Here is a 144,179-nt window from a genome sequence, read left to right as displayed (position 1 = left end):
AGGGTTAAATGATTATTTTAAACTGGATAAAGATAAAGCTGAAGGTTGTTGTGAAAGGTTTGTAAAAATTAATTCTGCAAATGAAATTTTGTATGTGAAAATATTGACTAAATTCAAAAGAGTATTACATGGTTTTTCCATACATTAAGCATTAAAATAAAAGAATAAAACAAGATTCTTAGGGCACTTATCTGCTCTTTAACAAAAATTTGTATAAGTTATAAAAGGTTTACAAGAATCTCACCTCATGATCAAACTGGTTAAGATTGGTTAAAATTATCTATAAAGTTTCATTAGAAAATGGGGCTGACATAAATAGTAGACTAATGAAAGGGTGAAATTTGGCTTTCTCTCATGAAAGAGAAATCATTGAAAAGATTTTCATGTAATAGTAAAGGATAATGAAAAATTTTTGCTTGCTTGTGAATCAATTACTGAAAAAAGGAAAAGACAGGAGACAGATTGTTTGGAAAGCTGTCTTTCCTCTTAATGAGTAAAGGTTTTTACCTTAAAATTTTTTTTGAGTCATTATTTTTGCTAAATAAATGACTTACAGAAATCTGGAATTCTATTTCATAATATCAAGTGTTTTAAGCTTCTAACATATTTAATAGGCTTCCCAAAATCAAACTTCAGTTTCAAGGTTGTCTTCTCTGACCCTTAACTTTGAATTGCCACAGTGGGCCCCTGGATCATCCAAAAGAAAGGTAAACAGTATTATTTGACATATTTAGTTATGTAGGATTACCAAAGTAAAAATGTTTAATCTTTTTTAGGTCATATTTTAGTGAAAAATATTAATATATGTTCCAAAATTGTATGGGATTTCTAAAACATTTTAATATTTGAGTATATACCATCAATAATAATAATGAAAGTTATTATGTTAAGTTATTGTAAATCACAGAAATAACCAACTTTCTGTGTCAATCATGTTTTGACTGTGACTACCTGAAGACATTTTGTCATTCATGGACAATTGTCTTGTTTTGATCCTTTTCAAAAGATGGTTTGTATTCAGATATAAGACTTTGAGAGGTGCTCTCAAATACAGGTTTTGGAGATTGTGACATTGGAATAGAGGAAAAACATACAGGATTCATCAAGAGCTGAAATTTTCACAAATATCAAGCAGAACAAGAGTTAATGGAATGGACAGAACTAATAGAAAACTGAAGTAATCCTTTTTTTACTTTTTGCCTAAAACATTGCTGATCCTTGTTTTGTTTTTCATAGTCAAGGAAACTTTTCTTTTGAGCTATCTACAGCTTTTAACAATTAAATAAAGTATACTCCTGTTAACAAAATTTGGAGCATATTTGTTTCTCTCTATCTGGTTTCTCTAGAACTTGGAAACCATTTGTGAGTATTCTTAACCTATGGCAATACAGTTATTTGCAATAGTGCAATAAGAACTCATTTTCTTTTGCAACAGGACATAATTGGAGAAACTGGTTTTTCTTTTTTCTTTTTTTCTTTTTACCAAGGCTTTGACTGGAAGCATGTGCTTCCCTTTAGGGAATAAAGCTTGACTTGCAGAGCCAATAAAAACCCTTTGAGAAAACTGGCCTCATATCTTGTCTACACAGTTCCTGTGCAGGGTTTCTAATCTATGGTGAGTAAAGAATGTCACTTTCTAACAGGTCCAGGAGCACCATGTGATCTTGGGACCTCAAGGAGAGAGGAATTTACCAAACTCATTAGTATTTGAGGATAAAAACCCATGGCTGGGTTTGGCTTTAAAAAGTCTTACCTGAGATTCCTTGTGGAACAGAGTCCATCAAAGCCAATTTAAAAAGCCTTTGTGAAAATAATAATTTGGCTGCACTTTATGCAAATAATCAAGCCAAAGGTAAAACTGACATTTATTTTGCAAACAACTCAGTTCTATCATGATTTGTTTTTAACATAAATGACAACTGAAGAGAGAAAATTTATGTTTCAAAACTTATTATATACTTGTAATTAAATTCTAGTTTCATTACTTGTTTTTAAGTTTTTGCCTGCATTTTAGACTAACCCTTCTTATTCCTGTGAACCAACTAGTGATCGTTGGCTGCAGCTCAGAAGAAACAAAAAGGATAGGAAATGTAAACATCTGAATCAATATTCTATTTTTGAGCAATTAACCTGCAAATCCTGCCAGGTAATAGTAGGAAATAAGGTACCCATACCTGGAAGTTTCATTGTTTGAGAAAACAAGAAGAAAGAAGCTAACCAAAGCCAAGCCCCATGCAAACAAATCTTAGTAGGCATAACTATAGCCACCGGTTATCTCGGTATGTAGTCAACCTTAGGATTTTTAAGCTGTTTTTACCCCCTCGTTTTGTTTTCATACATGTCTTTTAATAACCTGCTTTGTCTCTGGCCTTAAGGCCATCAATATGCAACTGGAGCCTTAGATGATTACTTCCCTTTACCAGAAACACTTAGATAGCCTCTGAGAGAGATCTAACTGCCATTTTCCCCAAACAAGAAGCATTTTCCCCTGTCAGCAAGAAGCAGCTAATATTATTGTTTCTATTCCTTTTTTTTTTTTTAATTTTACTTTAAGTTCTGGGATACATGTGCTGGATGTGCAGGTTTGTTACATAGGTATACATGTGCCATGGTGGTTTGCTGCACTCATCAAACCATCATCTAGGTTTTAAGCCATGAATGCATTAGGCATTTGTCCTAATGCTTTCCCTCCCCCTGCCCCCCACTCTGACACACCTGGTGTGTGATGTTTCCCACAGGAGCCAATACAGCACTAGGTCTCACCCAACGCCTATTATAATCATTACCTCATTACTGCCTATGCTTGCTCAAGGCCCTAGGGCTCTGTGATCAGTGGATGGCAAAGCCATCCAGGCCTGTGTCCTTCCCTTCAGGACGGTATGTTCCCCCAGGCCTCAGGCAGGTCCAGAGGTGCCATCTGGGTGCCATTTGGGACTAGAGTCAGCAGCTTTAGAAGTCTATTTAGTGCTCTGTTGTACTGTGGCTGAGCTGGCACCCAAACTACAACATATAATTCTTCCCACTCTTCCCTCCCCTTTCCAAAGGCAGAGGAGTCTCATCCCATGGCCACCACCACCACAGACACACTGGAAGTGCTACCAGACTACCACCTATGTTCCTTTAAGACCCTGTGGCTATTTGGTCAGCTTATGGTGAATGATACCTCACCTGGGACTCACCCTTCAGGGTAGTGGGCTCCCAGAGTACGTCCAGAAATGCCATCCAAGTCCCAGGTCCTAGAATTGGGGGCTCCAAGTGCCCACGTGGTGCTCTACCCATTTATGACCTAGCTGGGACCTAAGGTGAAAGACAGAGTCCCCTTTATTTTTCCCTTCACTTTTCTCAAGGAGGAGTCTTGTTCCATGGCCACTACAGCTCAGAATGTGCTGAGTTTCACCTGAAGCCAGCTAGTCTCAGAGGCTCACCCAAGACCCATGATGTACTACCTGGGTATTGTTGCTGATTATTCTGGGCCCAAGAGCTCTTCAGTTAGCAAGTGATGAATCCTGCCAGAGGTAGATCCTTCTGTTCAAGGCAGTAGGCCCCTTTCTGGTGCAGGGTATGTGTAGAAATGTCTGAGAGCTAGGACCTGGAAAGGGTGTCTCACGACTCTGACCAATGACCTATCCTACTGTGGCTGAGCTGGTATCCAACGTGCAAAACAAAGTCCTCCCCACTTTTACCGCTCCTCTCTTCAAGCAGAAGGAAAGGATCTTTTTTGAGCCATAAGCTGTGCAGACTGAGGTTAGGAAAGGGGTGATACCAGCACTCCCTTAGCCACTCTGACTGGTGTATCAGTAGGTCATGTTCCTACTTCTCTCCTAACCAGTACATGGGCACTGGGCCTAGTTCAGCACCAGGACTTACCTAGCAGTTCCAGGCTTTGTGGCCTAGATTGCCATTCAAGTTAATTTAGGGCCCCAGAGCACTTTGGCCCATGATGGAGAGGCTTGTGGGAACTCAAGTTCTGACCACTGAGATCAATGATTCCTCTCTGGCTAGGGCTTGTTTAAATGCTCACTCCATGGGTGGATGTCAGTTGAGTTTGAACCAATTTTGCTTTCTGCTATAACAGGGCAGAACTGAGTTCGATGTCTCACAAATGCTGTGCTCTCCTTCTCCCCAACATAGAATTGCTCTCTGCATTATGCTGTCACTGCTGGGTATGGGGAAGAGGTGACTTTGGTGATTCAGTACTGCTTTTCCTACCTCTTTGGTACCTCTTTCAGTGATACAAAGTTAAAACCAGGTACTGTGAGTGCTCACCTGCATTTTGATCCTCATGAAGGTACTTTTTTTGGATGTGTAGATAGTTGTGAAATTGGAGTCCTTCTTGTGGGCATGATTGATGGAGCCTTCTATTTTGACATCACACCCCATGCTACCTCCTCTTGATCTGACTTCTAATCCTAATTACAGCCTGGGGTGTCCACTGTTCAATTTTCTGGGCATGAGAGGCAGCCAGCAAGGCAGTGACTTTTTGTATCCATAGCTACAGTGACAGTCTCAAAGGAGTAGTTTCCACGATGGATCAGTTCTATATTCCTGGGGATTATTCCAGGATGGCCAGTCTAGAACCTGATCCTTAAGCCCCTCCAATGATTTTGAAAATATCTAATTCTCTGAATTAAGTCCCCTCCTGCTTAAAATTCTCAAAGTAATTTTTACTTTCTGAACTAAAGAATGGAACCCGCCGGGCGCGGTGGCTCGCACCTGTAATCCCAGCACTTTGGGAGGCCGAAGCGGGTGGATCACGAGGTCAAGAGATCAAGACCATCCTGGTCAACATGGTGAAACCCCGTCTCTACTAAAAATACAAAAAATTAGCTGGGCATGGTGGCGCGTGCCTGTAATCCCAGCTACTCGGGAGGCTGAGGCAGGAGAATTGCCTGAACCCAGGATGCGGAGGTTGCTGTAAGCTGAGATCGTGCCATTGCACTCCAGCCTGGGTAACAAGAGCAAAACTCCGTCTCAAAAAAAAAAAAAAAAAAAAAGAATGAAACCCATAGAAAGACATGAGAGGTGTTGCCTGGGAAAGGCCAATTGACCTCACATCATGAAGAAGCCTCATGTCAAGTGGCATTTACCTTGGTGAATACACTGAGGTCCAGGTAAGGCCTTTGGCTTGCCATCTTAAGACCCAACATAGTAGAGTTGATGGCGGTTAGCTGCTGAGTAATGCTAACAAAGCTATTGAAAAGAGAACTTATAAACCCAAATGCTGATTTACTTATTTACAATGAGGAATGCTCTATGAGGAAGACTAGAAGCATACTGGCCTGACCAGCACTTTTATTGATTGTGATCAAAACACAAGAACTCAAATTTTCAAAGGAGTCTCATTGAGTAGGTTATTAGTCTGTTTTCACAATGCTGATAAAGTCATACCTGAGACTACAAAGGAAAAAAAGTTTAATTGGACTTACAGTTCCACATGGCTGAGAAAAGACCTCAGAATCATGGCAGGAGGTAAAAAGCACTTCTTACATGGTGGTGGCAAGAGAAAATGAGGAAGAAGCAAAAGTGGAAACCCATCAGATCTCATGAGACTTATTCACTATCACGAGAATAGCATGGGAAAGACTGGCCCCCATTATTCAATTACCTCCCCCTGGGTCCCTCCCACAACACGTGGGAATTCTGAAGGATACAATTAAAATTGAGATTTAGGTGGGGACACAGCTTAATCATATCAGTAGGCAATGGAAGCAAAAGAAGAGCCACCATAGAAAAGAACTTGCCTCCTGGACGAGACTTACCAAGGGTCCTGGGCACCCTCTCCCCTGGACAGTGCTTGAATGAATTTTCCAAAATGGTGTCTCTGGCCTCCTCTTTTTCTGTGCTTTCAGGGCAGATCAATTTTTCTTCTAATTCTAAACACGGAGGTGCAGGCAGGCAAGGGGGTAAATTGTAATGTGAACATAGATTGTGCCTGCCTACGTAATCTGCCAACAAGAGACTCAATATGAAGAGTTTACTCCTCAAACAGGACTTCATCCTAATTTTTGTTTAACCCTAATTATCTTCAGATAAGTGTGCAACACCTGAGATAAGGTCAGTTTTGGTCAGGAAGACTAGGCTTAATATCGATAAACAAGAAATAAACTCTATGTCTTTAAGAAGAGGCTATATTTAACAAAACATCTGGCTATGCTATTTTTTTTGACATGAAACAGTAGCCCTCAGAGAACTTCCTAGATTGGTTGGCATTAGTCAAAGAAGACTAAATCATTCTTCACAAATAATAAAAGCAAAATTTTGAGTGTCCAAGGGCAACTTTGGAGCACACAAGGTGAAGACAGTACCCCACCCCCACCCCCACCCTGCCTCATGATTCCTCCCATCTTCCTCCCCTCACCAAAGACACAAGGAATGACCTAAGGAAAAGAGAGAGGGTGTGTTGGAAAGAGGTCTTAGCAAGATGCACAAAACATAGAAGAGAAGACAGATGAGAAGTCCTATATTCAATCTTGGGGAGTTTGTCAGAACTGTGACTTCTCTGCTATCCAAGATCTTCAATACATCCCTACTCTTCATATCTCCCTGTATGAATGACGCTTGCGAAAAAAATTTTTTTTTAAAAAAGGACTGAGCTCCAGGTTTGGGTTTATGCAAGGTAGAGAAGAAAAGAGCTGAAAGAGGGAAGATATAGCAGAGAACAAGAATTCTGTGAAAGGAGAAAGTTGGACCAAGTGATGATCAGGAGAAATGTTAATATAAGTCTAAGAATTCACAGCAATCATAGCAGAGGAAGGGTGCAGAGAGCTTGTCATATGCAGGGCAGAGTCATTTAATCCACTTTTAATGAAATCTTTTTAAGTTTAAATCTCAAAGGATAGGGTGATTGGGGTGGCCTGGAAAACTCGGGCCAGAATCAATGCAGTTAAGGGAGAAAAGGGGAGTTAAGTAGACGGCAATGTAATGTAGAGCCTTGTGTCTTGCATGTAGAACGGATATTTCAACTTCTCAATATTCCCCTTGTCCACTTGAAGATTGTCAATACTTGACTTTCCAGAAGCCAGAGGAAAAACTTTTCCTCTGGCATTTCTTAGACTCTTTTCATCCACCTCATGTTGTCTGACTGGCCAATGTGGTTGCCTTCTAATTTCTAAAAGTATCTCTGCACATTCTTCTCACTGTACATGAGGTCACATCAATTCATGCTTCTCTGACTTAAAAGAAAGCACGGTACCTCCTCTTTGTTCTTTAATTCTTAAAAGAATTCTGATGGAGAGCAATAAAATTTCAGCCCAGTAAAGATGCTAATTGCAGGGTTTTAAATACTTGATGAAAGGCCCTTTGCTTTGAGAGGAGAATATCTTCTTCCAATTAGGAAACAGAAAAAAAGTCAAACAAACAGATTCTTAAGGTTAAGTCATATGGTTTCCTGCCTGGTGCCTATATGAGAGCTTCTATGGACTCCTCATGTGAGTGAAGACCTGTGGTATAAATGATTTCTTGTTACAGAAGAGTACAAAGCTGAGCAGGAGTAATGGGAATTGTCAGACAGCTATGCGTGCTTTGGACAGTTCTATGAGGCTGCCAAATGCTTCCCCTGAAAGAGTGAAGCAGAGCGCCTAGGAGAAATCATGACACCAGGCTGTCTAAAGCTTTTAAGTGCCTTAGAGCCAGAAATTCTTATTCATCAGAAAGGATTTTGTGGTGGAAGGAAAGTTTTGGATTAAGTCTTTTTAAACTTCTTGAATAGGGCCAGAGTGAAATTTATAGTAAATAAAGTTTAGTGACTCATAGCAGCATGTTCCACAAGAGCCAAAACTGGAAGCAACCAATGTGCCCATAACAGAAGCATGGCTGTTCAGAATATGGTATATACAATGAGACATTATTCAATCCTATAAAGAAAGAAAGTTCTAACGCATGCTACAATGTGGATGAACCTTGAGGACATTACACTAAGTGAAAGAAATCAGTCACAAAAAAGGGCAAATACTGCGTGACTCCATAGAGTGGTCAAATTCATATAGATAGAAAGTAGAATGATGGTTGCCAGCAGGTAGGGGGAGGAGGGAATAGGAAGTTTTTATTTAATGGGTACAGAGTATAAATTTGGAAAGATGAAAAAAGCTCTAGAGACAGATGATGGTGATGGTTGCACAACAATGTGAATGTACTTAATGCCACTGAACTGTCCACTTAAAAATGGTTAAAATGGTAAATTTTATGTCATATATATTTTCCCATAATGAAAAAAAGCTTAGTGGAAATAATAGTGTTATTTTGTAAAAGTTTGCATTTTAAAAAATCACATTTTTTGGGGAAGCCCTCATGAGAAAAGGATTCTGTTGTTTGAATCAACTAGGAAACTCTTCACGCAAAGCACATTCATCACAGAAAAGTCTCCCAGAAGACCTGCATTGAAATTATCCAACATTGTTTAACCAGCATTTCATATGTATATTTGACTGTAGGACACTTCTTTCCAAAGATTTCTTTTTTTTTTCTGTTTTACATATACATATTTTATTTACAATACATCTATGCGTCTGGGAGTCTCTATGCTATTCTCATAAAATCTGAATTGTACAAATAAAAAGTTTAATTCTTGGCTGTTTTGAATGACTTGGGCCTGTATTACAAAATTCATCAGATACAATTATACTGTCTTCACAACTACAATCATCTGCATTGGATTTGACAATGTACAAAGTACTTCCATGTATATTATTTCATTTTATCTTTACCACAAACTTTGAAGTGTGAAGATATGATGATCCCCATTTTACTGCCTAGGACAGAGAGACATCAAGAGGTTAACTGACTTGCTCACCGAGAAAGTGGAGGAGCACAGACTGTAACTCCAACAGTTTAACTCCGTACTGCATATGCATCAGGGCCTTAATCATGAGACTGTATGACCCTGCTGAGCTTGGGATTTACTTGCAACTGATAAGGTATTCCCTCTTCTACCTCAGACCCCTTCTATCTTTTCAAAAAGTATCCTTCACTGTAAATAATCTTCCTGGAGACCTTAAAGGATCTGACCACCTAGATCTATGTAAAAAAATTGTTTTCTGGCCGGGCGAGGCGTCTATTGCCTGTAATCCCAGAACTTAGGGAGGCTGAGGTGGGCGGATCACGAGGTCAAGAGATCAAGACTATCCCGGCCAACATGGTGAAACCCCATCGCTACTAAAAATACAAAAATTAGCTGGGCATGGTGGCACGCACCTGTAGTCTCAGCTACCCAGGAGGCTGAGGCAGGAGAATCGCTTGAACATGAGAGGGAGAGGTTGCAGTGAGCCGAGATTGCACCACTGCACTCCAGCTTGGTGACAGAGCAGGACTCCATCTCAAAAAAAAAATTGTTTTCTTCATTTTCTTTATATATATATATATATATATATATATATATATATATATATAATTGCACTTTAGGTTCTGGGGTACATGTGCAGAATGTGCAGGATTGTTGCATAGGTACATACATGGCAATGTGGTTTGCTGCCTCCATCCCCCCCGTCACTTATATCTGGCATTTCTCCTCATGTTATCCCTCCACAACCTCCCTATCCCTGCTGTCCCTACCCTAGTCCCCCCCAACAGACCCGAGTGTGTGATGCTGCCCTCCCTGTGTCCATGTGTTCTCATTGTTCAACACCCATCTATGAGTGAGAACATGTGGTGTTTGATTTTCTGTTCTTGTCTCAGTTTGCTGAGAATGATGGCTTCCAGATTCATCCATGTCCCTACAGAGGACACAAACTCATCATTTTTTATGGCTGCATAGTATTCCAAGGTGTATATGTGCCACATTTTCTTTGTCCAGTCTATCATCAGTGAGCATTTGGGTTGGTTCCAGGTCTTTGCTATTGTAAACAGTGCCGCAATGAACATACACGTGCATGTGTCTTTATAATAGAACTATTTATAAAAAAATGGGGTCGGGTGCAGTGGCTCACACGTATAATCCTAGTACTTTGGGAGGCTGAGGCGGGTGGATCACGAGGCCAAGGGATTGAGACCATCCTGGTCAACATGATGAAACCCCATCTCTACTAAAAATACAAAAATTAGCTGGGCATGGTGGTGTGTGCCTATAGTCCCAGCTACTCGGGAGGCTGAGGTGAGGAGGGAGAAGTGCTTGAACCCAGGAGGTGGAGGTTGCGGTGAGCTGAGATCATGCCATTGCACTCCAGCCTGGGTAACAAGAGCAAAACTCTGTCTCAAAAAAAATATATATATATGGAATGCTTCACGAATTTGAGTGTCATCCATGCACAGGGGCCATGCTAATCTTCTCTGTATCGTTCCAATTTTAGTATATGTGCTGCTTAAGTGAGCACCCAAAGCTTTCTTAAACACTCATCAGAACTGGTATTCTGCAAAATATCAGTTTGGAAAGCATCATTTTAAACCATCCTCCTATCTGTATAGTTAACTATGTCTAGAAAGTAATGGGAGGTTTTCTTCATGAACTTTGGAAGTGCAATTCTTCATAAAAATACCTCATAAACTTTGTGATGGCAATTATAGATTATTTTGTTGTGTTTTGTTGTTTCAATAAAGAGACCACAAGTAAAAACTCTCCATGGTGAAAGGTCCTCTGACTACCTACTTGAAAATTTTCACTTGTTAATTCAAACAGCTATTCAAGATTCAACCATTAATTAATAGTTGTTTGAATTTTGCTGATAATGGAGGCACTGCTGTCACCCTAGTGGCAACTACATGGATTTCAGCCATGTGACTTGAAAATAAAAAACAGTCAATTGATAGTAACCATCACACAACTGGCTTTCCTTATCTTATATGCCAGGGCTTCCCTTCAAGTTGCCTGTTGTGAGGTGTCTATAGGTCTCAATTGGATGGAGAGGGTTATGGATGGAGAGGGTTATGTAAGAAACAGTCTCATTCTCATGCTTATTATTTATGCTTAGATTTTCCCCTATATCTCCAATCATGAATAGTTGCAGAAAAGAAATTCTCTCACAGTGTATCTCATATTTGCTAATCAACAGCTTTAACAAATCACTTTTACTTGGAAATAAGGAACTTGGACTAGATTACAGAAGTCCCTATTACCCTTTAAAAAATCATTTTTTTTCAGATAATAGTGTGATTTTCCTTCTTGGCAAATCAGTATTTATTTCTTTAACTTGTTAAATTTCAAGGTCTAGATATTTCTTGTTTTGTAAGAATTTGTATTTTGAATAGAGTGTCTTTTTTTCAAGTTTAAAAGACCACTATCATTTAATGTCTACAACAATACTGTTTATTTATTGAATTTTTTAAAAATTAATTTTTTTGTGGATACATAGCAGGATTATGGGGTAAATGACATGTTTTGATATAGGCACGTGGTATGAAATAAGCACATTGTGGGGAATATAATATCCATTGCCTCAAACATTATCCTTTGAGTTACAAACAATCTAATTATACTGTTTAAGTTTTTTTTAGAATAAATACAATTTATAACTGTAACTAGTATTTACAATTAGGTTATTATTGTACAGTTAAGTTATTATTGACTATAGCTACCTCATTGTGCTGTCAAATAGTAGAACTTATTCATTCTTTCTATTTTTTTGGTACCCGTTAACCATCTCTACCTCCCCCCACCACACCACTGTCCTTCCTAGCCTCTGGTAACCATTCTTCTACTCTATATGTTCATGAATTCAATTGCTTTGATTTTTAGATCCCACAAATAAGTAAGAACATGTGATGTTTGTCTTTGTATGTCTGGCTTATTTCATTTAATATGATGATCTCCAGTTCCATCCATGTTGTTGCAAATGACAGGTTCTCATTCTTTTCTATGGCTGAATACTACTCCATTGTATATGTGTATCACATTTTCTTTATCCATTCATCTGTTGATGGACACTTAGGTTGCTTCCAAATCTTAATCATTGTAAACAGTGCTGCAACAAACATAGATCAGTATATTTCTTCAATACACTGATTTCCTTTCTTTTGGGTTTATGCCCTGCATGGGATGCTGGATCATATGGTAGCACAATTTTTAGTTTAGAAACCTTCAAACTGTTTTCCATAGTGGTTGTAATAATTTATATTCCCACCAACAGTGTACAAGGGGTCCCTTTTCTTCACATCCTCGCCTGCATTTGTTATTGCCTGTCTTTTGAATACCAGGAGACTGGTCTCTGTCTACCCAGACTCAAAAAGTTGTGGGTGTTTCCTTTTCTCTGCAACCTTGCCAACATCTGTTATTTTTTTACTTTTTAGAAATAGCCATTCTGACTTCTGTGATACTGTTGGTGAGAGTTTAGTTCATTCATGTGGAAAGCAGTATGGTGATTCCTCAAAGAGCTAAAAGCAGAACTACCATTTGATCCAGCAATCCCATTACTAAGAACATAAATCATTCTACCATAAAGACACTTGAAAGTGAATGCCAATTGCAGCACTATTCACAATAACAAAGACATGGAATCAACCTAAATGTTCATTAATGACCAATTGGATAATGTACATATATACCATGGAAAACTATGCGGGCATAAAAAAGAATGAGATCTTGTCTTTTGTGGGAACATGGATGGGCTGGAGGCTGTTATCCTTAACAAACTAATGCAAGAACAGAAAACCAAATACCACATGTTCTCACTTATAAATGAGAGCTAAATTATGAGAACTCATGACTGCAAAGAAGGGAACAACAGGCATTGGGGTCTACTTGAGAGTGGAGGGTGGAAGGAGGAGGGAAACAAGCAGAAAAGAAAACTATTGGGTTCTGAGCTTGATACATGGGTGATGAAGTAATCTGTACAACAGATCCTGGTGACATGAGTTTGCCTACATAACAAACCTTCATTTGTACCTCCAAATCTAAAATAAAAGTTTAAAAAATAAAAATAAAAGATAAAATAAAATAAACAGATGAGTAAGATTTAGTTCATCCAAGAGCTTACATATTATCTTATTGAGGAATGTAGATTGTATAAAACATACTCAAATTCATTAACTCTTTAGTTGCATCCTCAAGGATACTATAAAGTTGATAAAGTAGATTTTAAAGATAGACATCTCAGATAAGAAAGACAAAGACTGAATATTTATTGATTAATTCTCTTATTGAATCATATTCCAGGCACCATGAGATATAGTTTGGATATTTGTCCCTGTCCAAATCTCACATGGAATTGTAATCCCCAAGGCAAGAGGTGGGGCTGATTGAGGTATTTTAGTCAGAGGGGTGTCTCCCTCATGACTTGGTGCTGTCTTCACAATAGTGAGTGATTTCTCACAAGATCTGGTCGTTTAAAAGTATATGGCACCCACCCCTGTACAGTCTTCTCTTGCTTTTGCTTTCATCATATGATACGCCTACTCCCTGTTTGCCTTCCACCATGACTGTAAGCTTCTTGAGGACCCCCAAGAAGTGGAGCAGATATTGGCACCATGCTTCCTATAAAGCCTGCAGAATCATGTGCCAGTTAAACCTCTTTTCTACATTAAAAAAAAAAAGAAACACAATTTTTTGTTTTGTTGATCTTTTGTATTTTTTTACATTTTAATAACATTTATTTTTGCTCCAATCTTTATTATTATTTTTCTTTTTCTAGTTTTCAGTTTGGTTCGCTCTTGCTGTTCTAGTTCTTTAAGATGCATGATTAGATCATTCATTTGAAGTTTGGTACTGCTTTTGTTATATCTGATAGGCTTTTGTATGATGTATTTCCATTATCATTTGTTTTAAGAAAATTTTCAATTTCATTCTTAATTTCTCCATTGAACCACTGGTCATTCAGGAACATATTATTTAATTTCCATGTGCTAGTATAGTTTCCAGAATTCCTCGTTACTAATTTCTAGTTTTATTCCATTGTGGTCAGAGACTGTGCCTGATATTATTTCAATTTTGTTGAATGTTTTAAGAAGATTTGTTTTGTGACATAACATGTGGTCTATCCATCTCCTGAGGAAAAAAAAAGTATATTCTGCAGTTCTTGGATGAAATGCTCTGTAAATATCTACTAGGTCTATTTTATCTGTAGTGCAGATTAAGTCTGAGATTTCTTTGTTGATTTTCTACTTGGAAGATTTTTCCAGTGCTTAAAGTGGGGTATTGCTGTTTCCAGCTATTATGGTATTAAAAAGGTCTATCTCTCTCTTTCGCTGGTTACTTCAGTGTTGACTGCATATATACTTAAAGTTGTTACATCCTCTTGCTGAATTGACCCTTTTCTCATTATATAGTTGCGTAAAGTATTTACATCTCTCATATTCACAGAATACTTTTCTTAACATAACAAGTTATGTTGTTCTTTGGCCATACTTTCGTTGCTGGGTTTTTGATAGATTGTTCTTGGAAAAAGTGAAAGTTTTAAAAGCTCAGCTATTTCAGAAGCGAACAGAACATTTAAATAAAACAAAGTAAAATTTCAAAAACATTTTAAGTGGTAACATTAAAGGACAATCAATAAAAGAATTGAGGTAGAGTGTAAAACTTCCAGACCAAACATTCCACAAATGGAATATTTTTAAAAATAAGAAAAGAAAAATCACAGAAAAAAACAAAGTAGAATGGTAGAAACAAGCCCATATATTTTAGTAATCAGTAAAATGAAAATCAATTAAACATGCCAGTTAAAATAAACTTAGATTGGATTTGAAAACAGTAATACGAAATTCTGCCCTGTACTTTTATAAAAACATACCTGAAAAGGTTAAGAGTAAAAAGGGCAGAAAAAGATAAAATACGTAAATTCTAATCAAAAGAAAGCTGACAGCAAGATATTAATCTCAGATAAAATAGACTTTAAGACATAAAGCATCTTTAGGAGTAAATAGGTCTCTATATAATGTTTAAAAAACTTAAATACCTAAAAGATACCTTAACATATTCAAAAATATAAAGCAAAAATTGATAAGGTATCTAGAATTACCATAAGAAATGAGCAAATTCAGCATCAGAATGGAGGATTTCAATTTTATTTTATTTATTTTATTTTATTGTTTTATTTTCATTTTGTTTCATTTTGAGACAGAGTCTCACTCTGTTGCCAGGCGCCAGGCTGGAGTGCAGTGGCACAATCTTGGCTCGCTGCACCCTCTGCCTCCCGGGTTCAGGCCTCAGACTCCCGAGTAGCTGGGACTACAGGCATGCACCACCACACCCAGCTAATTTTTGTATTTTTAGTAGAGATGGGGTTTCACCATGTTGGCCAGGATGGTCTCGATCTCTTGACCTCGTGATCCACCCGCCTCGGCCGAATTTTAAAAAGTTCAATTTTTGAGAGGTGAAACAGACAAATATTAGGGTGTGGGTAGGATTAACTGATAATGTGTGTCAGTTAGCTTTTTAATTTGATTGAATGCCCATTTAGTGCTAGGCACTATTCCAGACTTTGGGTCAGAGTGGTGACATACAGATTTGGTCCTTGATCTCATGGGACTGACAGTCCAGGTCTTAGGGCTGACGGAGAAAGATGTTCATGACACCCCCTCATCATGACATGGAATTTGCAGGTATAGATTAGTGGTTAAGTTTGCATACTTTGGATGGAATTCTCGTTAGGCCTTGTTTCTAGCACATAGAAATTGCATGGTTTGGACAGTCTCTGTCTACTCATCTATAAAGCAGATGCAATGTCTATATTCAAGTATTGGTGAATAATATGATATAGGGTATTTAAAGCTCTTAGCACAATGCTTAGTATAATCTCTTAATAATTGATCACAGTTATCATTACCTGTCATTTTGCTAAAAGCTTTGAATCAATAGTTGTTGCTGAACTAGATGGTCAAGCTTTAATAACACTCTGATTGATAAGTAATGGTACTTTGTGGATGAGTATTGAATGAATCAATATATTTTCCCACAAATCCTAGTTTTCCAGTTTTTTATTCTTTTTAGCCAACTTCATAGTTTTGCATATTTGGGACTTGTGGTTGGTAAATCTAAATGTTATGATTACTTTTTTATTTTTTAAGATGGAGTCTCACTCTGTCACCCAGACTGGAGTGCAGTGGCACGATCTCAGCTCACTGCAACCTCTGCCTCCCAGATTCAAGTGATACTCCTGCCTCAGCCTCCTGAGTAGCTGGGATTACAGGCACCTGCCACCATGCCCGGCTAAATTTCTTATGTTTTTTGTAGAGTTGGGGTTTCACCATGTTGGCCAGGCTGGTTTCGAAATCCTGACCTCAAGTGCTCTGCTGCCTTGGCCTCCCCAATTGCTAAGAATACAGGCATGAGCCACCGCACCCAGCCTATGGTTGCTTCTAACAGTTTTTCGTATGCTCAGAACCTAAGAATCAGGTTATGCATATGGCTTACTTAACATCCTGGTCAAAATGGCCACTTCCCACCCCCCTCCACATGTCTAGACATTCTAACATTATGTTCGCCTAAAACTCAGAATTTGAAACTACTAACTTAAAAAAAATTCTTTTGTCAGTGGCTACCTGGTTATGAGCTCCTACTTCATTTTAAGGGATTAGCACTGAATATGGCCAGGAATCAAAACTTATGCCGTGTGTATTTCCTTTAATATATCAATAAATATTTACTAAATGCTTCTGAAATGTCACACTTTTTTCTATTTCAGAAATGGTGAAGAATACAACTATGAATAAGTTGTGATTTTTACTCTGGAGAATCTAATCATTTAGAGGGAGAAATCAGACAGGTATAAAAAATAACTCTGCCCCCTCTAAGAGCAAGAACAAGGCAAGGTGTCTACTCTCACCACTTCTTCTCAACATTGTTTCAGAGATTCTAACCAGTGTAATATGGTGGACATCACAAAGAAATAGAAGGCATAAATATTGGGGATAGTTAAAACTCTTTATTCTCAAACAAATAAAAACTACTGGGACAAATGAATTTGCCAGTGTTATAGAGTATGAGGGTATGCAAAAATCAATTGTATTTCTATATATTAGCAATGAAGCATTGAGAAATAAAATATTTGAAGCAATGCCACAATAACACTAAAATATAAAGTACTTAGGAATAAAGTTAACTGAAGATGTTTAAGTCCTTTACATGAAGATTACATAGCATTGTGGAGATATTAAAGACCTAAGTAAATGAGAAGATATACCATGTCCATGAATTAGAAGGCTCTAATATTGTTAAGATGTCAGTTCTCCCCAAATTGGTCTATAGAAATATAATCTCAAACAAAATCCCAATTGAAATTTATCAGCTGATTTTAACACTGACATAAAAATTTAAAAGATCTAGAATATCCAAAACAATCTTGAAAAAGAACAGGGCTGAGGCCGGGCGCGGTGGCTCACGCCTGTAATCCCAGCACTTTGGGAGGCCGAGGCAGGTGGATCACGAGGTCAAGAGATCGAGACCATCCTGGTCAACATGGTGAAACCCCGTTTCTACTAAAAGTACAAAAAATTAGCTGGACATGGTGGCATGTGCCTGTAATCCCAGCCACTCAGGAGGCTGAGGCAGGAGAATTGCCTGAACCCAGGAGGCGGAGGTTGCGGTGAGCCGATATCGCGCCATTGCACTCCAGCCTGGGTAACAAGAGTGAAACTCCATCCCAAAAAAAAAAAAAAAAAAAAAAAAGAACAGGGCTGGAGAACCTTTACTTTCTAACTTCAAGACTTATAAAACTACAGTAATTAAAATAATGTAGCCTGGGCATAAAAATGACATATAGACAAATGGAGTAGAACAGAGAGTCCATAAATAGATCCACATGTTTAGACTCAATTGATTTTTAACTAGTTGTCAAAGGTATTCAAAGGAATAGGAAAGTTATGAAAATTATTTTAAAAAATGGTGCTGAAACAACTAGATTACTGTATGGGAAAAATGAACCTCAGCTTTTCCTCATACTATACACAAAAATTAGTTTGTTATAGATTATATACATACATCAAAACATAAAAGCGAAGACTATAAGGCTTCTGTAAGAAAACAATATTTTTGTTATCTTAGTGTAGAAAAAAATTTCTTAACTAGAATAACCATTAACGATAAAATAGTTGATAATTTGTGTTAAAACAAAATTGAAAATATCTCATCAAGAAACGTCTTTAAGCAAGAGAATAGGCAAGCTACAGACTGAGAAAAGATGCTTAAGATGTATGTATACTTCAAGCAGCTACTTGAATTCAGAATATATATAGAATTTTTACAGCTCAATAATGCAGACAAAAATCTCAGTTAAAAACAGTGCACAAAAGTAGATACAGAAACTGTTAATAAGCACATGAAAACATGTTCAAAATCAGGGAAGTGATAAAAACCACGAGACACTACTTGACACCTACTCAAATGGTTAAAAGGAGAGATTGATGACAATAAATATTAGACAGGATGTGGAGTAGTTAAAATTCTTATACATTGACGGTGAGAGTATAAAATGTTATGTCCACTTTGAAAGACTACCTAGAAATTTCTTATGAAGTTAAACACACACCTATTCTGTTACCCAGCATTACAGAAGAATGGATAAATAAATTGTGGTGTATTTTTACAATGCAATACCATTCAGGAATAAAACAGAATGAATTACTAAATGAATGAGCCTCAAAAACATGCTGAGTGAAAGAAGCCAAATACAAAAGAATAAATACTGTATGATTTCATTTATATGAAATTCTAAAACAGAAAGAAGTAATTTATAGTGATAGAAATAAGAATGACAGCTGCTACTGTTGGGGACAGGGAAAGGATATGAAAGAATTCCCTAGAATGACACAAATGGTGGGGGTAAAATGCGTGTACACATTTGTCAAAAATAATTGAACTGTATACTTAAAATTTGTGCATTTAATGGTATATGAATTTAAAAGGAAAGAACTCTATTACAAGGTAGCCATTTATAATTGCACCAATGCTTAAATCACAAACTCAAATATCTTATTCTCCAATTACATTCTCCTTGGCCTCATGAAGCGCTCCACTTTGATAACCTGCCATTTTTTCTGTATCTACCACCTCATTTTGCCTTCACTTCCCTCTTACTCAGGTACAGGTCCATGGGCCATTACTATAGGCCCTCCCTTGCAGATACCCTCAACTCTCTCACCTCTTTCCTTCGATTACATGTACCTGTTGCAACTCAATTCTGCATAAACCTATTTGCTGCCTTTCCCATGCCTGCCTGCATGCAGTTAAAACTGGGCAAAAATCCCACAATTGGGTAGATTGATGTGACTTTTCACTTCCATGATTACAAATCTTACTCTAGGCTCATGATTTCCAACCTCAAATGGGAAATTGGCACTGCCAGTCACCACACAGCTGAGATAAGCCCAGTCTTTGACTCTCCTCAAGGAATATTTGTACATTCTCCGGTTTTCCAGCTGCATTCATCCTACCATATATTACTCTCAGCTAACAACCTTGTCTCATATTATTAAAAACAAAACACACAAACACCACCCCACCCTCACCTCAAATCCCACAGTGTACAAATAGAAGCTCTACCTGTTTCTCCCTACTACCAAATTTAAACACCTGGTGGCATCACCACCCAATTTTTCTCCTTCTCTATCATTTCCTCTGCAAAGCCAGGCTCCCCATTTGTGCTCTGATCCCACCCCCTTTTTGCCATTGTTAGCATTTCCATCTTTACTCTCTATTGGATTTATCCAATAAATATTCAGACATTTGTACACCACCCTCATTATCCTAATCATCCCACCCATTGCCCCAGTGTTCTTCCTCCCTTAACTGTGCTTCTTGCAAGACTTGTCTGTAATCTCATCTTCACCTCTCATTTATTCTTCACTGTATTAGATTTTAATTTCTGCCCCTTCCATTTCATAGAAATGGATTTTGCAAAGAGTACTTTGTGCTGCCAAAGCCAGTGGTAGTTTCTCTGCCCTCATTTTACTGGACCTTTCTGTGGTAGTCTAGGCTGTTAACCACTTCTCTTCTGAAACATGCTTCATCTCTTGGCTTCTATGACACCAGACCCCCAAGTTTCCTCCCAGCTTTCTGGTATTCTCAGACTCTTTTGCCAGCAGCCCTCTTCCCCCATATCCCATCTGAACTCTAATATTTGAGTTATTTACGGAACAAGCAGTCCATGATGCTCTTCTCTTCTCACTTTAAATTCTCATTCCACCCATTCCCATGACTTTGGATTTTACTATATACTCTGGCCCTTAAATAAATATTTGTAGCCCAGATCTTTATTCTGGGCCCCAGACTCTCAGTTTCAATGACTTATTCCACATTTCTAACTTGGAGGGCTCACAGGAATCTCAAAGTAAACATATCCCAAGAACACTTCTGATTCCTTTATTCCCACTCCTTCATCATTCTTTCTCTTCTGGGTGAATTGGACTTAGGAAGAACCAACCCCATCTTTCTTGCTACCTTCTTCTGACTCATTGCTCCTCCTGAAATATTCTAATTCATTACAAATTGCTATCAGTTCTGCCCCTACAACATGTCTTCCACCACCCTTTGCCTGGCTAACTCTGAGTCAGCACTCAGTTCCAACCATACTTCTTCAAAGTGGCCTCCTGTCTGCTATTCTGTCTCTGAAAGAGTTCTGAGAGCCCAGTCTTTCCAACTGTAACCTGTAGACCAGTTTGCATTAATAAATATACATTTATTTGTGTGATTACAAATAAATATGTGTGTTTATTACAGTAAATATATATTTATTTAATGTTAGCTTTCTCTAGAGATATTTAATCTCCACAAGGCCTGTTTTGTTTATCATTGTGTATCAGTGGGTATACTTCCTGGCCCCTAGTAAATGCTCAATAATTGTTTGTTGAATGAATTTATTGTTGAGTATGAGGTAGATGATGATAAATTCTCCAACCTCAGGCCTGAATCAGTTGTCTACTTTTCTGCATAACTGTTCCAAATCCCCTTCAGACAGGGTATATGGTTTACCCCCACAAAGTTCTATTCAATAGCTCTCTGTGTTTACATTTACAGTGCTACTAATGATAGTGTCCCTAATATCCCATGCCCCTCTACTTTGAGTTACAGATAGGATTATACTTTCTTGCTGAGTTAGATTAAGTTTTGCCCCTGTAACTGCTGCTCCTCTGTGTGATAAGATTATTCTACTTCCCTATCTTTGCCATCAGTCTTGGCCACTTGGGAGGTGGTGCCTCTCTACATAGGAGGATTATGCTTCTTTGAATCAGATATTGGCCATGAGACTCATTTTGGCCTATAAGTAGAAGTGAAGTATGCCACTTCTGAGCAGAAGCATTAAAGCCATTGCATTAGTCTACAGACTTTCTTTTCTATCTATAAGGAGAATGACATTTTCCCATATAGAAGCTGCTCCTTCAGCATGGATCCCAGGGCTTTAGGTGACCACAGGATGTATGAGAGAGGAAAAAAAAAATCACTGTTTCTGTAAACCCTTGAGATTTGGGGGTTGATGATTCCCACAGTTTAACACAATCTAAGCTGACTGATTGACTTACCTCCTTAAAGTGATCTGAGACTGGTTTTGCCAACAAAATGTGAGATCACTTGCAGGCAGGTTTAGCTTGGTTGAGTCTCTCCAGGCTTGAGAAGTCAGGGCCTCTGGGCCCAAATGCAGTGAGATGGTAAAGAATCTGAAACAAAACATTAAGCATATTAGATATGTATGTCTTAGGAAAGAGAGAGAAAATGAGAATATAGCTGTGCTTTGACGCTCTAACCCAAATCCTTACTGCTGGCCTTTGGGCCAGCATTTTTTTGGATAGGACCTGAACTGTAAGGGTCCTGAACCCCTGGATATCTGAGACCACTAAGTTCACAAGTGATATGAAGGAGTACTTACTTCCACAGTTTGGCCCAAGACAGGCCTCACAGGAGGAGCTCATACTCTCTCGCTCTCATTCTCTCTCCCTGCTGGTGGCCATTGATATGTCTCAATGTGGGATTCAGAACCTTTTCTTTAGAAAGTGCTGAGAGAACATCATTACTTTATTGGTATGTGCATATGGCCAAGAAGTCTTTGGGAGAGTGGCATAAAATATGGCATAAAATACTGTCAAGCTCCAACTTCCGCTTTCACAAACACTTCTTGATACCTGCTCTAATCCTGGCATTAACAAACATTGTCTTCTTACAACCACCAGGTGAGGAAACTATTACTGTCTCCATTAAATAGGTGGGGACATAGGTTCAGAGAGTATAAGGATCTTGCCAATGGATACAGCGGTAGTGAGTTGGGAACCTGGAGTTTACAAATATTTGAATTCTTGCTGCTTCTCTCTCTCCCGTCCATTTTGTATGTTACTGACAATGCAGAGACCACTACTAATCTCTAATATCTCCTTCTCTAAATCTCACCCCTAGGATCTTTTGCTTTGAAAGCTCTTCCTTCTGGTCTGATATTAAAGGATATTTCTCAGTCTCCTGAAAATAGTTCCTTTGTGACAAAAATTAGTTCTTACAAGTGTAATGGAAGACCTCTGAGGGGCATGCTTTGGGAGTCAAAACAGCAGAACCTTCTTTCCCAAATCCTGTTGGTTGCTCCAGGCACAGGTTGTGCCAGCAAAAACAAGCTTCAGGCCCACATAAGAAACCAGGGATGCATAGGGCTCGGTTGGAGTTCCTGGCCTGAGAACTTCGTAGGTATCACCTAATGTCCATCTGTGTACCACAGGTGCTACAGAAGAGAAAAAGCCTGCTGCAGGCCCCTTTCCCCAGAACATGTCCCAAAACTAACTGTGGGTGATGTCTCCTGAGTCAAAGAGCACACCATAATTAGGGGGACATGCTTGGGAAGTCACAGGCACCCACATCTTAGAGGTGCCACCCACTGTGCCTGCTGGCTGCCACGATGTCTCTTCTCAAGCTGATCTACCGGCTCTTGATGGTGACTAATCATCAGCTTGTAGTTATTCTGGGCATTTCAGGGCCTGTCATAGTTGGGACTTGAGGAAGTTCCTGGTGGGAATTTGAATGGTACATCTGAGTTCTGTTAAGCTTTGTACAGAAGTAGTGTCTTCCCACCTCTTCCTTGCTGTTTCCTCCCCTTTTAGTGGGCGCTGGCAGGAAAGGAATGGAACTCCAGGCCCTAACTGAAGGAGAAAGCAGGTTCTGTGCATGTGAAGATGAGTCTTTAATTTAGGTCAGACAAATGACTGATTTTTGCAGTTGATATCTGATTCTCATGCCTTATTCTTTAGCTCTGGAAAATTGGGCTTCATGGACACAAGTTGGTATTAATGTAGGTATTCCTTCTCTGGTTCTACAAATGCTGATGCAGCACCATGCTTCCAACACAACGTAAAAGTGAATCACAGCTGCCCCAACCACACGTCTAAGCAGCAAGGGACTTGAGTGTGAGGCCTTTGCTTTCTGAAGGGGCAGAGAGGAAACCTGGGAAGAGCTTTGCAGAGGAAAGAGACACTGTTTCAGCGTCAAGCAGAGGAGCTTCTTCCTTTCTCGGCAGGGATGTGAGAGAGAGAGTATCTCACTTTCCAAGGCTTTTGGTGGAGTTGGGGAAGACAAGCCCATGGTCTGGCCCATTCTTAGTGACTTCTTGCCAGAGCTGACTAACCTGACTTGGTGTAGAGTTAAGTTGGTGTCATGCCGCAGGAGACCACAAGGCCGCAGAGTTGGGCAGGAGTGCCTGGCTCACCCTCCCTCTGCCTGAGATTGGCTTTTTTGAACTACTTTCCGACTTCCTCTTTCATCCTCACCCAAACCATTTTCCCCAACTGTCCCTTTCTCATCCCTTCCTTATGGATTCATTTGTCCATTTCTGGACTACTTCCTTCCTTTAGCAAGCATTCTTTCCAAATCCCTTCAGAAGTGTTCCTTGTGAGATAGTTTCCAGCAATCATTACCTAAGACAGAGGTCCAAACCTTGAGTTACTCCCATGTGACCTCCCATTTTCTGGAAAGTCCTAGTTCATTTAAGCCAGCATGTCCAATGATTGGGGTTTATTTAGGTGAAACTCATTTCCCTGTCCCTGGCTCTTCATTGTTGGTTGTTGTGGTTTTGTTTTTTCAACATTGGGTATTTCCTTCATGACTCTTCCTTCTTGGTGCCAATCCACTGCTGATTAAATCTCTGTGTGGGTGATTCACCAGGTCCTGTGTGAGCTGCTCAGTCATGAGACCCAGCTGGGGGCTCAGGTCTGAACCTCAGGGATCTAGCGGAGTGGAAGGAGCACCGAATTGAGGACTAAAAAGTGGGTTTCAAGTGCAAGTTCTGCTGCTTGGTCACTCTCAGCACCTATTTCTTCAGGAGAAAATGGGACTTATCATAGCATATATATGAAGCTGCCATGAATTGATGTCTATAAATAAACCAGAATATAATCTAAACCATAGTGCATGATCATCATAGTGGCAAGGAGGAAGAAAAAAGGAGAAGAGTGAAAGAAGAATAAGCACAAGATGGCTTACTCTTCCGGGTGGGAGGAAAGCAACCTTAGGTAGACCCAGGGTAGAGAAGAATCAGTGGCTTTTCTTTATTTGAGCAGAAGTCATTAAGCAAATATTTACTGACCACTACTCCGTGTTACTGTGGATTCAAAAACAAGTAAGATTGGGTTTCTGTGTAATATACACAATAGACATAGGTATAAAATAACAATGGACATGAATGAGAGACTAATGAGTTTCCCTAGGTGTGGTTGTGTGGGGGAGTCCAAGGCCATAGGCTTTCAAGAGCCGGTTGCATTTAAACTGAACTTTAAAGGGTTTTATTAAGGGAAAGGAAGTTCTAGGCTGAGTAAATGACCTGGGCAAAAGCATTGAGGTGTACAACTGGCAGAGTTTACAGTTCAGGGAGCAGAGTAGTCTATTGTGGCCAACGATGGTTTGTGTGGCTGAGGTAGTGGGAAATGAGGCTAGAAGGTAGGCTAGGTTCAGATGGGTTCAGAGAGCACAAGCTTGTGTGCTCAGGCCAGGGGTGCTTTGCTAGGATCTGTGAGTCCTCAGTGCCCCTGGAGTCTTTCTGTTTGCATTGCTTTGAGTTTTAGGAGGGATTTCTCCACTAAACTGTGCATCTTTGCAACTGTTCAACCACTTTCCCTCCTCCTTGATTATTACATATTCAAGCTGTTGGAATAGCACCACTTTCCAGGCCAATCCCACAACTGCAGGACTCAAGGCAAGGGTACAAATGGAGGCTTACCTGCTAGATGCTTCCATTCTTAACAGTTGTACACTAACTTAAAAAAATTTTAAATCAGACTTGGAAACAACCCAAATGCCCATCAATGATAGACTGGATAAAGAAGATGTGGCACATATGCACCATGGAATACTATGCAGCCATAAAAAATCATGAGTTCATGTCCTTTGCAGGGACATGGATGAAACTTGAAACCATCATTCTCAGCAAACTGACACAAGAACAGAAAATGGAACACCACATGTTCTCACTCAAGAGTGAGTGTTGAATAATGAGAACACATGGACACAGAGAAGGGAACATCAGACACTGGGGCCTGAGGGGGTGGGGACTAGGGGAAGAATAGCAAGGGGTGGGGGGATTGGGGAGGGATAGCATTAGGAGAAATACCTAATGTAGATGATGGGGTGATGGATGCAACAAACCACCACCATGGCACGTGTATACCTATGTAACGAACCTGCACACGTACCCCAGAACTTAAAGTATAATAAAAAGAAAAAAGAAAAAAAAATGTTAAATCAGAATGTTCTATGCTCCTCACTTGACAAGTATACCTTCATAATCACCCTGAAGATCAAGTTATAATTGATTATGTTCAGACTCTTCAGAAACCTGTTTTCCTCTGTCCCCACCGTACTGTCTCCTCTCCTTATTTTGACTTCCTATCCCTAGCTTTGCCCCATTCTGTGACAATCCTCTCTCAAGCACAGGGGTAGATAACATGGTTCACATACCTAAGCTATGCCCACTGCCCCAGTCGTCATCCCCAGGGTGCCTAAAGATGCACATCTTGGGAGCCAAGTGGTGGACATACTAGGAGCACAGGTCTCCTCTGTGGGGAGAGACCAAGGGAAATGGCCAGACTGGGCCTTGGGAGTGAGCTGGAGGTCACTGGGCAGGGGCCGTGGTCCATGGGCATGTTGTAAAAGGAAAGTGACATAGGCTCTGAATGGTCGCATTCCTTAGGCCCAATGAACTTCTCACCCAGTGGGGAGAGGCATAGCCACAGTCATGCCAGAGTAGAGCTCGCTAAAGAGCAGACCCAGGGCAGAGACACCTCTTGTCTGGGCCTCAGGTTGGGGCTGTGATGAGCCACTTCTGTCTTTGGTGAGTTCACTCTCAGAGGTATGGGGCTGAGTTGGTAGAAGCATCAGACTTTGTCAGCAGGAAATGTTCTTATCACCTCCATTTCCCAGTGGATAGAGAATGCACTCTGTCCCTTGGTAGACAAGAGTCTCAGGATGACAGTGTATTTTGTCATGCTACAAGAATACCAAGAAAATTTCAGAGGGTTACAAAAAGGAGGATTACTCAAGAATATTCTATATTAGGAAATACTGGTTCAAATGGTTACATGAAAATGACAAGCACAGGCCGGGTGCGGTGGCTCATGCCTGTAATCTCATCACTTTGGGAGGCTAAGGCGGGCGCATCACTTGAGGTCAGGAGTTTGAGACCAGCCTGCCCAACATGGTGAAACCCCGTCTCTACCAAAAATACAAAAATTAGCTGGGTGTAGTGGCACATGTCTGTAATCCCAGCTACTTGGGAGGCTGAGGTAGGAGAATCAATTGAACCTGGGAGGGGGATGTTGCAGTGAGCCAAGATTGCGCCATTGCACTCCAGCCTGGGTGATAGAGTGAGACTCTATCTCAAAAAAAAAAAAAAAAAAATTAAAAGCACAAAATGGACCACAGCACTTTCATGATCTGGTATTGTAGCAGGACAAACTGCAAACAAAGCCACTCAGACACCGAAGTGAGGAAGGAAGGGAACTTTAATTGGCTGTGGAGCCTCAGCAGACTTACATCTCAAGAACTGAGCTCCCCCAAAAGTAGTTCCTTTCCCTTTTTTATAGGCCTACAACTCTAAAGGAGAAACTGAGGTGAAACTGTGTTATTGCCCATTGGCTGGGCATTTGACCTCACAGTCTTTGGCTTCACTGATTTGCTAGTTCATATTTAGCATGCACGGGAAGAGTCAAGGAGGGAGGCTTACGAGAACTGGACAAAGGCTTAAATCATCATTTGGCAGAGGCATTTCCAGGAGGGGGTCTGGTTGTGTAAATGTGGAGTACGTGACTCAGTGCGGGGCTCTGGGCAGCAGGGATAGCATTCTTTGCAGCATTTTCAAGGTTTATAGATAACTTAAACACTAGTTACCCCAGGAGGGAGTTACATTCCTAACCCTTGGGTCTCACTGTGGCCTAGCCAGTGGCGTCAGTGAGTGGCCTGACTGCTGATTTCGACCTCTTGGTATTTCATATCTCTTCCCCTCCCTTCTATTAGGAGGGTGCAAGACAAAGAAATGGGGGCCTCCAAGAGCCTCCTCTCTCAGTATTATACTCTTTTCCTTAACATTCCAGCTGTACCAATGCTGGACAAGAATTGCGAATATCCTGTAGCATGAACACAGCCTGCTGAGAAATGGCTGAGGCCCAGAGGGTATGAATAAAAAGGTCACCAGTAAGAAAGATGCAAACACACACACACACACACACACACTCTTGTTATCTCATGCCATAGTACCCATAAGTGTCAGAGCTGGAAGGGTCCTTGAAGTTTTACAGATGGGAAAGGGGCTTGCCAAAACCGACAAAGAGAGGAGCATATCCTTGGCTTTCACCTGAGTCTCTCTTTTCCTAGACTGGGACTCTTTCCATGGTTTCATCACAACCTCATGTTTGATTCCAAAATTCTCTAGACCAGTTAAATGGTGGCTCTGTCTGTTTATAATGAATGCATGTGGAGGCTGATGAGATTTTTCCTAGGAAAAACTACTCTTTTTTTTTTGTTCTTGAACACGTTCACAATCTTTGTTCACAAACCCACCATTGAAGGACTCCTATTTAGCCCCAGGCAAGTCACTCCATGTATTTCCAGGGTGCTGCTGCTTCACTGGCAGTACAGTCACAGCTATGGGGCCATGGGATGCATTCAGGGGGCAGCCAGCACCAAGATTCTTGTCACCCCAGTTCCTACTTCCACATGGGATTCTCAGAATAATAATGATGGTTAGATAGAGATGATGAATAGAGGAAGTTTGATACCGTGAAAGTACTGATAGTGATCAAGACTAGAAAATTATAGTTGCCAGATCACTAGAATTATTGACTCTTCTGGTCTGGCTACTCAGCTGCAGACGGCAGACAGCCAAGAATCACAGGAAGAGGAAGATTGACCAGGAGGCAATGAGCTGATCCCTGAGGTGACTATGGTTACCATTCTATGTTTTCCATTCTTTGTGCCCACCCCTCCTCTGCTGCTCCTCATTTGGGTCTTCTGCCTTCCCATTCCTCTCCTTATGTGCTAAGTCTATCAATTCCTCTGCTCATATCCACAGACATGACATATGGAGGGTCAAAACCCTCTGCATCCAGCTCCATGTTTCTTCCATGTTCCAGGGAGCTTCCAAGCCACCAGGGGTCACTGATTTCCAGAAGTCTCTGGTCCTCCTGAGAGAATGAGGGGCAAATTCAAGCACTGGGCTGATCCAGCAAGAGTGCCACACCTTCACCTTTCTCTGCACATCCTGGGTCCGGGGAACTCGGGGGAGTTGGCAAAGGCTAACAAGTTCTGTTTCATCCACTCCTTCTGGCGGAGTGGACCTGGAACCTAGGTCCCTTCTCTAGGTCCCCAGAAGCCAAACTATCAAATGGGTGGCAGCTAAGATTCTATTAACTTCCCACTGTCTGGTTCTTCTCTTTCCCTGTGACAGTTTTACATTCTGCATTTTAGTTTGGGTTTGCAGAATTTCACAAGATTCTTGTTCATTGGATGATTTCCTTCCTCAAAGCACTTAATTGTGATCATAACATTAAAAGCAGAGAAACAAACCAAGTCCATGTGTTTTTTTAAGACAGGCCTGAAAGCCTTGGAGCCTGCTGTGTCACACTACACGCTGTTTCATCCTCCACTCTCCTCACTCTGATTCTTTTAAGGCCAAACTTTCTCACTGCTGCTACCAACCCTGTGTTAGTGAGACTCAATAAGATGGTTTTTCCTCTGCCTTCCACTCCTATAAAGTGTAAAGGGGCCATTATGGGTGCTGTTCAGCTAAGAAAGCCTAGCCTCTGCTATTACTGTCAGAAGATTCTAGAATTGCAAGGGCTTGGGTTCAAAACTTGATTATACCTTACCAGCCATGTCACTTTTTGTTACTTAATTTCTCTGAGCCCAGCCAGTTTCCTCATTTATTAAAAAATAAACCTATCTCAGAGGAATTTTCTGAAAAGTAAATGATAAATATGGAATGCCTGGCATGTATTACCGTCGTCACAAACTTTTCCTTCCTCAAACTGTCTCTCACTATGGAGGTGATTTTGGCTTGACCAGCAGGCTGGAGGCCTCCTGAGGACGCATTGAAAGCAAGAATTTGTAGTCTCCTAAAAGAGCTTTAAGTTACTTGCTAGATCAATAAAGAGATATGAATGTCTTCATTTACTCAGTCCTCATAAAATGCACTAAAATAAAGCTAATGACACAAGAAATCCCCTTAAAATTCTCAACAAGGCTTACTCAGCATGCTGAGAGGCAACTATATTATTGTAGCTCATTAGATAAAATTTATGTTTCATAAAATGCTAAATATCATGTCATGAACTTTCAGAATTACCATGAATAGCCACAATCTCAAATATTGACCCATAAATGCCAAACATCAACTTACTTTCAAAGCTCTGGAGAGAGGGGCAGACATTTTCCAAGAGTGTGAAAAAGGATGAAAGGAAAGGTCCCATTAGTAGAAGACAATATTGTCCAAGCATAGATAAAACCACCAGCAAGTGATTCCTGCAGTAGGGAAGACTCTATGGAGAATGTCAGTCCAGTTTCCATTTCCTCTCCTTGAGTGTTGGAAAAACTAAACTTACTCTAGAGAAGAGATCTGAAGTGGTCAGTTTGCTCTCTGTCCCTGATTGCTTTGGGGGCTATGCTCCTTTGGGGGGTTATATGCCTAGGGATGCAAGCAGTAGTTTAATGAACTTCTTTTCGCAGGAGAAAAGGGGTTATTTTCTTTTTAAAAGAAAAACAAAGAAAATAACAGCATTAGCAATACTGAGTTCCTGTGGAGAGTTCCAGTACAAGAACAGGTTTAGAACAGGAACAGCAGGTGATCTTCCTGTAGCGTTCTGTGCTCTGAATCGACTTCTTAGAGGCCATTGTAATAAAACTAGGAAGTTGGCTTAAGAGATCTGGAGGAAGTACTCAAGTTTTCATATTATGCCTATTTCAAATATATCAATATATCAGTCTGCATTTTGCATCTGTGTTAGGCCATTCTTGCATTACTTCAAAGAAATACCTAAGATTGGGTAATTGATAAAGAAAAGAGGCTTAATTGGCTCATGTTTCTGCAGGCTGTACAGAAGCATGGTGCCAGCATGCACTCAGCTTCTAGAGAGGACTCAGGAAGTTTCTAATCATGGCAGAAGGATAAGGGGAGCAGGCAAGACACATAGTGAGAGCAGGAGCAACAGAGAGAGAGAGAGAGAGAGCGAGTGAGAGAGAGAGAGAGAGAGAGAGAGAGAGAGAGAGATAAGCTCCACACATTTTTAAAAAGCTGGATCTTATGAGAACTCACTCGCTATCATCAGGACAGCACCAAGCCATGAGGGATCTGGCCCCATGACCTAAATAACTCCCACCAGGTCCCACCTTCAACACTGAAGACTGCATTTCAGCATGAGATTTGGGTGTAACAATTATCTAAATCATATTGTTTAGGAGGGCAAGTAAAGAGCTTGGGTTCAGTTTTTGCAATGTTGGCTCAGGTGATCATGAGCCAATATTTGCATGTTTTGCAATGCTGGCTCGGGTGATCATGAGCCAACGTTTACTTATAAACTACAGTAAGGATATACTCTTTAAGCCTCTTTGCCCCTAGAGTTTACTCAACTCTCAGCATAGTGCCTGACATATGGCAGAATCTCATTATGGTTGATCAATAAATGGATGTGTAAATGTTGCCTGGTGTAGAAGTTGCTCTGGAATCCATCCTTAAAACATAGTATGGGAAGGGGGAAACTTAAGTTTGAAGACCTGGAGATGAAAACAAATTCTTCTGAGGAGCCTATGGACCCCAGTGATACCATTTGCACACACAGCTTTGCATGTCAGCCAAGCCAGACAGTCAAGTTGTGATCTCTTGCCTTTAACTAAAACCTGGTTCTGTTATCATTTTCATTCATTCATTTGTTATTCAACAAATACTTCTTGAGTATAATAGTATGCCAAGCATGTCCAGGCAGAGTTTAACACTGAATAAAACAGATAATATCTCTGCCTTTGTGGAATTTATTGTATTAGTGAATGTAATACTAAAGGCTATAATAGATAAACCCAGAAATCTCAGTGAGCAAGCACAAGAGAAATTAATTTTTTGTTCCTGTCAAGTCAATAAGCAACAAGGGTAAGGGGAAATGTTCAGCTCGTTGTATTCATTTAAGCACTTGAATTTATTGAAAACTCTGCTGTCTTCAATTTATGACTTCCAAAGTCACCCTGGTCATTGACATCAGTTGTCAAACAGTAGAAAAGAGAGAATGGAAGCCTGCACACTGTACACATCACTTTTACCCATATTACATTCCTCAATATACAATCATGTGGCTTTAGCCTTATATAAGAGAGCTGCAAATGTAGTCCTGGCTGGGTAATGACTTCTCAACAGAAACTCTTCATTAGAGAAGGAGAGCATGAATATTTGGTTGGAAGATTGACATTCCTGCCACATTTACATTTTATTGGGTGCAGGAAGACAGACAATACACATATAAGTGAGTACACTATGTAGCATTTCAGATAATAATAGGAGAAATGAATCAGGGGAGGGAATTCAGGGTGCAAATAGTTGTGGTAATAATTTTCCCCCAGTGGCTATTCATTGGTTTATATTGTCTACAGATCACATATGAGCTGATCCTTGAATAAGTGAAGAGGTAAGGACTTTCTTTCAAAATTGCACAAGGGCAGCTCAGATTGGAAAGAGAAACTTAACTTTGTGTCCAGCTAGCCACCAAACCCACATGGTCATTGCCACACACGACTCTGTGGTGACAGAGTTTATTAGGTGAAAAAAAAATTATAAAAAACATAAGGATGATGCAGACAGATTAAAGTGAGTTTACATTTGCTTCTGGGCCTTTTCTATTCCCTGGGACTTTGTGTATTTACAGTGAAGACCCAGGCTGAAGTTTACATGCTTTCAGTTTTGACTCTGTGTTCATTTTTTTCTCTGCTAAAAATTCTTTTATTAGAGAACAAGAGGAAGATGAGTATCAGAAAATAACCAGCAATCACTCCCACTACACCCTTTCTTTTTCTTTTTTTTATTTATTTGTTGTACTTTAGGTTCTGGGGAACATGTGCCGATCATGCAGGATTGTTGCATAGGTACATACGTGGCAAGGTGGTTTGCTGCCTCCATCCCCCCATCACCTATACCGACATTTCTCTCCCCATTATCCCTCCCCTCTTCCCCCAACTGTCACTCCTATAGCCCCTCAACAGACCCCAGTGTATGATGCTCCCCTCCCTGTGTCCGTATGTTCTCATTGTTTAATACCCGCCTATGAATGAGAACATGCAGTGTTTAATTTTCTGTTCTTGTGTCAGTTTGCTGAGAATGATGGTTTCCAGATTCATCTATGTCCCTATAAAGGACCTCTGTGTCCATTTTTTGATAATCCCATCTTCCTGATTATAAGAGGATTCTCCCAGATGTGTATATGATTAATTGATTTCCTCAATAGTAATAAAGTAATGTGGCCTTTATCTTAAGGAATACTAACTGGTTAACTAACAAAAGTTTAATTAGAAAGGAACTGATAAAGGAAGTTAAATGATGCTAAGAATATATGAAATGATGGAAAAAACTTCTGTGTTTAGTAAAAGGCAGGTGCTTAGATATTTGTGAAAACATAGCTTATCCCTTGCATTGTGGACACAATTCAACAAGCATTTTTTTTGATACTTCTATTGATCTGGCTCTATGCTAGGCACCAGTGAAACAGTGGTAAACACAGCTCTGCTCCTAATCTCAGGGACCCACTATCTAGGCATGAGAGAAAGACACTTTATCAACCAGAAGGCTGGATTTAAGCTAGACTAAGAAGAGCCGTAAGTGCTATGCTAACAATCCTAGTTTTACTAGTGAAGAACCATCAAAGAGATACTTTTTCTGCTGGAAATTGGTGACAGTTGTAGAAACTGGCATTTGCTTGCCATGCAACAGTTGGCAAGTCAACCTCTCTGACCCTCACTTGCTTTGTCTGAAAAGGGAAGATAATAATAACTTCCTTACTTACCTCACAGGGCTATTACAAGGATCAAATGAAATCAAGTTGTGTGAAGAAATGTTATTCATATGTCAAGAACTATTATTAGGATTAGTTAACTATTTTTTTTTTTGGAGACAGAGTCTCGCTCTGTCGCTAGGCACCAGGCTAGAGTGCAGTGGCACAATCTCAGCTCACTGCAACCTCCGCCTCCCGGGTTCAAGCAATTCTCCTGCCTCAGCCTCCCGAGTAGCTGGGACTATAGGCACATGCCACCACGCCCAGCTAATTTTTGCATTTTTAGTAGAGACGGAGTTTCACCATGTCGGCCAGGATGGTCTGGATCTCTTGACCTCATGATCCACTAACCTCGGCCTCCCAAAGTGCTGGGATTACAGGCATGAGCCACTGCGCCCAGCCTAGGATTAGTTAGCTATAATTAGAATGTCTGTGAGAACAAAGGGGTATTGGGTGTTGGGTAGTGATGTTCTGAGAATATGGCAAAAATCTTTCATCCAGAGTGGAGCATATGTAGGAGTGAAACCAGTCTTGGTTAAAAAAAATCTGAACAGTGGAATCTATTGAAAAATTTTTATTTCTCTTAAACTTTGTTGTAAATAAAGAAAATGAACAAGGATGCCCTTCGGTTATAGACAAGAATGCACATCTGGTTGAAATGAAAAGGACAGTACATGGAACCCAGGAGGCAGAGGTTGCAGTGAGCCGAGATTGTGCCACTTCACTCCAGCCTGAGCAACAGAGCAGGACTCTGTCTCAAATAAATAAATAAATAAATAAGTGGACAGAGCAGACTGGGGAAGAAGCTGCTGTAGAGGCAGGATAAAGGCCAGCAGTGACTTCTAAAGGGAGCTAGAGACACAGCCAGGGCACAGAGGGCCAGGGCATAAATTCAAAAGCAGTGAAGACTCCACACTTGTTGGCCCAGCTCTCACCAGGCCTTCAGGGAACACTCCATAGTCTTTCTTCAATAATTTTCCTCCAGGAATTACTTGGCCCTGAGGGAGCTGACTCTTCAAAACACAAGTTATGACTCTTGGAAGCATTTTTACTTTTCTTATTTCTTGTGATTTCCTGAAAGTGTGGCTTGCAGTGGGAAGAGACTTGTGTCCAGGAGGCCTCAGGGGTTATCTGGATTTTCTGTGAATCTTAATACCTCACATGCCAATGCAGTGTATATTAAAAGCCAAGACATCTCTTAGGAGAATAAGGTAAGTTAACATAATACAATGTAAGTTACAAGTTGGTCTAGTCCCAGGTGGTAAAATTCCATTAATTCAGTCAAAATGTCAGAATTCATCCTAATGTGAAAGAAAAGCATATACAGTAGATAATCAGTTTGGAAAAAGTTCTAACTTTAGATTTTTTCCCTTCTTTTATACTATTTTGAAAAGTTCCATAGAGGAGCCTGATGTCAGTAAAATGGTGGAATAAGATTTTCCAACATTCATCCTTTTGCAGAAACATCAATTTAAACAAATATCTATGTGAAAAAAAGAGAAAAGCCTTTACAAGAGTTATGAATACCAGGTGAGAGATTATAGCACCTGGGTACAACATGGAAATAAGAAAAGATGCATTGAAGAGTGTAGGAAGAACAGTTTTACATTATCTCTGTTACCACTTCCCCAACCCAAGGCAGCACAGTGGAGAGTTATCCTTCACTTGGATATCTCTCCAAGATATCCAAGGAGATATCCAGGGAGAGGGAAGTGAGCACTGAACTTTGCCTTGGACCCAACACTGGGTCCACTAGACTAAAACCCAGTGCCAGGCAGGCCCCCATGGTCCCCGACTCCAAGCTGGGACTTGGAGATTAAATCTCCAAACCCACTCTGGTGCCAAGTGGGACCCCACAGTCTCATGTTCCACCTCAGCACCCTGAGCCAGCCCCTGCATACTCAGGTTCAAGACTTATCCCAGCACCAGGTCCATGCCTACAGAACTAGACTTCAAGCATCAGTGGAAATACGTTCCAGGCTTGCTCTCATAGATTCAGGCTCCAGGCCTACTGCCCGTGGATTCAATCGACATGTCTACCCCAGTGGATCCTGGCTCTAGGCCCACTCACCTGCTGAACTAGGCATCAGGCCAGTCTTCCTGAAGACTCCAATGGAAAGCCACCCTCAGATTATACCAGACAGCCTGCCCCAAATCTCTGGATGGGCTAATTGTTAAAAAAACAAACAAACAAACAAAAAAAAACTTTCCCAGACAAAGCCAGTTTGCAAATACTGAATAAGTCACTAATTATTTAAATGCTCAGATGTCAACAGAAGACAGAAAGAAACATGAAAAAGAAGTTGATGGAACACCGCCAAAAGAATAATCTCCCAGTAGAGATTATACAAGGAAATAGAGATATACAAACTGCTTAACAAGGATTTCAAAATAATTGTTTTAAGGAAGTTCAGTGAACTTCAAGAAAATATAAAGAAATTCAAAGAAATCAGGAAAACAATGCACAATCAAAATGGAAAATTTAACAATTCTATTGAAATTATATAAAAACACAAGAATTCTAGAGCTGAAAAATACAATGAATGAAATAAAAATGCAGTAGATAGCATCAAAAGCAATATTGATGAAGCAGAAGAAAGAATCTCTGAACTTGAAGACAGATTATTTGAAAACATACAGCCAAAGGAGAAAAAGATGATAAAAAGGCATTTTTAAAAAGCTTATGGGTCTTATGGGACAGCCTCAAAAGTGCAAATTTTGAGTCATAAAAGTTCAAGAAGGAAAAAAGAGAGACAATGGGGATATAAAGCTTATTTAAAGAAATAATATCAGAAAACTTTACAAATATGGAAAAGGATATAAATACACAGGTAAAGAAGGTCAAATGTCTCCAGTAATTTTCAATTAAACAAAACTATACCAAGACACATTATAATCCAACCATTAAAAACCAAAGACAGAAGCCTGAAAGTAGCAAAAATAAAGAAGCAAATAACATACCAGATAGCTCCAATAAGGTTAGCAACAGATTTATCAACAGAGACCATACAGGCCAGGGATAGTGGTATGATTTATTCAGGCTGCTGAAGAAAAAACTCTGCCAACCAAAAATATTGTACCTCAAAAGCTGCCTTTCAGAAATGAAGGAGAGATAAACACTTTCCCAGACAAAAGCTGTGAAGGAAGTTTACAATGCTAAACTTGTCTTACAAGAAATGCTAAAGGAATTTCTTCAAGCTGAAAGACAAGAGCACCAATTAGTAATACAAAAACATATGAAAGTATAAAGCTTACTAGTAAAAGTAAATACACAATAAAATTCAGAACACTCTAATTCTGTAATGGTAGTGTGTAAATTGCTTATATATTTAGTATTAAGGTTAAGAGACAAAACTATTAAAAATAATGACTACAATAATTTGTTAAGAGATACACAATATAAAAAGATGTAAATTGCAGCATCATAAACATAAAATGTGAGGGAGAACGGAGCAAAAGTTTAGGGTTGAGTATGCAATCAAAGTTAGGTTGTTATCAACTTTAAATGGCCTGATAGTAAGATGCTTTATGTAAGCCTCATGGTAACCATAAGGGAAAAACCTGTAGTGGATACACATAAAATTAAAAGTAAGCAATCACAGCATAACAGTGGAGAAAATAACTTAATCACAAAGGAAGACAACAAAATAAGATAAAAACAACAAAAAAGTCTATAAAACAACCAGAAAACAATGAAATGGCAGTAGTAAGTCTTTACCTATCAACAATTATCTTGAAAGTGAATAGATTAAATTCTTTAATCAAAAGACATAGAGTGGCTGAATAGAAAAAAATAAGTAAAACAAGACACAACTATATGCTGCATACAAGAGACTCATATCACATTTAAAACACACATAGACTGCAAGTGAAGGGATGAAAAAATAATACATTCAAATAAAAAACCAAAAAAGAGTAGGTTGGCTATGCTTATATCAGATAAAATAAACTTTAAGTCAAAAACTGTAAAATGAGGCAAAAAGATTATTATATAGTGAAAAAGGGCTCAATTTATCAAGAGGGTATAACAATTGTGAATACATATGTACCCAATATGGAGACACTTAAATATGTAAAATGAGTATTAATGAACATAAAAGGAGAGATAGATTGCAATACAGTAATAGTAAGGCACTGTAATATCCCACTTTTAGTAATGGACAGATCATCCAGACAGGAAATCAATACGGAAACATCAGATTTAAATTACACTTTAACAAAACTAACACACATATACAAACATTCCATTCAATAGCAGCAGTACACTCATGTGTACGTAGAACATTCCACAGGATGGACCATATGTTAGACCACAAAACAAGTCTTAACAAATTTAAGATAGAAATCATATCAAGTATCTTTTCCTACCATAGTATTAAATTAGATATCAACAATAAGAGGAATTTCAGAAAGTTTACAAATACATGAAAATTAAGCAACATTCTCCTGAACAACCAATGGTTCAATGATTAAATTAAAATAGAAATTTAAAAATATCTTGAGACAAATGAAAATGAAAACACAACATACTAAAACCTATGAAATGCAGCCAAAGCAGGTTCTAAGAGGGAATTTTATAGAGAGATATGCCTACATCAAAATATAAGAAAGATCTCAATCAACCTAATGCTATACTTTAAGACACAAGAAAAAACAAAAAACTAAACCCAATGTTAGCAGAAGGAAGGAAATAATAAATATCAGAACAGAAATAAATAAAATATTGACTAGAAAAGCAATAGAAAAAAATCAGTTGGGTTCATTTTTTAAAAAGATAAAGAAAATTAACAAACTTTTAGCCAGACTAAATAAGAAAAAAAGAGAGAAGGCTCAGATGAAAAAAATCAGATATGAAAGGGGAGACCTTACAAGTGATACCACACAAATGCCTATCATATAAAACTACTATAAACAATTGTACACCAACAAATTGGATAACTTAGAAGAAGAGGATAAATTCCTAGGGATATATAATGAAGCAATACTCAATCATGAAGAAGTAGAAAATCTTAACAGTTCAATAATGAGTAAGGAGATTGAATTAGTAATAAAAAACTTCCATTAAAAAAAAAAGCTCAGGACCTGATGCCTTTATTGCTGAATTCTACGAAACATTTAAATAAGATCTAATAACAATGCCTTTCCATTTTTCCAAAAAATTTAGGAGCAATAATTTCTAAAATTTTTATGAGGCCAGCATTACCCTGATACCAAAACCAGATAAGGATACTATAAGAAAAAAAAGTTACAGGCCAATATCTCTGATGAACATGGATGCAAAAATAACAAAATACTGTGAAACAGAATTCAACAGCACGGTAAAAGGATCATTCATCATGATCAAGTGGTATTTATCCTTGGAATGCAAGGATGGTTCAATATACACGAATCTATAAACGTGATACATTGTATTAACAGAATGAAGGATGAAAATCATATGATCATTTCAACAGTTGCAGAAAAAGCCTTTGACACAATTTAACATCTCTTCATGATAAAAACTTGTAATAAGTTAGATATAGAATAAATGTACCTCAACACAATAAAGGTCATATATGACAAACCAACAGCTAATATTACATCTGATGGTGAAAGTTGAGAGCTTTTTTTCTAAGATCAGGAAGAAGACAAAGATGCTCACTCTTGCCACTCCTATTCAAGGTAGTACTTGAAGTCCTAGCCAGAGCAATTGGTCAAGAGAAAGAAAGAAAAGGCATCCAAATTGAAAAGGAAGAAGTTGAAATGTCCTGCTTCACACATGACACAATATTATGTACACAAAACACTAAAAATTTCATGAAAAAACCATCAAAACCAATATATTAATCTAATAAAGGTGCAGGATACAAAATCACCATACAAAAATCAGTAGCATTTCCATATACTAGCAATGAACTCTCTAAAAAAGAAATCAGGAAAATAATTTTGTTTAAAATAGCTACCAGAAAACCAAAGGAGTAAATTTAAAGACACATAATGAAAACTATAATACATTGATAAAAAAAATCCCACATTCATGAATTGGAAGAATTAATATTGTTAAAATGTTCCTATCACCCAAAGTGATCTATAGGTTTAATTCAATCTCTATCAACATTTCCATAATATTTTTCATAGAAATAGAAACAGTAATTCTAAAGTTCGTGTGGAATCACAAAAGACCCTAGACAAAGCAATCTTGAACAAACAAACAAGCAAAATAAAACCAGAAGCATCATACTACGTGACTTGAAAATATACTATGAAGTCATCATAGTACTCAAAACAGCATGATACCAGCATAAAAAGACACATAGCTCAATTGAACAGAACAGAACACAACCCCAAAATAAATCTACACATTTATGATAAGTTGATTTTTGACAAACATACTAAGAACACACAATAAGAAAAGGACAGTTTCTTCAATAAATGACATTGGAAAAACTGGATATTCACATGCAGAAGAATAAAATTGGACCCTTATTTCACAATATATACAAAAATCAACTCAAAATGGATTAAAGGTTTAAACATAAGACTAGATAAAATAGTTAAAAGAAACATAAAGGAAAAGCACAATGACATTGATTTGGGCAATAATTTTTTCATATGAACCCCAAGCCACAGTGGAATTCATCCATGGAATGCAAGGATGTTTCAACATACACAAATCTATAAATATGATATATTCTATTAACAGAATGAGGAATGAAAACCACATGATCATGTCAACACAAAGTGTTGGCAAGGATGTAGAGACAGCAAAAGCAAAAACAGACACATAAGATTACATTAAACTAACAGGCTTCTGCACAGCAAAGGAAACAATCAACAGAGTGAAGAGACAACTTATGGAATAAGAGAAAATATTTGCAAACCATATATCTAAAATGCAATTTAAAAGCACAATGAGATATCACCTCACACCTGCTGGAATGGCTATTACCAAAAAGATGAATGGTAAGTTTTGGCAAGGACGTAGAGAAGAGGGAACCTTGCACGCTGCTGGTGGGAATGTAAATTAGTACAACCATTATGGAAAACAGTATGAAGAATCCTCAAAAACATTAAAAATAGAGCTACCATATGATTCAGCAGTCCTCTTACAGGTTATATATCCAAAGGAAATGGAATCAGTATGTCAAAGAGATACCTGCATTTCCACGTTGACTGCAGCATTAGTCACAATAGCTAAAATACAGAGTTAACTTAAGTGTTCATCAACAAATAAATGGATAAAGAAAATGTGACATATATGCATAATGAATACTATTCATCCCTATAAAAGAAGAAAATCCAGTTATTTGCCACAACATGGATGTTCCTAGAGGACAATATTTATGTGAAATAAGTCACATACAGAAAGATAAATACTCAATGATCTCACTTATATGTGGAATCTGAAAAGGTGGAATTCATAAAAGTAGAGAGCAGAATAGTGGTTGCCAGGGGCTGAGAGAAGGAGGGTATTGGGGAGATTTTTGTCAATTCATACAAAATTTCAGTAAGATAGAAAGAATAAATTCAAGAGATCTATTGTACAACATGGTCACTGTAATTTAATAACGATGTATTTTTTTATTTTTTTATTTTTTTGAGATGAAGTTTCGCTCGTTACCCAGGCTGGAGTGCAATGGTGCGATCTCGGCTCACCGCAACCTCCGCCTCCTGGGTTCAGGCAATTCTCCTGCCTCAGCCTCCTGAGTAGCTGGGATTACAGGCATGCACCACCATGCCCAGCTAAATTTTTGCATTTTTAGTAGAGATGGGGTTTCACCATGTTGACCAGGATGGACTTGATCTCTTGACCTTGTGATCCACCTGTCTCGGCCTCCCAAAATGCTGGGATTACAGGCCTGAGCCACTGTGCCCGGCCTAATGATGTATATTTTGAAAATCTCTAAAACAATATGAGTGTACTCACCACAAGAAATGATAAATATATGAGATAATGTGTATGTTGTTTGGTTCAACGGAGCTATTTAACAATGTATATATACTTCAAAACATCGTATTATACATGACAAATATGTATAATTTTAATTTATTAAAGAAATCAAAATCAAATCACAGAGAAATAAAATGGTGACAAATATTTTGCTAAATAATAAGTAACCATACTAATTCAAAGTTTTTGTCAAATTTCAGTATTTGGGATTCCAGGTGGTTATTACAGAGCTGAAAATTCTGCATGACAACACAAACCCTTTTTAAAAATGTATTTCACTTTTATCTTTCAATTCTCCATAGTAATCGAGGGGAATTTCACTGCTAGATAAGAGAAGGTGTTGAAGATTTGCTGAGCAGGGAGAAGCACACCAATATTAGTTTCTCCTATAGACAACACATTTAACCTATGTTTTATTTCATTCTCATAAGAGTTGGTTGTTACAAAGGTTGTAGTGGGGAGGTATCCTACTTAGGGAAGGCTGGCTGAGTGGTGGAACTAAAATTCAAGCCAGTCTATGGACTCCAAAGCCTGAGTTCTTTCCTCAGCCCTTCCCTTTAGATTTTCCTGGGATATTGGCTGGGGACTGCCTTGGAGGAAGGGGAGGGCGTGTTAAACTGGGTATATTAGTGCATAGAGGAAAAGTCTCTCAATCAAAGAGGTGTGAGGGTTTGAAAGAATTGACTAATTACAAAACATGCCCCAGACTCAGCCCCTATCTCTCTCCCCAAGTCCTTCCTTCTTTCTTTTAGGGCAGAATTTCTCCAGCTTGGCTCTATTGACATTTTAGGAAGACTAATTCATTGTTGTTCATTTTATTGGGGTGGGGTTCTCTTGTGGTTTTTAGGATGTTTAGTGGTATTACTGGCCTCCATCCATTAAATGCCAGTAGCATCCCTCTTCAATTGTCACAAAATATATTCCCAGACATTGCCAAATGGCTTCTGGGGTAGGGAATCTCCCAGATTTAGCAACCAGTTTTGTTTTTGTTTACGTTTTTGAGATGGAGTTTCAAAACCCTGTTGTCCAGGCTGGAGTGGAGTGGTGCCATCTCAACTAACTGCAAATTTCCACCTCCTGGGTTTAAGCAATTTTTCTGCCTCAGTCTCCAGAGTTGCTGGGATTAACAGGCAGGCCACTACTCCTGGCTAATTTTTGTATTTTTAGTAGAGATGGAGTTTCACCATGTTGGCCAGGCTGGTCATGAACTCCTGACCTCAGGTAAGCCATCCACCTTGGCCTCCCAAAGTGCTGGGATTACAGACATGAGCTATGGCACCCTGCCAACAACCAGTTTTATAGTGACCAGTCATCTCAGTTTGCCTTAGATTGAAGGATTTGCTAGAATCGCTGAGGCATTTATCAGGGATTCCAGGCTAAAACTGGGATAGTCCAGGGCAAATTGGGATATTTGGTCAACCAGCAAGTAAAGGTTTTATCTCCTGCTTAAATTAAGGCTGTGGTGGGAGGAGGCATTGTGTTGATTTAGTGGTTAACCTGGCAGTCTTCAGTTTCTCTAAGCTGTTACTGTACCAAGTACATCTGCCTAACACTCCTTTCTTCCCCCTCAGGTAGCCTGCTAGGGTTGTAGGGGAGGTGCCCTACTTAAGGAAGGCTAGCTGAGTGACTATATGGGTCATTACAGGACAAAAGAAGACCACAGTGAATGCTGGCCTCTGTGTGTGTGTATGTGTGTGGGAGTGGGTGTATGTTGAACTAAAGAGCTGTCAGGAGCAGCTGGGAGGGTGCTGGACTGCAGAGAGCCTATTAGTGCTGCTCCAGTGGACGTGCACATCTGTGTTTATACTGGGAGTTAATGAATATTGGATGAGGAAAGATTTTCAGTTATGTGTTACCGTAGCCTCTGACAATGTAGTATAAGCATTTTAATTTCTTTGGTGTTTCGAAATACTTTTATGAGTTACTCTGACAAGTTGTCAAGGATATTTTCCTGAGAGAAACAAATAAAAGACAAACCTCAAAAATCGTTTGCTATTAGGATTATATTTGTTGAGTTGTTGAAGATGTCTTTTAAACAGTAATAAATGTTTTGTTTGGTTCTTTGCAAATTTACAAGGCACTTTCAAAATGTCATTTGTCCTTCAGCCTCTTATTCTTGGTGTCCTTCTATGATCCTGTACAGGATGAAAACAGCTGAGTTCTGAAGGTAATAAGTAACAGGCTGAGGTCAGATGCCAGGATTTGAGTCAGGTTCACTGGGTTCCAAGTCTTGTGACCTCTCTACTCCACCAGGCTGTGAAAGAATGACTCTTGCATTCATGCACTCAGTTTGTGTTGCTGTAAACCTGAATGGTGAAATGACAAGTGTAGACACGGAAGGTGTGAATCAGCTCTATTAGCAGTGACTCTGACAATGGTCCTTCCCCTCCTCTGTCTTCCCCTTCTCTGTCTTGCTGCAAGTGGGAGGACGAAGCAGTTTCCATAAGAGCAATGTCCAAGACCCACAGTCACCTGGTGCCAAGACAATGACCCTACTGATATATGGATGTATTTTCCTGTGCTCTTTGACACAGGTGTGGAGATTATAATTTGCTGTGTCTGATTGTTTGTGCTTTCCTTTATTTCGTAAACCAGTGGCTTTTGCCAAGAACTCTTCGTGCCCTGAAGCTCCAAGCTGGTTCCCTCCCATTGGACCTCATTTTATTTTATTGGGAGGCATATCTTTCAGCTTGCAGAGCAGTGATAATTACCTGCCAGTGTCTTTTAGGAGTGAGGTACCTGGAGTTCAGGGAACCCAACCTGTGACAATGACAGCGGATGAGTTGGTTTTCTTTGTGAATGGCAGAAAGGTAAGTAGGATCTGACCTTTGGTTTGGTGTCCCTGCTCCCTGGTACAGGACATGTGTCTTCTGAAACAGCCATATCTGGTTCTCTTTCCTGTCCCCTTTTACTTGTTCTCCTGTGTTTTTCTCTCTCCCTTCAAGGGTGTTGCTGCATTTTGGTAACAGTGGGGAAGAAGACTGTCTCAGGACTAGAGCATAGACAAGATAATCAGAGGGCAAAGGAATAAGGGAGAGAGAGGCAAGAAGAGAGGCATCTGTGAGTTAGCTGCCAATTCTCTGCAGTAGTGGAGACTGGCACAGAATGAGAAAGGGGATTTGAGTTCTAGGTGAGATTTGAGGTCATCACCACACTTTGATTTCTGTGTTTAATCAAATATATCCTAATATTTATGTTGCTCTCTTTACAGAGAGAAGGAACAGGAATGTATTTTGTTGCTAATATCAGGATATAAGATGTACACAGCCTTTGAATCTAATATATAATATATATATATAGGTGTAGCAGGTGTAGCAGCCAGTCCTGATTCACTGTATGGGGATGTATATTGACACCTTGTGGCAAGCCACAATTTTTTTTTCATAAAGGGCATCTCCTGCATTCCCCCCACTCTCCACCCCTACACACTTAGTTCTACTTATGTAAGTTGCAAATCTCTTACCTACTTGAATTTACTTTATTGGTGCACAGGGACTTAGAGAAGGTGACACAGGTACCAGCCCTTGGACAAGAATGAGAGTCTTTGTAAATTTTAATGTGGTGCAGGGAGAGAGGGAGCAAGCATATTACATGGTCTCCAGCCTCCATTTGCCCTCCTACAACTGAAATGCTCACACCTGTTCACCTCCCCACTTGGGAATGAAAAGGATGGTGAAAGAGTAGACCAGAGTGAATTCTGGCCTCTGTATGTGTGTATGGGGTGGGGGTGGGGTATGTTTGCCCAGCACATTGTAACTGGCTGGGTGGACAGTGTGTGATGAATGTGTCCAGTGTGCCTCCAAAGAAGGGCAATTTTATTTGTCTTGCTATGTTGGCACTTTTGCATTGAATTGAGAAATTTTGATGTAATTTTGAGTGACTTTTGGTGTAATTTTCAAGAACAATAACATGCTTCACAGGACTCCCAGGTCTGAAATTTCCAGGATGTGTTTTGGTGACTGTAAAATAAATTTCATGAGCTGTTTCAACACCGGTACTCCAAAGATTAATGGGTTCCGTTTGAGTGGTGCCATTGGGAGGTGCTGGGGAATGGGGTCAGCCACATTCTTCTGGGTTCAGAGTTGCCTCTATGAGCTGCATCCTTTTCAGAGTTGGAGCCTGGCACCAACCCAAGAAGTCTGGCAACGCTTTCAGGTTGATAGTAGTAAGATTTTGCATCCAACAGTTCAAAGAACTTCTTTGATTCAGCAATTACATTGTAGAAACTTAGGAAACCATTGCGCAATTGGCTTTCTAGGAGAGCTACTTACACAAAGACATCTCTGGAATTTTTATTAGTAATTTTTACATTGGATAAACAGCTGGATTCAATTACTTCCAAGGTCATATCTTACTCTAAGATTTTATTATTTATTAAACCAAACCATTGGTTCAGGTGTGAAAGTGTCAAGTTTCTGCTCTTTAGGGATGGCTTGCTGTTATGCGCTCAATCTAGAAAGAAGCATTTCATGGTAAATCTGGCTTGGAGAAAATTATTTTCCTTTGCATTTTACTTTCACTTTAGGAAAATAATTTTAAATTTTTAGATGGCACCATCACATCAAACCCTATTATTTTTAGAAGCTTCTACCACTGACAGTTTCTGTGATGAATATCCATGTTTGTAATTTATAAAGACGTAGCATCTTCAGAAACTGCAGGAAAGGTGGAGGGGCAATGCAGAAAGTGATCATGTTAAAGCAATGCTATAAAAACAAGACCAAGCAAGGGAATTCTGGGCAAACAATGGCAGCTGTGAGAAAGTTTCTCCCCATTTTTATTCGCAAGATGTTATAGACCTTTTGTTATAGTAATTGTGCAAAGTAGTTATCAAAGAAGCCGTAAGAACTTAGTGACTCATTCTTAAATGTGAGCCTCCTCCTCTCCTTGTTTTGTACCACTGTCAAGGAGTCTGTCTTCATTAACTGGGATCCTGCAGAAGGTGTTAGATGCAAAAAGTTAAACACTTCTAGGGCCTTCTGTGGTGGTGATTGGCCTTGATGACTACTGTTTTCACATCTTCTTTGTTCTAGAGTCAGAGTCAAAGGAATAGAGCTGTCCAGTATTTTATTATTACTGTAATGACAGCCCTTTGAAGGCAGCATTCTATCTTTTCTGTGTAGTCACTCTCTGTCTAGTGGAGATTGTGGCACCTGGAGGAATCTGGGAGGATTTGGCAGGCAGGTTATGACTGAAGGTGTCCAGGAGTGATCCCCACAAGAAGTGAGTGTCGGCTACAGAGAGCTTCACAGTGACTTTCACTCACTGACTCATCATTCACTTGCTCACCCTCCATATAGTCAACATTTATCAAGCTCCTTCTGAGGCCTCAGACAATGGGACACACACTGGAGGAATATGATCTTTAAGACCAGGCATTTGCCATTTTGGAGCCTATAGACTAGTTGGTGAGATGATTTATAATTAGACAAAGTAATGTATTCTGAAATGTATTTCACAGAAAACTAGAGGCATGAGATTCTCTTCTTGGATATTCTTAAACCACTTAGCACAGTGCTTGGTATACAGTAGGTGTCCAACTAATGTGGATGGAATAAGTGAATGAATTTTAAAAACTTTGAGAAATCCTGTACTAAGTAAATTACTTCTCTAACTTTGTGTTTAACAATTATTTTATATTTTAAAAAATTACAAGAAGAATACAAGGAAATATTAAATACCCTTTACGTATTTCACCAGCTGTTAACATTTTGCCACATTTGCTTTATTATTCTCTCTTTCTCACTCTGGACACACAGATACACATGTATGTATTATAAGTACGTAAACAATTTTATGTATTAATGTACATAATTGACATAAATGAATATACAGTATAAGATGTTCTTTCTGAACCATTTGACAGTAAGTTTCAGACATCATGTTCCTTAACCTCTTACCCTAAGAATAGATATATTCTAACAAAACTGTAGTCCATTTATAGAAATCAGGAAACTTAGCTTTATGCAAATGTACTTCAATTTTTCCAACACTGGCATTTATAACTCTCCAGCCCCGGCCCGGAATCCAGCCTTATGCCTTGCAGTTGGTTGGCATGTCTCTTTAGTCTCCTTTAATCTAGAACAGCTCCTCAGCTTTCCTTTGTCTTTCATGACATAAGTGTTTCTGTAAAGAACAGGCCAGTTATTTTTTAGAATGTTTTTCATACTGAGTTGTGTTATGCTTTTTTTTGAGACGGAGTTTCGCTTGTTACCCAGGCTGGAGTGCAATGGGGCGATCTCGGCTCACCGCAACCTCCGCCTCCTGGGTTCAGGCTCCTGCCTTAGCCTCCTGAGTAGCTGGGACTACAGGCATGCACCACCATGCCCAGCTAATTTTTTGTATTTTTAGTAGAGACGGGGTTTCACCATGTTGACCAGGATGGTCTCGATCTCTTGACCTCGTGATCCACCCACCTCGGCCTCCCAAAGTCATGCTTTTTTTATAATTAGAATGAGAGTCTACATTTGGAGGGCAGGTATACCACAGAAGTAATGTATCTTTCTCAGTGCATTCAATCATTAGGTTTTTTGGGTTTTTTTTAAACGTCAATTTTTGGGTCTTTTTTGTGATGCAAACTTTGATGACTTGGCTAGGTGTTATTCACCAAGTTTCTTCACTGTAAGAAAAATTATCTTTACCTTTATAATTAATACAGACTATGTGAGAAGATACTTTGGGATGATACAAATTCTTGTTCATCAAATTTTTACCCACTAGTTTGAGTATCCATTGATATTCCTTTCAAAATATTTTTTATTGTGGTAAAATGTATAAAATTTACCATCTGAATCATTTTTAAGTGTACAGTTCAGTGGTATTACATACATTCATAACAACTTCCTATTCTACCTTCCCTGCAGCCCTTGGAAAACATCATTTTTTCTGTGTCTATGAATTTGACTAAAGTACCTCATTTAAGTGGAATCATACAGCATGTCTTTTTGTGACCAGCTTATTTTATTTAGCATAATGTTCATCTCTGTTGTAGCATGTGTGAAAAATTTCTTCCTTTCTGAGGATAATATTTCTGGATAATATTCCATTGTATGAGATGTACCCCATTTTGCTTATTGATTCATCTGTTGACAGACACTTTGGTTGCCTTCACATTTTGGCTACTGTGAATAGCGTTGCCATGAACTCGGGTGTACAAATATCTGAGACCCTGATTTCTTTTCTTTTTTTTTTTTTTTTTGAGACGGAGTTTCGCTCGTTACCCAGGCTGGAGTGCAATGGCGCGATCTCGGCTCACCGCAACCTCCGCCTCCTGGGTTCAGGCAATTCTCCTGCCTCAGCCTCCTGAGTAGCTGGGATTACAGGCACGCGCCACCATGCCCAGCTAATTTTTTGTATTAGTAGAGACGGGGTTTCACCATGTTGACCAGGATGGCCTCGATCTCTTCACCTCGTGATCCACCCGCCTCGGCCTCCCAAAGTGCTGGGATTACAGGCTTGAGCCACCGCGCCCGGCCTGATTTCTATTATTTTGGGTATAAATTCAGAAGTGGAATTGCTGGATTATATGCTAGTTCTATTTTTACCTTTTTGTGGAACCATCATACTATTTTCCCACAGTGACTGTATCATTTGGCATTCCCACCAACAGTGCACAAGTGTTCCAGTTTCTCCACATCCTTACCAACACTTATTTTCTGTTTGTTTGTTGATCATAGCCATCCTAACAGGTATGAGGTGGAATCTCATTATAGTTTTGATTAGTGATGTTCAGCATTTTTTCATTTACTTGTTGGCCATTTGTATATCTTCTTTGGAGAAATGTCTATTCAAGTCCTTTGCCCATTTTTGAATTGGGTTTCATAGTTGCTGAGTTTTGAGAGTTCTGCATTACACTTGTTCTCATAGTCATTGATGGCTCATTGCAACATTTACATAAAAGCCAGAAGAAAAGAGAAAGAAGGGGAGATGGAAATCCCCTTAATTTTTAATTTTTGGGGGTATGTAGTAGATCTACCTATTTATGGGGTAGATGAGATACTTTGATGTTGGCATGCAATGTGTCATAATTACATGATAGAAAATGTGGTATTCATCTCCTGAAGCATTTATACTTTGTTATAAATGATCCTATTATGCTTTTAAGTTATTTTTAAATGTATAATTAAATTATTATTGACTATACTCTGTTGTGTTGTCAAACACTAGGTGTTATTCATTCTTTCTATTTTTCGTACCCTTTGGTCATTGCTACTTTCCTCCTGCCTCCTGCTACTCTTCCCAGCCTCTGATACCATCCTTCTACTCTGTCTCCATGAGTTCAATTGTTTTGATTTTTAGCTCCCATAAATAAGTGAGAACAGGTGAAGTTTGTCTTTCTGTGCCTTACTTATTTCAGTTAACGTAATGACCTTCAGTTCCATTCATCCGTGTCGTTGCAAATGACAGGATCTCATTCTTTTTTATGGCTGAATAGCACTCTAGTGTGTATATGTACCACATTTTTTTATCCATTCATCTGTTCATGGGCACCTAGGTTGCTTCAAAATGTTAGCTGTTGTGAATAGTGCTGCAAAAAACATAGAAGTGCAGATATCCCTTTTATATACTGACTTCCTTTCTATTGTGTATATACTCAGCAGTAGGATTGCTGAATCGTGTGGTAACTCTACTCTTAGTTTTTTGGGAAACCTCTAAACTGTTCTCCATAGTGGTTGTACTAATTTCTATTGATGATTCTTAACTGGATCAATTATTGTGCTGATTATAAGATGGCCAATCATATTTATTAGATGACATTCTTCTGTCAGGAAGAGCTTTTCTGTATCTTCCATTTGTTTGTTTGTTGATATCAATTTGGATTCATAGATTTTAATTATATTTAATGTAATATAGCCCATTATGGCTGTTATTTCTTTTGATGCTTGAGTTTTACCAGAGCAATCTGCTTAACTCAACATTTCCTAAATTCACTTGCCTACAAAATGTTTTTTCCTCGGGATACTCGTTAGTATCCTGTTGAGAGTGTTCAATGGAGTGTACCTTGGTAATCCTGCTGCCACATCTTGAGAGTGGCACAGCCTTCTCTATAGCAATCCACTTGTGGCTGAGGTGATATGGAAAGTCTTTACTAAGAAATTGTTTGAGGTCTTCTGATAAGTCAAGATACAGGTGGAAGAGGAATGGCAGGGTCAAAGGCACAGGAGTTAGAAGATATAAAATGTATTATCAGTGCAGTAAGATGACCAGCTTGGCAGAGAAGTAGAAGGGAGAAAGACTGAAAATGAAGATTGGGAATATATTGAAAAGGGCCTTGAAAGACAGTCTAAGGCACTTGGATGTTACTTTGATTGTGTGGATAGTCATGAAAGGCATTGAGCTGGGAACTGATGTGATGTGATGAAAACAGAACTGCGGTACAGGAGAAACAAACAATGTGGTAGTAAGCTAACAGCCTCTTACTGTGGTCTATAAGACAGGTGATAAAGATTGCGATTTTGTGCATTTATGATTTATTCTATGATTTGTAACCAGAATATTGAGGAAGCTGGATTCATGGGGTATAATCATATTAGAAAATGAATTTTATCTACTTTCCTTTAAACTTATTCAAATAGCAAATTCTGGCAGTTTCATGAACTTTTTGTTACTCTTAGTCAATAAAAAAAATCTTACAGTTATTTTTAAGTTGCCAAACAGTCTCAATTCAGGATGGCGTGGTGAGAATAGCAAGAAAGCTCTCTCCTTTAATTGGTACTGTTGTAAGATAGCTTCTGGCTTTCTGAGCCTTTAAGGTGTTTAGAGATGACCCTTTCATTCCTTCTGTGATGGCTTTCAAGGATCTTCAAGGGCCACCACAGGGAATATTTGCATGCATGTCTCATGATATGGGCGATGCACTTTTCTTAGGCTGCTGTTCTCCATCAGCCTCCAGTTTTGGGAAGTCCACTTCACAGAGTCTCTCTCTACTGAAGGCTTCTTCCTATATTTTGGGAAACGATTGATAGACCTCCAAGCCATCTCTTTTTATCTCACGAATGGCCTGCATTACATCCACAGCCAACACTTCCACATTCTTTGCTCTACCAAGCTCTCGGGGTATGCACAAACCCCAGCACAGCTACTTCTCCAACTTAAGTTTAAAGAGGAGTTTAAACTTGTCATTGTCAGTTATTAATTTCATGTTAAGTCTATATCTTCCCCATGCTGCAAAGGTGGCACGTTAACTTTCTATGTAGCACAAAACAAGCCCCCTCACTAAGTTTGAGGTAGGAGGCAGATGCTCTTCCCTTTCTCCTTTAGGAAGGTGTGGGTAGTATAGTTCTCTCTAAAGAAGACCTTATCATGAATTCTTTCCCTTTATTATTTCAATAATCCACACACTTTTAAGCTTTGGTAATGTGTGAGGAGTACAGAAATGGGTTTTCATAGATTTCCTTTGACGATTCACTGTAGGAACTGACATAGCATTTTCTAGACCACTCTTTCCACCTTATTGAACCTTGTGATGGATCTTTAGTTTAAGATTTCTCTTCCATTACTGACATGTGTTAGTGTTGACTAATACCCATCACATGTAACACTCTGCTCAGAGCACAGGCCAACAGATTGGCTTTCCACAGTCATATGCAGGGTCTAAGAGTGTATACTCAAAGAGGCAAAGCCAGAGATTTATATGTCATGCTCTCTGAGGTCCCTAGAATGCACAGGTGTAACCTAGCAGTTGAAATGAGATGACAGGTTTGATTTGAAGGGGACTTTGCCTTGGTCGACCCAGCATGGAAGGTGCAATGCCTGTGTGTTCTATGGTGGGTCCCAAGCTGAGCACTGAGATACAATTTTAGAATTTGAGGATTTGAGCATATACATAGCCTGGCTGTAGTTTATAGGTTCATTCTTATGAAATTGAGGCTAAAAATACCTTAGTTTTCATGATCTATTCAGTACTTTGTATTAGACCATTTACGCAGTGCTGTAAACACCCAAAGCTGGATAATTTATAATAAAAGAGATTTAATTGGCTTGCAGTTCTGAAGGCTGTACGAGTATGGCAGCAGCATGTGCTCAGCTTCTGAGGAGGCCTCAGGGAGCTTATACTCATGGCAGAAGACAAAGTGGGAGCAGGCACGTGACATGGCCAGAGCAGGAGCAAGAGAGAGAGAAGGGGGCGATGCCACACACGTTCAAAGATCTTGTGAGAACTAATTCATTACTAAGGGGATAGCACTAAGCCGTTCATGAGAAATCTGCCCCCATGATCATATCATCTCCCACTAGGCCCTGCCTTCAACATTGGGGATTAAATGAAACATGAGATTTAGAGGGGCACCATCCAAACTGTATCACCCATCCCACCGACTCTACAAATTTTTGAGTGAGACACTGAAGGAAGAAATTTATTGCAGAAGGATGACTAAGTATACCTACGTCATATTTTTCTTTCATTTCTTTTAATAGGTGGTGGAGAAAAATGCAGATCCAGAAACAACCCTTTTGGCCTACCTGAGAAGAAAGTGTATCCTGATTTTAGAGTGGGAGTGATGGAGAATGGGGGCGATGGTGACTGATTCTCTAGGCCTCGCATTTCCTAGTGACCGGTGGGGTGGCCGTGAGGTGTGGAGGAAAGAGCGCTGGATTAGGACGTGGGATACCTGCATTTTATTTGCAGCTGTAATCTGAAACTCTCAGATACTGAATGAGAGGATTGTTTGTGATGATCTTTGAGGTGTCTCCCAGCTAAGACTCTAGTAATGCCAAGGTTTAATCCAGGGCCTGTAGAAAGGCCCTCATTAGCTTTGGTGAGCTTTATGGTCATTTGTCTGTGCTAAGAGGGGCCTTCCTTAGGTGACATTTGCTTAATACATAAATGGAGTTCCTGGGGAATGTTTCCAGCTCTGCCTAGGTGGAGGGAAGCAAGGGAAGGTGTGTCTATTGGGAAAAGGATGCCTGAGATAGGAATACCATAGAGGTAGCATTCACTGTAAAAACAACAAACAGGGAGCCATGGAGGGTGGGGGATCTCCCTAGAGGGACTGGGGTGCTGCTCTTCACTCAGTGTGGGGAGGGCTTCTGGAAGAGCCCCTGTACCATTAGTTCTGAGTATTGGAAGTATTCTGAGACCTTGGAACTAAAACAATAATAATAATTGGAGTTAAAATTTAATGAGCACTTCCTATATACAGGCAGGATTCAAAGTGATTTGTGTAGCTCACCTCAATCTCCGCAGGAATCCCATGGAAGTGTAACACTCCCTTTTCACAGAGGAAGTACTGAAGCCTTGTTGTGTGATGTAACCTGCCTTTTGCTAGTGTGTTCTGGGCAAATAGTGACAGAACCTGCACTAAAGCCTAGAGCCATGTTCCTAACCTCTGACCTGCACTGGAAACTCTCCAGGGGACCTGTCGGCAGGCCTATGCTCATCCTGACCTCTGCAACAAAACCCTCCTTCTCCCAGGGGGGTGTCTAGTGGATCTTTCCAGTGACGTATTTGGGGACAACAAGGATTATTTCAGCACCCACAGAAGTGAGCTGGAGCCCACAGCCTTCACTCTGGTTTGCTCCCCTCCTATCAGACAGTACTGTGGTTGACTTTGCTGTACTTTGTTCTGGATTTTTTATCTTAAGTCAGTATGTCTGGAGGTTCACAGAAGATAAACCTGGTGGTGTTGGGGAATGAAAGTGTCACTGCATCAGATCAGGTGAATGCATGGAACTCCATTTCCAGCCTATCTACCTGGGAGGTCTGGGAAGAGAAACTCGTTCTTAGGATTATTGAGATCAATTTTAGCTTTCTAATGATACAACTAATTTTAGCTTTTTAATCATTTCCATTGTAGTTTTGAAGGCCCAGAAGCCTCAGAAATTCCTTCTCATAGCAATTGGCTGTGTCACATCTCAAATGAAATGCAAAATTGAAGTTGGCACATAAATAGATATCCTTGCAGCTTATGGCTATCTGTGCTCAGAGTCAATTTATGGGAGTTCCAGGTTGGGGAGGAAACTCCAGTCTTGACTTTTACCCTAGCTTCCAGAAAGATCTCTAGGCTGGAAGAAGACCTTGCTAGACTTTGAACTGCCAGCCACCATTTATCTTCAGGTGCCCCCAGTGTTGTTTAACCTGCTGATAGCTGCATATATCCTGACTAGGACACAGAAAGCCTCCCCAGGTGTGCAGGGAAGGAAGGAGCATGGTGAAGGGAGCACACCCAATCTGGAGTCAGATGGCTGTGATGGGGCCCACACCAGCAGGGAAACATGAGTTCCTGTGTCATCTTGTGTGGCCCACGTTACCTCTTGGATCTCCGTTCGTTGCTTTTTTAAATCTGTGAGGAAGTTTCTTTCCTACCTGCTAACCAAATCATTCTGAAGATCAAATAGATATCTAGGTACAGGTGCTTTTCAAATGTAAGACGTTATATCATTGTCTTTAAATCTTGTCTTGAAAATGAGAGAAGTGACCAGGTGACAATACCCTCAGTTCCCTCCATCCTCAGTAGTGGTGGGTGGCTTAGAGGCCTGCAGGTCTGAGTGAGAAGCAGCATTGGAGCCCATGTGACTCAGGGAAAGTGACCTCCACAATAGCTGTTCTCTAGAATAGCATACTAGTTAGGCACTTTAAAAACTCAAAGTAGCAGATGATCTTTCTGCAAGTATATGTAAGAGTGTGGCCAGGTATTGGTCCCTGACCTAAAAAAAAAAAAAAAAAGATCACTATTTTAATTTCCATTCACATATTTCCTGGGTCAAATATTCAAAAGCCTCTGGTCTAGCTCTAATTTTGATTCTTGGGGATTTATCAGCCCAAAAAGTTCAGAGTGAAAAGCAAGAACTTAGAGGCTACAAAACAGATCAATGTCTTATTCTGGCCCAAGCGGCTTCACGGTGTGCTCAGCTGGGAGTGACATGACAACTGTGCCGTATCCTCCCTCATAGAAGACCTCAACACCAAGAGAAGGCTCTAGGACTGACCAACCCTGAACTCATGTCCCAAGAGATGCTACTTGGGTGCTGTCCATGGGATCTTGATGCCTTTGCTCTTCTGTGCAGTGGGTATGGCTCTGTTCCCTGCCTCCCTGGGGTGCAGTACAGCCCCTCTGAATAAGGAGGCCTGTGGGGCTGCTGTCTTCCTGGGTTGAGGGGCCTGAGCCCATGTGGGAATGAATGGCTCTACCCACATGGCTCTGCCCAGGCATTTCCTAGCAACCCAGCAGACTCCTCTCCTTGAGTTCACTCTCCTTAACTCTTGACCACCCAGTGGGGCTGAGTGGAACCAAGCTTGGCTGTGGAGAGGGGGGCTGCGGGGCTTGCACAGTGATGCTCTCCAAGTATGACCATCTACAGAACAAGATCGTGTATCCTTTGCCTGCTGGCTGACTGCCCATATGAGGGTTGCAATGCAGGACCAGCTTGTGAGGGAGTACATGAGTGTATGTGTGTGCATGTGCATATGTGTGTGAGCCCCTGTTTTTAAGGAGAATCTGTAGATAGGAAAATTGTAGAATAATCTCTTAGCAAGTATGTGCTAGGCTTATAATATTGACCAGGCTCCAATGATAAAATGACTTTTCTAAAATCCAGGTTTATATCACATTCCGTAAAATCCTTCAAGAGCTCTTCATTGCCCCTAGGACAAAGTCTCTTTGCTTTGTAGTAAAGCCCTGCACAGTATGCCCCAGGTTTCTTCTCCAGTTTTCTTTCTCAGCATGGGACCAGCATGCCACTTAAGCAGAGATCATTGTGAAATACCAATGATACAGGTCCACTAATTGCTTGGTCTTTGTTTAAGCTGTTTCCCAAGTCCTGAACTTCTCCTAGGATTTCTCCACCCAACTAACTCTTACTAGCTAGTTAGAATTGGGCAAAAATACCACCACCTCCAGGAAGCCATCCTTGATCTCTCAAGACTGGGTTAGGTGCCCCTTGTCTGTGCTGGTTCCATAGTGCCCTGTGCACAACCTTCCCAAGGTAAACTGAGGCATGATACAATTTTTTTTTTTTACAGTTTATTTGAGAAAACAACAGTTCATGAGTCAAGCAGCTCCAAATTAAAAGCAGTTCAGGAACTCCACCAGGGAAATGCAAGCAGGAGGTTTTGTAGGACGGACACAGGCATAAAGCAAAGAAATTGTTTGATTGATTACGATTCTATAGTTGCCTTATTTGGTCTATCCCATTGGAAAGTCCCTAGTTCTATAATTATAAGTTTGTTGACTACTTCTGATTGATTGATCTCTTAAGGCTTAGTTCTTTTTTTTTTTTATAAATATATTCATAAGAAGTAGCTCAAGTTAAGTTTCTCCTGCAAATCAAGTGGAGTTTAGGTCACTTATGAGGCCTAACTGATTTTGTCTGCTGAGAGTTTCTTCAGACCTGGTCTCCATTTTAATTTACTTTAACAAGATTTAAATTGCACCTTCACATGGGCTTCAATTTTCTTGGTTGACTGCAAGCTATTGAAGGGCAGAGCTTTCATCTTATTCATTTTCATTTCCCCAGCCCTCAGCAGAGTGCCTGGCATATGGCTGGCACTCAGTAGCTGATGTTGATTGTAAGTGAATGAGTGATGAATAAGAGAAGAATGCAAGGAAGTTTTAGCTGAGGGGTTGGTGTCTCATGTTGTCTGGGGGATTTCTTCTGTTTCCCGACAGAGGAATGAAAGCAATAGAGGTGAGGAAAAGCAGGGAAGCAAAGTGATTGAAGGTTCTGACACTGAGACTAAGGAAGAGCCCTGTAGGCAGGAGCCTGCTTCAAGGCTGCAGGCTGCCTGAGAAAATTCCTCTTGACTCAGCCCCCAGGGTCAGGCTGAGTAAGAGGCAGCTGAAAGTGACCCTGGCTCCCTTGTTACAGCTCAAAAGCTGAGGGTGTTCTGATGCCTGATCCCACAGGACTCTGAAGAGGCTCAGCTTTACCTACAAGGAGAGCTTCCTTTGTTCCTTGTCCAGAGTCTTCAGTGGAAAGGTGAGGGCACCAGTTGAAGAGACAAGAACAAAAATGAGAGCAGAGAGACATAACATGAAGCCTCACAAAGTCCTCCAGAGCCCACAGTCAGGCCCATTCTAATGATCTGAGTGGACAATAAATGGAATGACCTTAATCTGGGGTTCTAGCCACTTTTCTGCCAATGCCTGCCTGGCCCCCATCTGCTCCTTGCACCATGTGGCAGTGACAACTGTGGAAGGAATAGGAAGCACCAAGACAAGGCTGCATCCTGTGCAGGTAACTAGAGGAAAGGGAGCTGTGCTCTTAAGATCAGGCTGTTTCTTCTACAGGGAGGCTCATTCCAAGGCTGCAGACTTGCTTTGGGTTGTTGGGCAGAGTGTCACTGCTTAATCTAAGGAGGCTTTGCACCCTGGCCACCTCCTTATCTCCTCTGAGTACTGTGAGGCGAAAAGAAGAAACACCCAAGCCTGAAGCTCCTTCCTGTGAGCTGGTTGGTTATAACATTGCATGGTCTCAAGGGACCCAAGAGGTCAACTGAATCTGGTGGCTAGCCCAGTCCAGTTGCATTAGAACTTGGAGGAAGAGATGCAGGGGAGCTTCCTCACTTTGTTCCAGAGTGTGTTTAGAAATGCCCCAGCCTTCCCAGATTTGAATTTTAATTCTCTGTGCCCTTATTTAAAATCCCACCTACTCCCTGCAATGGTAATTCTGCAACCCTTACCTCCCACCCACAGATAGTACAAATGTGAACTGCTAGGCCTTCACCTTCATTAGAATGGAGGTTAACAAGTGCTAAATAAGATAACAGAGATTTAATGCCTGAGCAAGGCTTTTTCCTTGATGGTATCAGACCACCTGAAAATGCATTGAAATCAGAAAGACTTTTGGAAAGAGTGGGCAGTAATAATCTGGGGGGTTTGGGGAGAGAATCAGGATGCTCTTAGGCCAAGTGGAAAGAAAGAGGAGTAGAGCCCTTTTGGAAGGAAAGGCCATTGTCCCCAAAGCATTTTGTTTGAGGAAACTTGGGCTCTTTGGGAGATTATAATAGAAGTTACCAGACCTTGGTCCAGGTCTTAATTCTCCCTTGATTACTTGAGGAGACATGTCATTCAGGCAATCATGTCTTCCTGGCATCTTTCATGACATCATGGAGCCAGATCCTCCTGCAGAGTGGCTGAGTCTATTCCTTGGAATGGCATCTTGGGCCAGTCATGTGAGGTCAGCTAGGTGTGGGTGGCATTGCTTCCCATCTGTAGATTTGTTTCTTAGGCAGGAAGAGGGGAAATTACCAAACTTGTCCAACCTGAAGGAGATGTGAGAGGGTTAATTAAGGCTTGTTATTTTCTTTGAAACAAACAGATGAAAGAAAGAATAAATAGTTTAAACACAGGAGTCAGGTATTAGTCCATTCTCACACTATTGATAAAGACATACCAAAGACTGGGTAATTTATAAAGAAAAAGAGGTTTAATGGACTCAATTCCACGTGGCTGGGGAGGCCTCACAATCATGGCAGAAGCTGAAAGTCACGTCTTACATGGTGGTAAACAAGAGAGAAAGGAGAGCTAAGCAAAAATGGAAACCCATCAGATCTCATAAAACTTATTCACTACCATGAGAACAGGATGGGGGAAACCACCCCCATGATTCAGTTATCTCCCACAGGGACCCTCTCCCAACATGTGGGAATTATGGGAGCTACAATTCAAGATGAGATTTGGGTGAGGATACAGTCAAACCATATCAGGTCATATCTGTATAATCAGCCTAAAATCCTCCCTGTCCAATGGTACAGGTTCTTATTCCTAACGCTCTTATTTTGGCTACAAACAGGCTGCAGAGCCAGTTTCCACTTCTTGTCCATTTGTTTGCTTTACTTGGTTTCTGTGACACTGTGGTTCTGACTTTTCCTTCTCTCTCCACACTGGCTCCTTCTCTGCTCAGTCTCTAGTCGCTGCAGTGCCCTGAGCCCTGAGCTGGGCTCCTCCGCTTCTTCATCCATACACTCTCCCTGCATGAGTTTGATGTTGTTCACATGCCAATGGCACTTGTATTTACAACTTCAGCTTTGACCTTTCCTCAGAAGTTGGACTTACTTTTCCAGTTGCCTACTTGACATCTCAATACGGATGTCTAATCTCAAACTTAAGAAAACCCTACTCTTCTCCTAACAGCTTCCTTCCCCAGTCTTCTTCCATCTTAGTCAATGGCAAAGCCATCCACCCAATTGCTCAAGACAAGAATCTAGACATCACCTTTGAGTGTTTCTCTCATATGTCACACCCAATCCATTCAGAAGCTGCCTTCTGGTTCTGATAGTCACTGTTCTTTGAAAGGACCTTCCTAGTCATAGCTAACATTGGCTGACTGCCTGCTATATGCAGGTACAGTATTAAGGATTTTACATGAATTATCTCAGTTAGTCCTCATCACAGCTCTAGAGGTAAGTACGAGGACGATCCTCATCATACAGATGCGGGGAGAACCTGGCCAAGGTCACAGTTGGTAAATGGTGACACTGGGGCTTGACTCTGGGCAGTGACTGCTACCCCCTACCCCTGCCATTGTCTCTCAACATGGGCTGGCTCTAGTCAAGTCCTGTGGGGAGCCTGGGAGGGCTCTGCCATCCCAGGTGTCTATGTCATCTGTTCCTTTTAGGAGAGAATTGCCAAAAGCCATGGCTCCCAGTGCGGGTTCTGCACCCCCGGCATCGTCATGAGCATGTACACATTGCTCCGGAATCAGCCTGAGCCCACCATCGAGGAGATTGAGAATGCTTTCCAAGGTACGGGTCTTCAGGCACAGCCTAAGAGGTGGAATGACAGACGAGGTGCTGCGGAGGTCAGGACAAGTGCCAGGGAGAGGAGCATGAGGGACTACTCTTTGGAGAAAGAACTCAGCATCCCCCCCTGGCCCGCAATGTGGTGGCTAAGATCTGCTAGAAAGCCAACCCTCTCTTAGTTGGGAGAACTCCTGGTTGCTGTGGAGAACTCCTGGGGTCTCCTGCCTTTGGGTTAATCTTCCTGAGGTGTCTGTCTGCCTTCCCTCAGTATTGGAGTGGGGTTGGCAGTGCGTGGCTGGTGCAGGAAGATGTCCTTTGGAAAACTCCTCAGGGGCTAGTGATATGACTTCCTTCCCTCTCAGTTTTCACCAGAACAGCATTCTGCATTGCAAAGACCACCTATGTATCTGTTTCTCTGAATTGAATAGAGAAGCCTCCCTATCTATTCACCATTTCCATCATGTATTCAGTTATTTTGAGATGAAAGACACAGTCTCTGCTCTCAAAAAGTTCACAGTCTGAAGAAGAAGAGAGTTTATAATGTAGTCCAATAGGCTAACTGGTAAAGCTATGACCAACCACTGTGGGAGCACTTAGGGAGAGTCACCTGACTCAGTCTGGGCATTCCAGGAAGGCTTCCATTCTAGGAATGACTCCCTGAAGTCATGATAGATGTTCTGAAGTCAGGATAGGAGAAGGTCAAGAGGCCTTCCAGACAGAGGTAACAGAATGCAGCCTGGTAAAGAGAGCACCCAACTAGGCTGGGAGCAAAGTCACAAACCCCTCACCCATCCCAGGGACCTGCACTGACATTGCAGCTTTTTCCTTGGCCCACAGGAAATCTGTGCCGCTGTACAGGCTACAGAGCCATCCTCCAGGGCTTCCGGACCTTTGCCAGGGTAAGTGGAGACCCAAGAGCATCAGTGTCTCTGCTCTCAAAACAGCAACACTCAGAAATCACTGTTGGGAGGGAGACCAAGGGCCTCTGGTCTACAAACAGGGATGATAAGACTGCCGGTTAGTAAGTCTTCCCTCTGGGGACATCTGGCATGGGGAGTAGAGTCTGCCATTCTTATTCAGGGAAGGGTTCTTAGGAATAGCATGAGACTTTCTCCCAGTAATGATCTGGAGACCTGCTTCCTGGAAGAGGCTCATCGCCTGAGAACTAGCTTCCTCCAGTGCCTTTGGGCTTGGCAGCTTTCCTTGGAGACTGGCAGGCTCAGCCCATGGCCCAGGTGCTGAATGTAGTATTTACTAACAACCCAGCCTCGCTCAGCACTTGCATTTCTCCTCCTTCCCTTTCCTGGCTGCTTTCTGTGGTTGGCACTCTTTTGGGCTTATGAAACTAGTAATTAGATCTCCAGATAGTTTGTAAACCCCTGCAGTGTTCCTATAACTCTGAGTGAGAAGCCACAGCTGGCTGTGTGGGCATTGATTATATAAACACAGACACCCACCTGCCATCTGGCAAGGAAGGCAGAAAGCTGGCACCTCCTTTCTTGGCTTAATCTCCCCCCAGGTTATACCTGACTTCCCAATTGGGTCAAGTTAATACTGACTCCAATCAAACCATCTCATTTCAATTTGATCCTGGGTCTAGGGGAGTTACAGACTCCTTTGCTTTTCACTCACCTTTAGGGTTGGCACATCATGCAAAAGAGTGTTATGTCCATATAATCCAAGAAGGGGTGGGTGGAAATGGAGACAGCACCTTATAAGTATGGAAAACACCACACTCTGATTAATGCTGCTACTGATGAAGTATTAGCAAGAGTGTACTTAAATGAAAATGACTGAAAGCACAAATTCAGATTCTGCAGACCTGGGTTCAAATTCCATTCCATTACTTAATTGTTGCATGACCTTAGGTAAGTCTATTTGTTTTTATTAGATTGGTGCAAAAGTAACTGTGGTTTTGTCATTAAAATTATGAAAAGAAACACTGCAATTACTTTTGCACCAACCTAATAAAATGGTGATCTTATTAGGTGATTACCTTAGAATATCTACCTCACAGTATTTATAAAAATTAAGTACTTCTTGTAAAGCTTTTAGAACAATGCCTGGCACATTTCAGTTATTCAATAAATAGCAACCTTAAATTATAATGCTGATACATTTCTTCCATTAGCCACTATATAATCTTCACAAGTTACTCAGTGTTTTCTGAGAACCAAGGATTGTTAATCTTGCCTCTATTTACTTCATAAGAACCTGCTAAAAGTCATATAATGTAACCAGTCCTCTTAGTTTTTCAAAACAGAAGGATTTTTGAGCATAGCAATTGCCTTCCCTCCCTGAAGTTGAAATGGCTCCTTGATTTCATCATGCAGCACTTACCTCCCTCAATTCAGCTACCCAGCAGTGCAGAGCAAAGCAAGGCTGAGAGCTCTGAGCAGCCAAAATGCCTGACACACAAAAGGTGCTCAGAGGCTAATGCACGTTACTCGTCAGAGGTCCCCGAGATGTTTCTTCAGAGCCTTTTTACTGTTATTTTACACACAGCTCTAACAAACTCGGTTATCTAGTTTTCCTGTCCATAGCACACACTAGAAAGCATGTGGAGGGTCAGCTAGCGGTGGGCGCACTGCTCACAGCAAGAAGTGACTGTGTCTATCTGGCAGCAAGGAAAGAAATGGAGGAGCTATTAAACGGGAACAAGCAAGACTTCCAGTTTCTGGTCTGGCATGTAAGCAGCTTAGGAGTCTATTTCATCTAAACAAGAAGAAAAAAGGTGAACAAACTGAAGACTCAACAATTGTCTTCAGATCCATCAGAGGAATGAGGTCAAGGACAACTCATTGTCCAAAAAATTGGAGAGACAGACACAAGATATCAGAGCAAAAACACAAAAGCAGAAACTTCTGCAGAAACTTTTACCAGGGTAGAAAATGTAAATACTAACTGATGAATTGCTGGAGGCATAACAGGGATAAAAACTCCAGGGGGAGGCAGGTGGTGCTCTGCACTTTTGTGAGTTTTACCTCCAGGAGCTCTACTAGGTCCTCACAGTAAATGTTGGAGAAAAATCCCCTTGTGTTTCTGATAGGGAGTGGGAAAAGGAACCGTTTTGAAATATGCCAGAGCATTCTGTTCTTCTTGAGAAGGCCTGCCCTCAGGAGAAATTATTTTACCACAGCCTAAACTTCTGAGGTTATATTAGAGCCTAACCTACCTCGGGAAGGGGAAATATACAACTTCAGGACCCTCTAGTCTTTCGCCTGTGGGAAGGGAAATACACAAGTCCAGCCCCCTCCAGCTATCCTGTCCCACCAAATGGAGGAAAAAAAAAAAACAACTGAGAAGCACTTGTGAAGTTCACAGGCCAGGGGCACAAGCTCACCAAAAGACTGAGACTAATCCTAGGACTATAGGATACTTCTCCTTCATGTCTTACCGATACATTAACTAAAGCCCTATTTATATCAGGTCCTTTTAGGTAGTACATCATGTCCAGCTTTCAACCGAAAATTATAAGGCATAGTCAAAGGCAAACAAAATTTGAAGAGATTGAACAAACAGGAGAACCAGAATCAGATAGGGCAGGAATATTGGAATTAACAAATGAGAAATTTCGTAAAGCTATGCTTAGTATTCTAAGAGCTTTAATGGAAAAATAGATAACATACTAGAACAGATGCATAATGTAAGCAGAGAATGGAAATTCTTAGAAAGAATTAAAAAGAAATGCTAGAGATTGAAAATACTTATAACAAATTGAAGACTACCTTTGTTGGGCTCATTAATAGACTGAACATGGCTGAGAAAAGAATCTCTGAGCTTGAGGGTATGACAATGCAAACATTCAAAACCAAAAAAAAAAAAAAAAACAGAGAAAAGGGAGTGAATAGAAACAGAACAGAAACAAATAAGCACTGTGTGATAACTACGAAAGATGTAACATATATGTAATGGAAATAGAAGAAGAAGAAAAAGAAAAAGAAGCAATATTTGAAGCAATAATGACTGAGAATTTCCCAAAATTAATGTCAGACTTTAAACCACAGAGTCAGGAAATTCAGAGAACAGCAATCAGGATAAATACCAAAAAACAAAACCCAACAAAAACTTTCCTTTCTCTCATCCTCGAAAACGTCCTGGGTCAGGGAGATTGCATGAAGATAGACCTGCAGCATAGCACCTCCTAATAGAGTAGGATGGGTTTCAAACTCCCAAAATTCCCTGAAGATCCCAGGAGTCAAAGACTTGAAGAAGAAGGTAAAGTTTTTAGTTTCTGCAGGCAGAATCACACCTGAGAGGGACAGAGACCAAGGTTTTCAACATGCAGGAGCTGGCTGAGCCCCAGACCTGTGTGCTCGTACATGCAGTTAACTGAGCCCCAGACCAGGTGGGGCTCAAACTTCAAAAAATCAAAAGTAAAGAAAAATGACTTAAAAGAAGCCAGAGGACAACAGCCCTTACCTATAGAAAAGCAAGCATAAAATTGTATCTGACTTTTCCCAGAAACCATGCAAGCAAGAAGCATGGAGTGAAATACCTAATGTATTGAAAGAAAAAAACCAAAGCACCTACAATTCTGTAGCCTCCAAAAGTATCCTCAAAAGCCAGTGAGAAATATTTTCTCAGATAAACAAAACTTGAGAGAATTTGTTGCCAGTAGACCTGTCTTGCAAGAAATGTTAAAAGGAGTTCTTCAAAGGGAAGGAAAATGATGTAGGCCAGAAACACGGATCTACGTAAAGAAAGGAAGAGCATCAGAGAATGAATAAGTAAAGGTAAAATAAAATCTTTTATTTTCCTTAATCTTAATTAGTCTAGCAGATGGAAATTTATTCAAGATATTCATAGCAACAATGTATTTTTTTATGTGTGCATGTGTATGTATATGTGCTTGTGTATAAGTAAAATGAATAACAGCAATGATAAAATAAACAAGAGGAATATTAGAAATACTTTGTTATTGTTAAGATACTATCACTACCTGTGAAATGGCATAGTGTTATTTAAAAGTGGACTTGGATTAGTTATAAATGTATTCTGCAAACTCTAGGGAAACTACCAGAAAAAAAAAGTTTAAAATGAAGTATAATTGATATTTTATGAAAAGAGAGGAGATGGAATTATATACAATGCTCAGTTAAAACCACAGAAGTCAAAAAATGTGTGAAAGACAAAACTAGGAACAAAGAACAAGGGCAACAAATAGAAAAAAATAACAAATATGATAGATGCTAATCCAACTGTATCAATGATCACCTTAAATGTCAATGATCTAAATATACCCTTTAAAGGACAGATTGTTAGAGTAGATGAAAATAACAAGACTCAACTATATGTTGTCTATAAGAAACCTACTTTAAATGAAAAGACACAGATAGATTAAAACTAAGTAGATGAAGAAAGGTAGATCATGATATACTAATCAAAAGGAAGTGGAAGTAGCATATTAATTTTGGACAGAGCAAACTTCAGATCAAGAATAGTTATCAGAGAAAAAGAGGGGCATTAAAAATAATAAAGGAATCAATATTCCAAGAAGACATAACAATCCTTAATGTGTATGCACCTAACAACAGAGCTTCAAGATACATCAGACAAATCCGATAGAACTGCAGGGACAAACAGATGAAACCATTATTATATGTGAAGATTTCAACAACCTTATATCAGAAATGGACAGATGCACTAGGCCAAAAATCAGTAGGGACATAGTTGGACTCAATGGCACCATCAATGAATTGGATATAATTGACATTTATAGACTACTTTAGCCTACAACAGCATAAAAGACATTTTTCTCAAGCTCATGTGGAACATTCACCCAGATGGACCACATTCTGTGCTATGAAACATACATTTACAAATTTAAATTGCATGAATAGAAATCATATAATGTTTGCTTTCAAATGAAAATGAAATTAAACTAGACATCAATAACAGAAAGATAGCTGGAAAACCCCCAAATGCTTGAAGATTAAACAACACAATTCAAAATAACACAAGGGTCACAGAGAAAATCTTGAGGGAAATTTAAAAATATTTTGAATTAAATGAAATTGAAAAAACAACTTATTAAAATTTGTAAGATGAAGTGAAAACAATGCTTAGAGGGAAAGTATAGTATTGAGCGCATACATTAGAAAGGAAGATTTAAAATCTATAATCCACTGGGGGCAGTGGCTCATGCCTGTAATCCCAGCACTTTGGGGGGCCATGGCGGGCAGATCACAAGGTCAGGAGTTCGAGACCAGCCTGACCAACATGGTGAAACCCCATCTCTACTAAAAATACAAAAATTAGTCAGGCATGGTGGCATGCACCTGTAATCCCAGCTACTCAGGAAGCTGAGGCAGGAGAATTGCTTGAACCCGGGAGGCGGAGGTTGCAGTGAGCCCAGAATGTGTTATTGCACTCCAGCCTGAGTAACAGAGTGAGACTCCATCTAAAAAAAAAATAAATAAATAAAAATAAAATGCTATATAAAATAAAATTAGTAATCTGGGCTCCCACTTTAGAAAACTAGAAAAAAAAAGGCAAATTAAATTCAAAGTAAGCTGAAGAAAACTAAAATTTGCAGCAGAAATCAATTTCATTGAAAATATGCAATTAGTGGAGAAAATCAACATAACTGAAAGTTGGTTCCTCAGAAAGATCAATAAAATTAATAAGCCTCTGGCCAGGCTAAGAAAAAAAGAGAAGATACAAATTACTAATATCAAAATAAAAGGATCTCAGTATAGATCTCACATACATTAAATGGATAATAAAGGAATATTAAGAACAGCTCTATGCTCACACATTTGATAACCTAGATAACATAAACCAATTCCTTGAAAGATGTAAGCTACCAAAACTCATAGAAAAGAAATAGATAATCTGAATATGCCTATAACTATTGAAGAAATTAAATCAGTAATTAATAGCTTTAACACAAAAAGCACCAAGCCCAGATGGATTCACTGGTAAATCCTACCAAACATTTAAAAAAGAGATTATGTCAATCGTCTACAATCTCTTCCAGAAGTTAGAATCAGAGGTAATACAAATGCTAATCACTTTCCTACATAACAGCAACGAATAAGGAGAACTTGAATTTCAAAACACATTATCATTTATGTTTTACATTAGTACTCCCCAACAAATGAAATACTTAGGTAAAAATCTAAAAAGTGTATACAAAATTTATGTGAGAAAAACTACAAAATTCTGATGAACAAAACCAAAGAACTAAATAAATGAAGAGACATTCCTTTTTCATGGATAAGAAACTGAATATGTGAAGATATCAGTTGTTCCCAACTGTAGACTCAAGGCAATCCAAATCAAAATCCCAGTAAATTATTTTGTGGCCATCAACAAATTGATCCTAAAATTTATATGAAGAAGAAAAAGACACAGAATAGCCAACTCAATATTGATGGAGAATGGAGAGCAAAGTCAGAGGACTGACGCTACCCAATGTCAAGATTTACTACAAAGCTGCAGTTATCAAGACAGTGTAGTATTTGTGAAAGAATTGAAAAGAGATCAATGGAACAGAATAGAGAGCCCAGAAATAGACCAACATAAATATAATCAACTGATCTTTCACAAAGAGGAAAAGGTGATACAATGGAGCAATGATAGTCTTTTTAACAAATGATGCTGCAACAACAGGACATTCACCTACAAAAAAAAAAATAATAAATCTAGACACAGGCCTTATACCCTTCTCAAAATTAACTCAGAATGAATCATAAACCTAAATGTAAAACAATAAAACTCCTAGAAGATAACATAGGAGAAAACCTAGATGACCTTGGAATGATAATGACTTTTTAGATGAAATACCAAAGGCATGATCCATAAAAGAAATAATTATAAGCTGGACCTCATCAAAATTTAATAAGAGAAGAGTGAGGAGACAAGCCATACACTGGGAGCAAAATAATTGCAAAAGACACATCTTATAAAGAACTTATCCAAATATACAAAGGACTTAGAAAGCTCAGCAATAAGAAAATGAACAACTCAATTAAAAAAATGGGTAAAAGACCTGCACAGCTACCTCACCAAAGAAGTTATATGGATTGCCAGCAAGCATATAAGTTCAACATCATATGGCATTACGGAATTGCAAATTAAAAGAACAACGAAATACCACCACACGTCATTAGAATGGTCAAGTTCAAAACACTGACAACATCAGATTCCAGTGAGGATGTGGAGCAACAGAAACTCTCATTCATTGCTGGTGAGAATGCAAATCGCACAACCACTGTGGAAGGCAGTTTGGCAGTTTCTTACAAAACTAAATACGTTTTACCATGCAACTCAGCAATCACATTCTTTGGAATTGGCTCAAATAAATTTAAAACTTATTGCCACATGAAAACCCCTACAGAAATGCTCACAACAGCCTTACTCATAATTGCCAAAACTTAGATGCAACCAAGATGTCTTTCAATAGGTGACTAGATGAGCTGTAGAACATCCAAACAATGGAGTGTTATTCAGTGCCAAAAAGAAAGGAGCTGTCAACCTATAAAAAGACATAGACGAACCTTAATTACTATTACTAAGTAAAATAAGTCAATCTTTTTTTTTTTTTTACAATACCTAATGTTTGGTTTATTGTAGTTATTATAATCATTTTTGAATAGTACATATATATATCTGTAATGGATTTTATTTTATTAACTTGATTAAGACATATTATGTAGAAAAATAAACTTCCTATGCTGTATGTAACACAAATGTTTTAAACAATCGTGCTAAAGTAAGTAGAGTTAAAAAGTATATGATTCTTCATAACAAAACTACATATAATCATTTCAAGAACAGTCAAAACATATGCTAGTCAATGGAATGCTAAAAAATGTTTAGTATGATCTCTTTCAGAAATGAGGTAATGTTTTGCTTCTTAAAACATAAAAACGATGGATTTAGAAATAATATAATATATCTTTTTCTATATGGGTAAGTATAGACTTGTAAAAGTGAATCTATGCATTGAGGCAATTATATGTACATTTTTTTTAAAATGAAGTTAATTTAATAAGGTCTTTTCTCATCTAGATATTTTAGCTCAAATACCTCAGGAATAAAGTATCTCCTGTAAGCACATCACTTATTCCCTTGTCTTTACTAATATAGTTTTTGCTTATTGATTGTTTCTTTAAATTATACTTTAAGTTCTGGAGTACATGTGCGAACTTGCAGGATTGTTGCATAGGTACACACATGCCATGGTGGTTTGCTGCCTCCATCCCCCTGTCACCTACATCAGGCATTTCTCTCAATGTTATCGCTCCCCAACCTCCCCACCCCCAGCTATGGACACAGGGAAGGGAATATCACACACTGAGGTCTGTTGGGGGATTGTGGGGCTAGGGGAGAAGTCAATCTTAAAAAGTTACATATTGTATGATATGAATTCTATCAAATTCTAGAAAAGACAAAACTATGGAGGCAGTAAAAAGCTTAGTGGTTGCTAGTAATTAGGGGAAATAGGGATGAATAGGCAGGGCACAGAAGTTTTTTAGGGCAGTATAACTCTATTCTGTAAGATACCATGAGTGGACATGTTTCATTATGCATTTGTCAAAACCAATAGAATGTACGACACCAAGAGTGAATCTTCATGTAAATTATGGACTTTGGGTGATAGTGATGTGTCAGTGTGGGTCCACTTTTGAGGATGTTGAAGTGAGGAAAGTTGTGTGTGTGTGTGTGTGTTGGGATAGGGGACATTTGGGAATTCTCTACATGTTCCACTGAGATTTTTTCTGTGAACCTTAAACCACTCTCAAAATTAGTTTTTGTTTTTTTTTAAGGCACTAGCCCAGAAGTCTTCTATTTTGTAAACTAGGAATCTCAGGAGGGTGGGGATGAGAAAATTAAGTCTTATCCAACCTTAATAGATCTTGAGGGCAATGATGCATGATTGCACATCACAGTAATTTGTGTCATTAACGCACCAATGAATTATCAAGAAAATAGATCTAGGTGATAATGAGGCGCTGCTTTGTCTGGAAAAGGTCCTTCTGTGAAATATGTCCTTCCTCAGAAGGGCCAAGTGAGTGGGATGCAGGACCTTCCACTTCAGGTAGGGCTGGGGCATTTCCCTGTATCACGCCTTCTCCAAGAAGAAAGATGAGAAGAGGCACTAAGAAACCTCTCCTTTTCCCTTGCTTTCTGTCTAAATATAGAGGGGAAGTGCAAGGTGGCTGGCTGCAGGGAGGCTCAGAATGGACGGAGCAGGTCTGGCACCCAGTGCTGGAGCCATGAATGCAGGAAGAGTCTGCACACGGAGCAGCATGCATGTGCAGGTGGTGAGGGGGGTGGAGGGTTTCTCTCCCGATGCCATCGCCTGCCTGCTTACAAGTTGTCCAAGATCACACCTCCAGCGTCCCAGCCCTGTGAGCACTTTCTTGGGAAAGACAATGGGTTGTGACACAGCTTCTGGGAAATGCCAGCATGGCATGGTGTCTCCTGTGGCCAACATGCAGAAGGACTGCTCCCAGCCTGCGTTTTCAGGAATTGACTGCCCCATAAGAGTGCCTGGGGCAGAGACTATAAGTTTTCTCTACTTTTTCATCTCAGCACAACTCCAGCACTTGGTCTCCTGAAGCCTTGAGCTGCAGATCAGTCAGCTGAGCACAGTCTTCCGCCACTCTGCAATGCCTTGGTGCTGGGAGGTAGTGATTCTAGACTCTGTGTGTGCTATGCCGCTGGTATCCTAAGAGGTCCTGAGCAAGTCTTTTCCCAGAGATGCTGGGTTGGTGTGACCTGCATACTTCCTCCAGAACAGGCCCACAGCGAGGAGTGAAGACTGTTTACCTTTCTGGGAAGAAGTGCCTAATAAGCAGCAGGGAGGCCATTGGGCACACTGGGTGGACATAGCGCTGGGCCCAGCATCCATCTTGGACATCCTCAGCAGAGTCCCACAGAGACCCCAGACTTGGAGACACCAGCCAAGTCCCCTAGAACCTTGCTGATCTGGAAGTCAAGCCTCTTGAGTCTTGAGAGAGCCAATGGGAATATCCCTCATAGAGGCTTCCTGAGGAAGCAGCACTGAAGAAGAGAAATGGGCATAAATGATAGGTTTTGGTAAAGTAGGACCTAGTTTTATGGAGACATGTTCCTGAAATTCAGTGACCTTGTTCCTCCTATTTGTTTATCCATGAGTCATTTAATCTATGTTAGCCAAGCAAGGGAGAATGTAGCTGAGGCCTCCACTCTGCACAACAGGCAGGTAGGATGCCCCTGCTGTTGATGCTGGGACAGGCAACAGAGCTGGAGTGTTCTAGATATTAATAACCTAGATTCCTTAGCTTCTGCGAATACTCTTTGTAAATACCCTTGTGCAGATGTTCATCATCTCTCTAGGATGGTGGATGCTGCGGAGGAGATGGGAACAATCCAAATTGCTGCATGAACCAGAAGAAGGACCACTCGGTAAGTGAGTTCTCCCACTGGAAGCCTGGGGGTGATCTGAGACTTAGAGGAGTTGGTGCACAAGCTTATGTCCCTGGCAGTGGGGACTGGAAAAGGATGCTATGGTGAGTCAGTGATGGCAGACTGTGGGGATGGTGATGGTGCACGTTAGCCCCGGGTCCTCTAACTGAGACCCTCTCATTCCTGCTTCCCAGGGATTACCTGCTCCTCTTGCAGCCTTCAGTAGGGCTGGGAATGAGCTTGCTGGAAGGAAAGGCTGAATTTGTCCTCTTGGGCATTTGAAAGGAGGAGATACTGTACTGCCTACTTGTTCTCTTTCCCTATAGGTTAGTCTCTCGCCATCTTTGTTCAAACCAGAGGAGTTCACACCCCTGGATCCCACCCAGGAGCCCATTTTTCCTCCCGAGTTGCTGGTAGGTGATGCCTCAGGGACAGGTCCAGCAGAGTCTCTACTGCGAGTCCCTGAAAACCTGCTTTATTTTCATACCCACTGGGAACTTGTGTCTTTCCTGTCCTTTAGATTTCAGCTTAAATTTCCTTCCATTTTCTGACACCCCACTAGGTTGAGTCTCTGCTACGTGTGCTCACAGCCCCTGCACTTCTGCTCATGTGTGTCACACTTACAGTTACTGATTTGATGTCTGTGTTCCTTGCTAAATGGCAAGCCCCATGATGATTGGGACTGGCTCTCTGGGCACACTGTAGTGTAGCAGGTGCACTATAACCATTTTTTGACCTCCTGGCTATATCTAATATATAAGCACCCCAAGAAACCTATTCCCTCTATAAGCAATCCATTTATTTAAGAAACAAACAAACAAACAAACAAAACTCTCTTCAAAGGACATGACCTGTGGCTTGCAGCTCTGTCTTAAGGACACTCCCTCACACCCACTTTATCACCATCACTCTAATATTTATGGGCATGAAAGAATCAAGCCACTTGGAGTTTTTCAAGTGCACACTGCTCGGGATGTTGTGCTTATGAAAACTTCCTTGTAGCTTCAACAGGCCAGAGAGAATGGCTGTGGGCCAACCACCGGCAGATCTTTCTCTGGACTGTGAAACTTTGAAAATACCCAGCAGTTTGATTTAGGGGTTTCATTCAGCCCAGTGTCACCCTGCAAGCACTAAAGCCAGCCTTCCTAGGCATCACCTTGTAGCAAACACCTCTTCCTACCTTCCTGACCTCCATCTCTTCTCACGCCTTGTCCATGGTGCCCACCGGAGACAGTATGGGGCACTGCAAGGAGCCTGGGCTTTCAGCTAGGTCTGTTGGGGACTCCTCATGGCAGGTGACCTTCAGCAGATCCCAAAACCTCCTTGACCTTCAGGATCTTCTTTCACTGGTGAAAATGAGGCTTATAATGCCTCCTTCATGGAGGTCTTGTAAAGACTAAGCATATATTTAATAGTCCCAATTGAGTTCCTGCTTCTGAACATATTACTTCCCCTTCTCCCTGATAGATATTTTCATTCTGAATGTCAGTAAAACATCCCATTGCTGACTTAAAGCAATTTATCAGGGGAATGACAGTAGGAAGAAGGAGATAGTGTAGTAAGAAAACTACTTTTCCCAGAGGCTGAAAGACACTCCTCGGAAGCAGCTGCGATTTGAAGGGGAGCGTGTGACGTGGATACAGGTCTCAACCCTCAAGGAGCTGCTGGATCTCAAGGCTGAGTACCCCGGTGCCAAGCTGGTGGTGGGGAACACGGAGATTGGTAAGGACTGGGGAGACTGCCCAGGGGCTGCCCGGGGGCCTGGGGGGTGTTGCTAGGTCCTCTTGCCCATCCTCACCTCCCCCTGTCCTTACTTGCCTCTGCACCTGACCCCTCTGTCCCACTGACTACCTGGAGCCCACCAGAAAGCCCTGGAAACTCCAGTTCCTGCAAAGATCTCTGGCTGTGGAGTCCCACAGATCAGGCTCGGCTCCTTGCTGGATGTGTGACCTCCAAAGAGTTGCTTGTCCTTGTCTACCCTCGTTTCCATTTTTATATGGGGGTACTAGTAATTCCTTAAAGGATTTTTTTGGGTATGAAATGAGATTCTTGCATGTAGTTGACTTTTTTCCTATAAACATTAATGGAGTGCCAAGAATGAGCCAGGTACTCTAGAAGAGGCTTGGGAGACAAGGATCAATTGGACGTGGTTCCTTGCCCTCAAAGGCCTTCTAGTCTAAGGGAGGAAGAAGTGATTTAAGCATAGCATCTAGACTAGTGTCTGATAAACACTAGAGGTTCCATAAAAGTCATGCTTTTGAGCCCACCATCGCACTTTTTCTGGGGAATGATGTGATAAGGTAAAGAAGAGGAGAGCTCCAGGTGTGACAGTAGCATAGCAGGTGCACTGTAACCATTTGTTGACCTCCTGGCTATATCTAATATATAAGAACCCCAAGAAATCTATTCTCTCTCTAAGCAATCCATTTATTTAAGAAAAAAACAAACAAACAAACAAAGAGAGCTCTCTTCAAAGGACTTGATCTGCAGCTTGCAGCTCTATCTTAAGTACACCCCCTACACCCACTTTATCACCGTCACTTGTGACTCTAATATTCATCGTAGACAGTTTGTGCTGCCTATGACCGTGGCCACCTGCCCTGTCAGTGCTACCACCTGGGATGTGAGGCCCAGAATACTCGAACACACAGGGAGACTCAGAATATGCAGCTCTCAGCCCCAGTGCTTTAAGAGATGGGGAGAGATGGCAGAGGTTCCCAGGCCTCTGCTAATCTCTATCAATTTCTAAACCTGGCATGGTCTATTTCTACTTTGCTGGGTCCCAAGCCTAGTGAGGATCTAAAGAGGAGACCACGGCCCAGCTGAGGACCTCTGCTGTGGAGGGGCATGCCATCCTTCTAAGCAGTCAGGTCCAGCTTGGGGGAGACACCTGGCCCTGGTTCCTGAAGGAGCTGCCAAGCCCTGGGTTCTGATTGGCTCCTCAGCAACAGAGAGGAGGGCCTGGCTTGGGTCAGTTCTTATGGAGTCAGAGTGGGCGCCACCCTCGTGAGCACATATACACGTGGTAGAGTCCCCAGCTGTGGTTTAGTGACACACCGAGGCAGCAGGGTGGGCTGAGACACACTTCAAGAAATGTGATCTTGATGGCCATGGCTCAACAGGACTCACGGTTCGGGCAGCCCAGGTGTAGCCTGATTTAAGGTGGCTGGGGGAATCTTAGGAGGTCCTTCCTTTCTTTCTCAAAGACAAGGTCTCACCCTGTTGCCCAGGCTGAAATGCAGTGGTGCAGTGCTACCATCGCTCACCTCAAACTCATGGGCTCAAGTGGTCCCTCATCTCAGTCTTGAGAGGGGATCATTTCACACTTGCATGCTCCTTGCTCTAAGTCATCCAATGGCCTGGGCCCAGTTGGATTCCAAGAGAAAGGAATTTACAAAGATTACATAAGCTCCACAATTAGGAATGATTTCTCAAGACCACTTCTGTCTGTGCCACTCCCTCCTCTCTTATGCATACCCCAGTAGTATAGCCATCTCCAGTCAACGCAGGGTGCTGGGGGAAGGCAGGCACAGAGAAAACCTTATCACGATAGGACTTAGTGCCTCAATCTGTATTCTTTGTCCTGGAAGCTGATATTGCAAAGGGGCTTATATTGGGTGCTGTTCAGGATTTCTGAAGGGAACTTTGAGGATTTCTGGAATCTGGGGGCCCTCAAAGCCTAGGGCCCCCTTCAGAAATCCTAAACAGCACCTGGGGTTAGAGGTGGGGCAAGGTAGTCACAGGTATTTCTTTTTTAACCTTTTCCATCTATATCCTGTTGGCAAGGCTGGGCGAGGTGCTGGGCCAACTAGGCCTAAGGAACAGACGCGCATTTGTTTAACAGAGGCTCCTGACTCATTTAGTCAGGAAGGCCAGAAACCACACAGAGATGTGTGGCCCCACAAAGCCAGAAAACTTGAAGAACTCAGGCAGATAGTGGGGACTGGAAGACAGATTTGAAGTTTTCCCACCCATTTTCCTTTTTGCTTTAATGTTAACTTTCATATTTTTATTACTATTATACCCCAACATGAATAATCATTTCAGTAGTGAAATTTGCTTCTTAGCTGTGTGATTTGGGCGAGAAACTTAATCTTTCTGTGCCTCAGCGTCTTCATCCATAAACAGAAAGATCAGAGTTCCTCGTAGGGTTGTTGTGAGGATTAAATAAGTTAAAATAGGGAAAGTGCTTAGAAGGGTTCCTGACATACCTTAATTTCCTGTGTTTTCTTTTCTTTTCTTTTCTTTTTTTTTTTTTTTTGAGACACAGTCTTGCTCTGTCACCCAGGCTGGAATGCAGTGGCCCAATCTTGGCTCTCTGCAACCTCTGTTTCCCAAGTTCAAGCGATTCTCTTGCCTCAGCCTCCTGAGTAGCTGAGATTACAGGCATACACCACCACGCCCAGCTAATTTTTGTATTTTTAGTAGAGACGGGGTTTCACCATGTTGGTTAGGCTGGTCTCGAATTCCTGACCGCGTGATTGGCCCGCCTCGGCCTCCCAAAGTGCTGGGATTACAGGCATGAGCCACCGTGCCTGGCCTCCTGTGTTTTCTAATGTTCACACAGACACACATAGACACACACACACATGCACACACACACACACACACACTCTCTCTCTCTCTCTCTCCAGTGAATTCAAACTCATTTCATTTGAATTCAGATAGGTTTTTTGAGATAGTTTTCAGGCTGATAGTCCAAAGACTAATCCCACCCATGTTCTACTGAGTTTCCTATTACCAAACACCTACAGTCACCAGGGAGCATATTGTGGTTGTGGCTATGTCATATATCCTGTGTGTAATGGTGGGAAAAGCTGCTAAGGCCTGCCCTGGTGATACAACAACGGACCTACAACTTGGGCTTCTTGTTTCTCTCTAGGCATTGAGATGAAGTTCAAGAATATGCTATTTCCTTTGATTGTCTGCCCAGCCTGGATCCCTGAGCTGAATTCAGTAGAACATGGACCCGAGGGTAAGGGGAGGTTCACTCCAAGCTCATGGAGGGGCTGTGAGGCTGGGGATGGGTCACAAGGTTGGTGGTAGGTGTCAGGGTGGCCTCTTCACTGGCTCTGGCTGCCCCTGCTTCTCCTGGAGCCCACCTTGCACTGGGAAAGGTGGGAGGGGACCCAATTCTTTGCCTTTTCTCTGCTAAGTATCCATGGTAGGGTGCCAGTCAACAAGAGGCTATGGGATCTTCAATCATTTTTCTCATTTCTGGCTACACATTAGAATCACTCATGTGGGGGTGGGGAGGTGGGGGCTGTGCTTGAGTGCTTTTGAAAAGAATGCTAGGACTTCACCCCAGAGATTCTGATTTTAATGAGTTGAGAGTTACCGGTTTAGAGGCAAGAGCATCGGTTGTAGGATCAAGAGGCCTAAGCTTGAGTACTGGCTCGTTTATGAGCTCTGTGGCATTGGTTAAGTCACTCAGCCACTCTGGGTCCTAATTATCCATGTAAAGCTGAGAGTCCTGATTCAGCCTTGCTGGGGTTGTTGGAAAGCTTCAGTGGAGCTGTGGATGAAATCCTCTTCTGAACTGTGGGGAGGATTGCTGTTATTCTGAATGCGTGTTCCCAGGTATCTCCTTCGGAGCTGCTTGCCCCCTGAGCATTGTGGAAAAGACCCTGGTTGATGCCGTTGCTAAGCTTCCTGCCCAAAAGACAGAGGTGTTCAGAGGGGTCCTGGAGCAGCTGCGCTGGTTTGCTGGGAAGCAGGTCAAGTCTGTGGCGGTGAGTCGCTGTCAGAGGCAAGTGAGGCTCGCAGGATGGAGCTTTCATCCCAAAGCAGGGTGGCCAGACTCCCACTTGCGTCAGCGCAGTGGGCATCAAACTTTAGTGCTTAGAGTTGCCTGGGGGTGGGAGGAGCAGTGCTTGTTAAAATGCAGATTCCTGGGCCCACCCCCAGAGATTCTGACACATGGGTCTGGGATGCAGCCCAGCTCTTCAGGTGCTTCTGATGAAGGTGGTCTGTGGGGCACCCTGGGAAACGCACTCCACGACTTGTAGGCTTCATTCTGTGGTTGCAGAGATGCAGCTTCCTACCTCCCTCCCTCTTTCTGAGCTTGGCAGAGCCTAGCAGTAGGTGAATAAGAGATATGCTAGGGAGAAGCCAAAATTGGGAGGGGGATTTCCTTTCAGAGACAGAGCCCTCTGACAGGAGGGAGGAATCCACCTGCTGATTGTTCACAGTCAGCCTTCAGACGAGTCCCCACATCCCCTGTTTGCAGGTGACATTCACACAACCTGTGCCAATGGAAGCTCTTCACGAGAGTTTATGGTGTTGGAAGAAAAGCTATCCCTTCCATTTTTTAATTATTATTTTTAAAATTAAACAGCCTACTCCTATTCCTCTCAGCCCCCACCCCAAGTACCTGTCACTTCTGATTATAGATAAGGAGACATAAACTCAGAAACTCTGCTGAGTTCCCTAGTTCTGCTACAATCTACTTCCAGGAAGAATTTTATTTTCATTGTGCCACTGATTTTCTTCCTGTTTTCTAATAATGATTAGAATATCTGATTCTTCTTACATTTTTTTTGCCACGTTACCAGGAAGTTCAGATCCAAATAGAACAAATTATTCCACCTGAAGTCTTCCTCCTCTCTTTCCTTGATCTTTATCTTCATTTTACTAACTCTACATGGCCTCTGTGATAAATCACCTCAATCCTTTCAGGAAAAGGTTGGGTGAAATCATCAAACAAACAAACAAACACACTTAAAGGGGCTTGCCTGCTAAATTTCAGAGTTGGGATCCAATCCCAAGAGTTCTGATTTCAAGTTTTGCACGTTTTTCGGAATGCCCACATTCTCACAGTGCTGGTATTGTGACCACAGTAGGCACAGGTCCTCAGGGGTCTCCCTACAGCAGGTGTCACCCCGCTGCCCTATGTTCAGGAGCCTACTGTGCGAGCAAGGGTTTCCTGGAGTGGTCTCTCACTGCATACTCTCTGCTTGTTTTAGTCCATTGGAGGAAACATCATCACGGCCAGTCCCATCTCCGACCTCAACCCTGTGTTCATGGCCAGTGGGGCTAAGCTGACGCTTGTGTCCAAAGGTAAGCTGCCTGAAGCAGGGGTCCAGAAAGAAGGACTTGGGGGAGAAAATCTCACCAGACAAGTCATTTTCTGGAGAAACAGAGCTCGAAGTTCAGTGATCCAGCTGTCCCTAAGGTTTGGGTCCAGGGAAATAGGAGAACGTATCTGGTTTGGGAGACAGGAGAGCTGGGCCTTTTCTTTGTAGAGACTTCACAGCAGGAACTGCTGCCTGCATGCCTTACCTAGTGGGGTGATGGGGCTGGGATGCACTGGCTTACCATAGCCTGCTGTTGGATCTTCAGGAATTCTGTGAGTCACTTGTGAAACAGAATAATTAATAAAAATCAGGCCAGGTACGGTGGTGGCTTATGCCTGAAATCTCAGCACTTTGGGAGGCCGAGGCAGGAGAATTACTTGAGTTCAGGAGTTCAAGACCAGCCTGGCCAACATGGTGAAACCCCATCTCTACTAAAAGCACAAAAATTAACCGGGCATGGTGGTGTGCACCTTTAGTCCCAGCTACTCAGGAGGCTGAGTCAGGAGAACCACTTGAACCTGGGAATCAGAGGCAGTAAGCCAAGATTGCACCACTGTCACTCCAGGGTGACAGAGAGAGAGACCCAGTTTCAAAAATTAAAATAAAAATAAGAGTGTTTAAACTTACAATGAAATAAATTATATTCAAAACAAAAGGAATAAATACTCAAAATGAATCACTTTCTAATTACTTCATTTTGCTGTTATCAGCGCTCTTGGAGTTATTTGCATCTGTTCTGTCTGTACGGTGGACATGCTCTACAATTATGTGCTCCTGTACATCTCTGCTTTGTCAGAGCGTCCCCAAGACCACCTTGGCTCTGATATTCACTGGGAGGATTCAGCATTCAGTCATACTCTTGGCTATGACTTATTATAGCAGGAGGACACAAAATCGGCAAAGGGAAAAGATACATGGGAACAAAGTCTGCGGGAACCAGGCACAACCTTCCAGAGACTTCTCCCAGCGCAGTCACACAGTGCATGTTTAATTCCTCCAGCAATGAATGGTGACAACACAAGTGAGGTCTTGCCTACCAAGGAAGCTTATTAGAGGCTCAGCGCCTGGGGTTTTCTTGGGAGCTGGTCACACAGGCAGCCTCTACTGGCATGTGCCCAAAGTCTAGACTCCCAGAAGGAAAGCACGGGTTCAGCATAAACGATTGTTTGTACAAATAATGTAGGCACAGTGAGCTGCTCTATCATGGAGTACTGGGAACCCTTCTGAAGTACAAGTTCCCAAAGGGCAAGCCTTGTAAGCAGGCCCTACAGAGGACAGCAGTCAGGGTTGCTGTGCTAATATTTCTGCTCTCTTCCCTGCTTCAGATTCAGTAATGCAACTTTGGTAGCCTGAAATTGGCTACTGGAAGTATTTATACCACAGAAATTGGCATATGCTATAAACTAGGGCTTTTCCCCCCTACATGAAATTGGTTGTTAAAGATTCACCAGCACACCATTGCTTAAGGATGCTTAAGGATTTCAGATGGAGGTTTTGGACCCAATTGTGCCAGTAATTCACTCTGACTGTGGGCACTGGAGACCAGCATGAAGAATCCCACTGATGTCCTTTGCTCCCCATGGTGTTCCCAGCCTTTCCCTCACGTTGGCTCCTCTTCATCTTGCTTCTGTACAGGCACCAGGAGAACTGTTCGGATGGACCACACCTTCTTCCCTGGCTACAGAAAGACCCTGCTGAGCCCCGAGGAGATACTCCTCTCCATAGAGATCCCCTACAGCAGGGAGGTGAGATGTTGAGGGTGTTGGTTCCAGGCTCTGCTCAAATGAGTCCTACTGCCAGGCTCTAGACAAAGAGACCAGGGTCTGCCTCCACCAACCTGAGCATCTGTCAACTTTTACATTGGTTTTTCTCTCCAAACATTGCCTCTATTCAACCAAACATTTTCCTTTCTGGACAATGAGAAATTGCAGGATAGGAGTCCACATGGCAGGGACTGTGGAACCAGATAGCTAGATACTTGGTCCTGAGAGTCATTTCACCTTTCTGAGCCCTAACTTCCTCATATGTGAAATGGGCACCATGTTACTTACCATACGGGTTATTGTGAGGACTGAAAATAAATAATTCATAAGGTTCCTGGTGATGCCCAGAAGCCGGTGGAGATGACCAGTAGCTAACAACAGAATCCCAAGAACTCATGTAGCTGTCGAGGATTCCTGCCCACGTCAGAGGAAATTTGCTTTCCTGTGGTGAAGAATGTGGGGTTCGCATGCTGCATGAAGAAGCTGCCTGTTGCTCAGACCCTCATACACTGACCTGAGGCTTGACGAGATGTTGCTTTACTGAGCTGGCTGTGGGTTGGTGCGGATGGATTCCTGCTTCATGGGTGGCTCTTCTGGCCTGTTGGGGCAGGTCTGGGTACCACTGGCTGCCATACTCTTTGTTCCCTGGGGCCTGTGATGTCTTGAGCTGGTGTGGGTCTCTCCTCTTGTAGCAGCTACCAGCTCAGAACACATTCCAAAAAGGCTTTTCAGAAAAGGCATCTGGAGAGGCGTGGGGAACTGCTGTCAGGGAGAGTGTGAAGGTTTCCCATAGCCAGCACTTTAGCGAGTGTTCTGAGGCATGTTTTGCCCTTGGAAATTTTGACCTCCTTAATGAGAATGCTAATTAAATTAAAGCAATTATATCCCTGAGGTGGTTTCTTAATGGTTTTCTAGCTTGTCTGTATAGACCATTTTGTGCAGTGATTCCCAGAGTTTTGAATTTCACAGTTCAGTAATTTTTTTTTTAAATTATGAGCAATGAAAGGGAGGGGAAACAGGCATAGCTCTATTCAGTTTTTATTTGCCAGGTATGATCATTAACAAAACACATCCTTCCATTAAAAAAGGAGATTTTAATACCCAGAATGAGGAGACTCTCAAGAAAAGATATTGTCAATCTGACACTGACAGTTCACCGTACCCCAGTGAGAACGTCCCCATGGACGGGCACAGTCCTGGGAGTGAGCATCTGGGACCTCTGTTCCAGAAGAAAGGTCAAACTCTGGGCTCAATGCCCCAGGACCATGCTTGACATCCAACCTGAGCTGCCTTATCATCAGGAGGGGGCTCATGGCTTCTTCGGAGAAAAGCCTGTGGCCATTTGGTGGCCTCCACTGTAGGCCTCATGGTGCTTTTTCCAATAGCTGTCCTCTCCCTAAACCTGCTACCTTTGGTGTTCAACACAATTTGTGGTGCCAGAGTGAGCACAGACCTCAAAAGGAACCTGACACAGAAAGGGCTTGAAGTCAGGTGGCTCTTACCTGGGAAGTAGCTCATGCTGTCCTCCTATCCTTAAAGACAGATCCTGACTCAAACTCAGGAAGGAAAATTTGTTTAAAGTACAAGGGCAGTGATTGTTGCATAGTGCAATAGTGATACTTCCTTTTAGCAAGATTTCTTTCTTTCTTTTCTTTCTTTTTCTTTCTTTCTTTATTTTTTTGAGACAGAATCTCACTCTTTCTGCTGGCCCAGGCTGGAATGCAGTGGCGTGATCTCAGCTCACTGCAGCCTCAATGTCCCAGCCTCAAGTGATCCTCCCACCTCACCCTCCCAAATAGCTGGGACCACAGGTGTGTACCACCACACCCAGCTATTTTTTTTTTTTTTTTTAAGAGATAAGTCCTCACTATATTGTCCAGGCTGGTCTTGAACACTTGGCTTCAAGCACTCCTTCCACCTAGGCCTCTGTGATTATAGACGTAAGCCACTGTGCCTGGCCTCTTTCACCAAGATGTCTGAAGGATGCCAAAGAATGGTGGGAGGGACAAGTTGGAGAGAGCACTGTGGAGACCACAAGCAGAGGATGCCAAGGGCCAAACAGCCTCAGTCCCCAGAGAAGCCGGGTGGGTGCTGATAGTGGGCACCAGAGTGGGGAAGGTAAGAGGGCTGAGGTGTCTTTGAGGAGCCTTTGCGAAAGCACCCCTCCTGCCCTGCAGCTGTTGTTCAATAGAGACCATGCAGTTCCACGTTGTCCCTGACCCTCAGCTTTTCTGACTAGCAGGGAGAAATTCAGGTTTTTTTTCCAGTTTCTGGGAATGTTATGTGGAACTTCTCCTAAACAGGAGGTAATCAGTTATGTTTGATCTTTGATTCCTGAGGCCAGCTCCCCCACTATTGTGCGATAGTGTTATCCCTTCACTTCATAGCCCTACGATTTGGGTCTGCCATTTGCAGCCCTTGCAGGGCAAGGTGGAACACAGGAACCTTTCTGTTCTCTTTTAGGGTGAGTATTTCTCAGCATTCAAGCAGGCCTCCCGGAGAGAAGATGACATTGCCAAGGTAACCAGTGGCATGAGAGTTTTATTCAAACCAGGAACCACAGAGGTAGAGGAGCTGGCCCTTTGCTATGGTGGAATGGCCAACAGAACCATCTCGGCCCTCAAGACTACTCAGAGGCAACTTTCCAAGTAAGAGCTAACAGCAGAATGAGACTGCTGTTGCTGTTGCTGCCACTAATAGTATCATTGTTACTGCTGCTGCTACTATGACTACCAGTAGTATTACTATTGCTGCTACTACTGCTATAACTACTGCTGCTGCTGCTACTATTGCTACCACTTCTACTTCCACTGTAACCACAGTTGCTACTACAACTATTACTAATGCTACTACCAGTATTACTACTAGGAGTATTGCCATTGCTATACTATTACCATTGCTACTACTGCTATTAGTAATACTATTGCTACTATTACTGCAGCTATAATTGATATTGTGATTGCTACTACTCCAGCTGCTTCTACTTTACAATTACAACTGTTACTCATTGTTGCTATTACTATTACTACTGTTGCTACTACTATCACTACACTTATGATCACTGCTGCAATTCCATTCACTATTATGATTAGTGTTATTGCTGTTATTACTATTACCATTGCTACTACTACTACCGCTGCCTCTTCTATTACTTATTCTATTAGTACTGCTACTACTATTACTGCTGTTATACTAGTATTTTCCTAATAGCATTACTGCTGCCACTATTATTGCTACTGAAATTACTGCTACTACTGTTACTACTAATACTACTATTACTATTGCTACTAGTATTGCTGCTGTTACTATTACTACTGTCGTATCACTGTTGTTATTGACGCTGCTGCTGCTATGACTGCTACTTTTTGGCATTGCTTCTGTTACTACTGTGATTACCACTATTGCTGTTGCTTCTATTACTACTGCTTTTATGACTGTTACTACTTCTGCTACTACTATCTATAATGTTACTACTACTGCAACTATGATTGCTGTTGCTAGTATTATTACTAGTAGTATTGATGCTGATGCCACTACTACTTCTCTGCTACTACTACTATTGCTCCCACTATGGCTGTGATTATACTACTGCTACTACTAGTACTATTACTACGGTTATTATAGAACAGAAATTGTACCAAGCACTTCGCTAGCATTATCCTGTGTAATCCTTATAGCACACACATAGAATCAATAAAGCTTAACTTGGTGTTTGATTCCTTGACTCCAAAATTCTTGGCTTTGTCATTTACCAAATAGGTAACATAAGTCAAGTTACTGAGCCTCCCCATGCCTCAGTTTTCTCATTGGTAAATGGGTATAGGAATTTTCCCTACTACATTTTAAAATTCAAATTAAAAGTGACAATTCATCTAAAACACTTAAGATGTTGCCTGGCACATTGTGAGGGCTCGATAGATTTAACTGTTATGGCTCAACGAGGTTAATTTAAGTATGTTGCCAAAAGTCACCTAAGTCTAAGTATCCAAGCTGAATTTTGAACCAAGTTTTATAGCTCCGTGGCCCTAGGCACACAGCTCTATACAAAGGGACACGGAGGGCTAGGCAGGAGCGCTGTCCCATGCCCTGCTCTCTGGCAGGCTCTGGAAGGAGGAGCTGCTACAGGACGTGTGTGCAGGCCTGGCTGAGGAGCTACACCTGCCCCCCGACGCCCCTGGTGGCATGGTGGACTTCCGGCGCACCCTCACCCTCAGCTTCTTCTTCAAGTTCTACCTGACAGTGCTTCAGAAGCTGGGCCAAGAGAACCCGGAAGACGTGAGTGGGGCCTGGCCAGGCACAAGCTCTCTGTAGCATTTCTGGGGATATAGGAAGTTGGTCTGGGTAGTAAATTTGCTCCTCTCCTCTGGACATCTGAGGGCAGAATAGCAGGGACTGAGGTCACAGCACAGGAACCATGGAAATGGGAGTGATCAGCTGGCTTGGAGGCGGAGTACTGGGCTGGGCGCTGGGGACACAGGTTCTTGCCCTGACGGTGTCTCACCATGAGAACCTGAATAGTCACAACTTTCCCTATGTCTCAGCTGTAAAATCTGCAAAAGGGGCAGGTGGACCACATAATTCTTCTAGCAGTATTGCTGATGCAACTGTGGTTTCATAGGTTAGATAGGGAATGCAGAAGGCCAGGCATGGTGGCCCACACTAGTAATCCCAGCATTTTGGGAGGCTGAGGCGGGTGGATCACCTGAGGTCAGAAGTTTGAGACCAGCCTGGCCAATGTAGTGAAACCCTGTCTCTACTAAAAATATGAAAAAAAAAAAAAAAAAAGAGAGAGAGAGGAAAAAAAGAAAAAGAAAGGGAATGCAGAGTGTGATGAGTAGGTAGGGTGGAATGGGAATGTCAGGTGGGTCTGCACTAACCAGGAGCCCATGGAATGCACAGGATGTGCCCTCAAGAGAGGGTGCAGGCTGAGGTGGGGCCCAGCTCCTGAAATATGCTCACCAAGAATTTGTTTTGCCCCTGTCCTATGCCAAGTTGCACGAGGTGCTAGGGGACAGCCCAGTGTGGGGGAGAACATGGACGGTAAAGGTTGCACTTGGGAGACAACTGCAGAGATGGGTGTGGAGGGAGAACAAAGCAGAGAGGACGTCCCTGATGCAGGAGCAGCAGAGTTAAAACCCTCTTTTAAAACAAACTTTAAAAATACAGGATTGGATCAGTGAAACTAATATTACTCTTACTCTCAAATCCCAGAGAAAACCACTGCTAAGTATTTCGGTTAATTCCTCTGATCTTTTTCCTGCATTTATCTGTTCATCTGTCATGCTGTTTGTCTGCCCCATCTCTTTCTCTCTATTTGTCCTTCTATCCATCTATCAATACCTGCCATCTTCCTATCCTTTAATGTGGATATATTTCAAAAGACTTGGGACCACACTGCATATAAAACTTTAAATCCTCCTTTGCTTCCATTGGGATTATATTGTGAACATTTTCCATATCATTAAATACTTCCCATGGAATTGAGGAGGGTAAAGAAGAATTTTCCAGGAAGGCTGGAGGAGAACGACATTCCCAACAGAGACAGCAGCAGGCATACATGCAAGATGGAGGGAAAGAGTTTGGGGTGTTGGAGTGTTGGAGGAGGTACAGACCATTCAGTCTATGGGGTACAGTGTGGGGGCTAGCAGTGAAGCTGAGGCTGCTCGTAAATGCTGAACTCTCAGAGCCCATGTTTGGATGCTGAGAGATCCAGCCAGCACTCAAAGGGACATGAAATGAAGAGACGAGGGGATCAGTTGTCACTGTGGTCGTTTGGGGATAACCACAGAAGGGATCAATGATTGAAATATAATCCTGGTCACATCAATGATTGAAATATAATCCTGGTCACCTCTGTTATCTTGTCTCCGCAGAAGTGTGGTAAACTGGACCCCACCTTCACCAGTGCAACTTTACTCTTTCAGAAAGACCCCCCAGCCAATGTCCAGCTCTTTCAAGTGAGTACAATCAGTATATGGCTAATATCAGGGGACTGCGCAGGCCACATCAGTTGGCTGGTGGCTGACCATTGGCTAGTGACGAAATTGAATTGTATGTAGGTGCATAAAGCTCCTTACTCTTGTGCTTAAATATCCAGTGAAGAAAATGAGAATCATATAGATGTTAATGTCACTATTTTTCTCTTGTTTGCCTAAATTTCTCTCTTGGGATTAGACTGCCAGCCGCACCTGTTCCTTACAGATTTTTTTTTTTTTGACCTGAAGGATAATGTGCAAAGCCTGAAGTTTTATTGAGCATGTTAAAACAAACAAACAAATAAACAAACAAACCATCTATCTACCCCAGCTTTTTGAGAGGTGCTAGGTAAAGGGTCAGCAAACTTTTCTGAAAACATCTTAGATTTTGTGGGCCAGATGGTTTCTATTGCAACTTCTCAACTCTGTCATTGTAGCATAAAAGCAGTCACAGACAAAACATGAATGAATGAGCATGTTGTCTTCCAATAAAACTTTATTTACAAAAACAGGCAGTGGACTCAGGCCACAGTTTACTGTCCTCTGCACACTGGAGGGTAGTTGTCCCAAGCGTGAACTCTGGGGCCTGACTGCCTGAATTTATATCTAAACTCTGCTATTTCATAATGGTGCAACCTTGAACAAGTTATTTATCCTCTTGTGTGCCTCTTAAGCAAGTTAATTATACCCACCTGCAAATGTAGATAATAGTCTACCTGTTTCATAAGATGGTTTTGAGGATTAAATGTGGTAATAAAATTGCTTAGATGGTCCCTGGCATGCGGGGAAACACCCGATAAATATGACCCACTGTTAGGATTACTTTGTAAAACAAAAACAGAACTTTATTATCAAATCAATAATGTAGAACATTTTAGAAATACAGAAATATATAAAGAAAATAAAAATCACCAAAAATTCCACCTCCAAGAGCTAATTATTATATTTTTGTTTAATTCTTTTCATTATTTCCTATGCATATATGGACATGTATGCACTGTATTTACCACATATATTACCTTTTCCTACAGAATTTGAATTACTGTCAAACACAAACACATGTTCTGTTTTTATGCTTGCATGAACAATCCTTCTAATTAAAATTCTTCAGAAGTATGTTTTAATGGTTGCATACTGTTGTGTTGTATGAGGGCTGCATAGCTTATTTAGCCAATCCGCAACTAATGGACATTTAGGTCCCTCTTTTTCTTGTTGTTCTTTTATATAACAACACTAGGACCACCCTTGCCATTACTTATGCACCTTCCTGTTCCCTTTGCTCCACGCCCCTCTGCATCCTTTATTCTTACCCCTTGGTGTGCTTTGCCATATAGCCTAAAGTTCTCCAGCGTCCCCTGGGCCTGTAGAGGGGCAGTGTCCTCGGCAGCTCAGGCTGACTGATGATCCTGTCCTTCCAGGAGGTGCCCAAGGGTCAGTCTGAGGAGGACATGGTGGGCCGGCCCCTGCCCCACCTGGCAGCGAACATGCAGGCCTCTGGTGAGGCCGTGTACTGTGATGACATCCCTCGATATGAGAATGAGCTGTCTCTCCGGCTGGTCACCAGCACCCGGGCCCACGCCAAGATCAAGTGAGTGTCACCGCCAGGAGGAGCTGGTGGAACTTTGTGAGGGGCCACTGGGAGTACCCACTAGACTTCTCGCACCCTGCCAGGTCATGGAGATGCAAAGATAATGAGTTTCCTCCAGGACCTTCTAGGCTAGAAAGAGGGGAAGATGGGAACTCACCTCAAAACCACAGTCTGGAGAGGAGCAGGAAGGGTTCAGGGTCTGGTGGCACCTGGAGGAATTCTGTTCTTGGGAGGGTGAGGGGAGCTGACCCAGGAGTGGTCAGCAGGGGACAGATCAGGAAAGCCTTGGAGCCCTAAACAGAGAGATGACACTTGTCCCAAAAAACACTGAGAAGCTGCAGACAGGCTTTGGACAGGACCCGGTTAGACCTGCATTTTGGATACTAGGCTTGGTTAAAATGCAGAATTTCATTAGAACTTGAGTTAGCACTTAGGGGAAGCACACGGCCTTAGAGTGTGGCAGTCCTGGGATTGCATTCCTGCTCTGGTGCCTGTCAACTGAGACTTTGGCCCGTGTACTTAAACTCTCAGTTTGCTCGTCTGTAGTGAGGTGTTTCTTCAAGGATTAGCAATATTGTCTATAGCACCTAGCAGAGAATAGTCGCTTGTAGATGTTTGTTCAACTCTGAGACCTCAGCAAAAATGATCACTTCTATAATAATAATAATAAAAATAAAACACCTAATACTCATATATAGCACTTAATATTTGCTACAACCTAGGGTTTTGTTTTTTTACTCATAATAACTGAAGGTTTTATTTTGACCTAAGCAATGAAATATGTTAAGATTTTGACTCAGTTATAAAATGAACTCAGCTGAGATTGCCAAATACTGCTCTTATAAATAGGTATTAGAAAGCAAAAGTGGTTGGGTGTGGTGATTCATGCCTGTAATCCCAGCACTTTGAGAGGCCAAGGCAGGCAGATCACCTGAGGTCAGGAGTTTGAGACCAGCCTGGCCAACATGGTGAAACCCCGTCTCTACTAAAAATAAAAAAATTAGCCTGGCATAGTGGCGCATGCCTGTAATCCCAGCTACTCGGGAGGCTGAGGCAGAATTGCTTGAACCCAGGAGGCAGAGGTTGCAGTGAGCCGAGATGGTGCCATTGCACTCCACCCTGGGCGACAGCACAAGACTCCATCTCAAAAAAAAAAAAAAAAAGAAAAGAAAAGAAAGCAAAAGTGCCACAGCCTAGTTTAAACAACCTTATAGGCAGGTCCTATTATCATCTCTGTGTTCCAGATGAGGAAGCTAAGGCACAAGCAGGGTATGTAACTTGCCCCAGGCCACACAGTTGGTAAGTGACAGAGTTGGAGTTTGAAGCCGGGCCACCTGAGCACCTGTGTTGTGCTGCCTCTGGATGTTCAAGCCAGAGAGCGTGAACTTCGTTTCCTGTTGGGCGTTAGACACATAGCCTGTTGAGCAGAGCAGCCAGGAAAAGCCCTTCCTTGGGCCCACTGAGTGGACTCGGGATCAGGTTCCCTTGTCATTGGTCTTTTTTCTGCTGCTGCTCCTAGCCTGGAGATGGGCTCCCTCCAGGAATGGTGAACCAGCCACAGGTGAAATCTAACAGATGAATAAAGCTGTCCAGGTCCCCGAAAAAAAAAAAGTGTTTAAGGTCCTGTGATTGCCAGCTATAAGACACATCCTTTCCCTTTTTTTCCTTGTCTTGAGCCCATGTTGACAATACCATGACCCACATTGTCTACACTCAAACCACCTCCATCCAAGCAATGTGAATGGATGGAAGAGGACGAGGGAGTTGACATTGTCATAACTGCAACAACTGGGGCCTTCCTGGGCTGCATACAGCTGGAAGTGAGTGTGGCAGGGCAAAGCTTAACCCTCCTAACTTAACCTCAGTTCTAATAATCCCAGTCACACTGCTTTCTGGCTTACTGACTTTGGACAAACTACCTAAGTTCCTCGAGTTTGAGTTTCCACAAACACAAAATGGGAATTAGATAAGTGCTTTCAGGGTTTCTCATGAGGATTAAGCATTTGGAAGGTGGTTAGTACTTCAGTTCAGTTTCCACACCGTTGCATGAAATGTGTCGCCCTATTTCTCCATGGGGCATGTGCCAGTGTGATTAGTACATAGTTGAGACTGTTATCCTTGATGCTGTATTCAGTGATTCTCCCTTAGAGGTTCATGTTGCCTAATTAGGGTAGGATGCCCTGTCAAGCTGGAATAGCACCATGAATGTGGGGAGAGAAATCCAGCTGTATGAAGCTGTTCAGGGCCATGGATCAGTGGCACAGCAGGGCCCAGTGCTGATTTTGGAAGGGAGTTAGTGTGATGTGTGATTAGCCAGAGCTCTCCAGAGTAAGTGCTGCTCACTCTGATTTGGCTTGCTTGTACTTGGAGACCAGACAGGGCATCATGTAAGGTCCAAAGAGGCCTGGCCTGCCTTACTCACTTAATTTATTTTTAAATGGAGATAGGATCTTGTTATGTTGCCCAGGCTAGTCCCAAACTCCTGGGCTCAAGTGATCCTCCTACTTCGACCTGCCAAGGCATTGGAATTACATGTGTGAGCCAAAGTAAGCCTGGCTGGCTCATTCACTTTGTATTTCCAGCAGCATTCCGGACAGTGGCCTGAACATGGTGAACATTTAACCAACATTTGCAGAATAGAATATAATTGAATTAGAATCTAATAGAAAAGAAGCAGAGAAGCCAGATATTAGGATGAAGCCAAGCCCATCAAAATGAGAACAGAGTTGTCCAACCAGGTGATGGGTCCCCTGCTCCAGCTTGCTGGCCTGGCCCCCCTCACACCACTCATTCTTGCAGGTCCATAGAAACATCAGAAGCTAAGAAGGTGCCAGGGTTTGTTTGTTTCATTTCCGCTGGTGATATTCCTGGGAGTAACATAACTGGAATTTGCAATGATGAGACAGTCTTTGCAAAGGATAAGGTAGGTCTTGGATTTTTTTTTTAATATGAAGTAAATGGAATAAGTATTGAAGTTTTAATTTGTGTACATTGCTGTAAACCCCTGATCTGGAAAGGTTGTACATTTGCATGGATTGTGGCCATCAACTGGATAGAATATCCAGAGGGATAGAATATGTTACTTGTTTATTTAATTGATGGCTGCTGTTTGTGCATAGTAGGATGTCTCTATGCCAAGGTGACAGTAAAACAAGGCTGGTGATTGCATTTGAACTAGCAATTGGGTTCTTAAGAAACAACAGTAAGCTCCTTAATTAAAATAAAATAAGAATACATTTAACAAACTAACTGGAAATCACAATACCACCACTATGTGTATTGGTAATTGGTAAATACGAAAGTTTATCTATTGATTTTGACTATATGGAACTCTGCAACAACAAACAAAAATTTTCAAATGTTTAAGACAGCTTCTACGTAAGTCCTTATATTTTTTTCATAGGATAGTTCTCGACAGCCGTTTTTCAGTTCCAATAGACATTAAATGTTGCAAATTAGACATGAATATTTCTGAAGAGCGAATTCATCTTATCATTGATGTAAAAGTGAAGGAGAGAACAAAAAACTAAAACTGTGAGAACAAGGACTCCATGAGGAGAGCATTTCATAGAAGAACAAATTTCTTTATGAATTTTAAGAGCTTCTCAGAGCAGCGCTAGCATTATGGCTAGGGAGAGTCAACCAGATTTAACCAATTGCACTAATCAAATAAGTCAATAACTTATTTGGGAAATGTTTCTTCTATCTGGCTCTGGGAAGAAGAATAAGGCTGCCTCTGCCAGGAAGGCTTTCTGGACATCCCCCATTAGAATTGTCAGAGACATGCATCCTAATTGTTCATTCCTGTTGTCAGAAACTTCATCTTCTAAAGTGATGTGCTGGACAAAAATTTTTTGTTGTTTACTTTTTGGGGGATGTTGGATGAAAATTATCTCTGAAGGAGATCCATTAAGCTTTTATGAAACTGAATTATTAAAGAAAAGAAAACAGCAATCTTTATCATATAAATTTTTAAATCTTTTTATGGATTATCAAGTCTAAGAACCAGCATTTGAGAGTTACTGCTTTTGGGTATTAGACGAAGTATATCTTCATCGTAAGTATATGTGTTACATGTCTTATAATGATGCTTACAGCCTTTACAGCCTTTGATAAGCTTTTGGAATAAATCTGGGAAATAGAACATAAAAGACAGCGGTGTGGTGAAAAGAAAGTAAAACTGGGGGTCAGGGCCTAAGATTTGGTCATGATCTATTAATAGTAACTAGCCCATCGTGGCCTTGTCTTCTGAGTCTCCGTAAGACCAATGGTGTTGGAGTAGATCCTGACAAATGCACTTCTGCTGCAATATCCCCCTTTCTGCTCATGGCAAATGAGTAATCAATTGCCACATTCTATCTGGTTCAGCCTCTCAGTAGTCTGCCAGTACTAAATAATCAGAATTGACCCTTGAGATGAAATCTGTTTGCCATCTTGATCCTAGTGACCCTATATCAGTAAGATAAGGAAATTAAGAGCCCCCAGGGCATTCCTAAAATGTACTTTCATTGTGAAAGCAGGGCTTTTTGAACAATCCAAAAATAATTCGTTTCACTATAGCCTGGTTGCATTCTTTAACAGTCTGTCTCTGCTCCTAGGTTACTTGTGTTGGGCATATCATTGGTGCTGTGGTTGCTGACACCCCGGAACACGCACAGAGAGCTGCCCAAGGGGTGAAAATCACCTATGAAGAACTACCAGCCATTATCACAATTGAGGTAACTGAGAATGGGCTGCCTGTGTAGAGGAGTGAGCTCCCCGTCCCTGGATGTGCATTTATTAGGATCCCCGAGAGGGGATTTGAGCAGCAGCTAGGGATTTGACTAGATGGGTTTTAAAATTCCTTTCAACTCTGCGATTTTAGGCTCCAGGAAACCTTCCCCTTTTTGGTCTTAGGCTCAGTTCACTAACAACAGCCAAACTGAGTTCCTTCTTTTCACAGTTTCACCTCCATCTGGTCCTTGTGGTATTCTTTGCTTTTCTTCAAGGTCCAGGATTATCCATCTGCAGCTGAGGGAATGGAGGAGTATGATTCCCTGGGCTACAGTTGAGCTCACTTCAAGTCTGTATGTGAAGCATATAAAGATTTATTTATGAGAAGAGAGAGCTAACAATTCAGAGAGCTTCTCTTCCCTAATCAGAACCCATCTTCCCCGTCCTCCTAAGAACCTCATTTCTGAAACTTCTTTGTGATCCTCAGGATGCTATAAAGAACAACTCCTTTTATGGATCTGAGCTGAAGATTGAGAAAGGAGACCTCAAGAAGGGGTTTTCCGAAGCGGATAATGTTGTGTCAGGTAGAGCTGCTCCACAGAGCAGTGGGAATGGGGCGGCCCTGGTTTGCAAATAAAGTTCAAGAGATATGCATTGAACCCTGAAGCAGGGAAGTGATTCCCAGACATTTCCTAACAGAAGATTTCCTCTTATGTTTGTAGCAAAATGGTAGACAGTTGGCTGGGGAAGAGCTTCAATCATCTTAATCTCTACTCTCCTGTCTCTAGGCTGGACCTAATGATTCTAAAGAGATTCTAGAGTATTCTGATCTGGGAGGCCATCTAGGGAGGATAACAGCCATAGATGCCTGATGGCCTTAGGTCTGCCAGGCCTCTAACCACACAGACTCTCATTCTCCCCCCGCCCCGAAGGCAGTCCTTACCCATCTTCAACTAGCATCCTCCCTCCCCTTCCTTCTACCCTCCTCTCCTTCCACCTCTGTCTCTGACACTGTGAAATCAAATCCATTGCTCTCACCCCAGGACAACGCAGTTGACTACCCCCTTCAGAACTGTTTTTTACATTGGCTGTTGTGCTTTGTGAAGTTACTAGGAAGTCAACTCTCTACTAGGCCTGGTAGCTTAGGTTCTGGAAGATGCTCTCGTTTTCAGCGTTTCAATCACATCTATTAATCCCTGCTTTACTTTTTCCAAAATTTTACAGTGACAGTTTCCGAAATCCTTGATTTCCACAAGCTGCAGTGAGAAGAGAACTTTGCACTGGATGCATTTCAGTGTCATTCTGGTTTCTTTGTTGTGTGGGTGGGGATGAGGGTGGAGCACTCAGCTGCCAGATAGCTAAGACTTTGGGATCCTTTTCCACCCCAAGTGGGAAACCTTGAGGTTACCCCCCAGGTAACCCTGTGATCAGTTGCTTCCTGCCCAGGTCACTTGGCAGAGAATACTCTCTCCTTAGGCAAACTGGCCCCTTCTGTAGCATCAGGCTCACTGTGACGGATCTCACTGTTTCCCCAGGGGAGTTATACATCGGTGGCCAAGAGCATTTCTACCTGGAGACTCACTGCACCATTGCTGTTCCAAAAGGCGAGGCAGGGGAGCTGGAGCTCTTTGTGTCTACACAGAACACCATGAAGACCCAGGTAGCTGCCTTTTGGGTCAGCTCAAGGGGCCCGCGGGATAGCGGGGAGCTCCTAGCAGACCAGGAGGACCACGTGGGAAATGGGAAGAGGGAGAAGTGGGCTGGTCCAGAGGGTTCTCGAGTGTCATAGTCCTGGAGCCAGACTCTCACCAACAAGCTGGTGTCACTGACCTTGTTCCATAACCTTTCTCAGCCTCAGTTTTCTCATCTATAAAATGGGGCCTGGGTGGGTTGTTGTAATTATTAGACAAATTTTAATATTTAGTCTGAAGTCTGGTACATGTTGGCTGTTATCGTTTCAGTACCTATGGCCTTGGTCAAGTTATGTCCTGCCTCAGTTTCCTCACATGTAAAATGAAGGTGTTGGATTAAGTCATAGCTACAGGGACCCCTAAATTATCTACAGCAGCTCAAATATTCCTCGTTTCTCTACTGCCTGTGACAGCGGTGGCCAGTGTTTTTGGCAGCTGGTCCTACTTTCATGACCTACCAGTCCCTGGTCACCTGGTCAGATGGAACAAGTTTCTAAAAGTATTCTGTGACCAACTACTTGGACTCTGGCTAAAAACCAGTACCCGATTTCAGTCTGGCAGCCTCAGCATCACTAACCTCAGGCTGCATGGGGATTTTGAATCAAGGACTTTCAGAAATCACAGCAGTAATTAGGTCCACCAGGCCTGAAATAAGTTCAAATAATGCATTCAGTGTGAGTGTTCTGTCTTTCACCCATAGAGCTTTGTTGCAAAAATGTTGGGGGTTCCAGCAAACCGGATTGTGGTTCGAGTGAAGAGAATGGGAGGAGGCTTTGGAGGGAAGGAAACCCGGAGCACCGTGGTGTCCACAGCAGTGGCCCTGGCTGCATATAAGTGAGTTGCAAAGCCTGTTTCTCCCATCTGGTTCTGGGAAGAAGAATAAGGGTGCCTCTGCCAGGAAGGCCTTCTGGACTTCCCCCTGTTAGAATTAGTTTCCTCCTGCTTTGAATTCTCACAGCCCTCTGTTTTTAGAACCCGTGGGCATAGAGGGAGGGTAACATTACCTGTTCCTTTGTGATCTGGCACAGGTGTCCACATCTGATCTCCCCTACTTGGCTGTGAGATCTCCAAAGGCGAGCACATACCTCGCGTCCTTATATTTTTCACCTTGTCTAGCACACTGTCTAGATGGCAAAGCAGCCCAGTACAGGTCTGCTCAGTGTGCAGGTGGAAAAGGTGGCTTCCCAGCTGTTTTTATTCTGAGACTCAGAGGGCTGAGCTGCTGTTGAAGGCTCACAGGCTTCTAATCCTCTTGGTACCCCCAGGACCGGCCGCCCTGTGCGCTGCATGCTGGACCGTGATGAGGACATGCTGATAACTGGTGGCAGACATCCCTTCCTGGCAAGATACAAGGTTCTAGATGTTGGGGCTGTTCTGGGATGGGAAGTGCTATTTTGTAAGCAAACCTGGGGCCAAATGTCCAGGCGTCCTAGGCTGCACTCTGACTTTTTGCCTATCTGTAGAAGATCAAATAAGAAATAGAAAGAAGGGAAATTCAAATAGGCCAACAGCAACACAGAAAGGCAGTACTGAGGGAGGCTGGCACCCCATCTCCCAAGGGTGGCATTCATGACTTCTGTGAATTTGCTGTGTTCTGAGTCTGGTCAGGCTCAGAAACATGATTCACCACCAGCATACTCAGGATAAACCCATCACACTGAGTACTGTGATGTAAAAATATTCTAGAATGATAGCTTAGTAATATAGTGAGAAATAAAACTTCCCAGGGGCCTAGACAGGCCCAAGATGTTAGGGCAGGTACTTGCTTTCTCAGACCATGGTTGAGCACAGCCCACACTTCTCTCTGGGACAGTCCCTTTTCTGGGTTTCTGTAATGATCAATACACCCTTTCCCTGTATACATCAGCATAGCTTTACCGGGCTTAGTCCAGCTATAGAAACCTGGGAGCCCTCTCTTCATGAACTGGCCTTAAATATGGCCTTTGACCTATTCTGAGTTTGTTTCATGGTTTAACTCCCAGCAAGGGATTATATTTCCCTTAGCCCAAAATTCTTGTGGGCCTGAAGAGAGTTCCTTGATCTTTTCGAGTCCCAGTTTCTGTGCCTGTAAAATGGCCTATAGAGGGTATTCTAACAGAGCACATAGGTCAAGGAGGTGCATGCTCCTGTGAAATGCAACTTTTTTTGTCTGCTGACCAAAAGCTGTGCGGGCACAGTCCAGTATCTTTCCTAGTTTCTCTGCCCTGTGCTTGCCTCCCTGCCCTATCGTGATCTACTTTCTCTTTCCAACCTCCTTACTCCCCTCCTAGAACCAGAAGTCAGGAGCTGGTAGCAGGAAGAAGGGGTGTGGGGACAAGGGTGTCCAGGGGTGGGGAGCCAAGTGTGTGCCACTGGAGAGAGGGCAGTTCCTCTTTTCTTCCCTTGCTACCTTCTGGTGACTTCAGAAGGTCACCTTTTTCTCACATGGGTTGATGTGGTGTTCTGTTCATTTCCTCCAGGTGGCATAAGCGGGAGGGAGGATCAGAGGCAGAAAGAGAGGTGGTGGAAATGGGACTTCTGATAAACACTCTACTTTCTCGTTTTATCAGGTTGGCTTCATGAAGACTGGGAAGGTTGTGGCTCTGGAGGTGGATCACTTCAGCAATGCGGGGAACACCCAGGATCTCTCTCAGGGTGTGAGTAGGATCTGCCACCGCCCCTGCACCCAGAGCTGACTTCGAGGCCAAGGATGGGCCCCACAGCCTGTTCCCACAAGGCACAGGCCTCCCCAGGCCCTGTCTGCCACTGTTGCAGCAGTCTCCTAATGGGTCCTCACCTTCAGGTTTCCCATCCTCGATTAATCTCTAAAGCACCATGATGATCATATTATTTATCTGGTTAAAAACACATCCTTCTTGTTCAAGATATTTTGCCAAGCTAGCAAAGTCAGTTACTACGTTTTATGGATAGTGTGTGGCATTGTGTGTGTGTATATGCATGCAACAGTAATATATATACACTAACATATAAACTAATACTAATATATATTACTATGTATAGCATGCATGGAAAAGTGTCTGAAGGAACATATACCAAACTGTTAACAGTGATCAAATTATTAACAATGATTGGAATGGTATGGAGAGGGATACACACTGTCATTTTCTATGTTACATATTTCTGTGATGTTTCAATTTTAAATAAGTCGAATTGCTTTTTAAAAAATGGTTTCATTGAAGTATAATTTACATACCATAAAGTTAATCCATTTGAAGTATATAATTGAAAGGTTGTTAGTAAATTTCAAGAGTTGTTAGACCACTGTCACAATCCAGTGTTTGAGCTTCCATCACCACAGAATGAGCTTTGCATCCATTTGTAGTCACTCCCATTACCATTCCACAGGCCCAGGCCATCATTAGTCTACTTTATGTCAAGTAATTTAAATAGAACCATACACTATGTGTTTTTTTTTTTCTGTTTGATGTCCTTCTCTCAGAATAATGTTTTGTAGGTTCATCTATTTATTAATATTATTACTATTGTTTGAGACAGAGTCTTGCTCTGTCACCCAGGCTGGAGTGCAGTGGCACAATGGCAGCTTACTGCAACCTCTGCCTCTGGGATCAAGTGATTCTCTTGCCTCAGCCTCCCAAGTAGCTGGGATTACAGGCATGCACCACCACGCCTGACTAATTTTTGTATTTTTAGTAGAGGCAGGGTTTCGCCATGTTGACTAGGCTGGTCTCAAACTCCTGACTTCAAACGATCAGCCCACCTCAGCCTCCCAAAGTGCTGGGATTACAGGCATGAGCCACTGTGCCTGGCCCATCTATGTTATAGCATGTATCAGTGCTTCATTCCTGTTTCTTGATGAATAATACTCCATCATATGGACCTACCATATGTTGTTCCCATTCACCACTTGATGGACATTTGTGTTGTTTCCAGTTTTTAGCTTTTATGCATAATACTGCTCTGAAAACACTAATGGAAGTTTCTCCTGAGTAGATTCCTAGGAATAGAATTGCTGCATCTGCGGTAAGCTTAATATTTTAAGAAATGATCAAATTATATTCCAGATTGACTACACCAGTTTATATTCCAGTCAACAATCTTAGGGGTTCCACATCCTCAGTAACACTTGGTATCGTCTGTCTTTACTCATCAGAATTAGTGGGTGTGAAGTGATAGCTCATTGTGATTTCGTGTTTCTTATATCCTGTGACCTTGCAGAACTCGTTTATTCGTTCTAGGATTTCTTCTGTAGATTCCTTGGGATTTTCTCTGCAGATAATGATTATCATCTGCAAATAGGGACAGTTTTTTCTCTTTTTTTCCAGTCTGCATGTTTTAATCTCCTTTTCATTACATACTGTGATGGCTAGCCAGACCTTCCAGAACTGTTAGGTCATGTATCCTTGCCTTGTTTTCATTCTTATGGGGAAGGCACTCAGTTTTTCATCATTAAATATGTTACTGGTAGGTTTTTTTTTTTTCTTTTTTTGTAGATACTCATGATCAGATTATCAGATTAAGGAAGTTTCCTTCCGTTAGTGTATCTGATGGAAATTTCCTTCCATTACTGAGCATCTTTGTAATGAATGGGTGTTGAATTTTGTCAAATGCTTTTTCTGCATTGATTGATATGATCATGTGATTTTCTTCTTTAGTTTGTTAATATGGTGGATTGTATTCATCGATTTTTTTAAAGACTGAACCAACCACTGTCCTTGAAATAAATCCAGCTTGGTCATGGTATAATTAATATATTGTGGGATTTTATTTGCTAAAATTTGTTAAGGATTTTTGCATCCATATTCATAAGAAATATTGCTCTGTAGTTTTTTCTTTTAAAATTATACCATCATGGTCAGGGTTTGGTGTCAGGGTAACACTAGTTTCATAAAATGAGTTAGAATTCCTCTTCTAATTCTAGAAGAGATTGTGTAGAATTGGTGTTAATTCTTCTATAAATGTTTGTTAGAATTTTCCAGTGAAATCGTTTGGACCTGGAGACTTCTTTTCTGATAGCCTTAAAACTATGGATTAAATTTCCTTAATAGTTCTAAGACTGTTCAAATTATCTATCTTATATTGAAGTGGTAGTTTTGTATTTTGAGACATTCATTTAAAAACGTTTGGTTTTTAATTATTATGGGTACATAATAGTTGTATATATTTATAGGGCATATATGATGTTTTGATATAGGCATACAATATTATCAGGATAAACAAATCAGGGTAGTGTAAGTATCCATCACCTCAAGAATTTATCATTTTTCTGTGTTAGGAAACATTTCAATTCTACTCTTATTTATTTTTAAATATACAATAAATTATTATATATTTTAAAATATTACACTATATTGTCACCATGTTGTGCTACCGTATACTAGATATTACTCATTCTCTCTAACTGTATTTTTGTATGCATTAACCATCCCCACTTTAATCCCCTGTCCCCGCTACCCCCGCCCAGCCTCTGGCAAACATCATTCCACTCTTTATCTCCACGAGTTCGATTTAATTTTGTCTAAGTTATCAAAAAAGATTAGTGTGTAGAATCATTGACAGTGTGTTCTTATTTCTCTTCTGATGTCTTCAGGGTCTGTAGTGAGATCCCCTGCTTCAATCCTGATATTGGTAATTTGTGGCTTCACTTTGTTTTTCTGTCTTGCCAGAGATTGCCAATTTTATTCCTTTTTTAGAAAAACGAGGTTTTTGTTTCATTGATTTTCTTTGTTGTTTTTGTTTTCAATTTCACTGATTTCGGCTCTTATCATTACTTTCTTTACTCTGTTTGCTTTGGATTTATTTTGCTTCTTTTTTTCTAGTTGAAAGAAAGTTGAAAGCTTAAAGTTTAAAATAACTATCTGAGAATGTTTTCCTCTTTTTTAATGTATTCAGTTTCGTGCTATGAAGTTTCCCCTCAGCAGTATTTTAGACAGGTCCCATAAGTTTTGGTATGTTGTATTTCATTTTTTTCTTGTATTTTTGGCCTGCTCATTTGTTTATTTCCCTGACACTTTCTCTTTGATCCCTGATTATTTAGAAGCATGCTGTTTAGTTTCCAAGTGTTTAGAGATTTTCCTGTTATCTTTCTATCCTGAGGCTTTCTATTGATTTTGAGTTTCCTTCCATTTTAGTTGAAGAACACATTCTCTATGATTTCAATTCTTTGAAATGTGTTGAGGTTCATGTCATGGCCCAGGACACGGTCTGTTTCAATAGAAGTTCCATGGATACCTAAGCAGAATGTGTATTTTACTGTTGACGGGATGTGTATTAGTTTCCTGTGGCTGTTACAACAAATCACCACAAATTGCGTGGCTTGAAATAATGAACATGTATTTTCTCACAGTTCTGGAGGCCAGAAATCTGAAATCAAAGTGTTGGGAGGACCGCACTCCCTCTTGAAGCTCTAGGGAAGGATCCATTCCTGGCCTCTTCCAGCTTCTGGTAGCTGGGGGCACTCCTTGACTTGTGGTTGCATCATTCCAATCTCTGTCTTTGTCTTCCCATCCCCTTCTCCTCTGTGTGTCTGTTCTTGTCTACCTATACTTCTCTCTTATAGACACGTGAATGCATTTAGGGTCCTCTCCAATAGTTAAGGATAAGCTACTTCTCTCCAGATCCTTAACTTTATCACATATTTTGCCATATAAGGTGGTATTTACAGGTTCCATGATTGGAAAGTGAATATATCCCCAGTCTCTACTAAAAATACAAAAAATTAGCTGGGTGTAGTGGCGGGCACCTGTAATTCCAGCTACTGGAGAGGCTGAGGCAGGAGAATCGCTTGAACCCAGGAGGTGAATGTTGCACCTGTAATTCCAGCTACTGGAGAGGCTGAGGCAGGAGAATCGCTTGAACCAGGAGCCAAGTGCAGTGGAGCCATTGCACTCTAGTCCTGGTGACAGAGTAAGACTGCCCCCACCCCCTCAAAAAAGAAAGAAAGTGAATATATCTTTGGGGAGGCATTTCTTTTTCCTAACACTGGTATAATATTCTATAAATATCCACTAGATCTTGATGGTGGTATTGAGGTCTTCTGTACCTTTCCTGATTTTCTGCCTATTTTTTTCTATCAATTTTGAAACAGGAGCATTGAAATCTCCAACTGTAATTGTGGATTTTTCTATTTCTCCTTTTAGTTGTACCAGTCTTTACTTCCTGTATTTTTCAGCTCTGTCGTTTGGGGCAGACACAATTAGTATTGCTGTCTTTTGGAAGGATTGACACTTTTATCATTATATAATCTCTCTCTCTCTGTCTCTGATAATTGTATTTGCTCTGAAGTCTACTTTATCTGATGTTAATAAAACCATGCTTGCTTTCTTTTGATTAATGTTTGCATGGTATATCTTTTTCCATCCTTCTATGTTCAACTTGCCTACATTATTATATTTGAAGTGATTTTTCTTGAAGATAGTATGTAGTTAGGTCATGTTTTTAAATACATTCAGCTAATCTCTTTTAATTGTATTTATACTGTTTACATGTAATACGATCATTGATGTGTTGAGGCATAAGTGTGCCACTTTATTTTTTGTTTTCTGTTTGTTCTATCAGCTTTTCATTTCTCTGTATTCTTTTGTATGCCTTGCTGTGGGTTACTTCGACATTTTTTTAGAATTCCATTTTGATTTATTTACAGTGCTTTTTAAAAGTATCTCATACAGTTTTATAGTCATTGCTCAAGGTATTATGTTATATATACACAACTTATCACAGTCTACTGAAGTTCTCATTTTACTGGTTTCTGTGAAGTATAAAAAACTTGCCTCTCTTTATGACTCTGCCCTTTCCCATTTATGTTATTTTTATTTTAAATATTTCTTTACTTCCATTTAGAACCACATAAAGACAGTATTTTAATTTTTGTTTTAACTATCAGACAATTTTAAAAACTGAGAAGAAAAGCTTACTGCTTGTATCCATTTTTGCTTGCAGTGTTTTTTCTTCCTTCTAATTTTCCAAGGTTCCTTCTTTTATCCTTTTCTTTCTGTTTAGAACTTCCTTCAGTCATTATTTTATTATGGGTCTGCTGGGGACACATTTTTTTAGTTTTCCATCTGAGAATGTCTTGATTTTTTTCCTTGTTCCTGAAGGATAATTTTACTGGGCAATTAATTTTGAGTTAACAGTTCATTTCTTTCAGTACCTGAAAAACTGCCACTTTGTTCTGGTCTCTATGGCTTCTGATGAGAAATCCTTTGTCATTCTAATTAGCCCCAACCCCACGCCCCTCCCCACCCCATAGGCAAGTTGTCATATTCTCTGGCTGCTTTCAAGAATTTTTTTTTGTCTTTAGTTTTCAGAAGTTTAATTATGATACTACTTATCAAGGATTTCTTCAGTCTTAACCTGTTTCAAGATCATTAAACATCTTGAATCTGTAAGTTTGTAGATCTTGAAACCTTGGAAATTTTTCAGTTATTATTGTTTTCAGTACTTTGAAGCTCTTCTCTTTTTCTCTTTTCCTTCCAGGTCTCCAATGGCACGAATGTAAGGGCTTTTGTCATAGTCTCAAAGGTCCTTGAAACTGTTATTTTTTTAAATTCCATAATCTCAATACAGTTCAGACCAGATAATGTATCTTATTCTATTCTTCCGTTCACTGATTCTCTTCTATGTCCTATCTCTCTTCTTCTGCTGTTGGATCTGAATCCATGCAATAAACAATTTTTTTGGTTGTTGTATTTTCAATTCTTAAAGGCCCATTAGGTTCTTCTTTATATCTTCTCTGTCTTTGCTGAGACTATCTTTTATTTCTGGAAGCTTTGTATGTTTTATTTGTGTCAAGTGTGGTTATAATTGATCTTGGAGGCATTTTTTTCATGGCTGCCTTAAAACTGTTGTCAGATAATTTTAACATCTTTGTCACCTCAATGATGGCATCTATTGGTTATCTTTTATTATTCAGTTTGAGATCCTCCTGTCACTTGGTATGACAAGTGATTTTTCACTGAAACTTGGAAAAACCCATCATTAATGCACAGATGATAGTGGTGATGATGGTGATGATGTTCTGAGACCTTGAATCTTATTTAAGACTTCTATTTTAATCTGCTCTTTCTGACCTTGCTCTAGCAGTGGTGGATGCCACCTCATTACTTCTAGGTGGAGGTAGAAGTCTTGATCTTCCATTTGGCCTTTGTTGATACCCAGAGTAGAAACAACTCCTTCTTACTTCTGGGCAGAGGTGGGAGATCTACGTTCCACGTGTTCTCCATGGACATCATGGTGTGGGTGACCTCTTTACCACTGGCTTGTGCTAAAAGTCTTGACTCTTCACTAGACCTCTTCTGACACCACTAGAATGGAAGGAAAGAGTGTTGTGTCTTTGTTAGGAGGATGAGGAAGTTAATGTGTTCTCCAGTGACTCCACAGGGTGTAGGTACAGCCTTATGACTGGCCATCAGCAATGAAAGTCTCAACTCCCTACCTGGCCTCCTCTGGCACCACCCCCTCAGGAGTGTTGGAGTATCTCATAACAGCCTCATGAATGTGAAAGTCTAGGCTCCCACTGAGCTTTTGCAGGTGTGAGTAGGGATGAGGCTATAGTTTTGTTCTTTCTGTGATGTTTGGTTGGGATATTTATTATCTAAAAGTGCTCAGTTTTGCTAGGCTGCCCTTTTCCTGGTCTTTTGTCTAGAGATAAAAGGATTTGGGAAATAGAGTGAGCTTTTTGGTCTCTGTCATCAATGACATTTCTGGATTGCCAGCTCCTGCCCCAAGTCTGGGATATATGAGGCAAAAAAGAAACTCTTGGAACTCACCATCATGTCATTCCTTGGGTTGCAAAGTCCCTACTGGGACTGCCTTTTTTTTCCCTCCACTTTTCAGAGTATTCTTACATTGTTGTTGTGGCTGATTTTAAATAAATGTATAGAATTCCAGAGTTTTGGTGGTACGTAGTGGGAATACGGAAGTGAAAGTCTCTATACTGTACATTAATGTTGAGTTTCTCACAAGATAGAATCCTGAGTAATGTCAACAGTAATTACTGTCTGCTTTCATATTTAGTCTTAGTTGTTGCTCCTCCAGTCACATTATAAATGACCTGGGTAAGACCAGAAGTGGGAATTATGCACTCTTCATTATTGTCGTCAAAGCTTTGGCAGATGAACTTGGAATATTGAGTTGTTGAGAAAAATAACTAGAGGGCTTGGGTGAAATAAAGTCAATTGTGAGAATTAACAAATTTACCTTGGTGATAGCACTTTTCACAGTTTTTTAAATCTTAATTTTATAAGCATACTAGTTACATATGTATAGATTCTTGTTTAAAAAAAAAAAAAAAAGAGGTAGCTGGGCATGGTGGCTCATGACTATAATCCCAGTACTTTGGGAGGCAAGATAGACAGATCACTTGAGGTCAGGAGTTCAAGACCAGCCTGGCCAACATGGCAAAAGCCTGTCTCTTAAATAAATAAATAAATAGTCCAGGTGTGGTGGCTCATGCCTGTAATCCCAGCACTTTGGGAAGCCGAGGGGGGTGGATCATGAGATCAGGAGTTTGAAACAAGTCTGACCAACATGATGAAACCCCATCTCTACTGAAAATACAAAAATTAACTCAGTACGGTGGTGCATGCCTGTAGTCCCAGCTACTCAGGAGGCTGAGGCAGGAGAATCACTTGAACCTGGGTGGCAGAGGTTGCAGTGAACTGAGATCACACCATTGCACTCCAGCCTGGGCAACAGAGTTATACTCTGTCTTAAAAAAAAATTAATAAATAAATAATTTAAAAATAAGTTAAACTTTTTGGGAAAAGCCTACATTCCCCTTTACCCCTTTGGATCCCACTTTTCTCTGCCAGGGATTGCCTAATTGGCTCAGTGAGGAAACTTCACACTTCAGATCTAGGGCTAAAACTGTTCAAAACAAGAAGTGTTCTTATTTCGTGTTCTCACCACGTATAAGACATGCTTTTTGGTATGGGAAAAATCATGTTGAAAAACGTACAGTCTTTGTCCCTAGACATCTCACAAGATTTTAAATTCAATCCAGCAAATATTTGTTAAGTGCCCAGGGGGCTACATAAAGAAGGATATGACATTGTTTCTGCCCTCAAAAACTTCACAATATGGCAAGGGAAATAGATGATGAAAGAAAAAGAAATGCAGGTTGATAAAGTACTAAGGGAAAGCAAAAGTAGAATTAATTGAGACATAGAAAAATCATCTAGGATGACTAAGACTGAAATTATCAAAGACACATAAGGCAACTTGTGGGAGAGAGTGGGTACACATAGGGAAATAAAATAAAACCAACAGAAAACAAACAACAGAAAAATCAAAGCTGCATTGATCTTTCCAGAGAGATGAGATCCTACAACTTAAAGAAAGAACAGAATGTTATTAAAATGGAACAGTCAAAGAATAAAAATTAGCTTTCATGAACTGACACCATGAAAGCAGAAGGGTTGAAAGAAACTTGATAAATCTCCCCAAAATTGAAAACAACATGAAGAAATAGGAGAGAAAATACAAAAAAATTTGAGGATCAGTTCAAGAGGTCCAAATCATAGACATTTCAGAAAGAAAGAATGGAAAAAACAGAGAGGGGGAAGCTATCAATAATTCAAAAAAATTTCCAAAACTGATGGGCATATATTTTGGGATTAAAACAGCCGATACAATTACCAGCACAATGAAAGAAAATGGACCTATGCCAAGTTATAACATTGTGAAATTTAGAAACCTGAGGACAAAGAGAAGATTTTGCAATTTTCAGGAAGAAAAAAACAGAACTCTTTTCAAGAATTAGGAAGGTGTTGACTGGACTTCTCAATAGTAGGAAGCTAGGCTTTACTAGTAAAATGCCTTCAAATTGCTGAGAAAAACTGGAAAGCTTACTTCCAAATTAGGATTCTATATACAGCTGAAGTATCAATTAAAGGTGAAAGTAGAATAAAGACATTTCAGATATGCAAGGTGTCAAAGATGTTCCTCTTTGTGTACCCCTTTCTTATGAAGATACTAAAGGATGTACTCCAACAAAATGAGGGAGTAAAATTTTAAAAGGGAAAGGCATGGAATCCAGGAACAGGAGATTCAGTATGATGTAGAGAGGTTGAAGGAAATCCCTGGGATGAATCCCTCTACCCCTTTGGATCCTACTGTGAGATTTAATATTTAAATCCTTTGGTAGCAGCTGAAGCAGATCTAGTGGGCAACCAATTTAAACTGGAGTAGGCCAGATGGCTCTAGGATAGAAAATCAAATGTGCTTGAACATGTTGGAAGCAGGACTCAGGAGGGAAAAGAGAAAATATATTAGGAGTAGATTTTTAGAATTGAGGAAAACTTTAAGTTGGATTAGTAATAAGTACATAGACAATGAAGCAGATACAAAATAAAGACAATTATTAACTCCAGGGTAAAAAAGAATTTTATCAAGAGAGAAGAAATTATAATGTAACAACATGGTTCAGTTGTAAGTAATGTTTGCAGAGTTATAATATTAAATTGACTATTGATCCAATCAAAAGTCTCCTTTTTCATAGAAGGAAGACAACGTAAAAGTCTAAAACTGAAAAAGTCAAGACATAGCAATGTAGCCACATTATCTAGAGATGTGAAAGTTAAATAGCTAATGAAGGATAAGCTATGAGAATTGTAAGTAGTTGCTTCTGGAGACTGCAAGGAAGGAAAGTGGAAGAGGCTACTGTTTTTCATACCATGACTTATGTGACACTTCAAACTATTTGCAGTACAAGTTTCATGGGAATAAAAACTAATTAACAATGAATTTTTAAAAGTTAACTATTTTCAAATAGAGGCAAGTGATTAGTTCCAACTATAGGCTCTGGGAAGGGCTTCTGCACAGAGGGCCTGAATGAGGAGACTAGTAGGTCGATAAGGTGCAGTAAAGATGCTGCTGCAGGCCGGCGCGGTGGCTCACGCCTGTAATCTCAGCACTTTGGGAGGCTGAGGCGGGCGGATCATGAGGTAAAGAGATCGAGACCATCCTGGCCAATATGGCAAAACCCCATTTCTATTAAAAATACAAAAAGCAGCTGGGCATGGTGACTGGTGCCTGTAGCCCCAGCTACTCGAAAGGCTGATGCAGGAGAATAGCTTGAACACTGGAGGCGGAGGTTACAGTGAGCCGAGATCGCACCATTGCACTCCAGCCTGGCAACAGAGTGAGACGCCGTCTCAAAAAACAAACAAACAACAACAAAACAAAAAAGGTGCTGCTGCAATCTCCCAGGGGATAAATAACTTGTGCTGAAGATGAGCAGCTGTGGTGTGGAAGGGAAAGACAGACATGGATACAGTCTTCGAAGTTCCTACTTTGAGGAGCCAATGAAATCAGCACACTGTCCTCTCCCACTTTTGTTTCCTCTGCTTCAGATTATGGAACGGGCTCTATTCCACATGGACAACTGCTATAAAATCCCCAATATCCGGGGCACTGGGCGGCTGTGCAAAACCAACCTGCCCTCCAACACGGCTTTCCGGGGCTTTGGGGGGCCCCAAGGGATGCTCATTGCCGAATATTGGATGAGTGAAGTCGCAGTGACCTGTGGGTTGCCTGCAGAGGAGGTAAGCTGAGAATTTGGTAGCACAAGCCAGAGTGGGTTAGCCTACTTGTGGGGAGAGCGGCTTTGTATCTTGGGCAACTCCCATGGGGGCAGATGACAGGCAGGGGCTGCTGAGGGGGCTGAAAGCTGAACTTCAGCTTGTGCCCCGCCCCCAGTCTCTTGCCACCAAGGCCTCTGTGTCTCTCTCCTTGGGAAGGTGCGGAGGAAAAACCTGTACAAAGAAGGGGACCTGACACACTTCAACCAGAAGCTTGAGGGTTTCACCTTGTCCAGGTGCTGGGAAGAATGCCTAGCAAGCTCTCAGTATCATGCTCGGAAGAGTGGGGTTGACAAGTTCAACAAGTAAGCATTGGGAGTAGGGGTCCAGTTGCTCTCCTGGGTTTCATATCCTACAGCCTTTCTGCTGACCCCAAAATAGGAAGCTAATAATGTAATGGATAACTTATGAGACTGCTGAGTTTGCCAACTTATTCTTAGCCATCTCTTTAAGATCTTATAACCATCTCCAGCCCAGGGCAGGTGGGCTCACAGCCTGCAATCGGTGTCATAGCCTGTCAGTTGTGGTTCATCTTTACACATTTGTACACCTTCTGGGCACACCATATTATAAAGAACACTGACCCAGGACTGGCACACCACAGTTATGCACCTGCCTCTGACACTAATCTATAAATATGAATTTGGGAGTCACTCCACATCTCCCCAGGCCTCAGTTTCCTCATCTGCAAAGGGGGCATAATTGTGCTGGCTCTGTCTTCCTCACAGAGTTACTCAGATAATTAAATATAAAGCACAGAGAAGGCTTTCTTATGGTCAGTGAGGCATAGTGCCTCCTGGAGATGATGACAGTCCAAGACCACCAGGGCACTCTGATCCAGTACAAGTGGTACTCAGGGAAGAAGAGTATTGAAACTTTAAAGTCAAGACTCCCGGAAGGGGCTGTGCACCAGCTGACTGCTCTCATTTTTGTCTACATTATTGAGGCATAGTTCTGTTATTACAGGACTATCTGGGTAACCCCAAGGATGTCCTGTTTTGATTTGATCCAAAGATGTTGATGACCTCATTACGGTAGAGAAGTTTCTATCAGAATGTTCCTTTCTCTTCAGGGAGAATTGTTGGAAAAAGAGAGGATTGTGCATAATTCCCACCAAGTTTGGAATAAGCTTCACACTTCCTTTTCTGAATCAGGTAATTGCTTTATAGAATTGTGTCCATCTCCCTGGACTGGGGCCCCATTTCCCCCTTGTTTACAGTATTGCAAGGGAAATTTTGTTATCACTGGGAACAGGGCTTACTGAAGGAACTATTTGCTGTTTAAATGAAAGTTGAACTTGTACAGTCCTATTTGTCCAGTATGTCATGGGCAGTGAGACTCAGAGATCTGGCATCAACCTCTCGTTCTTACCTTTCCTTGCTGTCAGACTGGAGAGAGCTACTCTGTTTTTCTTGTTCTATTTCTTCACTTATAGAGTGAGAACAAATATTTGACCTACTTCCCTTTGAGAACAAGAAACACACAGAGAGAAACATATGAAAACCTTCTGCAAACTACTGAAGTGTCACATAATTAAATCATGAGATTTAACTGCCATAATTTTTGTCTGAGATTTACATCCAAAATGCTGCTGGTTTTCTTGTTCCCAGGCTCCATACCTTTGGTCCCAAATCTTATTGAGTTGGAATTTACTGAATTTTGTGTCTGGCATCCTTCTCTTTCCCTAGGCAGGAGCCCTGCTTCATGTGTACACAGATGGCTCTGTGCTGCTGACCCACGGGGGGACTGAGATGGGCCAAGGCCTTCATACCAAAATGGTCCAGGTGAGCAGCCCTCTCTGGCACCGTGGTGTCTGTTGTGAGGGGAAGTGGTGTGAGAAATTGAGCAGTGGGACCTACCAGAGCAGAAGCAGGCCCAGGGCCTGGGTGGCCCTGTCGCTGATGCCCATGTAGCCTTGGGCAAGTCTTTCCCCCCACTTGAACTCAGTTTCCTTATCTGTGCAAAGAATTTGGCCAGGTGACCCTTGAGGACATTGCTATTACTAACGTTCTCAGCATGTGAGGTGGGCACACTGTGTGTGTAAAGGTCATGAGTTTCCCACACGCCGAAAAACTCCTCGGAGTGGAGCGAGGACGATGAGCTGGATTAGACTCAGCACATCTGCTTGGTGCATGGAGACCGGCCAGATTGGATCTTGTGAAAAGTCAGTGTTAGTCTAAAAAGGCACTGTTTGTCAGTTTATAATTTTTTTTATCCAACCAAACCACTCCATCAAGTGCTCCTTCAAGTTCAGCCAGGTGAGGACATCCCAGTCAATGGGATTAGAGCTTACAAAATTGTTTTCTTGCCTGTAACAGTGAACGTGAATCCTGTCCTGGGGAGAAGGCAGCCAAGCCCCATGATATCCCTTTCCCTAGAGGGCAATGTCTTCTCTTTTTGCAGGTGGCCAGCAGAGCTCTGAAAATCCCCACCTCTAAGATTTATATCAGCGAGACAAGCACTAACACTGTGCCCAACACCTCTCCCACAGCCGCCTCTGCCAGCGCTGACCTCAATGGACAGGCCATCTACGTAAGGAGCCTTTGGGAGCCCGCAGAGCAGAGGGCCAGCCTAGGGCTGTGGGCCTGGAGAGTCTCACTGGGTGGGAGCTAGAAGGGTTCCTTGCAGGCTCTTTGGCTCTGGCCAGGCCTCTGGCTCCCTTATCCAGGAGGTTGCTGTTTCTCCAAGTCTCAAGCTAAAAAAGAGGCCCTAGAATCATAATCATTGCCCTCAAAGCCAGGAAGGATGAGTACAGGATGGGGAGATGAAGATGCTGAGGGAAAACAGAGGCTTCTGGAAATTCTCCCTGGTGCCGGAACTGGCCGCAGGACAATGGACTGAAGCTGAAATTTGGTTATAGAGTCAGGTTGGCCCCACTTGCTCCTCTCCCATATGGGGGATGCACTCGATCAAGGAGTTTGAGGGAAGAAGACACCTCCCTGGGGATCCCTCGAACATTTCACTCTCTGTCAGCCTAAGAATTGGGTCAGGAAGCACCCTCCAAGCAGCGACTAGTGGTGACCCTGTTGGCCAGATCCTGTGGATTCCACCCTGGGCCTCCATCATTCTGGAGCAGGTGGCAAGGCTGTTTGAGTAGCACCCTGAGAACAGCATTACTTGGAGGTAACCTTTCTGGGGCCCTTCAGTTTTGCCTGGGTACAGAATACAGAGAGGTGATGTGTCTGGGGTGTGGGGGGTGTTTATTTTAGGCAGCTTGTCAGACCATCCTGAAAAGGCTGGAACCCTACAAGAAGAAGAATCCCAATGGCTCCTGGGAAGACTGGGTAAGTCTGAGCTGATCCAAGTCACTTTTGCAAAGGAGAGGGAAATTGACAGCAGGGCCTCCGTTCCAACCCCGAATAAGCAATAGGAGACAATGATCTAGTCAGAACAGCAGAGAGAAGTTGAGGTGATTTGTGTGATTTTAGAGGACAAGTAAATGCTCATGCTGGCTGGGCTCCTTTCTTTATAGCTTTCATCACTGAGGGAGGTCATTTGAAAGAGGTTTTTGATCCAGGATCTTGACAGCCTTGTGGAGATCAGGGTTTTCGCTGCCTGAAACTGAGAGGATGGGTGCCTGCTGAACATGACTCATTGGGTTGTCTTGGCTTACTGGAGCAGCTTCCACGCCCTGCTTGTCCCAGATGAGCCTGGTTTCCCTCAAATCTCCATCTCTTGAGTCTGGGTCCACTGAGATTCCCAGTGGACTGAGATTTGGGGAATGACAGAACCAGCACCTATAATACGAATGAGCCCAATTCTCTGATTTCTAGAGCAGTGGCCTGAATGTCAGAAACCTCAGAGGGAAGCTGCAAGGGAGTCTCTTGCAGGTGGGAGGCCGTAGCTCCTCCAGTAGGTGGAAATATCAATGGCAGCTCTGCACCCTTCCTCAGTATTGGAGTGCTAGAACTAGGCAGAAGAGTAATACATCAAATGTGACCACACATAAACCAGCTCACTACAAATCTTCCTCAGTAGATTCAAAGAAAACACGGTGTTTTTCTCTGACTCACTCATCTTACTATGCCTCCTGTGACCTCTTCACACCACATGTACCGATAGCACATGAACGTAGCTTGATTTTGGTAGTTGGGTTTTAGCATGGATTTATCAGGCAGTTCAAATGTTTTTAACGACAGTCCTGACAACAATGTTCTAGCATCTGACCTGTGGATCTGAGCTTTATCTTCAACCACCAGCCATGTAGACCAGTGTGCCTTGTAAATAGATAACCCCAATGAATGAGCCATGGTCAACAACACATACATACACCTGCATGCATGCACACACACACACAAGCATGCATGCACACTCACACACATGCACGCACACATTATGTTAAATGACTAGTGCAGATTTTAGGCCCAAGTCTTTATCTCTAAGCCTTAGTTTTATCTATAAAATGAGGCTAATAACAGTATAGGTTTTCTAGGGTTGTAGTGAATATAAGTAAGATAATGTAGGCAAAGTGCTAAATAGTGTGTGTGACATAGAAAAGAGCTTGGTGGCTGCTAATGATGAGGACATAAATTATATCAAGCACAACTCAAGTCTGAGTGTGTGCTAGTGTTTGGGGATACCAAAAAAAGCACATTATATAGTCAAAGGAATAGGATGGAGGGATAGTTTGATCAACAGGAAAGCGTATGTAAAAGCACGAGGTGAACATGTTAAGAATCACATGAGCATTATAGCAAGATACTTTTACAATGGCCAAGTAGGGAGAAATCACCAAGGAGGGGAGTCTGGAGAGGCAAGTTCAAGTAGCTGTTGAGGAAAGAAAAGGATTTGCTCATATATAGAAGAGGAACCACATTAATAAAGGTGCAGAGGCGTGGGACCCGGAAGAACTGAGAGAGATTTAGCTCTTGAATGTGGCTGGGGTGGCCATGGTGTGCTACAAAAGGCCAGAGAGACTGTGATTCTTAACGTCCGGCATTTGCTCTATAGGCAATGGGGGCCATGGAAAGCTCTAGAGTAGGGGAGTGACATGCACAGTGTGGTATGTTAAGATGGCCACTCGGCTGGGCTGGGGAGACGGCTCGAGACAGGAAGATCACTTAAGAGGTGACTACAGTGTTCCAGGCTTCAGATAATGAGGACCTGGTGCAGATGGTGCCAGGGAGAATGTGAGGTAAGGTATGGAAGGGGGAGTCACTCGTAAAATGAGTTGATTGGCTTCCAGCGGAGGTGAGCTCCTGAAAGCTTAGTGCCGGGTCAGGGTTTCTGAAAACCTCACTTCCCCTGCCTGATGGCCATCTCCTCTCCTCAGGTCACAGCTGCCTACATGGACACAGTGAGCTTGTCTGCCACTGGGTTTTATAAGTAAGTATGGTGCTGTCCTTGCCCAGCTCATAGTGTGATGTCATCCTCACCTCACTGGTCCCCTCCAGCACCAAAGCCTGCCAGACTGTGGTCAGGAGAGAGCAGCTCCACTGCAACTCTTATCTCTTCAATGGACTTCCAGCAATTTCAGTCTAAAGATGCTCCAAAATATGTGAATGGCCACGCCACGCTCTGTGCCAAGAAGTAAAAGCACCAGCTGTGTGTCAGAAGACCTGACTTCTAGTTCTGGTCTCAGGGTGCACCACTTCGCCTGAGGAAGTCAGTGGTCCTGCTGAACCTGTTCCCTGTTTCCTCATTTATGATATATTGGGGCCAGTCACCTAACCTTTCCTCCCTCAGTGTTCTCCTGCAGAAATGAGGGTGTCTGGTGTTATGAGTTAGGCATTGCTGTTAGCCATGAATTCTTCTTTGTACTGTGTGTGGGATACTTTTTATACAATGAGAGCAGGATTTAGAGCACGTGGTCTTGTTACAAAATGCAGCACACAGTGGAACCTTATTAATACAGGGAGATTTTTCAAGAGAGTGTATGTCTTCTGCAACTTTGAATTCAGTAGCAGCATGAATAGCTGGAGACCCTGCCCATCTGACTTAGCAGTTGTAAAAAGATATGATCGTATTTACTGTCAGTCATCATGTTTTAGCCATCTCTGGGAAGTTTAGGACCTTTTCTTCCACAGATCAATATATTTGGAAAATAATTCAATGTTTCTTTAAAATATGTTGTCTGAATGTATGAATATATATATGCAAAATATATATGTATAAACATTTCTTTGTGTAAAACATTTATTTGCCATATGTATATGAATATATATGAACATATGTGTGCTCATATGAACATGTTCATATGTTCATATATATTAGGCATATATATATTTATACATCTATAAGGCATATATATAGATATATAAGGTATATATATGTATAAACATATATACCCACAAAACATTTCTATGCCATATATATGAACATACATATGGCTAATATATATATGTGTATAGATATTACACTGAATATATATGTTTATACATATATATGCCTTAGACATATATATGTATAAACATTTCTTTGCCATATATATGTATAAACATATATATTCAGTGTAATAGCTATACATATATATTAGCCATATATAAGTTATATATAATGCTTTCTAGGCTACTGATATCTGACCTACACATACATAAACACATTTTCTTATAAATTTCTATTATATTTCTGGAGTTCATGAAACTAGGGTTTTATAAAGGTGAACCCAGATGAGCATGGCGAAGGCAGAGGTCAAAGACATTGGTGGTGGTTTCTTCTGGGAGAAGCTTTTCCCTCAGCCCCATATTGATTTTGTTTTTGCACAGATCTGGTCATATCAGCTCATGTTATTCCTGCGTAGTGTATGGAATAACATAGAGTCAGTGTACCATAAACTGTAGGTGTGTGAATACACATGCACAAATGCATAGATACACTTATATTTATATGACTCATGCAAAAGTGGAGTTGTATAAGGTACTTCAGATTGAAAATTTAAAAAATATATAAGGGAGCATTTGTTTCTATTAGTATCATTTCCCTCAAATCATTTGTTGAACTTTCAAAGGGACCAGCAGATGGGGAGTGGCTGCTTAAAGGTGCACCCAGGTTAGCATGAGATACTGATCTTGTTAACTTTCACCTTGAGAAGGTGAGCAGGTGGACTTGGGTGAACAGTCTAAGAGCCGCCACAGGCAGAACCTTCTGTCCTGAAGACCTTGGATTCTAATTCAGTACATCTTTGGAGTGTGACTTTCATGTCCTTTGTGAGCCCAGACAGATCTGTCACCTCTTTCTGCTGTGCGGAGGCCAACATGGTGCTAAACACTGCTAGGCTGTACAGAATGAGGACAGAACGGCTATTGGCAAAATGGGGGAGAGCCCAGAGACAAAATGCTCTGGATTACCTGGGTTTCATTAACAGGTTCAAATGGCTCAAAACACATGGACTTTTTCGGAAAACAGCTGAATGAAAAAACTTGTAGGGTTTAAAGATTTTGTGGTCAAGCTGTGTGTGCATAGGGAAGGGGGTGTGTTCATGTTAATACACATGCAGTATCTTCTCTTTTCTCTCCCAGGACACCCAATCTGGGCTACAGCTTTGAGACTAACTCAGGGAACCCCTTCCACTACTTCACCTATGGAGTGGCTTGCTCTGAAGTAGAAATTGACTGCTTAACAGGAGATCATAAGGTAAGAAGTCTGCAAAACTTTCGTACTTAGTGGGAAAGAGAAGAGAAGCAACTGAGTTGTAATACAAAGAGCTGATAGAGAGGAACTTTCTGGTTAGAAAAAGAATGCCTTATGTTAAGGACAGGAAAACATCCTATAAAGGGCCACAGACTATTTTAGGTTTTGTGGGCCATACAGTCTCTGCCTCAGCTACTGAACTCTACCACTGAAGTGTGACAGCAGCCATAGACAGTTTGTAAACAGATAAGTGTGACCATGTTCCAATAAAATACGATCTATAGACACTGAAATTTGAATTTGAATTGAATTTCATGTAATTTTTACTTGTCACAAATATTCTTCCTTTTATTTTTCTAGTTATTCAATAATGTAATTATTAGCCTACAGGCCCTACAAAAACAGGGGTGAGTTGGATTTTGCCCATAGAACATAGTATATTGACTCTTTTGTACATGATCTACCCAGACTCAGATTCAAAGCCCCAGGTTTCTGGGACACTGTCTGACTACTCACATATGAATGTGTGTGCAGTTACTGAGAGATCATTGCTGCTCCCCATCCCCTGCCCAGCTGCTACAAACTCAGACTTCAGCAGTGATGGTGGCAGCAGAGATCTGGTAGGAACATTAGCACTTCTGCCTGAGCATACGCAGGGCTTTCTGATTGGAAATGTACTCTGGTTGGCACTTGTAGTCTGAGGGTAACCGTGACTCACCTGTCATATTCCAAACATCTTTTCCTTCTCTAACTGCTTGTATTTTGCCATCTACTCTAGAACCTCCGCACAGATATTGTCATGGATGTTGGCGCCAGTCTAAACCCTGCCATTGATATTGGACAGGTGAGGCTCAGGGGACCAGGATGGTGACAGCCTTTGACAAATGCACCCCAATCCCCTCCATGTTGTCCAAGGTTGTCTTCAAATAGGTTGAAACCTGGAACCTAGGGAGTAACCCCCAAAGTAGAATTTAGATTGGTGATAGTTCAACCAACTCTCAAGGCAGAAAGCAGATTCATGTGAGTTAACTTGGGAAAGGCACTCAATGCAAAGAATGAGCTGAGGAATGGGGAAACATGGCATGCACATGTGGACATGCTAACACACCCAATTTGAGAGCGAGCACAGTGTAGAATGGAGATTGAGTTTGGGATCAATGCCCAGACAGTGGGGCCTGAGGTCAGAAGAGTTTTTTGTCTTCTCATTCTTCTACCCAGGACAGGTTTTGTACCCCAGGAAGTAGATGCTGCTGAACGTGGAGTGGTGAAAGGCCCTGGGAGCAAAACACAAAGGCTTAAGCAGAAGTAGTAAAGGGAGGTCCCAGAGAAAATCACTTTAGAAGAATACGGAATTATTGGGAATAATAGGTGAAATAAGGCTGGGCGCTGTGGCTCACACCTGCAATCCTAGCACTTTGGGAGGCTGAGGTGGGTGGATCATCTGAGGTCAGGAGTTCAAGACCAGCCTGGACAACATGGCAAAACTCCATCTCTACCAAAAATACAAAAATTAGCTGGTATGGTGGCGAGCGCCTGTAATCTCAGCTACTTGGGAGGCTGAGGTAGGAGAATTGCTTGAACCTGGGAGGCAGAGGTTGCAGTGAGCAGAGATCGCACCAATGCACTCCAGCCTGGGGTGATAGAGCAAGACTCAGTCTCAAAAAATAAAACAAAATAAAGAACAGGTGAAATGGGAGAGAACAGAGGATAAATCAAGAATTTAAGACTGAGCATCTGGTAAAAAATACAAATTGTACTTCTCACAAACGGACAATTACTGAATATACAAAAATCTGGCTATTAGTCAATCTGTTCATTAATTCATTGAACAACCATTTATGGTCCCCTGCTGTGACTAGACACCCAGCCAGGCACCGAAGTCCCAAAGGTGATTGCCAGTGGTCTCTTTTCTGAATGTTCATTGAGGTACAGTAGTGCCCCATGTCACTCTTCTGAGCAGGGGGCTGGGAGAGCTGATGTGTGGGCCCGTCTAGCATGGCAGTTATCCTAGAAGAGACCTGTAAGCTGAGCTGCAGTGGGGGCACTTTCTCCGAGAGACAGGCAGGGGTGGGTGTTCACAATGGAGGTAAGTCTCAAAGAATCTACTATCAAATACATCCTCCTGCAAGCTTGCTTCTTAGCTTAGGCTTACCATTTCCCTAGTAGCAACGTGGAAGGAACATCCCCATCTGCACTGTGGCAGGTTTTAGTGGGAAACACGCCCAGCAGTGTGACCTTCAGTATTAATGTCCTTGCTCTGCCTGAGCCAAAGCCTGGCAGAAGTCCAGATAGGTTATTCCAGGGCTGGGGCAGGAGCCAGGTAAGAAATAGAGGGCTGTTTTAGCTACATTCCAGGCTGCACTACAGGTGGGGCTTTGTGTCCTTTGTGGCAAGTGGTATTTGTCCTTAGGGAAGAGAGAGGCAGGGTAACCATGTTCTCCACCCATCCTGCAGGTGGAAGGGGCATTTGTCCAGGGCCTTGGCCTCTTCACCCTAGAGGAGCTACACTACTCTCCCGAGGGGAGCCTGCACACCCGTGGCCCTAGCACCTACAAGATCCCTGCATTTGGCAGCATCCCCATTGAGTTCAGGGTGTCCCTGCTCCGCGACTGCCCCAACAAAAAGGCCATCTATGCATCCAAGGTACCATTGGTCTGGCTCTGTGCTGCTTTCTTCTGATCTGCCCTGGGGGAGGCCCCAGTGGGTGAGGAGAAGCCTCAGTGACCCACCTGGTAGGCCTTCAAAGGGCATATCTTGAGGAGGGAAGATGGTTTGACACTGACCTGGGTAGGGGCAGTGGGAAAGTTGGGCAGTCCTGCTTGAGAACAGTTGAATTGGGTTGAGGACAGCACCTTAGTGTGGTCTGAAGCCTGCTTCTTTGGGTGAATTTAGAGGGATTCCTTCATCAAACCTTGTCATTCAAATCCTGGTCCACACCCATATCTCAGGCGTACATCACTGGTGCTTGATCCTAAGAGACGATTTTACAGGTACGGCATTGCTGTAGTCCAAGGAAAATCAGCACATTCACTGCAGATGGCGTAGCACCTTTATACACACCCTTTAACCTCCTTCAGTTGCCAATATTTGACCTTAAGACAATCAGGCTGGTTGCAGTGGCTCACGCACTTTGGGAGGCCAAAGCGGGTGGATTGCCTGAGCTCAGGGACTCAAGATCAGCCTGGGCAACGTGGCAAAACCCCATCTCTACTAAAAATAAAAAAAAAAATTAGCTGGGCATGGTGGGTTGTGCCTGTAATCTCAGCTACTCAGGAGGCTGAGGCACAAGAATCTTTTGAACCTGGGAGGCAGAAGTTGCAGAGCTGAGATCACACCACTGCACCCTAGCCTGGGCAACAGAGTGAGACTCTGCCTCAAAAAAAAAAAAAAAAAAAAAAAAAAAAGACTTGGTCAGATACCTGGAGGATTGTGAATAAGTGTCCTCTATTTCTTTCCTATCTCCAATAAGTATGAAGAAATGATTGAAAATTGGCTTAGCTGATGAATACAGTCCTAGGTTGAAGAAGGAGGGCAGCTAATCCCTGGTAACCAAAGAAACAGCCATTTGCTCCGCTTGTGGTTGACTTTACTGTAGGGGGCAGGGGAAGCTGGGACATATTGTGACCCTTGCCATTGACTGTCATACTTTACCATGCTTGGGAATTACTGGGGCTCATGATAAAAATGCACCTCTCTGGGCCCCACACCCAGACATTTTGCTCCAATAGGTGTGGCTTAGGGCCCTAGAACATGCATTTTTAGCAAGTATCTTTAGTGATTCTGATATAAGTGGTTTCTGATCTATACTTTGGGGGGAGAAAAACAAACCTATGCTAGAAGGTGTTTTAATTCTTATTCGTTATTATGCCCATAATTCCTGCGGATGCTGTAAACATGACTATGGGTGCCAGTAAATGTTGGTATTAGAGTTGCAGGTAGACTATTCCCCTCAGCTAGTGACTGTGAGGAAAAGGTTAAAACTTATGTCAGATTTTGTGGTCTGTAAAATACAATTACTGAGTATAACTTTACATGGTACATTATATTTGCATGGTGTCATCAGAGAAAATTACACAACGAGTGTTCAAGGAAATTTGCCCATGAGGTTCAGCCATATACTAGCTAGATTGTTCTCAGGCCCTGATCAATTTTGACTGTGCCTTCCTGCCATATTTAGTGTGGCCCTCTCAGTGCTTTCCTGGTGCCACCAGCCCTCCTGGTGCAGAGCTCACTGCCTGGCCTCCTAGGTCCACATGGTGATGATGTGGAGGCTGGGCCGCCTGCCTGAGCCCCAGCCCTGTGCCCTTTCTGTGTTCAGGCTGTTGGAGAGCCGCCCCTATTCCTGGCTGCTTCCATCTTCTTTGCTATCAAAGACGCCATCCGTGCAGCTCGAGCACAGCACACAGGTAATAACATGAAGGAACTCTTCCGGCTAGACAGCCCTGCCACCCCGGAGAAGATCCGCAACGCCTGCGTGGACAAGTTCACCACCCTGGTATGATGCCCCTCAAGCTTCCACTCAGTCCAGGGATAGGCTGGCAAACCAGAGGGAAGGTCCTGCACAGAGGACAGGTGCTGGGCTCTCTCTTAACTGGGCAGCCTTGCATCAATGGCCGCCCTTCACTGTGCGTGGTACGAAGCACACACTTGAACTTGCGAGACAATTATGAGAAACCTCCTTAAAGCTGTAGCTTGTAGCTGGGCCTCCTCCTAAGAAATGGGAGGAATGCGTGGTGCACAGTCATAACTCACAGATTTTATTATTTTCCATCTAGATAAGGGTGATGGATGAAACTCCAGAGAGCCTAATCTTTAGTGTCACTAGCATTTAAAAAATTGATGTTAAGGACACTGTATGAATATTGGGGGGATGGAGGGAAAAAGAGGAAACAATTAATTAGATCAACCACATTTGTCCTGTGATTATTGTGTACCCTTCTGATACTGGAGACACACAGGTGTCCTTGAGGACTTTGCAACATTGGGAAACCAGATGATTGCATTATAGGGTGATTGATCACTGTCTTGAAGGTGTATGTGGCAGAAAGTAGTAGAAGAGTTCCATAGTCATTGGAGTCACTTTAAGAAGAATCTATGTGATGCTTGTAGTTAGCAATGCCTGGCAAAAGAAGACTTTGCTAGGACGGTTGCTTCCACTGTGGGGATCTCGGAACCAGCTTACCCTCTGAGTAGTGCTGAAGTGGGCTCTGCACCATGGCTTTAATTGCTTTGCAACTGCAACCTCTGTGGAGTTAGCAGGACTGGATTATTCCTGATACTCAGGTTGGGCTTCCTCTTTTTAAAATTCAAAAAGCCTTTGGCTCTAGAGGTAAAGTGGGTACACATGGCCCCAAGTGGGGAGGGTACAGGAAAGCCCCAGGGGCACGCAAATCTCCAGACTTCAGCACAGCAGAGTCTGGATAAAGGAGGCATGTGGGTCCCCAAGAGCTTTAGCTATGGAGTGAGAACTACACAGATGTGTGGCACTCCCAGGCAGTGAAGATGCCCACAGCTGTGCAGCAACCTACCCACAGCCCAGAACCTTCCCACCATGGCTCCCAATGCTGACAATCACCCAAACACCATTTCCTTGAAAGGACTGGGGCTGCATGGCTCCCAATAAGCTCCCACAGGTTATAAGGTGAGCTCTTTGCAAACAGCCTGATGCAGATCTCCATCATTTTAGTAACCTCTCTGTGGCCCCAGACGTAAAACAAAGATGCTTTTCTATATTACAATATACCAGCAATTTAAAAATTCTTGCTATGCATTTGCATGAGCAGCTGATTCTATGAACTTTTTAAGAACCGCGAGTTTTCAAAAGGGATCACATCTGTATTGTTCATCACCATACTTCCAAAGCCTACTAGAATGCCTGCCACATGGAAAGTGCTCAATGAAAATAAATGAGTGACTAGGAAATTAAGGAGTCCTGCCCTGGAGCTTTCTCCACAGCTGGGCCTGCAGAGTGGTGCTTGGCCTTGGGATGGCGGTTGGCAGTGGTGAGAGGTGATGTAGGCAGGAGAGTGGAGGAGCATGATCAGCAGACCCTGACAATGAGAACACTGTCATTCCTTCCTAGTGTGTCACTGGTGTACCAGAAAACTGCAAACCCTGGTCTGTGAGGGTCTGAAGAGAGAGTCCCCAGCAGAGTCTTCTCGTGCTGCATTTGGGCTTCCATGGAGCAGGAGAAACACACCACAAAACATGGATCTATAAAAGTCACAGAATGACAGAGCTGTGATGCATCAGGATGAAATTTGGAAGACAAGTGAATGCATTGGAAGATTTTGATCAAAAATGTAATTTGCAAACATAATGAGAAGGAAATTCAAAACTCTTAGGCCTAAATGGTAAATATGCAATTAGGATCATTTTCTGTCTTTTTTAATCATATACTTGGAATAGGGTCAGGAAGGGTTTGTCCTATTCCCCACTTAGTGGACAGCCTGTATAACCTCAAGTTCTGATGGTGTCTGTCCTTTGAAGAGGATTCCGACAAACCTCCAGTAGCTTAAACCAAAGTTACTTTAAATCGTGTGCCTTCCTCTGAAAGCCTTGCCTTCAAACCAATGAACAGCAAAGCATAACCTTGAATCTATACTCAAATTTTGCAATGAGGCAGTGGGGCAAGATTAAAACCTCTAACCATCTTTGAATCATTAAAATAAAGAATGAAACAAATTCAAGGTTAATTGTATCTAGCTTTATTAATCTGCATAAAGCAAGATTACTCTGTAACACAAAAATCCAGCCAACTCAATTATTGAGTACCTACATTGTTCTAGATTTCTTTCCCTTCCTCTTTGAGTATTTACAAAAAAATACTATGTTTGATCTTTACATTTGAAGCCAAAGTAATTTCCACCGAAAATGATGCTATCAGGCCTGGCATGGTGGCTCACACCTGTAATCGCAGCAATTTGGGAGGCTGAGACAGGAGAATTGCTTGAGCCTAGCAGTTTGAGACCAGCCTGAGAAACAGAGATATCCTGTCTTAAAATTTTTTAAAAAAATCAGTTGGTCTTGGTAGTGCATACCTAGTAGTCCCAACTACTTAGGAGGCTGAGGTGGAGAGATCATTTGAGCTCAGGAGGTGGAGGCTGCCAAGAGCTATGATTCCGCCACTGCACTCCTGCCTGAGTGACTGAGCAAGATCTTGCCTCTGAAGAAAAAAAAAAGAAAAAAAGAAATGCTTCTATCAAAATCAAGATCAACCAGAGGTAGAAGAGCCAAGAAGCCTGGGTCCTCATTCCAGCTCTGTCTCTTCTCTCTCTACTTTGTGACCTTGGACTGTCATTTCCACTTCCTGTGATCCATTTGACTGCAAACATAGGGGTTGCAGTAAAGGGTTGTCTCACATCTTCTGCTCTAAAAGCCTATAAATATGTGACCTGAAAACTCCAGTTACATAAGGGATCTGCAGCTATCTAAGGCTGGGTTTTCTTACTATCATATGATACCTGGTCTAATGAACTCTGCTTAGATCACCTCAAGTTTCTGAGGTTGGTAAAGAGAACAGGAGAAGAACAAACGCCTCTTTTATTACTCCAGCAGGTGATTTAATCCCTACATAGTGCCGGGTGGACGATGTGTCACTGTCGCATGTCTTCGCTGAATAAATCCAACCTTCAGCCAGACAGAATCTGTGGTTCTGGCTATGGAGGGAGAATAATGGAAATGATGTAGTTGGACTGGCACTTGATGCCACTAATAAATGAAACTGTCAGCTGGTTGGCATGTGAAAAATGCTTATTAATTATCATCACACCAAATGCTAGTATCTTCAGTATCTTGGCCAGCCTTTGTTTCTTGAAAACACGCGCGTGCGCGCGCGCACACACACACACACACTCTCACACACTTTCTTACAAAATTCCCTTCTCCAGAGTATCCCAGATATGCTCACTGTTTTATAGCACGGTCAAGGTAGAAGAGCTTTACAAACTAAGAGTATTTACACTGAGATCCACGTCTCCAGGTCAATTTCAGATGATTTTCGGGGATGTTCTGGGGCAGGGCCTGAGACCTGTCACTTGTTATTAGTGAAGCTGTTGGGGCTAAGCAATGACTCAGAATTCCCTTCTGTGCTTAGGTACCAAGGTGAGAGTAGAGAGGTCATGAAAATCCAACAAGCAAGTGCTTTGTGAACTAGAAATCACTGTGCTCTTCAGAGCCATCGTCCGCCTCAGACACTTTGCCTTGCCCTATTGTCTTAGTCTTAAAGTTCCTTGAGTCTATACTGTGAGACGCCTTGGTTTTTTTGGTGTTGCACAAGAAATGCAGTCAACACTGCCTGCAGTATGGCCTGGAACCTGCAGAGGGCAGCAGAAGATTGAACAAGAGGCATATTCGCCAGATGGCCCAGCAGGGTCACATCTGTTAAACACTAGGTACTGATTTAGGATCTCTGCCTAGACCAGACATCCTCTGAGCCTTCTCCAAGAGCTGAATTCAAAGCTGACTTAGGGTTTTAGACTGACAAAAGTCTCAAAGGAGCTCTCCAAAGACATGGGTCAGCTGTGGGAGGGAGTCTGAGCTCCAGATGAATGGCTAGCAGGGGGAAGGCAATTCTTATTTTTGGAGTATCTGCAACTTGCCAGGGGAGAAGGTAAATGCTTTACCTACAGGGTCTCATTTAATCCTCCTCCTCCCAGTGGTTTTACAAGGTAGGTCCTTTAATCCCTATAACCACATCAAGGAGTGGTCCTACCCCCGCCATGCTGAGGGCTTACTCAGAGACATTTACTCCTAAGTGCCTACCACAACCAGTGGGCAGCTCCCTGGCAGACCAGGAAGCCTGGTGTGTATTGGGAGTCGCCTGCCTGTCAGAGTGGACACTTGCTAGCCAGGCTCATGGAGACGGATGGGGGCACCAGAATGCCCACCGTTTCATTTATAGGCACGGTGAGGATTATCCTGTTGGAACAGCCAAGCTGCTGAGCTACCATCAGGACAGCTGATGAGCCTCCCTCTACTCCAGAGCTAGGTGGCCAGGAGGCCGGGACAGGAGGCAGGACAGAGGTTGTAGGAGGAACTCTGGGCAGGGGATAAGGACAGAAATAGTCTTAGCTGATTGATTTATGTCTGGGAACATCCCTGGACCCATGATATTTTTATCTTCTGTGGAGGGGGAGCCTGGAAACCTGTCCATTTGCTGCCTGTTTTGGATCGTGGGACAAGGCGATTCATGACATGTAGCTTCCTTAAATTGGTGAAGCATGAGGTCACCTTGGTGCCCCCCAGGCCCAGGAGCCTGCCCTTTTGTTTTGTTTCTATCCTGAAGTGGGGGAGTACATGTTCCTAAGGCAGGAGACAAATCCTGTGACAATCTTGTCACCTGAAACAAAGCAACCCATTGGTGGAAGTGGAAATGTCAGGCACTGCCCAAAGGGATTCTGGCGTCATCTCTGTCCTTGAACTGCCCTGCTCTGGCGTGTACAACCCTCCCCACCCCCTCACCAGCATCCCAGAGCTGAAAAGTCCATCAGGCTCAACCTCTGTATTTTAGAGAGGAGAAACATAAGCTCACAGAAAGAAACCGACTTATCCAGAGTCCTGCGGCCCTTTAGTGGCACAGTCAGATTTACAGCAAGGCTGCCTGGTTCCCGGTCCAGGCTTTTTAAAACTAAACCATACATTCATTAGTCAACTGAGCCTTCTATTGGGAAACCTGTGGGTCAGGGAGCTGGGGTATATGATGGAAATCTAGTTATACCAGATGGGAAGAAGACAGAGCAAGTTTGAGCCCAAGATTTGCCTTTATGCCTATATATGCCTAAGATTTGCCTGTATGCCTATATATGCCTATCTGCCAGTGCTCCTGTGACAGGATGCTAAAATGGGATTCTTTCCTCAGCCACACAGATGGGAAACAAAACAGTGAGTGCAAAACATCCCCTCATTTCAAAGAGAGATGCTGAATCTAAATCATCTATGCAAGACTTGCAAAGAGATGGCTGGAAACTGATTTTGCCACCATTAACTCACCATCTACCTCAAGAGTATAAAAGATTGAAGTACAGAGTTTGAGAGATTGGGAAGAGAGGTTTTCTTTGGAGCTAGCAAGCCATGCATTCTCCCTGCCAAACAGGAGTGTGTGTGTGTGTGTGTGTGTGTGTGCAAGAAAAGGGGGGTCTCATGGTAAATGACATCTGCTTGGAAAGCTGTGGTTGGATTAGACAGGCATTAAGGCAGTGAGAGGAAGGGGATGAGAGCCACAGGGCAGGGATACCAGTATGGCCACACTGGAGGGAGCCACCACCCAGGAAGACTTCCTGGAGGGTGTGATGGAACTCCAACAAAGAAAGGGACCATTTGATGCCCCAGGATCAAAATAGCCTCAGGCTGGCTTGCTCCAGTGTGGCCCATGAGGAGCACCCAAACATCCTTGCCCAGCTATCTTCATAAGCCTTTATCAAAAGTGCAGAAGGAGAAGTCACTCTCTTTTGTTATTCATGCTGTTTAGTTTTTCTGACAATGACAACAACCAGCATTTGTATAGTAATTTGAAAGGCGCTCCCCCTTGCAATGCTTTCTGCAATTCTTTCAATAAACCTACGAGGTATGTTTTATAATCATATTCACTTTACAAACAGGGAAACTGAGGCTCAGGGTAGAAGTTGATGGTGCAGACCAGAGCACTAGCTGTGAAATCAGCTGATGTGTTTCAGTCTTTGTCTCCCACTTAGCTGCTGTGTGATCTTGGGCAAATTGTTTAAATCTGTATACTTCTACTTCCTTGTCTGTGAATGAGATAATGGTGGTTCTCTCATGGGGTTGTGGAGAGGATGGCATCAGAAAATGCAGGTAAGGCACCAAACCCAGTGCCTGGCAAGAAGCTTCTTCTCTTATAGAGTGAGTGCCTGAGCAGTGTCAACTAATAAGAAAACCAACACTGAGCAGCAGCAAATAAAAGAGAAGTTGCTTTAATTGGGGTCTTGGGAATTGTGGTGAGCAACCAGCTAAATTGTGTACCATGCAGGTGAGGCTGGGCAGGGGCTTATAAAGGTTACTATAAGTTTATATATCTGAAAGGTTTTAGCAGAGTCTTTAATTGCTGATGGCTGGTCACAGCTTAGGATGTGTCTGATGATCAGTCCAGTTTGGCATAGCTGTTTCTCCAGGAGGTTAATGATCAGGTCCAGCAAAAACAGTTTAGATCAAATGCAGCTGGTTTTACAATTTGGCCCAGTTTAATAGGTCAGATTCCATCTGGGCATGTACGTGACTGGGGTCCAACTCCTCATGCTTTCCTGGCTCTCGATACTTCTGACATAACCATCTCCATTTGGATTTTCTTTCTGACAGCAGTGACTTAAACCTAAGCCTCCAGATGCCAAAGTTTCAGCTCTTTGAATGGGGGGTAGTGCTGGCTTTTAATTTTTTGCATTACACACTTCAGTTGGCTTCTAGCCCTAGAGAAAACACACACACACACCCATCACACCCATCTTTCTACCTGTTCACTCTCTTCCATCCCTCCATCTCGGTCTCAGAATCCAGGGTAAAGGACATATCTGGCTCATTGTCAGTCGGAAAGCACCTGCCTTAGGAATCAGACTCCCCGCATCTCTTTCCAAACCCAGAACAGCCACTTCAGAGTGGGAGGCAACTCCAGAAGGGTAGGGGATTGGGAGGCATTGTTGATAATGGCCCAAAGGTCATTTCCTCCACACCCCAGAGAGTCCTGATGGTTGCTTAATGATAAGCCTTTTCCAGGGTACAGAATGTATGGGGTCTTGGACCCTTTCTCCATCTTCCTGAGAGTCATCAGTCTTAGGAAAAATCAAGTGGAAGTATTATCTGTCCTCTTGGAGGTGGGCCAAGGGCTTCCTGCCAGGACCCTATGTACTTTATAGGACCTTGTGGATTGGTGACAATAGTCCCGTAGTGATTCTGGAGTAGTGTGGAGCTCTCGGCTCTCCTATGCACTACTTTAATCTGGCAACACTGGTAGATGTGGCTGTTGATAATTTGTGGCCTTCAGCTGATGAGGAGATTGGCTTGCAAGGCACTTGGTATTCATGTTCCTAAGTCCCAAAATCAGGTTTTCTCCTTCCTCAACTACATCTGCCATGTGCTTCTTTATAAAGGTCAGATGAGGCCAGGTGGTGGCTCACGCCTGTAGTCCCAACACTTTGGGAGACCGATGCAGGTGGATTACCTGAGGTCAGGAGTTCAAGACCAGCCTGACTAACATGATGAATCCTGTCTCTACTAAAAATACAAAAATTAGTTGGGCCTGGTGGCAGGTGCCTGTAACCCCAGCTACTCGGGAGGTTGAGGCAGGAGACTCTCTTGAACCCGGAAGAAGAAGGTTGCAGTGAGCTGAGATCATGCCATTGCACTCCAGCCTGGGTGACAAGAGCAAAACTCCATCTCAAAAAAAAAGGCCAGACGCTGGGCTAAGCTAGGGGCTCAAGTGGAAAGAGCAAGGGCTGCCAGCAAACACTCCCCTCAGCTTCAGTATTTAAAAACTTCTCTTCCCCTGGGAACATTACTCACCCTCTGAGCCTCAGTTTCCTCATTTATAAGTGGAGAAGTGTAAGACCTGTTGTTAGTGTTGTGAAGTTAAATGAGATAGTCAGTGAAAGACACCCAGCACAGCCTGGGCAACAGAGCAACACCTCGTCTCTAAAAAAAAATTTTTTAATTAGCCACATTTGGTGGCGTGCACCTGTAGTTCTAGCTACTCGGGAGGCTTAGGTGGGAGGACTTCTTGAGCCCACGTGTTTGAGGCTGCAGTGCACCTCAAATCGCACCACTTCACTTCAGCTTGGGTAACAGAGAGAGACTGTCTCAAAAGGAAGAAAGAAAAGTAAAGAAAAGAAAATGAAGACACTCAGCACAGCATCTGACACCTGTTGTTAGGTGCTCAATAAATGTCAATCCCCTGCTGTTCCAAGATTCTCCAAGCCTATGTACAATAATTTTGTAAATTTAGCGTCCAAACATGTTTATACTGTGTACTTGTAGTGGACACTATTGCAAATCCTTTTCTTTGGCTGGGAGTTACTAGTTCCTCTAAATGTTGGCTGCTGACATTACACATCTGCCTATTATGTTGAGAATCACCTTCAACTAAAACAGAAGCCCCCTCATCTGGGAGTTTATGCCACCTTTTAAGGCTTTGCTTCTTGGGAACCACCCTATGACAGGATAGATGCCATTTTCTACTTGCATAATTTACAAACACATCACATTCTTGCCTCCCTAATTTCTGGGTGTTGTATAACTGGGAATCCTCACTCTGCTCTAATGTAATATGTGGCCTGGAATTCCCAATCTATTGGGAGCTGAGACCCAGTGTAGTGAGGTCGAGTGTGTGTGCTTGGTTGACCTCGACAACACCTTCAGTTTCTCCTGAGCCTCAATGGTTTTCCATAGCCACTTGTCCCATTCTTACAACAGATAAAATCCCCTGGCCAAAGCGTTGTCAATTTCCTCTATTGCTCCATTGAATGCTTCTCTTTTCTTGAGATAGCAATTGAGTAGCCACACACATGACCCGAGCTGTCTGCCTGGCCATTGTTGGCTCTTCAAAGCTCTGAGAAAACTATGTGTATTGCTCAAATGATACAACTGAAGCATAACATTTTAGAGCTGGAAGGGACAATCCCAAGGGGGAATAGCCCAGTGGTCCTCAACTGGGGATGATTTTGCCTTTAGGGATCGTTCAATGTCTGGAAATCTCTTTGGTTGCCACAACTCGGGGAGGGGTGGTGGATCCTGGAATCACGCAGTTAGACTGCAGGGATGCTGTGAAACATCTTATGTTGCACAGGGCAGCCCACCGCAACAATGAATTATTCAGCCCAAAATGTCAGTAGAACTGAGGTGGAGAAAACTCTGTTTATCTAAGTGCAGGTTACCAGGATACCACCTGGATGGTGGGGAGGAGGTAACTGAGGATTCTGGAGGCGGCTGTGGCTGAATTGAAAACCGAGAATCCTGAGCTATTCTTTCTGCTGATCTTGTTTTTCATTACGATAACATCAGTCCTTTGTAGTAAGTGTGTGATAGCAATCTCACTACAAAGTAGAAATTTCCTAGTGCAAGAATACATCACGAAATTCTTATTTCTAAATGGACACTCATATGATATCCACTCCAGCATAATGAATGAACCTCCCTGCAAAAGAATCATAAATGATGATACTTAACTTTGATATTTGCCTCTAATCCCTTATCAGACCACATAATTATGTGTTTTGTTTGAACTATAGTTCCTTAAAATCTTTCTGTGTTTTGGGAAAATTATACCCAGGAGTGGACTATCTGGTTTGTTAGTCATGTTTCAAATGTGTTTATAACGAGGGACACTTGTGAATTTGTTTCTTCCTTATGGAGTCTATTTTTTGCCTTTAAAAACTTTTTTCTTAAATAAAAACAAAGATTTCTGGATGAATCAAACATAAGTAATATAGAGAAAGATAAAATCCACATGTATACTTCCCACCTGGTTCTTAAAAAATGTTTATTTGCCCCCATGTTAAAAGATTCATGTCATAAGTACAGTTGAAGCCTCCTATTTTATCCCCCCAATCTGAGATCTTTCCTTCTGCCTTTAAGTAATCACTCTCCTTAGTTTGAGGTAAAATGTCCCCATTCATGTTCTTATATTTTTAATGCATGTGTACATATCCATGGAGTGCACAGTGTGTGTGTTTTAAAATTCACACCCATTAACCACCACAATGACTAACATTAAAAAGACTAAAAATATCAAGTGTGAATAAGATGTGAAGGAACTGGAACTCTTACACACTAAGGTAGTAAAATGGTATGCCCAATTTGCAGAACTCTTTATGAGTCTCTACTAAAGCTGAAAGTATGCATACCTTCTAACCCAACAACCGCTGAGTGTATACCCAAGAGAAATTCTTGCCCATATGCACCAGGAGAAAAGTCCAAACTGATCTTAGAAACACTGCTTGTAATAGCCCCAAACAACAAAATTCCCAAATGTAGATCACCCATGGAGTTCATAAATTAATTGCAGCATACAATAGATTACCAGCATACCAAAGAAAATAAACAAAATACAGCTTCATACTTCCATAAGGATGCATCTCACAAACATAATATGGAATTAAAGAAGTCAGATACAGCTGGGCATGGGGGCTTACACCTGCAGCAACAGCATTTTGGGAGGTTGATGTGAAAGGATTGCTTAACCTCAGGAGTTTGAGACCAGACTGGCCAATAGAGCGAGACCCCATTTCTAGAAATATAATTATTTTTATATGATTATTAGTATTATTTTGAGACAAAGTCTCAGTCTGTTGCCCAGGCTGAAGTGCAATGGCAAGATCTCAGAGAACTGCAACCTCTGCCTCCTGGGTTCAAGCGATTCTTGTGCCTCAGCCTCCCCAGTAGGTGGAATTACAGGTGTGTGCCACCAAGACTGGCTAATTTTTGTATTTTTAGTAGAGACAGAGTTTTGCCATGTTGCGGGGCTGGTGTTGAACTCCTGGCCTTGGCCTTTCAAAGTGCTGGGATTACAGGTGTGAGCCACCACGCCTGGCTGAAAAACATTTTTTATTTTTTCAAATTAGCCAGGCATGGTGTCTCACACTTGTGGTCACAATTACTTGGGAGGCTGATGTGGGAAGATTGCTTAAGCCCAGGAAGTAGAAGCTGCAGTGAGCCATGCTCATGCCACTTCACTGTAGCCTAGGCCTGGGTGACAGAGGGAGATCCATCTTAAAACAAAATCGAAACCAAAAACCCAGACACAAAGAGTTCACACTGTAGGATCACATATACACACATTTCAAAAACAGGCAAAACCAACCTCCAGGGTTAGAAGTTTGATCCCTTTGGAGTGATATAGTACTGGGGGAGAGCCTCTGGGAGGTCTTCGTAATGTGCTATTTATCTGAGTGCAGGTTACCAGGCCATGTCACTTTTTAAGAATTCATTAAACTGTACATTATGATTTATACATTTTATGTATGTATGTATATCATTCTTCAATAAAAATTTTCCTTTAGAAAGAACCTACATTCATAATACCATATTTTGATAGCCCTCTGCAACTGCTTTTTTCTACTCAATATTATGCTTCTAATATTTATTCATGGTGGCCCATTTGATCTGACTTAGCCATTTATCTGTTATATGGTGCTTTACTACATGTGTATGCCAACATTAAGTTTTTACTCCCTTTCTATTGGATGCTTATGCTGTTTCTCATCTTCCCTTTTGATGAACAACGCTGTAGCAAACAATTTTGAACATGCTTCTTTCTGCAGTGCATGAGAGTGTTCCTCCAAAGCACATAGTCCACACTTGGATTTCTGAGCACACCTTCTCCATTTCTTTATTTTCAACTGTTCGTGTCATGTTTTATTGAGTCTCTTATAAATAGTACACACAGTTTGTGTGTGATTTGGTCTCTTATGAATAACATGTATGATGGGTGTGTGTCTTTAAATGCAATCGAAGCATATTTCTCTTTTAACTGGCAAAACAATGTGCTTACATTAATTGCGATTAATTATGTATTTTGACTTATTTCTATTGTCTCATTTGGTGTATCACTACTGACTATGTTCTGTCTTTCTCTTTTTCTCATTGTCTGCCATTGGCTTAATCAAACATCCCCATCCCCCGGCCTTTCTCCTGCTCCGCCATTCTCCCCACTCCATTCTTTATACTAGTTTGATGGTTCTACACCCTATTTCTATTATTTCAGAGGTAATCTCTATATTTTTAGCATGCACACTTGATTCAGCAAAGTCTATGTTTAATTAATATTTTTATGTTGTTACCAAACAGTGTGAGAGGCTGAGAAGCTTAGAATGCATTAAATGATTTTCCCCTCTCTTCCTCCATGTGGTTATAATCCGGTGTTTTAGTTTCACCATGTTTTAACACTCTGATTAGTCATTGTTATTCTTGTACAGGCAAATCTTCAAATCTCCATGATCTAACACAACAATAGTTTATTTCTCACTCCTTTGTACCCCGTGGATTTTGGTGGGGTCTGTTTTACACAGTCACTCAGAGACCAAGGACATCAGGGGCTCCATCATCTAGCGGTTGCACTAACTGGAATATAAGGCTTACTGGGGGTCTGTGACAGGGAAAAGGACATCTGGAGGATGTCACATTAGCTATCCTACGGCCAAGCTTGGAATTAACACCCAGCACCACCTGCTGCAGATCACTGGCCAGAAAAAGTCATGTGTCTCTGCCAAGTGCCAGTGCATGGGGAATTTTGGTAGTGCTTAGCATGCGATGAGCAACACTATTTCCTTTTTTATTTATTATATTTTATCATTATGTTCTGCTCCTTCCCTTATCTCTTTAATGCAAGGGAAATGCTTAGAACGATGCTTGCGATGTAGTAAGAACTTTGCAAAATTGTTTTCCAACATTTTAAGCACAATTTATTTTTCTCAGATTTTACAGGTTCTCATAGTCTATTCTTTCCTTCAGTGTGGAATATTTCTTCACATAGTTCATGCTTTTTTCATTATAAACTTATTCTCAATGGGTGTTCTGTTTCCTGCGGGGAACTTGTTCTCTGTGGGTTGGGGAACTATTCCCTGTAGAGCAAATGTGGCTTCTGTGCTTTCACTTAAACTCTTATCAGTTTATAGGCGAGCTTCTACCATGTGTGCTGGGTAAGTATAGACCCCACACCTGGAGATTTGATTTTTCATATAAACTTTTTATTTCTTTTCTTCCCAAGAACTCTGAGTAGATAGAATGCTTTCTGGCTGCTTCCATAGGCTAATGAACAGTTTTTCTCTCTCCCTTCTTCATGAGTACTCTATGGTACTTTCCAACACTACAACCAGTTCTCTGATTCCCTGGACACCTCGGTATCCAACAATTCAGATCAATTCTGACACTAGCTACCTGGAGTTGGCACAAACCTCACAGCCTAATGCCTCAGCCTCATAAGACTGCCCCTGCTTCAGTGCCAGGCCTCCTGTACTTCTGGCCAACTGGCTATAAATAGGGGTACCCATGACTTTCTCTTCATGTTTGGTAATTTGCCAGAAAAGCTCGCAGAACTCAGGAATGCACTTTACTTACATTTATCAGCTTAATATAAAGGTCGCAAATGAGCAACCAGATGAAGAGGCACATAGGGAAAGGTCTGAAGGGTCCTAAGTGCAGGAGCTTCTGTTCCACGGAGTTGAGGTGCCCCCATCGCCTGGCACATGGATGAGTTCAACCCGGAAGCTCCCTGAACCCCATCGTTTAGAGGTTTTTTATGGAGGTTGCATCACATAGCCATGCTCTATTATTAACTGAATCTCCAGCCCCTCTTCCTTCCTGGGGAGGATGGGATGGTGTTGGAGGTTAGAGTGATGCTGAAAGTTTTAGGCTTCTCATCAAGGCTTGGTCCTTTTGGTAACCAGCCCTATTCTGAAGCTGTCTAGAAGCCCACCAAGAGCCACCTCATTAGAATAAAAGTTACTCCTATCACCTAGGAAGTTCCAAGTGATTTAGGAACTCTCTATCAGGAGCCAGGGATGAAGACCAAATATAAGTTTCTTATCATGCCACAGGTACTATTTTATATAGGTGTTCAGCTTTCTACCTCCATTAGCCTGAGAACATCTTATCTCTACTTGTGGGTGTTAAATCCCTAAGCCAAGCCACGAGGATTGATGTCCTGGTTCAAGGCCCACTGGGCTGATCAGCTGTTGCTCTTGACAGTATGACTTTGAGTTTTCTCTTCTCTGGAACCTGAGTTTCCTTTTCTTTCTTTTGAGCTCAGCTGGGTGTTAAAAAATTATATTACAGTTTCTACCACATCTCTATCTATTTGAAGCAGAAGAGGAACATTCATTTCCTGAAACCTCCAAGTTGCCAGAAGTTGAATCTTTTAAGAAGTTATATTTTAGACTCCTTCTTGTAATCCTGTTTATTTTTTGTATTAATGTACATCTTAGGACCAACTGCCCGAGCAGTCAGATTCCAAGCATCAAAAAGATTTAGATGTCCTACATTCGCACATTCTAGTTTTTCTTATGCTGTCAGTATCCATCATCAGCTATTCTTTTCTATATTTGTAAATATTTCTGGGGTCCCTGTTTTAATTTTTAATTGCCACAGAGATTCATTTTATTAAACAATAGACAAATATCCAGGTAGAAAGACATCCTTCCAAGAAAAATTGAGCTCTGGCTACATATGAAGTGCTGTGCTATGCCCTAAAAGAAAAATAAAGATGAACCAGCCTAAGATACTGCCCCAAGTAGCTCACAGTCTATCTAGCAGGAGAAATACAACATGTGCACAAATAACCCTAAGACCAGGTGGACCATGGTGGGGCTGAAAAGCCTTGGGGTGGAGTGGTTGGAGAGTTCAGAGAAAGCAACACTCACGTATATGGAGGGAGGAACTGGAGAAGGTTTCACGGAAGTGGCATTTGCATTGATTCTGAAGGATGATGTATTGTTTTCCATTGCTGCCATAACAAATTACCACAAATTTAATGTATGAACATCACACCTATTTTTATGATTCCACAGTTCTGTAGGTCAGAAGTGTGGGTCCATGTGGCTCTACTCAGTCCTCTGCTTAGAGTTTCACCAGGTCAAAATTAAGGTTTTGGCAGGGCTGTGTTCCTTTTGGGAGATTCTGGGGATGAATCTGCTTCTAAGCTCATTGACGTTGTTGGACGGATTCAGTTCCTTACAGTTGTAGGTCTAAGATCCTCACTTCCTTGCTGGCTGTTAGCTGGGACTGCCCACCTTCTCCTCATGCTTTGCATGTAGCCTTCCAATGGGGACCAAGCCCCTCTCATGCTTCCAGTCTTTCTATTTGATTTCTGTCACTTCTCTTCTGACTCCAGCTGGAGAAAGTTCATGCTTTTGAGGGCTCATGTGATTAGATTGGGTGCACTTGGATGATCTGGGCTATACTGGCTATTTTTTTTTTTTTTTTTTTTTGAGACAGAGTCTCATTCCGTGACCCAGGCTGGAGTGCAGTGGCACAATCTCAGCTCACTGCGAACTTCACCTCCTGGATTCAAACAATTCTCATGCCTCAGCCTCCCAAGTAGCTAGGATTACAGGTGTGTACCACCACGCCTGGCTAATTTTTGTATTTTCAGTAGAGACAGGGTTTCACCATGTTGTCCAGGCTGGTCTTGAACTCCTGACCTCAAATGATCCACCTGCCTTGGCCTCCCAAAGTGCTAGGATTACAGGCATGAGCCACCATGCCAGGCTGTACTCTGGCTATTTTATGTTCTGTAACCTTAATTACATCTGCCAACATCTACAGTCTCTTTTGCAATGCAACGTGACATATTTTCAAGATGCAGGGATTAGGGCATCTTGCAGGGGCCATTATCCTACCTCCCAAGGATGAGTAGACTTTACATCCACGGAGCCATGCCAAAGGGATCTTCAGCAAGAGAGAGTGGGAAGAACAAAACCATGGAGGCAGTGAACCACATGGAAGGGGCAGTGAGAACAGCCAGCCTTCCCTGGGGTGCTAACCAGCCAGTTTCCTCCAAATGGTGAGATATGTGTGCAAGCTCTTGCACAGTGTAAGACCTTCTGAACCAGAGAAAGGCAGCCACAGATTCCTGCCCTAGGGCATGTAGGAGTTCCCTGCTGCTCACCTCAGTTCTGCCAGGGAGATTGCTGTTGTAGTGTTTCTGCACTTCCTGTGTACACCCTGTTCCTCCAGATATGACAATGTAGAGCCAAGCATCTTCAACAAATACAATTTATTTACCATTACATATTTGTTGCACAAAGTACTGGCAAATCAGAGGAAGAATATAATAATCGCCCATAATTCAGACACTGATAATAACTGTTAACACTGCTGTCTTGCAAGGTGACTTTAATAGACAGTTTTCCATGTCTATTAATGTTCTTTCTCAATGGCATTTTCTATTATATGGGTGCCACTGTACTTTATTTAATGAACCTTTGGCTTGCTCCCAAGTTGTTTTACTATCATAAACACGGCTGAGACAGCATAACGAGAGTTGTTTTGACAGTCATGTTAAACAGGATGTCAACAGGCCCTCAGCAGCAAAGCGAAGGGGAACTTGGGGTGGTACAGCTGTGAGGGTGAGTGGCCCCTTTCCTAGTGTCTTCATCCCAGCCTCCTAGCTGAACCCTTGTCTACTGCTTTGTCATTTACTTGGTCCAGCTGCACCCGAGAGCTCATTGAACTTTTCACTTAAGAGCTATGCATTTCACTATGTGTAAATAATCCTCAATATTTTTTGAAATTAAATATGTGTCCTAGTTGCAAACCAGCAACATCTTGCTGGTTTTGTGCATGTTAGCATAAATGGGATTGGGTGGAATAAAAACCAAAAAAAAAAGAGGCACAGAGAGGAGCTTGGTGGGCACTGCCCTCCAGCATGGGGCGGTGAAGGGAGCAGTTCCTGGGAGCAGGCTCAGTTTGGTGGGGGTGGCCACCACACTGCCCTGACCCGCAGCCCCTCATGTGCATGAAGCCCCACCTTGCTGGCTCGCGCTGTGGTGTGTGTTATAAAAGTCCAGCATGGCACCTGAAATGAGACACGGAGTCAACATACAGGAGCCATTCTTGAACCTCCAGGAACTTTTCCAGGTAGGTGCTGCTGGCACTGGGCTGCTGTGCTCTGTGGTTTCTCCCGTGGGTTGGTGGTGAGTCCAGGGGCCCCAGGAGAGAGCAGAAAGAAGATAGGCGCTGGGGATGCTGCTAACTGCTTATTTCTGAAGGTCAGAAAAACCTCAACTCAGTGCAGCTGGGCTGTGCCCTCCCAGGGTGGATGAGGGTGGAGTTAAGTGGAGAGGACTCTGGAAGGGGGTGAGGCAGGGGCCAGAGGAACCGGCAATTCTGCCTGAAGGAGGTGGGCCTAGGGTGCCAAGGGAAGATATTTTTTTCTTCCCAAAGCAAAAAAAGGGAAAAATGACAATAGCTCTGCTCAGAGCCTGGCTCAGGGCTACTTAAATGTCTCTGCTGGCACCACTATCCTACCCACTGCCTTTACAACTTCATGTGGGAAAAGAACATGCTTCCTATGATGAAATATCAATCTCACGCAGATTTTGGAGGGATTACATATACACACATCTCCTTTAGCTTTGAGGTTATTTATATTTGAACAGCAAGCTGCATGCCTTAAGTTCTAGTTATTGGGAACGTGTAGGTCACGGTTTGTATTGATGCCAACCTGTATGCCTACATATTGTAGGGTGGGCCATATAACCCATAGAAAACCAATTGATAGTGATGAACCAATATAAATTATCATTAAGGAACACAAAGAACAACAATTTAAAATCATGACCCATTCAAGACAACAGTGATGGTCCTCTGATTGCCCTGAGTTTTTCTAAATAACTTCCAATGGGGACTTTCAGCGACTTTTGTGGACACTCGCCCCATGGAAGTCTGCAGGATGGTTTGGTTCTGCAGGTACCTCTGGGCAGAACAGTAGGCTGGCATCCCCTTTAAAGCTGACAGAATTCCTCATGTGAGTTTATGAGTTCCAAATAATAGTAATAAACTCAATAATTCACTAGGTAGGTGTTTGGTAAATGATCTTTTGATGTAAAGATGAAATTTATACCAATTAAAGGAGGATCAGTGAGTGGCTTGTCAGAAGTGTCCTCCCAGTGTTCCACAGGGTTAAATGTTAAACCCCGAGAAGCCTTAACAGGAGCTCTGAATCGCCTGAGCTGGTTATTGAAAAGGCAGCTTCAGGGCCCCCCTTGCAGAGATTCTGGTTAAATAAGTCTAGAGTGAGACCCACAAATCTGCATTTTAAACAAGCCCTGGAGGGGATTCTGATGCATGTGGTCCACAGATACAAATTGATGGAAAATGCCCAAGGAGAATGGGGCCACTCTCTGCCAGGTGTTAAGAGCACCTGCTATTCTCAGAGCATTTTCAGGACTGGAGTCTGCCTTTATGAGTTCTGGGTGGGAAGGCGGGTCAGGCTGGTTTATAGTCACATACAGGGAAGTTGGTGAAGAATGCCCAAACATAGAGGGTGCTCTATGTTGGAGAAATTTTTAGTTTAATCCTTTAGTTGTGACAGCTTGGCAGGAACTAAAGACCTCTTAGAGAGGGATGGGCCTGAGGCATGAGAGACATGGAGGCCAGGGCCAGAGATGCAGCATGGAAGGGAGGGAAACATGGAGAAGGATGGAAGGACATGGCAGAGGGGATAAAGGGGAAGAAAGGCACATACACCTGACACCTATTACTATATCCTGAGAGCTTTGCCTGAATTCGCCCATTCACTCCTCAGCACAGCACTCTAAGAGGGCAATAGCATTCCCTTTTTACATGTGAGGAGACAGTAGCTCCCAAAGGTTAGAAAGAGAATGGAAGTCAGAATTTTATTTCAGGACCATGTGGTCCTTAAGGGCTCACTCTTTATTTTGTGCTGCTTAAGGCAAGTAAAAGATGTGCAGTCATTATATCCATCTATACATGTATTTATTATTTCATTCATTCACTCGACATGAATGGGCTCCTGCTAAGTGCCAGGCACTGAGACAGGGGCTGAGGATAGACAGGTGAACAAAAGAGACTCTGCCTTAGATCTTAAGAGGAAATATGAATATTAAACAGTCAGGCACGTACCTATAACTTTGCAAACAGTTGTAAGAACTGAAAAGGAAAATTGCAGGTCCTATGAGAAATGAGGTGGGACCCTTAATTTAAACTGGAGGGTCAGAAAAGTTCTCTATGGAATGTGAGACTTGAAGGATGGGTAGGAATTAACTAAGCTCAAGTGTGGGGAAAAATGTCCCAGAACTGTGCTGTCCAAAAGAGCTTTCTGTGATAATGGAAATGTTCTGTGTTGTGCTGTCCAATATGGTAACCATCAGCCACATGTGATTAGCAAGCACTTAAAATGTGTGTAGTGTGACTGAGACATAAATCTTAAAATTTTTTAAATTTTAATTAATGAAAAATATGTATTTCTTAAAAATCACATGTGGCTAGTGGCCACTGTATTGGACAGCACAGCTCTAGAACAAATAAAAAGTTTAGGCAAAGGACCTGAACTGAAAAAGGATTTGGTGGCTTCCAGAAACCTAATGTGTGGTGGGTACAGCAGGGAGACTGAGACAGGGTGAGGCCTGAAGGGAACAGGGTGCAGAGTGTGCAGTCACTTGAGGGAACAGGGCTCAGAGTGTGCATGCATTCGAGGGAGAGGGCTCAGAGTGTGCAGTCACTCGAGGGAACAAGGCTTAGAGTGTGCAGGCACTTGAGGGAACAAGGCTCAGAGTGTGCAGGCACTCGAGGGAACAAGGCTCAGCGTGTGCAGGCACTCGAGGGAACAAGGCTTAGAGTGTACAGTCACTTGAGAGAACTAGGGCTTCTGACTACGCAGATATTTGAGGGAACAGGGCTCAGAGTGTGCAAGCACTTTCAGGCCTCATGAGGGGTTTTCAGTTTTACTGCAGTGGGGAAGTTGTTGAAGGATTTTGAGGAGAAGAGTAACTTGGTCAATTTTTGTTTTAAGATCACTTTGCCCTGTAGTAAAAGGATCAGAGGGAGCTGAAGTTAGAGAAAGGAAACAAAGGAGTAAATATTGTCATTTCCTAGGAAAGAGATGTTGGTGGCTCAGCTTAGGGTGGAAACTGGAAATGAAGAGACATGAGTGGATGTGTGGTATAAATTTAGATAGAATCAGCAGAATATACAGTTTTAAACATGCAGAATCCAATAGCCTAGGCCTGTGTTGTCTAAAATGGTAGCCTTTAGCCCCTTGTGGCTCCTGAAATTTAAATTAATTAAAATTAAATGAAATAAACATGTTGCTACTGTACCATTCACATTTCAAGTGCTCAAAGGTGACACGTGGCCAGTGGTTGCCATTATTGGTTGGACAGGGTCACTTTTAGAAACCTCTACTGGACAGTGCTAAAGTAACTTGGAGAAATGTTTAATAATGGATCTAGAAGAGATCAAAGAGGTCATCAGGTTCAATGCCCTCACTGTGGAGGTGACATTCTGGGGGACATTCAGCTGATGTTGCTGGAGCAGTGCCTACACCAGGCTCTTGGACAGCAACTTTCCATGCAACACATCAGAAGTGTCATGGGCAGAAATGCCTGCTTCCCGGGGGCTTTGCATCCTGAGAGAAAGGCCCTGCCCCAAGGGTAAAGGGCAAAGCTGTTCTCACTCCTCCCCAAGCTTTTGTCCAAGAGAGGGGGATGGGAGCAGAGGCCAAGGGCACATAAATGGAGTAATGAGACACACTTGTCAGAGGCTAAACGAAAGCATTACTAGCAGTGTCTGTCTAAGGAAAGGCTTCTGGAAGGCTCAGGCCTGATTCTGACTCAGACCATTTAATAATTCCATGGCAGCCTGAAAAAGAAAGGCTAAGATAGGAGCAAACGAAACACCATCATTATTTCCAGCGAACATGGCCTGTCACCGGAAGCTCAGAGAATGTGTCTGTAGCTCCTTCTGCAGAAAAGAATGCATTGCTTTCTGAAAGCCACACACCACCCAGACCATTCAGTCCATCCCCTCACTCAAGAAACACCACAGAAATGGATTCTAGAGAAATCCCATCAGCATACCTTTGCCACACAAGGCTGAACCCCAGGTGACCCTTGTTGTCTCCAGAGAAGCATAAGGAAGAAGAAGAAGAAAAAACACCAAGGTACCAAAGCCTCCTGGTGACCTAGTAATTCTGGGAACAATGAAGGAAGTTCACAGGAAGTAAGTGAAGAGAGGAAAAACTTTGTTTTCCTCACCTCTGAGCTTCTAGTTATGGGCAGGGCTTGGCTCAGATGAGTCAAAAGGAGGAGGGGAGCGGGGAGCTGCCGGAGGAGCAGGCTTGGGGAGGAGAGGAATGCACAGTGGGAGGATACCTTAGTTTGCTAAACCTGTGACAAACTTCACTGTGGGACAATGGGTTTATCTCCACCTCCCCTACCCTGGCTCAGGCTGCTCAGGACTATAGGACTCAGGGTCACAGGCCCTAGCAGATGACCGGATCTCACCTCAATGGCAGCAATGGTGCCCCAACTGTGTTCTAGTATTTCTTGTTGCCCTGTGCCTTGTTGGAGTATGGACAGATGATGCGTGACTATGACACTTCCATACGTCGTATCCCTTGGTCAGTACTTGAATTTACATCTTTCACATTTGTATTGTCATTACTCTTGAATAGGATAACAAGGATGGCTACCATTAATTGAGGACTGCATATGTGCTGGGTGCATTGCTAAGGGTTTCATGTACATTATCTTAATTAAACTTCACAATAACCCTATGGGATTATTGTTATTTCCACTTTACCAATGAAGAAAATGAGGCTCAGAAATGTGATTATGATCCAATATCATTCTCTTGGTATTTGCCCAACTGAGTTGAGGACTTATGTCCATGCAAAACCCTGCACATGGTTGCTTACAGCAGCTGTATTTGTAATTGCCAAAACGTGGAAGCAACCAAGATGTTCTTCAGTAGGTGAATGGATAAATAAACCAGTACATCCAGACAATGGAGTTTTATTCATGACTAAAAGAAAATGAGCTATCAAACCATGAAAAAACATGGAGGAAGCGTAAATGCATGTTGCTAAGTGAAAGAGCCAATCTGAAAAGGCTACATACTGTATGATTCCGACTACATGGCATTATGAAAAAGGCAAAACTATGGAGACAGTAGAAAAATCAGTGGTTGTCAGAGGTCTGGGGGCAGCGAAGGATGAACAGGTGAAGCACAGAGGATTTTTAGGGCAGTGGAACTACTCAGCATTATACTGTAATGGTGGGTGCATATCATTATACATTTGTTTAAACCTGTAGAATATACACCAAGAGTGAACTCTAATGCAAAATATGAACTTTGGATGATTATGATGGGTCGGTGTAGGTTCATCAGTTGTAATTAATGCACCACTTCGGTGTGGGATGTTGACAGTGGAGGAAGCTGGGGCTGGGGATAGTATATGGGAAACCTCTGTACTTCTAACCCAATTTTTTTTGTGACCCTAATACTGCTCTAAAAATTAAAGTCTAGCTGGGCACAGTAGCTCATGCCTGTAATCCTAGCACTTTGTGGGGCTGAGGCTGGAGGATTGCTTGAGCCCAGGAGTTTGAGACTGGCCTGGGCAACATAGCAAGATCCTGTCTCTACAAAATTGAAAGATTAACCAGGCATAGTGGCATGTGCCTGTGGTCCCAGCTACTCAGGAGAGTAGGGTAGGAGGACTGCTTGAGCCCAAGAGGTCAAAGCTGCAGTGAGCCATGTTCACGTCACTGCACTCTGGTCTGGGTGACAGAATGAGAACCTGTCTCAAAAATAAAAAGTCTATATTAAAAATAAAAGTGTCAGCATCTGTTCAAGGTCCCCACACTAGTGATCAGTGTATCTGGGACCCAAGTGCAGGGCTCTTCAACTTCAGATACTACCTTCTTCACCTTTACGGTATCCCATATCACTGTAGGCTTTCATACCTCACGAATGCTTTTGTTTTTAATTAACCACTTTAGTTTACAGTGATCCCAAGATGTCAGCATTAATGCTATTTTCCAGATAAGGAAATAGGCTCAGAGAGGTTAACGAATTCACTCGAGTCATGTATTGGGTGAGTGAGTAGCTGAATCAGAGCTTGAATCTAGATGAAACTACTCAAATCTCTGTGTTCTTCTCAAATAACACACGTCATCCAGACACTCATCTGACTAAGAACACGCAGAGTGCTGTCTGGGCTGATTGCTGTACCTGCCAGGGGTAGTGATATGACTCAGCCATATAGTCTATTCGTATGACTTCCGCTAGACCTTAAGTCATCCCACTAGGTGCTGGCAGTAGATGGATCCTATGTGTAGATGTGGGCCACATCGCCACCAAAGCAAGGTGCATGAAAAATGCTCTGTCAGTGGTTCACACCTAGAACACAGGGGTGTGTGACAAGTGGAGAGAGAAGGAAAACGGGAGGTAACTGGGTCAGTGTGCTGACAAACTGAGATGCAAGCCCAGCACCTCACTTCTCACCAGAGAAGGCTCAGCTTTTCTACCCACTGGGACTTGAGATTTGGGGCCATGGGTAGCCAGACCTCCTGGTTATAGGGGAAAGCTTATAGCAGCAGTGGTCATGGAGAAGGCCCTTTGGAAACACTGAAGAACACTTAAAACTCCCTTCTCTCAGCTGGGTGTGGTGGCTCATGCCTGTAATCCCAGCACTTTGGGAGACTAAGGCAGGTAGATCATGAGGCCAAGAGATCGAGACTATTCTGGCCAACATGGTGAAACCCCGTCTCTACTGAAAACAGAAAACTTAACTGGGCATGGTGGTGCACCCCTGTAATTCCAGCTACTTGGGAGGCTGAGGCGGAGAATCAGTTGATCCCAGGAGGCAGAGGTTGCAGTGAGCTGAGATCATGCCACTGCACTCCAGCCTGGCAACAGAGTGAGACTCTGTCTCAGAAATACACACACAACAACAACAACAACAACAACAAAAACTTCCCTTCTCTCTCTGTCCTTTTTCTAGAGGCAATTTGACAATGTCATTCCTTCTCTTGTAAGTGGGGAATTTGCCTGATTTTAATCCTGAGCACATGCTGGTCTCATCTCTCCTTCTGATCCTCTTTCTTCCCTTTGCTTCTAGGCCACAGGCCCTTCCTTATTCTCTCTTAGGAAGGGAGGAGATGGAGGGAGCTGCCCATGTTTTCCTTGAGTTTTGGCAGGAGTGTAGGGTTTTATACCCCAGTGTTAACCAACCACTCCAGAACTACTGCAGGAATAGACCAGGAAAGCCGAGATAACCTACAGACCCTCTGAAGGAAGTGGATTGCTCCTGCAGAACCTGGGAGTCAGCCCAAATACTGTGAGTGCCCAAACTGTGGAAGTGGGAAATGGGGATCATCTGCCCCCAAACACACAACCTCACTTGAAAACCTGAAAGTCTAGATCATGGGAGAACATTCTGACCTTACCTGGAGCTGAGTCAATATAG

General features: G+C 42.0%; 1 protein-coding gene and 1 non-coding gene across 4 annotated transcripts; one reads left to right on the top strand and one right to left on the bottom strand.

The window, feature by feature from the left end:
• Window positions 1-10,197: 10,197 nt before the first annotated feature.
• Window positions 10,198-10,304, bottom strand: LOC135269743 (U6 spliceosomal RNA). Its single transcript, XR_010338007.1, has one exon. It is a non-coding gene; the product is annotated as a U6 spliceosomal RNA (small nuclear RNA).
• Window positions 10,305-42,396: 32,092 nt separating this feature from the next.
• XDH (xanthine dehydrogenase) lies at window positions 42,397-121,941 on the top strand. 3 transcript variants are annotated; one of them, XM_064363967.1, is made up of 37 exons: window positions 42,397-42,481; window positions 43,989-44,070; window positions 52,676-52,733; window positions 55,473-55,569; window positions 57,325-57,433; window positions 59,816-59,942; window positions 60,777-60,838; window positions 71,271-71,339; window positions 71,666-71,752; window positions 72,920-73,061; window positions 76,222-76,314; window positions 76,920-77,071; window positions 78,305-78,398; window positions 80,051-80,160; window positions 82,642-82,826; window positions 84,279-84,453; window positions 86,052-86,135; window positions 87,572-87,741; window positions 90,541-90,664; window positions 92,340-92,459; window positions 92,942-93,038; window positions 93,990-94,114; window positions 94,846-94,979; window positions 95,411-95,498; window positions 96,695-96,781; window positions 107,456-107,647; window positions 107,843-107,988; window positions 108,756-108,837; window positions 109,372-109,467; window positions 110,087-110,215; window positions 110,893-110,967; window positions 112,956-113,008; window positions 115,141-115,255; window positions 116,031-116,096; window positions 117,707-117,895; window positions 119,571-119,747; window positions 121,335-121,941. In XM_064363967.1, exons 2-37 carry the CDS (start codon window positions 44,029-44,031, stop codon window positions 121,383-121,385), a joined length of 4,002 nt encoding a protein of 1,333 aa, XP_064220037.1. In that variant the 5' UTR covers window positions 42,397-42,481; window positions 43,989-44,028; the 3' UTR covers window positions 121,386-121,941. The 3 variants fall into 3 exon arrangements, with proteins under 3 accessions (XP_064220037.1, XP_021530106.2, XP_021530107.2); XM_021674431.2 differs by lacking the exon at window positions 42,397-42,481 and having other exon boundaries at window positions 43,937-44,070; XM_021674432.2 differs by lacking the exons at window positions 42,397-42,481; window positions 43,989-44,070 and adding an exon at window positions 52,363-52,412.
• Window positions 121,942-144,179: the final 22,238 nt, after the last annotated feature.

The sequence above is a fragment of the Aotus nancymaae genome, unplaced genomic scaffold (genome assembly GCF_030222135.1).
Source record: "Aotus nancymaae isolate 86718 unplaced genomic scaffold, 86718_ANA_hifiasm-v0.15.2.pri h1tg000057l, whole genome shotgun sequence".
In the NCBI taxonomy this organism is placed as follows: domain Eukaryota; kingdom Metazoa; phylum Chordata; class Mammalia; order Primates; family Aotidae; genus Aotus; species Aotus nancymaae.
This window is presented reverse-complemented; position numbering and strand designations above follow the sequence as displayed.

Coding starts and splice junctions, on each gene's coding strand:
- XDH (XM_064363967.1), top strand. CDS start 44,029: ATGACAGCGGATGAGTTGGTTTTCTTTGTGAATGGCAGAAAG. Junction 96,782..107,455: donor CCCAGGATCTCTCTCAGGGT/GTGAGTAGGATC, acceptor CCTCTGCTTCAG/ATTATGGAACGGGCTCTATT. Junction 108,838..109,371: donor CACTTCCTTTTCTGAATCAG/GTAATTGCTTTA, acceptor CTCTTTCCCTAG/GCAGGAGCCCTGCTTCATGT.